This window comes from Saimiri boliviensis, chromosome 17 (assembly GCF_048565385.1).
Source record: "Saimiri boliviensis isolate mSaiBol1 chromosome 17, mSaiBol1.pri, whole genome shotgun sequence".
In the NCBI taxonomy this organism is placed as follows: Eukaryota; Metazoa; Chordata; class Mammalia; order Primates; family Cebidae; genus Saimiri; species Saimiri boliviensis.
This window is the reverse complement of record NC_133465.1, coordinates 43,819,529-43,962,263: the sequence shown is the minus strand read 5'-3', so window position 1 is coordinate 43,962,263 and position 142,735 is coordinate 43,819,529. Positions and strand designations below refer to the sequence as shown.

Below are 142,735 nucleotides of genomic sequence, written 5' to 3'. Positions count from 1 at the left end.
AAAAAAAAAAAGAAAGAAAAAGAAAAAGAAAAAAGAAAATTTAATAAATAAACATATAGATATATGAAATAGAAAAAAACTAGCCGAGAGTGTTGGCACGCCCCTGTAGTTCCAGCTACTCTGGAGGCTGAGGCAGGAGTATCGCTTTAACCCGGGAGGCGGAGGTTTCGGTGAGCCGAGATCACACCACTGCACCCCAGCCTGGGTGACAAAACGAGACTCTGCCTTAAAAAAAAAAAAAAAAAGGCCGGGCGCGGTGGCTCAAGCCTGTAATCCCAGCACTTTGGGAGGCCGAGGCGGGTGGATCACGAGGTCAAAAGATCGAGACCATCCTGGTCAACATGGTGAAACCTCGTCTCTACTAAAAATACTAAAAATTAGTTGGGCATGGTGGCGTGTGCCTGTAATCCCAGCTACTTAGGAGGCTGAGGCAGGAGAATTGCCTGAACCCAGGAGGCAGAGGTTGCGGTGAGCCGAGATCATGCCATTGCACTCCAGCATAGGTAACAAGAGCGAAACTCCATCTCAAAAAAAAAAAAAAAGGTGGCCGGGTATGGCTCACGCCTGTAATCCAAGCACTTTGGAGGCCAAGGCGAGTGGATCACTTGGGGTCAGGAGTTCAAGACCAACCTGACCAACACGGTGAAACCCTGTCTTAAAAAATAAATAAATAAAAGGTTGGGCGCCGTGGCTCAGACCTGTAATCTCATCACTTTGGGAGGCCGAGGCTGGCGTATCACCTGAGGTGGGGAGGTCGTGATTCGAGACCAGCCTGACCAACATGGAGAAACCCCGACTCAACTAAATATACAAAAGTAGCCAGATGTGGTGGCTCCTGCCTGTAATCCCAGCTACTTGGGAGGCTGAAGCAGGAGAATCACTTGAACCCGGGAGGGAGAGGTTGTGGTGAGCCAAGATCGTGCCATTGCACTCCAGCCTGGGAAACAAGAGGGAGACTCCATCTCAAAAAAAAAAAAAAAAGTGTCCTGCAGGTGCTGGATTTTATGCAAAATAATAAAATAAATAAATAATAAAAGGGTAGTTCCCTCTGAAGTCAGAGAGCTCAAGTGTTTTCCTCAGTGCCTAGAGTATGTTGAAGGTATTTGATTTCCAGAAAGGGCAAAAAGGAAGTTTCTGGTCTGTATCTGACCTCAGTATGTTGTATAACCTTCAATCGCAGATAGTTTATCTGTACCATGTGAGGAACATTCTTACTATCAAACTAAGGAGATTTGGTGGCTCACACCTGTAATCCCATCACTTTGGGAGGCTGAGGCGGGCAGATCACAAGATCAGGGGTTCCAGACCAGCCTGGCCAATATGGTGAAACCCCTGTCTCTACTAAAAATACAAAAATTAGACGGGTGTAGTGGCACATGCCTGTAGTTCCAGCTACTTGGGAGGCTGAGGCAGGAGAATCGCTCTGTTCCCAGGCTGGAACACAGTGGCACAATCTCGGCTCACTGCAATCTTCACCTCCCAGGTTCAAGCGATTCTCCTGCATCAGTTTCCCAAATAGCTGAGATTACAGGCGCACCTCATCAGCCTCCTGAGTAGCTGGGACTACAGGCGTGTACCAACAGGCCTGGCTATTTCTTGTATTTTTAGTAGAGATGAGGATGGTCTTGATCTCCTGGCTTTGTGATCTGCCCACCTCTGCCTCCCAAAGTGCTGAGATTACAGGCATAAGCCACCGTGCCCAGCCTACAGGCATATTTTAAAGCTTAACTTCTCAGCTGTATTGTAGATTCTTCCAATGGCAAGAATCTCTACAAGTTCTAGCCACAGTATTGAGCCTATAGCATAACACATTAATAGTGACATGAAACTAGGTGCTGTATGTATGTGTTGAACAGTATGTGGGGCCACACGCAGTGGCTCAAACTTGTAATCCCAGCACTTTGGGAGACGGAGGTGGGTTAAATCCCTTGAGCCCAGGTGTTCAAGACCAGCCTGTCCAACATGGCTGTAAGGCTGCTGCCTCCTCGGGAGGTTGGACACGCCCACCTCTGTACCCGGCACCAGGCTCCGCACTCGGCACCTAGCTCTGCCACAGGGCTCCGCTGGAAGGCTCCAGCTGATGCAAGGCTCCTGGCCGGTTCTACCACCGGAAAACCCGCCCCGTCTCAATCCCGCTCCCCTGGAGTCAATCTGAGCACTCAGCTGTTGCTCGTTCCTCCTAACTGTAAAAAGCCTACACCCCAGGAAGTTGGCGCGACTCCTCTGGCCTCTTTCCCCAGGACCGTGGAACCTCGCCCAGGAGCTGAATAAATTGGATTTTCATTTTCTTATATTGGCCTCAGTTTCCTTATTTTAAACTCGGCAATAACCCTTACAATGGCAAAATCCCATCTCTACAAAAAATACAAAAATTAGCTGATCACGCTGGCCCCAGCTACTGGGGAAGCTGAATTGGGAGGATGGCTTAAGCCCAGGAGGCAGAGGTTGCAGTGAGCCAAGATCCTGCCACTGCATGCCAGCATGGGCAACAAAGCCATTCAGTGCCTGCAGAAGCATGGAAAACAAGAAAAAAGAAAAAAATAGAATGTATATTATTAAGCATTTAAATAAGCCATATCTGATTATTTAAAAGACTCCTGTCCATGTACTCTAATTCCTAGAAAATAAAACATGAATTATTTTACCTGGTATTCCCAACCAAAGAGAGGAAACGTTACTCCATGGATGAGAGGTTTTGTTGTTTTGAGATGAGTTTCACTCTTGTTGCCCAGACTGAAGCACAATGGCTCAATCTCGGCTCACTGCAACCTCCGCCTCAAGCAGTTCTCCTGCCTCAGTCTCCCAAGTAGCTAGGAATACAGGCGCCTGCCATCACACCCAGCTAATTTTTTGTAATTTTTAGTAGAGACAGGGTTTCACCATTTTGGCCAGGTTGGTCTTGAACCTCAAGTGATCCACCTGCCTCAGCCTCCCAAAGTGCTGGGATTACAGGCATGAGCCACCACACTTGGCCAAATTCATATCTTCCTACCTTATCAGCTTCATGGAAAATTGGGAGCTGTCTGCTAAAGAAATAATACCAAAAGGATATTTCTTGGGTTTTTTGGGTTTTTTTTGAGACAAAGTCTTGCTTTGTTGCCCAGGATGGAGTGCAGTGGCAGGATCTTGTCTCAATGCAAACTTCACCTCTCAGGTTCAAGCAATTCTCCTGCCTCAACCTCCTAAGTAGCTGGGATTATAGGCATCCACCACCATGCCTGGCTAATTTTTTTTTTTTTTTTTTTTGAGACGGAGTTTCGCTCTTGTTACCCAGGCTGGAGTGCAATGATGCAATCTCGGCTCACCGCAACCTCTGCCTCCTGGGTTCAGGCAATTCTCCTACCTCAGCCTCCTGAGTAGCTGGGATTACAGGCACGAGCCACCAAGCCCAGCTAATTTTTTCTATTTTTTTTAGTAGAGACAGGGTTTCACCATGTTGACCAGGATGGTCTCGATCTCTTGACCTCGTGATCTACCCGCCTCAGCCTCCCAAAGTGCTAGGATTACAGGCATGAGCCACCGTGCCCGGCAGTTTTTGTATTTTTAAGAGACAGTGTTTCACCATGTTGATCAGGCTGATCTTGAACTCCTGACCTCAGGTGATTCACCTGCCTCAGCCCTCCAAAGTGCTAGGATTACAGGCATGAACCACCATGCCCAGCCAAAAGGGATATTTCTTTTTTTTAATTTTTATTTTTTGTCTTTGTTTGTTTGGATTTTTGGGGGGGATATTTCTTAATCCTACAATCTTTTTTTTTTTTTTTTTTTTTGAGACAGAGTCTTCTATCGCCTAGACTGGAGTGCAGTGGCACCATCTTAGCTCACTGCAACCTCCACATCCCCGGTTTAAGCGATTCTCCTGCCTCAGCCTCCTGAGTAGCTGGGATTACAGTGCCCACCACCACACCTGGCTTTTTTTTTTGTATTTTTAGTAGAGACAGGGTTTCACCATATTAGCCAGGCTGGTCTCGTCTCCGGACCTCGTGATCCGCTGACCTTGTCCTCCCAAAGTGCTGGGATTACAGGTGTGAGCCACTGTGCCTGGCCCCAATCCTACAATCTTAGTAGTTCACATTTCAGAAAAAGCGAGATAAAAAGATCTTGGCATGATGATGGGAGCAAGAGAAGATAACTCATTGTGCAAGTAGAGGAAGAAATAGATGGTTAGGTGTTCAGTCTTGCAAAGAAGTCTTGCACATAGTAGACACTCAAATATTTATTTATACAGTAAGTGGATGAGAAGAATCCCAGTTGAAATATGATGAGGCAGAAGGAAAAGTTGATTTTCTGTTTTTCCCAATAAAGTGGGTTACTGGAATCCCTTGTTGTCCTATTGAAATTTCTAAATGGAGCCCAAAGAGGGCCGAATGTGATGGCTCACACCTCTAATCCCAGCACTTTTGGAGGCCAAGGCAGTCAGAATGCTTGAGGCCAGGAGTTCGAGACCAGCTTGGCAACCATGGTGAAACCTCATCTCTACTAAAATTACAAAAATTAGCCGGGCACAGTGGCATGAGACTGTAGTCCCAGCTTCTCGGGAGGCTGAGGCACGAGAATCATTTGATCCCAGGATGTAGAGGCTGCAGTGAGCCAACATTGTGCCACTGCACTCCAGCCTGGGTGACAAGAGACTCTGTCTCAATCAATAAATACAATATGATACGATACGATACATGAAGCCCAAAGAGGATGAGACTCTCCCTATCTGCGCAGTGGAACACACACTTGCATTTTTTCCCCTCCCAGTGGCAGATGACATCAGAGATTGAAATCTCTAAAATTCTGCATAGTAACCTACTTTCTAGGAGAAGCACAGCTGATTTAAACCAGGAAAATTCTTCTGGAGAATTGAGAAGGATCCACTTCTAAACAATATAATACAGCCGGGTGCGGTGGCTCAAGCCTGTAATCCCAGCACTTTGGGAGGCCGAGGCGGGTGGATCACGAGGTCGAGAGATCGAGACCATCCTGGTCAACAAGGTGAAACCCCATCTCTACTAAAAATACAAAAAGTTAGCTGGGCATGGTGGTGCATGCCTGTAATCCCAGCTACTTAGGAGGCTGAGGCAGGAGAATTGCCTGAGCCCAGGAGGCGGAGGTTGCGGTGAGCCGAGATCACGCCATTGCACTCCAGCCTGGGTAACAAGAGTGAAACTCCGTCTCAAAAAAAAAAAAAACAAAAACAATATAATACTTGAATTGAAGCAAGTACTAGGCTTGCCATGTGTTTATATTGTACTTCCCTTCCCTAAAGTGACACTGTGGAGAGCAAAATAAGTGAATTGTCCAAAATAGGGTGCCGTAGAAGAAACAAGAATCTTGAGTTCCTTAGAAATATTCTCAACTGATCTTTAGTTAGTTAGAGATGGGGTCTCACTTTGTCACCCAGGCTGGGGTGCAGTGGCACCATCGTAGCTCACTGCCGCCTCAAATTCCTGGGCTCAATGGATCCTCCTGCCTCAGTCTCCCTAGTAGCTGGGACTACAGGAGCATGCCACCATACGCAGTTTATTTTTTTCTACCCCTCAGTCTCCCAAAGTGTTGGGATTACAGGTGTGAGCCACCACGCCCAGCTTCAACTGATGTTTAGCTAATTACGTTAGTAGAGTTGGTTGGCACTCGAGTTGACTATACATGGCTTTCACATAGTGGTTAAGAACGCTACAGTGCCTAAGTTCACATCTTTGCTTCACCTTTTTTCCTCACCTATAGAAAGGCGGTTATTAAGTAAAATCATTATTAACTCATAAAATGAATTAATCTATGGTCCCACTCTGGTTAGTTATAACTACTGCTTCCAAGCCCCATCATAGCCCTGAAAGGGATATACGAATGGAGCCTAGCAGAATCTTGGTAAGTGTAACTGCTCTTTGTGCTGGACACAGACGACATCCCTGCCTCCAGAGTCCACCCCAGTGCAGTGTGCCTAAAGCAGGAGAGTTCCTGATGGGCAGATGAACAGGAAATCCACAGGAAGCCCTGCGCGTTACTTCTTTTCCCCTAGAGAGCAGTTCCCACCTTTGTTGAAGCTAAGACCACTGAAATGCAGGTAGCTTCCAAACCCAAAAGTCATTCCTTATTCCCGTGCTGCAGGACTTGCTTTTCTTAGCTGCTGTTCTTTCCCATCTATCCTTCCACTCACTTCTACTGCTGGGAACAAGACCTTTTCCTTTACCTCTTTCTGCTTGCCCTGAATTCCTTATTCTAAATACAGGTTTCAGAAGAGATGTTGCTTGCTCACATTGGCTCAGCCAGAAAAGAAGCCCATGCATCTCATTGCTCAAGCTAGGTCTACATTTAATCCCTCACCTCTTCTTGCTCCACTTTCACCCCAGATGGCTAAATCAAGCAATAATCCTAAAAGGGAATTTCAGGCTATTTTCAACTCCCCACAACCCCCACCTCCCACACCATGTTTAGGGAGGAGAGAGCAAAGCCCTTGGATCAGAGTAATCTGTTTCTAACCCACTTCTATTCCCAGGGATTACCTCTACAGGGGGAGGGAGACAGAAATAAATCTAACAATTTAGTGCTAGAAACTTGGGGAAGAAGCTCTAGGAGTGCCTTGGAGGGATGTAGGCATGGGGTTCCAAGAGCTTGGGAATGTCTCATATGCTGGCGTACCCTGTAAAAGGATCCACAAACTTGAAAAGCAATTCCTAGTGTGGCAAGAACAGGCACTCTCTAAATGTGCCGATTGGATTAAAGAATAAAAAATGTATGGATTGAGGGCAGATGAAGGCAGAAACAATTTCCTGGTTATTCCTACAACATTTATGTCTTTGTATGCACACCAATTTATGGCTAAAATGTGCCTATTGGATGAAAGAATAAAAAATATATGGAATTGGGGGGGCAAAAAAAGGAAAAATGTATGGAATTCGGGCAGACGAAGGCAGAAACAATTTCCTGCCTACTTACAACCTTTATGTCCTTGTATGCACATAAATTCATGGCTAAAATCTACCAACAAATAAGGAAGTGTGATATAGTGGAAAGACCTTCATATTGTGAGACAGGTGACATGGGTTCTAGTCCCACTATTGTGAACAGATTTGCCCTTGGCCTTTGGGCAAATCACTTTGCTCACAGTCACTTTGTTCTCTGATCACTAACTTTCTCCATTTAAAAGAAAAAGTGCAGGCTAGGCGCAGTGGCTCACATCTGTAATCCCAGCACTTTGGGAGACGGAGATGGATGGATCACAAGTTCAGGAGTTCAAGACCAGCCTGACCAACATGGAGAAACCCCGACTCTACTAAAAATACCAAAAAAATTAGTTGGACGTTGGGGCACATTCCTGTGATCCCAGCTACTGGGGAGGCTGAGGCTGGAGAGTCGCTTGAATCTAGGAGGTGGAGGCTGCAGTGAGCCGAGATTGCACCACTGTACTCCAGCCTGGGCAACAGAGCAAGATTCCATCTCAAAAAAAAACAAAACAAACCTGCGGGCCGGGTGCAGTGGCTCACTCCTGTAATCATCCCAGCACTTTAGGAGGCCGAGGCAGGCGGATCACCTGAGGTTGGAAGTTCTAGACCAGCATAGCCAACATGGTGAAACCCCATCTCTACTAAAAACACAAAAATTAGCCCGGCGTGGTGGCATGTGCCTGTAATCCCAGCTGCTCGGAAGGCTGAGGCAGGAGAATTGCTTGAACCTGGAAGGCAGAGGCTTCAGTGACCTGAGATCACACCATTGCACTCCAGCCTGGGCAACAAGAGTGAAACTCCGCCTCAAAACAAACAAACAAATAAACAAAGAAGTGCAGTGGTGCCATCTCAGTTCACTGCAACCTCCGCCTCCTGGGTTCAAGTGACTCTCCTGCCTCAGTCTCCCAAGTAGCTGAGTGGAAAGACCTCTGCCTCCCAATCCAGAGGTCTTTCCACTATATCACACTTCCTTATGTGTTGGTTGATGGATTTTAGCCATAAATTGGTGTACATACAAAGACATAAAAGTTGTAGGTATTACCAGGAAATTGTTTCTGCCTTCATCTGCCCACATTCCATACATTTTTTCATTCGTTCATCCAATAGGCATATTTAGAGAGTGCCTATTCTTGCCACACTAGACATTGCTTTTCAAGTTTGTGGATTTTTTTTTTTTTTTTTTTTTGAGACAGAGTCTTACTCTGTCTCCCAGGCTGGAGTGCAGTGGCATGATCTTGGCTCACTGCAACCTCCATCTCCCGGGTTCAAGTGACTCTCCTGCCTCAGCCTCCTGAGTAACTGGGATTACAGGTGCATGCCACCATGCCCGGCTAATTTTTTGTATTTTTAGTACAGACGGGTTTTCACTGTGTTAGCCAGGATGGTCTCCATCTCCTGACCTCGTAATCCCACTGCCGCCTTGGCCTCCCAAAGTGCTAGGATTACAGGCACGAGCCACCACGCCTGGTACGTTTGTGGATCTTTTTACAGGGTACTCCAGCATATGAGAAGTTACCAGGCTCCTGGATCCCCATGTCTACAGCCCTCCAAGGCACTCCTGGAGAAAAGTCTTTTGCCCTTTGGCCTTAGGCAAACCACTTTGTCCAAAGTTATTTTGTTCTCTCATCACTAATTTTCTCCATTTTAAAAAATAAAAAGTTGGCCGGGCGCGGTGGCTCAAGCCTGTAATCCCAGCACTTTGGGAGGCCGAGGCGGGCGGATCACAAGGTCAAGAGATCGAGACCATCCTGGTCAACATGGTGAAACCCCGTCTCTACTAAAAATACAAAAAATTAGCTGGGCATGGTGGGGCATGCCTGTAATCCCAGCTACTCGGGAGGCTGAGGCAGGAGAATTGCCTGAACCCAGGAGGTGGAGGTTGCGGTGAGCTGAGATCGCGCCATTGCACTCCAGCCTGGGTAACAAGAGCGAAACTCTGTCTCAAAAAAATAAATAGGCCGGGCGCGGTGGCTCAAGCCTGTAATCCCAGCACTTTGGGAGGCCGAGGCGGGTGGATCATGAGGTCGAGAGATCGAGACCATCCTGGTCAACATGGCGAAACCCCGTCTCTACTAAAAATACAAAAAGTTAGCTGGGCATGGTGGCACGTGCCTGTAATCCCAGCTACTCAGGAGGCTGAGGCAGGAGAATTGCCTGAACCCAGGAGGCGGAGGTTGCGGTGAGCTGAGATCGCGCCATTGCACTCCAGCCTGGGTAACAAGAGCGAAACTCCGTCTCAAAAAATAAAAAAATAAAATAAATAAATAAATATAAAAATAAAAATAAAATAAAAAGTCTTGGACAGATGTGGTGGCTCACACCTGTAATCCCAGCACTTTCGGAGGCCAAAGGAGGCGGATTGCCTGAGCTCAGGAGTTCTCAACCAGCTTGGGCAACACAGTGAAACCCCTTCACTACTAAAAAAAAAAAATACAAAATATTAGCCAGATGTGGCAGCATGCACCTGTAGTCCCAGATACTGGGTAGGCTGAGGCAAGAGAGTTGCTCGAACCTGGAGGCGGAGGTTGCAGTGAGCAAAGATCACACCACTGCACTCCAGCTTGAGCGACACAGTGAGACTCTGTTTCAAAAAAAAAAAGTGTTGGGGCCAGGTACGGTGGCTTAGGCCTGTAATCCCAACACTGTGGGAGGCCAAGGTGGGTGGATCACAAGGTCTGGAGTTCAAGTCCAGCCTGGCCAACATGGTGAAACCCTGTCTCTACTAAAAATACAAAAATTGAGGCCGGGCGCGGTGGCTCAAGCCTGTAATCCCAGCACTTTGGGAGGCCAAGGTGGGTGGATCACAAGGTCTGGAGTTCAAGTCCAGCCTGGCCAACATGGTGAAACCCTGTCTCTACTAAAAATACAAAAATTGAGGCCGGGCGCGGTGGCTCAAGCCTGTAATCCCAGCACTTTGGGAGGCCGAGGCGGGTGGATCACGGTCAAGAGATCGAGACCATCCTGGTCAACATGGTGAAACCCCATCTCTACTAAAAATACTAAAAATTAGCTGGGCATGGTGGCGTGTGCCTGTAATCCCAGCCACTCAGGAGGCTGAGGCAGGAGAATTGCCTGAACCCAGGAGGCGGAGGTTGCGGTGAGCCGAGATCGCACCATTGCACTCCAGCCTGGGTAACAAGAGCGAAACTTCGTCTCAAAAAAAAAAAAAAAAAAAAATTAGCCAGGCATGGTAGTGGGTGCCTGTAATCCCAGCTACTCAGGAGGCTGAGGCAGGAGAATTGCCTGAACCCGGGAGGCAGAGGTTGCGGTGAGCCGAGATCGTGCCATTGCACTCCAGCCTGGGTAACAAGAGCGAAACTCCGTTTCAAAAAGAAAAAAAAACAAAAAAAAAGACTGTCTCAAAAAAAAAAAAAAAGTCTCTCTCTAGAGCCCTAAAGGCCTACAGTCCTGTGTTACGTATATTGAGGCCCTATTAATAATGTACAAAGGTCTGAGCTCATTTATATACTGACAGTGACTCATTTTGGGGGTCCCTTGTGAACCAAGTGCTTGGCACACATTTTCTCTAGTCTGTATTCCTTCCTCTACCCTGCATGGACCCTGCTATACAAAAATTTATCTTCCAGCTGACCATTCCTTTTGTGTGTGTGTGTGTGTGTTGGGGGGTGGGGGGAGGATTTCAGAGCTGAACAGCTGACCATTCTTCTGAGATGTTCTCCAGTGGCTGAGTGAAGGCTTCCTTCCCAACTCTTTGGGGTTGGAACCAGGGAAGCTGTGTGAATGCAGGAAACTTCCACTAGAGGGTACCAGGGCTGCACAGGGATCTCAGATTGCAGGGAGGCCTGAGCAAACCCAACAATTCCAGGATTTTTAAATACTTATGTTAAGAGACTCAGAGATCGCCATTAATTGCTCATTACTGGTGGGAGGCGGGTGAGAGATTAACAATACATATTGGATACAATGTACACTACTCGAGTGACGGGTGCATTAAAATTTCAGACATTACCACTGTACAAATCATCCATGTTACCAAAATGACTTGTACTCCAAAAGCTATTGAAATTAAAAGATATATTAATTTTTTTTAAAAAAATTGCTCATTACCTGATCTGTTCCTTGAAAAGCTTTTAAGATGTATCTACTCTTTGGACATCGTTTTGCTTTGCTTTGATTTGACTTCAAATCAAAGAAAGTTTGGCATAACGAAATCCGTGGGGGGCTCTGGTCAGGATTGCTCCTGGCCAGATGTAGATATTGCTCCACTATTTCCAAACTTTATTTGCCAATTACTTAAGTCCTCTGCACTTCAGTATACCCACCTGTGATTTCACAGATGGGTACACTGAAATGCAGAGAACTTACCTTATAGAGCTGTGAAGTAATATACAGAATATGCATAAGTGAAGTAATATACAGAAACATATGACCGGGTAGATTGTAGGCGCCTAAAACTGTTTTTGCACTGGCCTGTTATAAACTGGGAATTGAGATGTTGAGGAAAGAAAGATGGATTTGCAGGCACTAAGTACCTCCAAACAAGAGATGTGACCTTTTGCTATTTTGCTCTTAAGGCTTGCAGGTTTCCAGGCTAGCGCTGCAGGGCATGCCCCAGCCTTATCCTTTCAGCTGTGTTCTATCATCTGCAGCAGCCCAGCCATGCCGTTCTGCCCTTTTCCCATCCTGGTTTCTCTGGAGGTGACTTTAGTTTCTACTTCCTACTCACCTCCTGGATGAAAAGTCTCATGTTCGGTATTTTGCTCAGTGCCCTCTGAAATGTCACGTCACCACCTAGGTCTGCTCTACCGTTTTCCTCTCATCTCTCTGATGGTCACTTCTGGTGTGGAATGTGCCATCTGTTTCTGAAACCGAGCAGAAGTTTGGGAAAGGGGGAGGGACAGGGGAGTCCAGGGCTTGCGTGTCAGCAGACACGTTACAGCTGCTGCAGGGCAAACCAGGGTGAAACCACAAGCCAGAGGCCCCAGGGCAGGCAGCCGTGAGGCCCGCCCCTCGGCTTCTCTCTCATCTGTCTCACCCAGAGGTTTCCTGGCAGGAGTGGGAGAGGTTGGTATAGAGTCCTTGAGCCCTGACTCATTCCCTGACCTAGTTGGGTGTTACCCAGTTATCTTCCAAATCTCTCTCCAGGGCCCTTGGTTAGCAACCCAATAATGTCATCCCAGTCGGAAGAAGCAGGAGGAAAACAGACTACGGATTTATGTCATTCCCTTCCCAGGGTCTCAATGACAACCAAGAGGTTTACAGGTTGCATTGCTTATAAAATGAGCAAAATCATCCTACAGAGCTACACTCAGAGACTGGCTACTTTCCAGATTTCTTGATAGAAACAATCATGCTTAACTTTCTCAAAAAAAAAAAAAAAAAAAGAATACAATCATTATTTTATTTTACTTGGGCAGAGGAAGGGACTGAAACAGAGCCAGGAAGTGACTGGTGATTATCACACAGTGAATCAGGAGCCTATCTAGGGACATAACTCAGGTTTCCTAACCCCACCCCAAATTTTATTCTTTCCCTCAGCCTAGTTACTTATGGACCACAGTAATGTCCTGGGCTTTCTGGACTTTACCAAAGTTCTTGTAATTGCCAAATTCCTGAGGGTTCTAGAGGAAACAGATTCTATGATGCTTCTGGGCTTCACATGTGTCTCTTTCACCATTTTTCCTGTTAGAAAATGTGAGATATCTGGCCGGGCGCGGTGGCTCAAGCCTGTAATCCCAGCACTTTGGGAGGCCGAGGTGGGTGGATCACGAGGTCAAGAGATCGAGACCATCCTGGTCAACATGGTGAAACCCCGTCTCTACTAAAAATACAAAAAATTAGCCAGGCATGGTGGCGCGTGCCTGTAATCCCAGCTACTCAGGAGGCCGAGACAGGAGAATTGCCTGAGCCCAGGAGGCGGAGGTTGCGGTGAGCCGAGATTGCGCCATTGCACTCCAGCCTGGGTAACAAGAGCGAAACTCCGTCTCAAAAAAAAAAAAAAAAAAAGAAAATGTGAGATATCTGCTGGTCCCGGTGGCTCAAGCCTGTAATCCTAGCAATTTGGGAGGCCAAGGCAGATGGATTGCAAGGTCAGGAAATCAAGACCATCCTGGCCAACATGGTGAAAACCCGTTAGTCTCTACTAAAATACAAAAAACTAGCCAGGTATAGCAGCGTGTGCCTGTAGTCCCAGCTACTCAGGAGGCTGAGGCAGGATAATTGCTTGAACCCGGGAGGTGGAGGTTGCAGTAAGCCAAGATTGCGCCACTGCACTCCAGACTAGCCACCTAGAAAGACTCCATCTAAGAAAGAAAGAAAGGGCCGGGTGCCGTGGTGCTTGCCAGTAGTCCCAGTTACTCGGGAGGCTGAGGTGGGAGGATGGTTTGAGCTCAGGAGTTCTGGGCTGTAGTGCGCTATGCTGATCGGGTGTCCACACTAAGTTTGGCATCAATATGATGACCTCCCGGGAGCAGGGGACCACCAGGTTGCATAAGGAGGGGTGAACTGGCCCAGGTCGGAAACGGAGCAGGTCAAAACTCCTGTGCTGATGAGTAGTGGGATTGTGCCTGTGAATAGCCGCTGCACTCCAGCCTGGGCAACATAGAGAGACCCTGTCTCTTAAAAAACAAAAAGGAGGCCGGGCGCAGTGGCTCAAGCCTGTAATCCCAGCACTTTGGGAGGCCGAGGTGGGTGGATCACGAGGTCAAGAGATCGAGACCATCCTGGTCAACATGGTGAAACCCCGTCTCTACTAAAAATACAAAAAATTAGCCAGGCATGGTGGCGCGTGCCTGTAATCCCAGCTACTCGGGAGGCTGAGGCAGGAGAATTGCCTGAACCCAGGAGGCGGAGGATGCGGTAAGCCGAGATCGTGCCATTGCACTCCAGCCTGGGTAACAAGAGCGAAACTCTGTCTCAAAAAAAAAAAAAAAAAAAAAAAAAGAAGGGGCCAGGCGCGTTGGCTCACGCCTGTAATCCCAGCACTTTGGGAGGCCGAGATGGGTAGATCACAAGGTCAGGAGTTCAAGACCAGCCTGGCCAACATGGTGAAACCCCATCACTATAAAAAAAAAAAATTTTTTTTTTAAAGGAAGGAAGGCAGGAAAAAGAAAAGAAAATGTGAGATATATATTTGTTGCCTCCCTAAACAGGTTGCCAAAAACACTTTAGATGTTATTCTTAGATTTAAAGAAGACCAGGGCGGGCGCGGTGGCTCAAGCCTATAATCCCAGCACTTTGGGAGGCCGAGGCGGGTGGATCACGAGGTCAAGAGATCGAGACCATCCTGGTCAACATGGTGAAACCCCGTCTCTACTAAAAATACAAAAAATTAGCTGGGCATGGTGGCACGTGCCTGTAATCCCAGCTACTTAGGAGGCTGAGACAGGAGAATTGCCTGAGCCCAGGAGGCGGAGGTTGCGGTGAGCCGAGATCGTGCCATTGCACTCCAGCCTGGGTAACAAGAGCGAAACTCCGTCTCAAAAAAAAAAAAAAAAAAAGATTTAAAGAAGACCAATATGGTATGTGATCCTAAGGTTAGAGCTCAGAGACAGGAGATTCTGTTTTTAAATCATTTGTTGCTGTTCAAGATCCTAATATCTTTGTGAGTCACTGTACCAGTAGGTAGATTCTGAAAATTATTTTCTTACCCTCCCTTTATTCAAAGGTCCCCATCATGGCTGGGCAGGTGGCTTGTGCTTGTAATCTCAGCACTTTGGGAGGCGAAGGCAGGCGGATTGCTTGAGGCCAGCAGTTCAAGACCAGCCTGACCAACATGGTGAAACCCTTTCTTTACTAAAAATAGAAAAATTAGCTGGGTATGGTGGCAAACGCCTGAAATTCCAGCTACTCAGAAAGCTGAGGCATGAGAGTCACTTGAATTTGGGAGTTAGAGGTTGCAGTAAACTGAGATCTTGCCACTGCACTCTGTATAACAGATTCTGTCTCAAAAAAAAAAAAAAGGTCCCAATCTATCCTTAACTAGGGTCATACTTCCTAAAGACATTAGCTAGTTTCCAAGAAAGCAGATTTTAGCTTTATCCCTTGGCAGAAAAAATGGAGTCATTGCATACAGGCCAGAACATTCTTTTTGCCAGAGCTCCCCATCTGGAAGAAAAGAGAAAGAATTTCAGAGTTTCCATAAGGGCTGCCTAAAGGGGAGAAAGGGAGAGGGAGTCATTGGGAAGGAAGAAGAAAGCTACAGGGCTGGAATACCAAGCTTAATACTCTGAAAAGAAAATCAGATACAGCAGGCCTGAAAACCTGGGTCAGCACTGCCACACCTCTCCCCTCTACCTAACCCTTAGTCAGGATTTCTTTTGTTCTTCACACTTTGATCTTTCACATGTACTTATCTATCCTACCTGTCTCACCTCAAATTTCCTTTCAATTCTTTGTTCTTTATGTAGCTCCCCTCCAAATTTGTGCTCTCCCTATAGATGATTGATAGAGGTTCAAGGTTCCAAGATGAGTTCTTTTTTGTTTTCTTTTCTTTTTGAGGTGGAATTTTTTTTTTTTTTTTTGAGACGGAGTTTCGCTCTTGTTACCCAGGCTGGAGTGCAATGGCGCGATCTTGGCTCACCGCAACCTCCGCCTCCTGGGTTCAGGCAATTCTCCTGCCTCAGCCTCCTGAGTAGCTGGGATTATAGGTACGCACCACCATGCCCAGCTAATTTTTTGTATTTTTAGTAGAGACGGGGTTTCACCATGTTGACCAGGATGGTCTCGATCTCTCGACCTCGTGATCCACCCGCCTCGGCCTCCCAAAGTGCTGGGATTACAAGCTTGAGCCACCGCGCCCGGCGAGGTGGAATATTGCTCTGCTGCCCAGGCTGCAGTGCAGTGGTGCGATCTCGGCTCACTGCAACCTCCGCCTCCTGGGTTCATACAATTCTCCTATGTTAGCCTCCAAATAGTTGGGATTGCAGATGTGTGCCACCATGACTGTCTAATTTTTGTATTTTTAGTAGAGACAGGGGTTTTGCCATGTTGATCAGACTGCTCTCGAATCCCTGACCCCAAGTGATCCACCTGCCTCAGCCTCCCAAAGTGCTGGGATTACAGGTGTGAGCCACTGTGCCCAGCCCCAATACTACTTCTTAATACTTTCTGTTTTGTTTTATTTATTTTTTATTTTTTTGTTTTTTGTTTTTGTTTTTGTTTTTTTTTGAGACGGAGTTTCACTCTTGTTACCCAGGCTGGAGTGCAATGGTGCGATCTCGGCTCACCGCAACCTCCGCCTCCTGGGTTCAGGCAATTCTCCTGCCTCAGCCTCCTGAGTAGCTGGGATTACAGGCACGTGCCACCATGCCCAGCTAATTTTTTTGTATTTTTAGTAGAGACGGGGTTTCACCATGTTGACCAGGATGGTCTCGATCTCTTGACCTCGTGATCCACCCGCCTCGGCCTCCCAAAGTGCTGGGATTACAGGCTTGAGCCACCGCGCCCGGCTTATTTTTTATTTTTTTGAAATGGAGTCTTGCTCTGTCACCCAGGCTGGAGTGCAGTGTCAAGATCTTGGCTCATTGCAATCTCTGCCTCCTGAGTTCAAGTAATTTTCCTGCCTCAGCCTCCCGAGTAGCTGGGATTACAGGTATGCAGGAAATTGAATGTCAGTTTTAGGCCCATAGCTTCCATTGGGTTCTCAAAGGGTTCCATGATCATATCTTCCATTCAGATCCCTGCTGTGGACCATACAGTTCAGTGTTTTTCAGAATAAGGCTGGGAACCCAAGTTAATTTTGGAATCTAGGTCATGACTTCCATTTTAAAAAATGAATAATATAGAATAGAAAATATCATTGTGCATCACACATAGCAAGGACATTAATTTTTTATTGAACAATTAATATTTGATTCAAAATTCATATTTATAACTTTTTAATGTTACATATATATAAAATCAAAATATCTAACCTCATTCGTTTAATGAATTTTTTATTGAGTATTTGCCATGTAGCAGATATTGCTGAGATCACTGGGGAATATACAGATGAAAGATAAACGTTTCTGATCCACAAGCAGCTCACATTTGGTAGGAAAGAGAAAAATACACCAAAAATTGTAAAAGAACCATAACAGCCACTACAGAAGTAAGCACAAGGAACAAGGTGGTACAAAGGACAGCGTGAAAGACAGTTTTGAGAATTCAGGTGGGGCCACACTTGAGTTGAGTCACACTTGAAATGAGCAGGAATTTGCAGGGAGGCATAAAATTTTAGGCAAAAGGGTTGACCTGATGGCTCACACCTGTAATCTCAGCACTTTGGGAGGCTGAGTTGGGTGAATCACTGAAGTCCAGGAGTTCGAGACTAAACTGTGCAGCATGGTGAAACCCCATCTCCACAAAAATTACAAAAATTATCCGGGCATGGTGGCAAATGCCAGTAGTCCCTGCTACTCTGGAGGCTGAGGGGAAGAGACGGCTTGAGCTTGAGAGGTGGAGGTTGCAATGAGCCAACATCATGCCACTGCACTCCAGCCTGGGTGATAGAGCAAGACCCTGTCTCAAAAAACAAAAATACGGCCGGGCGCGGTGGCTCAAGCCTGTAATCCCAGCACTTTGGGAGGCCGAGGCGGGTGGATCACAAGGTCGAGAGATCGAGACCATCCTGGTCAACATGGTGAAACCCTGTCTCTACTAAAAATACAAAAAATTAGCTGGGCATGGTGGCGTGTGTCTGTAATCTCAGCTACTCAGGAGGCTGAGGCAGGAGAATTGCCTGAACCCAGGAGGCGGAGGTTGCGGTGAGCCGAGATCGGGCCATTGCACTCCAGCCTGGGTAACAAGAGCGAAACTCCGTCTCATTAAAAAAAAAAAAAAATACAAGTAAAAATTTGGCCGGGCATGGTGGCTCACACCTGTAATCCCAGCTACTGTGGGAGGCCGAGGCGGGTGGCTCATGAAGCCAAGAGATCCTGGCCAACATGGTGAAACCCTGTCTCTACTAAAAATACAAAAATTAGCTGGGGATGGTGGTGCGTGCCTGTAGTCCCAGCTACTCAGGAGGCTGAGGCAGGAGAATTGCCTGAACCCAGGAGGCAGAAGTTGCGGTGAGCCGAGATCGCGCCATTGCACTCCAGCCTGGGTAACAAGAGCAAAACTACGTCTCAAAAAAAAAAAAAAAAAAAAAAAAGAGGCTGAGGCAGGAGAATCGCTTCAGCCCAGGAGGCTGAGGTTGCAGTGAGCTGAGATCCCATCACTGCACTCCAGCCTGGCAACAGAGCAAAATTCTGTCTGAAAAAAATAAAAGTGAAAGTAAAAAATAAAAATTCTAGGCAAGGGGATAGACATGCATGAAGATACAGCAGTGTAAAACAACTTGGGAACTTGGGATAGCCCAGGGTGTCCTAAGTGGTCTGGTGTATTGTCCCTGTACTGTGGGGTCCGGTTGGCTGGGGTGCAAATGCAGGCTGAATCATGGAGAGTCTCCCACTGAATGCAAAATATTCTAAATATCCCCAACACACTGTCACCCAGCTCTGCCTGGGCTCTCTCAGACAGAGAACCTAGATCTTTGTAAGGCACTTAATTCTGTTCCTGAGCATCCAATTGTGACAAATTCCTATATCAATGTAACATTTGCTTCCCTCTTTCACCCAATGATTCTGTTTTGCCCACTGCAGCATTAGAAAATAAGTCTACATCCTCTTCTATTAGGTTGAACCAAATGAAATTGTTATTTTATAGATCAAAACAGTTGAACATTGACATTTTTATATTCTCAACCTTTTTTTTTTTGAGATGGAGTTTCACTCTTGTCGCCCAGCAGGCTGGAGTGCAATGGCACAATCTCGGCTCACTGCAACCTCTACCTCCCGGGTTCAAGTGATTCTCCTGTCTCAACCTCCTGAGTAGCTGGGATTATAGGCACACGCCACTATGTCTGGCTAATTTTTGTATTTAGTAGAAACAGGGTTTCATCATAATGGTCAGGTTGGTCTTGAACTCCTGACCTCAGGTGTTCAAGAGTCCTGACTGCCTCAACCTCTTAAAGTGCTGGGATTACACTGTGCCCAGCCTTGTCAACCTTATTATACCTGGCAACCTGCTATTTGAGAACAGGTATTATTTATTACCTTAGTCTTCTCTTTCCCATCAATAATGTCTCCAAACTCCATCAAATTCTTTCTCACCTGGTAAAGTTATGAGATCTTTTTCGAATATGAGCTCTCACTAGGCATATTCTAGTTCCTCAATTTTCCTCATTCTTTCCTTTTTTCTTTCTTCCCTTCCTTCCCTTCCTTCGCTTCTCTTTCTCTTTCTTTCCTTCCCTCCCTCCCTCCCTCTCTGTCTCTCCCCCTTTCTTTCTTTTTTAAATTTTAATATTACATACATATATATAAAAAAGATGGGGTTTCACCATCATGGCCAGGCTGGTCTTGAACTCCCGACCTCAGGTGATCCACCCACCTCGGCCTCCCAAAGTGCTAGTTCTTTCTCTCTTGTTCTTTCTTTCTTTTCTTTCCTTTCTTTCTTTCTTTCCCTTCTTTCCTTCTCATTTGTTTATTTTGAGGTGGGGATTCTCACTCTGTCACCCAGGCTGGAGTGCAGTGGTGCAATCCTGACTCATTGCAACCCCTACCTCCTGGGTTCAAGTGCTAGATTCTCCTGCCTCAGCCTCCCAAATAGCTGGGATTACAGGTGCCCACCATCAGACCTGGCTAATTTTTATATTTTTGGTAGACCAAAATATATGGGGTTTCACCATGTTGGTCAGGCTGGTCTTGAACTCCTGACCTCAAGCAATTTACCCACCTCGGCCTTCCAAAGTGCTGGGATTATAGGCGTAAGCCACCATGCCTGGCCTGGTTGTTATTGTTTTTTAACAACCACTGACATTCTACACAGAACTACTGGCCTATTTTTGTTTTTGTTTTGTTTTGTTTTTTGTACTTTAGGTTCTAGGATACATGTGCAGATCATGCAGGATTGTTGCATAGGTACATACATGGCAATGCGGTTTGCTGCCTCCAGCCCTCCATCACCTATATCTGACATTTCTTTTTGTTTGTTTTTGAGATGGCGTCTCCCTCTGTCACCCATGCTGGAGTGCAGTGGTGCGATCTTGGCTCATTGCAACCCCCGCCTTCCAGGTTCAAGAAATTCTCCTGCCTCAGCTTCCTGAGTAGCTGGGATTACAGGCATGTGCTACCAAGCCTGGCTAATTTTTGTATTTTTTATTTTTTTTTTGAGACGGAGTTTCGCTCTTGTTACCCAGGCTGGAGTGCAATGGCGCGATCTCGGCTCACCGCAACCTCCGCCTCCTGGGCTCAGGCAATTCTCCTGCCTCAGCCTCCTGAGTAGCTGGGATTATAGGCACGCGCCACCATGCCCAGCTAATTTTTTTTGGTATTTTTAGTAGAGACAGGGTTTCACCATGTTGACCAGGAGGGTCTCGATCTCTCGACCTTGTGATCCACCCGCCTCGGCCTCCCAAAGTGCTGGGATTACAGGCTTGAGCCAGCGCGCCCGGCCTTTTTTTTTTTTTTTAAGACAAGGTTTCACCATGTTGGTCAGGCTGGTTGAACTCCTGACCTCAGGTGATCCGCCTCCAAAGTGCTTGGATTACAGGTGTGAGCCACTGTGCCCAGTCAATTTTTGTATTTTTAGTAGAGATGGGGTCTCGCCATATTGGCCAGACTGGTCTTGAACTTCTGACCTCAGGTGATCCGCAGACCTCAGCCTCCCAAAGTGCTGTGATTACAGGCGTGATCTACTGCACCCAGCCCTCAATATCTTTCTTAATATGGGTCAGTCAGAACCAGTCAGTTCAAAATGCAGGGAAACTATCTCTCTAGATCTGACAGTGTGTTTTCATGAAACTGTGACTGTACTAGGTTTGGTGAGACATCAACCATTTTCACACAAAATACTGTCAAACCATTCCCCCTCCTTCCTGTGCAATTGATTTTTTTTTTTTTTTTCGAGACAGAGTTTCGTACTTGTTACCCAGGCTGGAGTGCAATGGCGCGATCTCGGCTCACCGCAACCTCCGCCTCCTGGGTTCAGGCAATTCTCCTGCCTCAGCCTCCTGAGTAGCTGGGATTACAGGCACGCGCCACCATGTCCAGCTGATTTTTGTATTTTTAGTAGAGACGGGGTTTCACCATGTTGACCAGGATGGTCTCGATCTCTTGACCTCGTGATCCACCCGCCTTGGCCTCCCCAAGTGCTGGGATTACAGGCGTGAGCCACCGCGCCCGGCCTGATTTTTTAAAAAAACCTAAATGGGTCTGGCACAGTGGCTCACGCCTGTAATCCCAGCACTTTGGGAGGCAAAGGCAGGCAGATCACGAGGTCAAGAGATTGAGACTATCCTGGCCAACATGGTGAAACCCCATCTCTACTAAAAAAAAAAAAAAAAAAAAATATATATATATATATATATATATATATATATATATATATATACACAAAAAAAAAATTAGCTGGGCATGGTGGTGCGCGCCTGTAGTCCCAGCTACTTAGGAGGCTGAGGCAGGAGAACTGCTTGAACCCAGGAGGTTGAGGTTGCAGTGAGCCGAGATTGCGCCACTGCACTCCAACCTGGCACCTGGCGACAGAGCAAAAATCTGTCTCAAAAAAAAAAAAAAAAAAGCTTCATAGGATAGTGAGTTCCCTGTTTGTTGATATCAATCTCTTAATCACCTTCAAGTTCAGTTAAAAAGCTAGTTAAAAAGCCACATAACTGTTACTCACCCACAATTCCCAGGTTCATTTTCTTCGTCCCATCTTTCTGCCCCTTTACTTCCTTTCTCTGATCTGGCCCTGGCTCATTAAGCAAACAGACCCACCCAGGCACAGCACAACTAAAATCTCTGAAGGTGAGCCACAGACACCAGCTCTATTTAATGGAATTATTGAGGACCTTCTCCCTTGCTAATTCCTCACATTCTGTCATGCTGGTCCTCCCTCTGCGATTCTGAGGCTTTCTGATTCCCAATACTCATTACCTGCACCAGTCACTGCAGATATGATGTCTCTGTATTCTTCCAGGTGTTTAGACTCCAGCCTGGATTTTGGCGTGGTTCTTCCCATTGGCTCTTGGTGTTCTCCTCTCCCTAGGATGGAACTCCCTTTTTAGTTGAGCTATTATTTCATAGGTAATATGTATAACTCTGCCTCAGTCTTTTTAATAGATACATAGTATTCTATTACATAATATACTATACAGATAGATACTCAGGTACCTTCCTACCTTTTGGTAGTACAAACAAAGAGGTCATAAGTCTTTGCAAGTACCAAGGTAGGATAAATTTCTGGAAATGGAATTGAAGGGTCAAAAGATAATATATATTTTTATTTTTATTTTTATTTATTTATTTATTTATGAGACAGAGTCTCGCTCTGTTTCCCAGGCTGGAGTGCGGTAGAGCAGTCTCAGCTCACTGCAACCTCTGCTTCCCAAGTTCAAGTAAATCCATGTTGGCCAGGATGGTCTAAAACTCCTGACCTTGTAATCCACTCGCCTCGGCCTCCCAAAGTGCTGGTATTACAGGCTTGAGCCACCATGCCCAGCCCTATACATTTTTATTTTGATAGATTTTGCCAAATTGTTCTCCAAAGAGTTGTTAGATTTCACTTTACTAGTGGTTTAGATCTCAGTAACATAAGCAATTTCAAATTAAATATGCCTGTTCTTTAAAGATATCTTGATATTCTACTAGTGGAAATTCGAAATTGCTTCTATTTTTTCCTTTCCTCCTTTTTTTTTTTTTTTTGAGACAGAGTTTCACTCTTGTTACCCAGGCTGGAGTGCAATGACTCGATCTCGGCTCACCGCAACCTCAGCCTCCTGAGTTCAGGCAATTCTCCTACCTCAGCCTCCTGAGTAGCTGGGATTACAGGCACGCGCCACCATGCCCAGCTAATTTTTTGTATTTTTAGTAGAGACGGGGTTTCACTATGTTGACCAGGATGGTCTCGATCTCTTGACCTCGTGATCCACCCGCCTCGGCCTCCCAAAGTGCTGGGATTACAGGCTTGAGCCACCGCGCCCGGCTCCTTTCCTCCTTCTTATTTCTCCTCCTTATTCCTTCCTCTGATTTCTCCCCCATTCTGAACTCAAATTCTTCTTATTCATTTATATAAAGTAATTCTGCTATCTCCAGACTCTTACACTTAACACTGCTCCATCCCTGCATTTGAAATACAAACCTCAGGCCTGGCACAGTAGGTCATACTTGTAATCCCAGCACTTTGGGAGGCAGAGGTGGGCTAATCATGTGATCAGGAGTTTGAGACCAGGCGAACCAACAAGGTGAAACCTTGTATCTACTAAAAATACAAAAATAAAACCAGGGTTGGCGGCGCGCGCCTGTAATCCCAGCTACTCAGGAGGCTGAGGCAGGAGAATTGCTTGAACCTCTTGGCGGCGCGCGCCTGTAATCCCAGCTACTCAGGAGGCTGAGGCAGGAGAATTGCTTGAACCTCAAAGGTGGAGGTTGCAGTCAGCTGAGATTGTGCCATTACACTCCAGCCTGGGTGACAGAGTGAGACTCCGCCCCCCCCCCCCAAAAAAATTGAATCTAACTTTCTTTGTTTTTTTTTAATCTTTTTTTTTCTTTTTTTAATTTAATTTTTTTTTTTTTTTTTTTTGAGACGGAGTTTCGCTCTTGTTACCCAGGCTGGAGTGCAATGGCGCGATCTCGGCTCACTGCAACCTCCGCCTCCTGGGTTCAGGCAATTCTCCTGCCTCAGCCTCCTGAGTAGCTGGGATTACAGGCACGTGCCACCATGCCCAGCTAATTTTTTGTATTTTTAGTAGAGACGGGGTTTCACCATGTTGACCAGGATGGTCTCTATCTCTTGACCTCGTGATCCACCCACCTCGGCCTCCCAGAGTGCTGGGATTACAGGCTTAAGCCACCGCGCCCGGCATTTAATTTTTTTTTTTTTTTTTTTTTTTTAAGAGACGGAGTTTCTCCATGTTGTTCACGCTGGTCTCGAACCCCCAACCTCAGATGATCTACCTGACTCAGACTCCCAAAGTGCTGGGATTACAGGCGTGAGCCACTACGTCTGGCCTCTAACTTTCTTAGTAATCCTTATGATAAAACTGAGGCTCTGGTCTCTACCCTGAACCCTATCTAATACATAGCCTGTTCTATTACCAGCTCTGCCCGTTAAAATGGCCTGAATCAGTCTGGGGGAAAAAATTCGTTCCAGGACTGCCTTAGCCTGTGGCAGAGGAGAAAGAATAGGGTGGGATCACAGGCAGAGGGGGATGTTAGCCAATCCCTCTCTCCCTTTGCAGAGGTGCAGCTTCCCAGTTCTGGGCTCTGGGTGGGTCCTCCCAGACAGGAAGGGAGCAGCTGGCATAGTCTGGTGTTCCCTGGAACTCAGCATACTGTAAAATTTAGGAGGTGCCTGAAGCCAATTTAGGCAAGTTCTATTCAATAAACATTTGTTGAGTCCCAACAATGGGCCAGACACTGTGCTGGGTTAGAATAGAACATAAACATGTCACATGTAGAAATAAAGATAGGCACTTCCATGGCCACTTACCACCTAAGTGTGATAAGTGCCTGGGTCGCTGAAGACCTGAGTGTATTGTTTGGAGTGAGAGTTGTCAAGAGAAGAAGGGAAAAAGGGAAGGTAGGGATACAGCACCTATTACTGGGGTTTTTGGTTTCAAGGACACAATCCAGATTAGAAAAAGAAAGAATAACTGAGTAAGGATTGCTGGCAGAAAGGAGGTGCCTTCAAGAGTACTGAGTCATTCAGCTGCAGGTGAGTTAAATACCTTACCTGTTTATCTGGAATGCTTGAGGGAAGGAAGGTATGAGGGCAAAGAGCAGTCAGGAAACCTTCAGAGATCCATTGTGTGTGTGTGTGTGTGTGTGTGTGTGTGTGTGTTTAGGGTTGTGTGAAATGTTAATTCCTGCTTTTTCTTGGCAGCTTTTCTGGAAATTGTGAGGACAGCTGGTGGTGGGAAAAATCACTGAAATACTGAAATTACTAGTGACCACATATTTTTCTCTGCTCCAGGAGGCTGGCTATCACCTGACCCATTCCAGATGGCAGCCTGCTATGGTTTTTTTTTTTTTTTTTTTTTTTTTTTTTTGAGACAGGGTCTCCAGGCTGGAGTGTAGTGGTGCAATCTTGGCTCACTGCAGCCTCCGCCTCCCAGGTTCAAGCGATTCTCCTGCCTTAGCCTCCTGAGTAGCTAGAACAACAGGCACCTGCCACCATGCCTTACTAATTTTTATATTTTTAGTGAGATGGGGTTTCACCATGTTGGCCAGGCTGGTCTCAAACTCCTGATCTCAGGTGGTCTGCCCTCCTGGGCCTCTCAAAGTGGTGGGATTATGGGCATGAGCCACTGCGCCTGTTGGGATATTCTGGATTAAAGTCCTATGGGTATTTATTCTTCTTAGCATTTTTTTTTCTCCCCATTAAAATATTTAAGCTTTGATATTTGCAGGAGTGGCAGAATCAGGTTTATAATGTCTGCCCGCATCATTTTCAGGTGAATGGAAATGCTAAAAGTATATTAATATAGTAACAGTGGCAAAAGAAAGAAAAGAAAAAATGTCATTAGTTTGCCAGTGTGGTCTATCAGCCCTCAGCTGCTACTTGACATAATCTTGCCAACATCACACTCAAAGTAATTTCTCTTATTAAATGTGGCATAATCACCACCATATTCTGAACATGGATATTTAATATTGGAAAAAGTATTTAAAGTATTTGGTATATTTAAAGGGACAAGTTGATTTTTATGGAGTCAGTTGATACTAACCTATGCTGTTTTCAACTAAGGTGAATACCCTAGGGCAGGCGTCCCCAAACTTTTTACACAGGGGGCCAGTTCACTGTCTCTCAGACCGTTGGAGGGCCGCCACATACTGTGCTCCTCTCATTGACCACCAATGAAAGAGGTGCCCCTTCCTGAAGTGCGGCGCGGGGTGGCGGGGGGATGCCTGCCCTAGGGAATGAGAAAAGCAGAAGAGAGTTAGAGCCCTTTTAGAGGTTTCATAGCCTAAAAAATTGCCGGGCGCGGTGGCTAAAGCCTGTAATCCCAGCACTTTGGGAGGCCGAGGCGGGTGGATCACGAGGTCGAGAGATCGAGACCATCCTGGTCAACATGGTGAAACCCCGTCTCTACTAAAAATACAAAAAATTAGCCGGGCACGGTGGCTCAAGCCTGTAATCCCAGCACTTTGGGAGGCTGAGGCGGGTGGATCACAAGGTCAAGAGATCGAGACCATCCTGGTCAACATGGTGAAACCCCGTCTCTACTAAAAATACAAAAAAAATTAGCTGGGCATGGCGGCGCGTGCCTGTAATCCCAGCTACTCAGGAGGCTGAGGCAGGAGAATTGCCTGAACCCAGGAGGCGGAGGTTGCGGTGAGCCGAGATCGCGCCATTGCACTCCAGCCTGGGTAACAAGAGCGAAACTCCATCTCAAAAAAAAAAAAAAAAAAAAAAAAAAAAAAAATACAAAAAATTATCTGGGCGTGGTGGTGCGTGCCTGTAATCCCAGCTACTCAGGAGGCTGAGGCAGGAGAATTGCCTGAACCCAGGAGGCGGAGGTTGCGGTGAGCTGAGATCGCGCCACTGCACTCCAGCCTGGGTAACAAGAGCAAAACTCCGTCTCAAAAAAAAAAAAAAAAAAAAAAAAAAATTAAACATGACAGAATGTCAACCAACTCTCCAGAACAAGATATTTGCAAACACACAAAACTATTTTAAAATCCCTATTTACCCCGGGTGCAGTGGCTCACGCCCATAATCCCAGCACTTTGGGAGGCCAAGGTGGGTGGATCACCTGAGGTTAGGAGGTCGAGACCAGGCTGGACAACATGGTGAAACCCCTTCTCTACTAAAAATACAAAAATTAGCCAGGCATGCTGGCATGTGCCTGTAATCCCAGGTATTCAGGAAGCGGAGGCACAAGAATTGCTTTAACCTGGTAGGAGGAGGAGGAGGTTGCAGTGAGCCTAGATTGTGCCACCATACTCCAGCCTGGGCAACAGAGCAAGACTTTGTCTCCAAAAAAAAAAAAAAAAAAAAACTCCTCTTATAAAATCAGACAATTCAAAAGCATTGGCTGCCATCTTCAAAACCTGAAAGCAGGCTGGGCGCAGTGGCTCATGCCTGTAATCCCAGCACTTTGGGAGGCTGAAGCGGGTGAATCACCTGAGGTCAGGAGTTCATGACCATCCTAACCAATATGGTGAAACCTCCCTCTCTACTAAAAATACAAAAAAAAAAAAAAAATTAACCGGGCGTGGTGGCAGGCACCTATAATCCCAGGGGCTAGGGAGGGTGAGGCAGGAGAATCGATTGAACCCAGGAGGTGGGGGTTGGAGTGAGCCGAGATGGCACCATCACAGTCCAGCCTGGGCAACAAGAGTGAAACTCCATCTCAAAAAAAAAAAAAAACAAAAACCAAAAACCCTGAAAAGTAGAGTACTGGTAGGGTTAGCATATTTAGCAAATAAAAATACAGCATGCCCAGTTGCATTTGAATTTCAGGCCAAGCACAGTGGCTCACACCTGTAATTCCAGCACTTTGTTTTTTTTTTTTTTTTTTTTTGAGATGGAGTTTCGCCCTTGTTACCCAGGCTGGAGTGCAATGGCGCGATCTCGGCTCACCGCAACCTCCGCCTCCTGGGCTCAGGCAATTCTCCTGCCTCAGCCTCCTGAGTAGCTGGGATTACAGGCACGTGCCACCATGCCCAGCTAATTTTTTGCACTTTTTTAGTAGAGACGGGGTTTCACCATGTTGACCAGGATGGTCTCGATCTCTTTTTTTTTTTTTTTTTTTGAGATGGAGTTTCGCCCTTGTTACCCAGGCTGGAGTGCAATGGCGCGATCTCGGCTCACCGCAACCTCCGCCTCCTGGGTTCAGGCAATTCTCCTGCCTCAGCCTCTTGAGTAGCTGGGATTACAGGCACGCGCCACCATGCCCAGCTAATTTTTTGCACTTTTAGTAGAGACGGGGTTTCACCATGTTGACCAGGATGGTCTCGATCTCTCGACCTCGTGATCCACCCGCCTCGGCCTCCCAAAGTGCTGGGATTACAGGCTTGAGCCACCGCGCCCGGCCAATTTCAGCACTTTGAAAGGACAGGGTAGGTAGATCATTTGAGCCCAGAGTTTGAGATGAGCCTTGCCAACATGGCAAAGTCCCATCTCTACAAAAAAAAAAAAAAAAAAAAAAAAAAATTGGCTGGGCACAGTGGCTCATGGCTGTAATCCCAGCACTTTGGGAGGCCAAGGTGGGTGGATCAGGAATTTGAGACTAGCCTGGACAACATGGTGAAACCCTGTCTCTACTAAAAAAAATACAAAAATTGGCCGGGCGCAGTGGCTCAAGCCTGTAATCCAAGCACTTTGGATGCCAAAGCGGGCTGATCACCTGAGGTCGGGAGTTCAAGACCAGCCTGACCAACATGGTGAAACCCCATCTCTACTAAAATACAAAAATTAGCCAAGCATGATGGCATTTGCCTGTAATCCCAACTACTCGGGAGGTTGAATCCAGGAGACAGTGGTTGCAGTGAGCCCAGATTGCGCCACTGCACTCCAGCCTTGGCGGCTGAGCAAGACTCCATCTCAAAAAAAAAAATTAGCCAAATGTTGTGCTGCATGCCTGTAGTACCAGCTATTTGGGAGGCTGAAGTGGAAGGATCACTTGAGTCCAGAAGGTCAAGGCTTCAGTGAACTGTAATCATCTGTAATCATGCCACTGCACTCCAGTCTGGATAACAGAGTGAGATCTTATCTCTCTCTCTCTCTCTCTCTCTCTCTCTCTCTGTCTCTTTTTTTGTTAAGACCTTATCTCAAAAAAAAAAAAAAAAATCCCAGCTCTTTGGGAGGCCCAAACTCCTGAGGTCAGGAGTTTGAGACCAGCCTGACCAACATGGAGAAACCCCATCTCTACTAAAAATACAAAATTAGGAATGGGTGCAGTGGCTCACGCCTGTAATCCTAGCACTTTGGGAGGCTGAGGTGGGTGTCATTGCACTGCAGCCTGGGAAACAAGAGCAAAACTTCGTCTCAAAAAAACAAATTGAATTTTAGATAAACAATGAATAGTTCTTAGTATTTAGTACCCTAACTCCTAACTATTAAATATTTTTAAGCATGTCCCATAAGATATTTGAGACTATTTACACTAAAAAACTACTCATTTTATCTGAAATTCAAATTTTTTTTTTTTTTTTTGAGACAGAGTTTCGCTCTTGTTACCCAGGCTGGAGTGCAATGGCACGATCTCGGCTCACCGCAACCTCCAACTCCTGGGCTCAGGCAATTCTCCTGCCTCAGCCTCCTGAGTAGCTGGGATTACAGGCACGCGCCACCATGCACAGCTAGTTTTTTTGTATTTTTAGTAGAGACGGGGTTTCACCATGTTGACCAGGATGGTCTCGATCTCTCGACCTCGTGATCCACCCGCCTCGGCCTCCCAAAGTGCTGGGATTACAGGCTTGAGCCACCGCGCCCGGCCTCTGAAAGTCAAATTTAACTAAGTGTCCTGTTTTTTCATCTGGCAACCTTATTACTGGGGAAAGTTACTTGGTCTAACCCCTTCATTACTCTGCAGAACAAGGGGCTCCAACCCGGCTGATGAGAACATGCCCTTAGGGTTTACTACATGGAATTATAAAGTTATCATGATCATGGTAAAAGGAGAATTGAACCTTTCTTCTGCTCCATGGATTTCCATTCTGTCTCTCACACTATAAAAAGCATTTAAATATATTTCCAATTATTCAGAGTGGTATTGGATTAATTTCAGTAAATAAAGAGAATATTTCATTTAGATCTCTAAGGTTAGCATTTGTTTGTGTAGGGGCTAAGATCCTAGGATTAATCATATAGATTTATAAACCTAAAGAACTTGTTTCTCTTGCTAGGTTTGCTCTTCCTAGTGAGGAATGAGCAGACTTGATTTTGTAAAGCAGTTTGAGGACTTGAAAAATGCTGAATGAACATATTTTTTCCTAATGAAGTTATCACCCACAATAAAGTAACCTACAAAGGATAACCTCATTGTTAGGCTTTGCAGGACTTGTCATACTATGTCAGATCTCCAGGGTGGAAGTCTGACTAATGGAGGCTAGAGTAGTAGTACTCCAGAGCTGGGTTGAAAACAGCAATGTTCCCCTGAGTCTGCTTTAACTCATGGAAAGAGCATTCTTTTCAGCATCAGCTGATGCTCTTCAGCACAAGATTCTATTACCCTCATTTGAGCTGCCTGGTTATTCTAGCAATCAGATCTTTCTGTCTCCTTCCTGTTACTTGGCCTGGACATCAACTATCATGTGCCCTTTTTGCCTTGACTCCCAGGCATAAAGCTCTTCTTTCATTTTTTTTTTAACCCCAAATGCTAGAATATTGGAATTTATAGAACATTTACATGGCTTCTGATGACAATGGAGAATATCTGCAATCAGGACTGTCCTGTAAAATCTAGGGCATGTGTGGTCCCCCTTGTCAACACATTTCAACACTTGTTCTCTGACAGTTACCTAGGACAGCAAGGATATTCAGAAAGGAGAGAGGCCTGGGAGTCAGAAATTCTTCTCATCATGGGTTTTAGTCATTGCTTTGCAGTTAACTCTGGGCAAATTACTACATCTATCTTTGTCCTACGTCAGTTTTTGACCCCTTGTTTTTGAAGACCCCTATAACAATTATTATTATTTTGAGATGGAGTCTCACTTTGTCACACAGGCTGGAGTACAGTGGCACAATTTCAGCTCACCAGAACTTCTGCCTTCCAGGTTCAAGTGATTCTTCTGTCTCAGACTCCCAAATAGCTGGGATTACAGGCACACACCTCCATGCCTGGCTAATTTTTTGAATTTTAGTAGAGACAGGGTTTCATCATGTTGCTCAGGCTGGTCTCGATTTTCTGAGCTCAGGGGATCCACCTGCCTTAGCCTCCCAAAGTGCTAGCATTACAAGTGTGAGCCACTGCAACGAACCGCCTGTAACAATTATAGAGAACAAAGCAGTAGGAAATAATTTTCAACTAATTTTGGCTATCCTTAAAATGTAAGTTATGAATCCTAGTGTTAGTAACATAACGTACTGGACTTCCTTACCGTGAAGCAGAAGAAAAGTTAGGGAAAACAAGGGCCTTCAAGATTTTACCATTTGCCGGGCGCGGTGGCTCAAGCCTGTAATCCCAGCACTTCGGGAGGCCGAGGCAGGTGGATCATGAGGTCGAGAGATCGAGACCATCCTGTTCAACATGGTGAAACCCCGTCTCTACTAAAAATACAAAAAAGTAGCTGGGCATGGTGGCACATGCCTGTAATCTGAGCTACTCAGGAGGCTGAGGCAGGAGAATTGCCTGAACCCAGGAGGCGGAGGTTGCGGTGAGCCGAGATTGTGCCATTGCACTCCAGCCTGGGTAGCAAGAGCGAAACTTCGTCTCAAAAAAAAAAAAAAAGATTTTACCATTTTTGGCTGGGCACAGTGGCTCATATCTATAATTCCAGTACTTTGGGAGAGGTGGGAGGATGGCTTGAGCTTAGGAGTTTGAGATCAGCCTGGGCAATATGGCAAAATCCCATCTCTACCAAAAAACTCCACACAAACTAGACGGATGTAGTGGTACATGCTTGAACTCCCAGCTACTTGGGAGGCTGAGGTAAAGGAAAATAGGAACAGAGGTTGCAGTGAGCTGAGATCACATCACTGCACTCCAGCCTGGGTGACAGAAAGGGACCCTGGTATCTGCTCTAAGAATGTAACTTGTAAATTTCTTTTTTTTTTTTTTGAGACGGAGTTTCGCTCTTGTTACCCAGGCTGGAGTGCAATGGCGCGATCTCGGCTCACCGCAACCTCCGCCTCCTGGGTTCAGGCAATTCTCCTGCCTCAGCCTCCTGAGTAGCTGGGATTACAGGCACGTGCCACCATGCCCAGCTAATTTTTTGTATTTTTAGTAGAGACGGGGTTTCACCATGTTGACCAGGATGGTCTCGATCTCTCGACCTCGTGATCCACCCACCTCGGCCTCCCAAAGTGCTGGGATTACAGGCTTGAGCCACCGCGCCCAGCCGTAACTTGTAAATTTCAAGTCTGAACCCAACCTGGATAGAACTAGTGTTCTAATTTTTGGAAAAAATAAAATGATTTACTTTGTCAGACAGCAGTAATAGCACTTTTTCTGTAAAATAGTGACTCCTTTTCTCCTCTTCCACCTCCTCCCTTCCTTTGATTCTGTCACCATCTCCTGCATGTACTGATATCCTCTTACACTGAGATAAGACAGTAATGAATCACTTTGAAAAAGTATATAAAGCTAAACAAAGATGACATCGTTTGGCATCTCTTGGCACTGAGAAACATTGGGACACAGTACAGCAAGAAATAATTCAGGGTTTCCTGATACAGAGTTGCCAAAACTGTGGCCTCCACTTCACAGCTAACGTAAGTTTGGGGCAAGAAGAATATAAATTTCTCTAGAATGGTTTAAATTGTGCCTTTTTGCCTAAAAAGTTTTGTCTTTTTTTTTTTTTTTGACCTGCCCTAATTCCTGATGTCAGGTCCCTAGGGTATTTGTGCTATGCCTCATTCTTAGTGAATTTATATTTTATACAGTGTGATCACACTTTGAACTAAAATAGACCATATCCAGAAACCTGCCGGTGCAGGGCTAAAGAATATGAGCAGTTTGAATTGCTTTTTGTCTCTTTGGCTTCTTCTTGAATCACTTCACCAAAATAGAGATGTTACCATCAGATTTTATTTTTTTTAAAAAGGCACTAAATACCAAAGGCTAGCCTCCATGCCAAGACAATTTTTCTAAAACATGTATTCTGAAAATGAAAGGGTCTCAGATGCTTACCTTATGGTTTCTCTTCAGCTCTAGAACTGTTTATTTGGGACACTATGACTTTTGGTTCAGTCCATGAATAAGCAGGTCACAAGCTAATTTTTAGCTCCCCTTATACTTTTTGAGTATTTATTAATCTTGACTCCTATGCAAACTGTAGAAAGGCTGGCAGCAGAAGATTCTTATCCTTAGTTATTTATATGGCTAAGACTCCAAGGCAAATTGCTCTCATAAAATCACACCCCATGAGATGTGATTCTGCCAGATTAGTAGGCCTTAATGTCTTGGGTCTCTTCTCTTCACCCCACCCATAACCTGGGTTAAGCTTATTCTCTTTGCTGGGCCTTGAATCACATATTGGGTGAGGACTAATTCTGATGTCAATTCTTCTTTTCAAGGATTTAAGAAGCAAACAGAAATAGAGCCAAGGGTGAAGAAACTGAGGCCCCCTGACTTGCCAAGCTGCTGAGACTTCTAATCGTCTTGGCTACCCCACTGGTCTGGTTCAACCTGAGCTCATGCTGATTTTTTTGGATTTGACATCAAGGCAAACATCATTGCAAACTCAATTCCAGCATGCCAGCTCCAGAACACTGTAACCTTTGAAGACTTGGTATTTCACCTGGTGCTGGTGGAAGACAGCAAACCACACTGCCATGTGTGTACCTATGCAACAATCTTGCATGTTCTTCACATGTACCCCAAAACCTAAAATGCAATAAAAAAAAATAAATTAATTAAAAAAAAAAAAAAGGCTAAAAAAAAAAAAAAAACAGGCTGGGCGCGGTGGCTCAAGCCTGTAATCCCAGCACTTTGGGAGGCCGAGGCGGGTGGATCACGAGGTCGAGAGATCGAGACCATCCTGGTCAACATGGTGAAACCCTGTCTCTACTAAAAATACAAAAAATTAGCTGGGCATGGTGGTGCGTGCCTGTAATCCCAGCTACTCAGGAGGCTGAGGCAGGAGAATTGCCTGAACCCAGGAGGCGGAGGTTGCGGTGAGCCGAGATCGCGCCATTGCACTCCAGCCTGGGTAACAAGAGCGGAACTCCGTCTCAAAAAACAACAACAACAACAACAACAACAACAACAACAACAAATTTCCTTTCTTACTATAGATGCCAGACATAGTGCTGTTAGGATTTGAAAGTTCTTGCTTTACATCTTTCATGCCCTCCTAATAGTTTTCAATAAAATTGGCAAAAATCTTCAAAAAAAAAAAAAAAAAGCAAAACAAAGTACTGTAATCCCAGTACTTTGGGAGGCCGTGGTGGGTGGATCACCTGAGGTCAGGAGTTTGAGACAAGCCTGGTCAAAATGGTGAAGTCTGTCTCTACTAATATTAAAGAAAATAGCTGGGCATGGTGGCATGCACCTGTAGACCTAGCTACTTGGAAGGCTGAGGCAAGAGAATCGCTGGAACCCGGGAGGCGGAGGTTGCAGTGAACCGAGATTGTGCCACTGCACTCCAGCCTGGGTGACAGAGCAAGACTCCATCTGAAACAAAGAAAGAAAGAAAAGAAAGAAAGAGAAAGAAGAAAGAAAGAAACAAAGAGAAAGAAGAAAGAAAGAAAAGACAGAAAGAAAAAGAAAGACAAGACTTGAGATTTCAGGAGAAACGTTATAGTAGCATTCCAGAGACCCACACATCAGACACAAACATACACCTTGTTTGCAGCAGAGGGTATTGGCTATCATATGAATTGGCTCCCTAACTTATATTCTGCAAAGCCCTGGTGGCTAACCCTTCATAACAGGACATAGACAAACAGGTCATCTCAGTTTGAAGATAATCAACAAAGGGGTTAGGTTTGGTCTTGCAGCTGTCAGTCCTTGAGGATTGGTAAACAGACCTGCAGAAGTAGTTGTGAAAAGGGAGGCAGAAGTACTGAAAAAAAAAAAAAGAAGGGCTATAAAGGAAGTGAGAAAGGTGGAAATGTATAACTTTTTCAACTTCCTGATGGAAAGATACCAAGAAATATAAAACCCTTTTTGACCAGATAGGACATTTCTTTGGCCACATTTTGATGTGCATAATGTCATATTGCTATCCCCAAATAAATACAACTATGTATCTATCCATCAATCTATCTAATCTATAGCTCACATATTATCACTTATTATTATGTCAAATTAAGTTATGCATCAGTATAGCAGAAATTTTAAAGCATGTGAAATTAATCTCCTTTCATGAAGAACACAGGATGGGTAGGCAGCATTCTATCTACTCACATTTCCAACTGCCATTTCAACAGCCATTTTAAGTTACAGAAGAGTCAAGGCTAGGATCTCATGGCATCACTTCCTATGGATTGTTCTCCGACTTTTTGTGTTCCTGGCTTTTGGAACCCCTTCACCATATTCCGCAGGTAAGACACATATTAGTGGAATTCGAGTTATAATTTGTATGCTTGAAATTGACATTGAAGGCCATAATTTCTAAGTCAGGGAGGCTAAATAGTAACGGTAATGCTTTGTTTTGATGTAACTTGGTGGTTTTGTAATGGTCTCTCAAACTCTCCACATATTTCTCTGTGTTCCACAGCCAGGGTTTCTCTTCTTCCTGCCCGAATATTTTGGCTCCCTAATCCAATTTCCTTTACATTCTCTTTGCTGTGAAATACTTCTTTCCATGACTTACATTTGCTTTCTATATATCCTTTACTTCAACCTTTTACCAGTCCTGCAATGAAGACCATTATCACATTAAGTAAATAATAGGCTTTTTTGGCTAGGCCCGGTGTCTCACACCTGTAATCCCAGCACTTTGGGAGGCCGAGGTGGGCGGATCATCTGAGTTCGGTTCGAGACCAGCCTGACCAACATGGAGAAACCCTGTCTCTACGAAAAATACAAAATTAGCCAGGCATGGTGGCATATGCCTGTAATCCCAGCTACTCTGGAGGCTGAAGCAGGAGAATCACTTGAACCTGGGAGGTGGAGGTTGTGGTGAGCTGAGATCCAGCCTGGACTACAAGAGCAAAACTATGTCTCAAATAAAAAAAATAAAAAATAAAGAAAATAATAGGCTTTTTTTTTTTTTTTTTTTTTTGAGGTGGAATCTCACTTTGTCACCCAGGTTGGAGTGCAATGGTGGGATCTTGGCTCACTGGATCCTCTGCCTCCGGGGTTCAAGCAATTCTTCTGCCTCAGCCTCCTGAGTAGTTGGGATTACAGGTGTCTACCACCACACCCAGCTTTTTTGTATTTTTAGTAGAAATGGGGTTTCACGCCGGGCGCGGTGGCTCAAGCCTGTAATCCCAGCACTTTGGGAGGCCGAGGCCGGTGGATCACGAGGTTGAGAGATCGAGACCATCCTGGTCAACATCGTGAAACCCTGTCTCTACCAAAAATACAAAAAATTAGCTGGGCATGGTGGCGCGTGCCTGTAATCCCAGCTACTCAGGAGGCTGAGGCAGGAGAATTGCCTGAACCCGGGAGGCGGAGGTTGCGGTGAGCCGAGATCGCGCCATTGCACTCCAGCCTGGGTAACAAGTGCGAAAACTCCGTCTCAAAAAAAAAAAAAAAAAAAAAGAAATGGGGTTTCACCATGTTTGTCAGGCTGGTCTTGAACTCCTGACCTCAAGTAATCTGCCCGCCTCAGCCTCCCAAAGTGCTGGGATTACAGGCATGAGCCACCGCACCCAGCCATGTTTTGTTTTTAATCTTTTCTGTGATTTTATGAAAGAAAGTTGCCTCTAGTCTTAGGTTCACGTAGTTTCTCTATGGGCCACACAACTTGTACATACAGGAAAGGCTACAGACTGGGTAAAATATACTTTTTTTTTTTTTTTTTTTGAGACAGAGTTTCGCTCTTGTTACCCAGGCTGGAGTGCAATGGCGCGATCTCTGCTCACCGCAACCTCCGCCTCCCGGGTTCAGGCAGTTCTCCTGCCTCAGCCTCCTGAGTAGCTGGGATTACAGGCACGCACCACCATGCCCAGCTAATTTTTTGTATTTTTAGTAGAGACGAGGTTTCACCATGTTGACCAGGATGGTCTCGATCTCTTGACCTCGTGATCCACCCGCCTCGGCCTCCCAAAGTGCTGGGATTACAGGCTTGAGCCACCGTGCCCGGTGGTAAAATATTCTTTCTTGGTTAATTGATTAGTCAGCTCAATAACAATTGAGATGTACTTTGTGCAGGGTTCAGTTCTAAGAGTAATGAAGGAATTAGAAAACAAGCTCTTGCTAGTAGTACATCTTGCAAAGATACACATATAAAACAAATTTAAAACACAGTTACAGAACAACAGAGTAAGTACAAATAAGTCAGCAAAAGCCAGTACTTGTGAGCTGATGGGAAGAGTTAGAGTTGGGTGGAGTTAATCAATGAGGACTTTCTGGAAAAGGTGAGTTTTGAAAGAAGGGAGGAGCCCCAGTTTTCGGAAAAGATGAGGAGGTAATTCCCGCAACAATGCTTGAGCAATGGTAGAGAAGAGAAGAATGAGCAAGCTGTAAGGGCCAAACATTAAACTGGTTAGCTCATTAAGACTGGAGAATAGGCCGGGCGCGGTGGCTCAAGCCTGTAATCCCAGCACTTTGGGAGGCCGAGGTGGGTGGATCACGAGGTCGAGAGATCGAGACCATCCTGGTCAACACGGTGAAACCCCGTCTCTACTAAAAATACAAAAATTAGCTGGGCATGGTGGCGTGTGCCTGTAATCCCAGCTACTCAGGAGGCTGAGGCAGGAGAATTGCCTGAACCCAGGAGGCGGAGGTTGCGGTGAGCCCAGATCGCGCCATTGCACTCCAGCCTGGGTAAAAAGAGCGAAACTTCGTCTCAAAAAAAAAAAAAAAAAAAAGACTGAGAATATGTGTTAAAGGGTAAGAAAAAACAAGTCTGGGAAAATGGTAAGGACAGTGCATGGAGAGCCTTAAATGGTTATGAATGAAATTTGCTTTAACAGACATAATGAAAATAACATTTTGAGAAGCTGAGAAACAGATGGACTATAATAAAATAAAACTGGGCCAGGCACAGTGGCTCACGCCTGTAATCCCAGCACTTTGGGGGGCCGAGGTGGGCGGATCATCTGAGGTCTGGAGTTCGAGACTAGCCTGACCAACATGGAGAAACCCCGTCTCTACTGAAAATACAAAATTAGCCAGGCGTTGTGGTGCGTGCCTATAATTCCAAATTATCCTTTGAAGCTGCTACTTAAAATAACAGGAATTTAGGCCAAAGAGACTCAAGGACTCAAGTCACGCCTTTTCGCTGACCGGAGGTAGAATCTAGCTTAGGGTGTTGCTTGTAATTGGTATTTTATACATGCGACCCTAGCCGAACAGACCAACTGCGTAGGCTTCAACTTCCCGAGGCAGCCCAGGAGCCCCTCACGCCTTTCCTTTCACTGATCAAGCCCTTCCCGGTTCCTTCCAGCTGGAAGGCCGCCCCCTGTCCGGAGCCACGCCGACAGGTGCACCGCCCAGAGCAGCCTCTTGCTCTGCGCTGGCGCCAGAGACCCCGCCGCCCTCCCGCCTCGCCGGCCGCGTCCTCGCCCTCGCTGCTCCGCCCTCTGCCCCGGCATGCGCGCGCACTCCCCGGGGGGCGCGCCCGCCCGCCGGGGCCGCGCACGCAGCCGCCGCCGCCACCTCCCTCCCTCCCTCCCTCTTTGAGGGCCCTCCTCCCCTTCCCTCCCCTCCGCCCCCTTCCCCGTAGGCAGCCCGCCCGCCAGTCCGCCCGCACCGCCTCCCTCTCGGCCCCTAGTGCTCCGGCTGGGTCTCTCCCCCGCCCCCCAGGCTCCCCGGGTCGCTCTCCTCTGGCGGTCGCCCGCGCTCGGTGGATGTGGCTGGCAGCTGCCGCCCCCTCCCTCGCTCGCCGCCTGCTCTTCCTCGGCCCTCCGCCTCCTCCCCTCCTCCTTCTCCTCCTCAGCCGCTCCTCTCGCCGCTGCCGCCGCCTCCACAGCCTGGGCCTCGCCGCGATGCCGGAGAAGAGGCCCTTCGAGCGGCTGCCTGCCGATGTCTCCCCCATCAACTACAGCCTTTGCCTCAAGCCCGACTTGCTGGATTTCACCTTCGAGGGCAAGCTGGAGGCCGCCGCCCAGGTACGGCGACCCGCGGAGCGAGCAGTTAGGCCGCGCCCGCGGGCTGGACTCGGGGCCCGGCCCGGAGGGCGGGCGGGCCTCGGGTCGGGGCTGGGCGGCCGCAGGGCGCCGGGGTCGGCGTGCTCTGCCCTGGTCGGCTGGGGCTGGGGCTGGGGCCGGGCCCGGAGCTGAGACTGGGGCTCGGGCTGGGGCCGCGCTGCGGGAGCGCGGTGGAGCTGGCGGCCCGGCCGGTGCACCCCTCCCCGGCCAGCACACCTGTGTGGGACTTCCCCCTCGCCCCGGGCCCTTCTGGGCTTGATAATGTTCCGGGGGAGGCTGGAGGGTGCTGGGGGAGGACGGAGAGGTCATGGGAGTCTCCGCTCTGCCTCAGCCACCTGACTCAGTTCTTTCTTTGGTTTCTCTCTACACCCCTCGGGTGATAGATTGGAGGGGGTGGTCATCTGGGACTCAGGCCGCCGCGCGGGAGCGAGGAGGGGAGCTTCTAGAAGGGGGGAGAGGGTGAGAACGAGAATGTTAATCCCAGGCAGCCTCGTTGAGTTCTCCCCGCCTGCTCCAGCCCAGGGGCTGGGTTTCCAAGATGATCCGCCCCCTCCCCCTTCCCCTCAAGTGACAGTGCAGCAGTGACTTTGTTCTCTCCTAACCTCTAGAGAAGCTGCGGGAGGACCCCATCTCCGCTTTTCCTTCTATCTTCCTAGCTTTGCAGCCTTCGAAGCTGGTGGATTTATTGCTACCGTGATGGTTGCTTAGCAGTACCTTCCTCTGAGAGAAGCTGGCTGGGCGCGGTGGCTCATGCCTGTAATCAATCCCAGCACTTTGGGAGGCTGAGGCGGGCCGATCACTTGAGGTCAGGAGTTCGAGACCAGCCTGACCAACATGGCGAAACCCCATCTCTACTAAAAATACAAAAATTAGCCGGGCGGGGTGGCGGGTGCCTGGTAATCCCAGCTACTCGGGAGGCTGAGGCAAGAGAATCACTTGAACCCTGGAGGCGGAGGTTACAGTGAGTCGAGATCGTGGCCACTGCATTCCAGCCTGGGTGACAGAGTGAGACTCCTCAAAAAAAATAAAAATAAAAAAAAAAAAAAAGAAAAAAGGAAAGGAAGCTATTAGTTATAACATACCATTGGTGGAAATATTCCATTACTTTTCATTGCAGTTTTTGGTGAATCATACTCCCCTCCCTCTTCCCGCAGCATTATCTGAAGTATTGTTTGGTTTTGGAGACCATTAGGATAGATGCCGGACAAACGTACTGAACAATAGACATTTATGATACCAGGTAATACGAAGCCTGTAATAAAAATGGGAGCTGTTTGATAGTTATCTGTAAATAGAATGGTGGTAAATATATTTTGTTTCATTTATCTTCCTACTGTAGCCTAGGGTGGGGGGAAATCAATAGGCTCCAACCTTAAAGAACAAGGTGTATATAGCAATGAAATGAAAGACATGAAGACTGGTACTTGAATGAATTGAATGTTGGCAGTTGTCTTTGAAAGCCAAGAGGGTATGGTACTCAGATTGAAAATACGTCTAAAAGTACAGAATTTTAAAGTATAGTTATCTATAGTTATCTGTGACAGATAACTATAGCTGTCACATTTGGGGCACTAGTGTGAAAGCAAGAGGGCTCTAGAGTCTGGCAGCATCAAAAGGCAGAACTTAGTGAAAATCAGGTGATTTAAAATTTTTCCATTAAGAATATGAATCAGAATCAACGCATCTTGGGTCTAAATTAGAATTTGAGAAGGTTATTTGGGAAACTGTGGTTTAAGCCAAGTGACTAGAGAGTTTGGTATATATTGGCAAGGGGCAGATGGGAGGGATTGTAAACAGTAGTGTGTCTTGTGACTTGGCAAACGTTTGGGAAAGAGAACCTAGTGATGAATGAGTTTGCATTATGTGAAAAGACTAACATTAAAAAAAAAAAAAACATTTGTTTCTTTACCCTGTTAGTTGCCAAAATGAGTTCATAAATTTTGGAGGCAAACATATTTTGGGAAAAGTCCAGAAAACAGTAAAGATTTTTAAATGATTACTTATTAAAGAAGTGAGTTTTATTTAAGTATTGGGATAGAACAACAAGCAGTGACATGTTACTCCTTACCTCTTTTCTACTTTTGTGGAAGACTGGTTTAGGCCATTAAGGGAGCCTGTCATGATGTACTAGATATTAGCAGAGACTTGTTTTTTTTTTTTTGAGATGGAATTTCGCTCTTGTTACCCAGGCTGGAGTGCAATGGCGCGATCTCGGCTCACCGCAACCTCCGCCTCCTGGGTTCAGGCAATTCTCCTGCCTCAGCCTCCTGAGTAGCTGGGATTACAGGCACACGCCACCATGCCCAGCTAATTTTTTGTATTTTTAGTAGAGATGGGGTTTCACCATGTTGACCAGGATGGTCTCGATCTCTCGACCTCGTGATCCACCCACCTCGGCCTCCCAAAGTGCTGGGATTACAGGCTTGAGCCACCGCGCCCGGCTAGCAGAGACTTGTTAATTTAATGCAAGGAAATAAATGAATTTTTTTTTTTTTTTTTTTTTTTTTTTTTTGAGACGGAGTTTCACTCTTGTTACCCAGGCTGGAGTGCAATGGCGCGATCTTGGCTCACTGCAACCTCCACCTCCTGGGTTCAGACAATTCTCCTGCCTTAACCTCCTGAGTAGCTGGGATTACAGGCACGCGCCACCATGCCCAGCTAATGTTTTATATTTTTAGTAGAGACGGGGTTTCACCATGTTGACCAGGATGGTCTCGATCTCTTGACCTTGTGATCCACCCGCCTCGGCCTCCCAAAGTGCTGGGATTACAGGCTTGAGCCACTGCGCCCGGCTAAATGAATTTTTTAAGTAACATGAACTATTTTTTTTTTTGAGTTTGTTCTGTCAACCAGGCTGGAGTGCAGTGGTGTGATCTCAGCTCACTGCAACCCCTGCCTCCCAGGGTCAAACCATTCTTCTGCCTCAGCCTCCCAAGTAGCTGGGATTACAGGCACACGTCACCATGCCCAGCTAATTTTTTTGTATTTTTAGTAGAGACGGGGTTTCACCATGCTGGCCAGGCTGGTCTCGAACTCCTGATTTGTGATCTGTCCACCTCAGTGCTGGCATTACAGGTGTGAGCCATTGTGCCCGGCCAACATGAACTTTTCAAAGCACTTTTTTTTTCCCAGAAATTCTTTTCAGGCTAAATGGCAACACAAAGATGACACAATAGTGAATTCCAACAGGTTTTATTAAAGGATGATTGGACTATTAAATTGTACTCATTGACACGTTTGGATGGGTAGAAGAGGAATTAACATTGGTAAGAAGTAAAAAACAAGGCCGGGCGCGGTGGCTCAAGCCTGTAATCCCAGCACTTTGGGAGGCCGAGGCGGATGGATCATGAGGTCAAGAGATCGAGACCATCCTGGTCAACATGGTGAAACTCTGTCTCTACTAAAAATACAAAAAATTAGCTGGGCATGGTGGCGCGTGCCTGTAATCCCAGCTACTCAGGAGGCTGAGGCAGGAGAATTACCTGAACCCAGGAGGCGGAGGTTGCGGTGAGCCGAGATCGCGCCATTGCACTCCAGCCTGGGTAACAAAAGTGAAACTCCGTCTCAAAAAAAAAAAAAAAAAAAAAGTAAAAAACACATTAATGTTTTTGAAATCCATGAATTAGAGCAATACATCTAAATTGTGGCATTAGGTGGTATCTTGTGGAAATTTAAAAATATTGACAAAATTTGCATCTGTCAATTATATTTATATTTATAACTGATACTGGATCAGTTTCCTAACAGTTGGAATCACGTAACACAAAACATGCAAGTTGTTTGGTTGCTTTAGCTGCATAATTTTATGATAAGCCCCGAGTAATTGTAGAGGTTATGTATTAGAAATGTAGCAGATTTTAAAAATTAATTCATTAATTTTTTGAGATGCAGTTTTGCTCTTTTGCCCAGGCTGGAGTGAAGTGGCATGATCTTGGCTCACTCTGCCTCCCTGGTACAAGTGATTCTCCTGCCTCAGTCTCCTGAGTAGCTGGGACTACAGACGTGTGCCACCATGCCTGGCTAATTTTTGTATTTTTAGTAGAGTTGGGATTTCACCATGTTGGCCAGGCTGGTCTCGAACTCATGAGCTCAGGTGATACACCTGCCTCAGCCTCCCAAAGTGCTGAGATTACAGGCGTGAGCCACTGTGCCTAGCCAACTTAGTGGATTTTTTTTTTTTTTTTGAGACGGAGTTTTGCTCTTGTTACCCAGGCTGGAGTGCAATGGCGCGATCTCGGCTCACCGCAACCTCCGCCTCCTGGGTTCAGGCAATTCTCCTGCCTCAGCCTCCTGAGTAGCTGGGATTACAGGCACATGCCACCATGCCCAGCTAATTTTTTGCACTTTTAGTAGAGACGGGGTTTCACCATGTTGACCAGGATGGTCTCGATCTCTCGACCTCGTGATCCACCCGCCTCGGCCTCCCAAAGTGCTGGGATTACAGGCTTGAACCACCGCGCCCGGCCACTACTTAGTGGATTTTTAACCTGGGCTGGGTTGTGGACTGATGGAGAAGATGAAGGAATTAGTCCATGTTCAGTGATTTAAAAATTAGTTGTCTTTCACATAAGTGAGTGTGGTCTAGCTGGTTTTGAAAAAGTGTTACTATGGACCTACAGAAGTTTCTCTAGGCCAAAATTAATTTCATTCCCTGTTCCCTCCCTTTACGCTGGATACTTGAGAGCAGTGGACTTAAGTAGATATTTCATATTTTGATTCTCTCCCTTTGTGGATAATTAATTAAAATGAATTATAAGTTTATGTCTGTGACTACTATGCATGATTATGAGTGTGTAGTGGCTGGGCTTTCTGTCTGTCTCCTTTTTTTTGGAGACAGTTTTGCTCTTTCGCCCAGGCTGGAGTGCAGTGGTGCGATCTTGGCTCATTGCAGCTTCCGCCTCTCAGATTCAAGCAGTTCTCCTGCCTCAGCCTCCCGAGTAGCTGAAACTACAGGCTTGCGTCCCCAATGCCCAGCTAATTTTTTGTGTTTTTAGTAGAGACAGGGTTTGACCATGTTGGCCAGGGTGGTCTTTTTTTTTTTTTTTTTTTGAGACGGAGTTTCACTCTTGTTACCCAGGCTGGAGTGCAATGGCGCGATCTTGGCTCACCACAACCTCCGCCTCCTGGGTTCAGGCAATTCTCCTGCCTCAGCCTCCTGAGTAGCTGGGATTACAGGCATGTGCCACCATGCCCAGCTAATTTTTTTGTATTTTTAGTAGAGACGGGGTTTCACCAGGATGGTCTCGATCTCTTGACCTTGTGATCTACCTGCCTCGGTCTCCCAAAGTGCTGGGATTACAGGCTTGAGCCATCGCGCCCGGCCTGGCCAGGGTGGTCTTGATCTCCTGACCTTGTGATCCGTTTGCCTTGGCCTCCCAAAGTGCTGGGATTACAGGCATGAGCCACTGCACCCAGCTAGGCTTTCTCTTATGGAGATATTTTACCTGTGCTAGAGAAACTAAGTTTATCATTCAAGGCCAGAAATCAGGATATCCTAGCCAACCCCTGGCCTCCACTAACAAAATATTCATGTTGCAGATTACTAAATTGGCACTAAATGAAGAATTGCAGATATAATAGTTTATTTGGCAGACAAAAAATTTGGCACTTAAATGGATGTTATTGTCAATCCTGTATTACATATTTTTTGCCAAAATTCTGCATATTTTCTTTTTTCTTTTTTAGATGGAGTTTTGCTCTTGTTGCCCAGGCTGGAGTGCAATGATGTGATCTTGGCTTACTGCAACCTCTGCCTCCCAGGTTCAAGTGATTCTCCTGTCTCAGCCTCCCAAGTAGCTGGGATTACAGGTGCGCGCCACCACACCTAGCTAAGTTTTTGTATTTTTTTTTCTTTTTTTTTTGAGATGGAATCTCACTCTGTCTCCCAGGCTGGAGTGCAGTGGCATGATCTTGGCTCACTGTAACCTCCGCCTCCTGGCTTCAAGTGATTTTCCTGTGTCAGCCTCCCAAGTAGCTGAGATTACAGGCACACACCGCCATACCCAGCTAATTTTTCTATTTTTAGTAGAGATAGGGTTTTGCCATTGTGGCTGATCTTGAACTCCTGACCTCAGTCTGATCTCAAACTCCTGACCTCAAGTGATCTGCCTGTCCCAGCCTCCCAGAGTGCTGGGATTACAGGCGTGAGCCACTGTGCCTGGCCATTTTTTGTATTTTTAGTAGAGATGGGCTTTCATCATGTTGGCAGGTTGGTCTTGAACTTCTGACCTCAGGTAATCCACCTGCCTTGGCCTCCCAAAGTACAGGGGTTATAGGCATGAGCCACCATGCCCGGCCGTTTTCTCTGTATTTTCTGTGTAATTATTTACACAGAAATAATTATGGGGAAGGTTTTTTTTTTGTGTTTTGAGACGGGGTCTCACTGTTTTCAGCCTTGGCTGGAGTGCAATGGTGCCATCTCAGCTTACTGCAACCTCTGCCTCCCAGGTTCCAGTGATTCTCCTGCCTGAGCCTCCCAAGTAGCTGGGATTATGGGTGCTCACGACCACACCTGGATGAGTTTTGTATTTTTGGTAGAAACGGGTTGCAGTAAGCCGAGATCTCACCATTGCATTCCAGCCTGGGGAAAAGAGCAAGACTTCCTTCTGACAAAAAAAAAAAAAGAATGCTAAAATTTAGGCCAGTGACAGCAGCTGACACCTGTAATCCTGGCACTTTGGGAGGCCAACACTGGCAGATCGCTTGAGCCCAGGAGTCACACAGCAAAACTGTGTCTCTACAAAAAAATAGAAAAATGGGCCAGGCGTGGTGGCTCACGCCTGTAAACCCAGCACTTTGGGAGGCCAACCAAGGTGGATCACAAAGTCAGGAGTTTGAGACCAGCCTGGCCAACAGAGTGAAACCCTGTCTCTACTACAAATACAAAAAATTAGCTGGGCGTCGTGGGGGGGCGTCTATAATCCCAGCTATTTAGGAGCCTGAGCCAGGAGAATCACTTGAATTTGGGAGGCGCAGGTTGCAGTCAGCTGACACTGAGCCACCGAACTCCAGCCTGGGTTGCAGTGTGAGTCTCTGTCTCAAAAAACAAAACAAAAACATACACACACACACAAAACACAAAAATTAGCTAAGTGTGGTGGTGCATGCCTGTAGTCCTAGTTACTCAGGAGGCTGAGGTGGGAAGATTGCTTGAGACTGAGAGGCAGAAGTTGCAGTGAGCTGAGATTGTGCCACTGCATTCCATTCCAGCCTGAGTGCACAGAGGGAGACTCTATCTCAAAAAAAAAAAAAAGGGTAGGGTGGGGAATAATTTGTTAGCATTGTGTTAAAACACTAAATGGCCTAAAGAAATTAAATAGAAATTAAATGTGTTGGCTAGGCTCTGTGGCTCACACCTGTAGTCCCGGTACTTTGGGAGGCTGAGGCAGGCCGATCACAAGGTCAGGAGTTGTGAGACCAGCCCGGATAACATGGTGAAACCCCATCTCTACTAAAAATACAAAAATTAGCCAAGCGTGGTGGCGCATGCCTCTAATCCCAGCTACTCGGGAGGCTGAGGCAGGAGAATTGCTTGAACTCAGGAAGCAGGGGTTGCAGTGAGCCGAGAATGTGCCATTGCACTCCAGCCTGGGTGGCAGAGCGAGGACTCTTGTCTCAAAAAAAAAAAGTTTACTAATCTGAGTGGAAATATTTCTAAAATACATGATGTTATTTTTTAATTTTTCAATTTTTTATTTTTTATTTTTTATAAGATGAGGTTTCACCATGATGGCCAGGCTGGTCTTGAACTCCTGACCTCAGGTGATCCACCCACCTGAGCCTCCCAAAGTGTTGGGATTACAGGCATGAGCCACCGCGCCAGGCCCTATCTGTTCTTTAAAGTTGTTTTGTTTTTCTTACTTTCAGATTCTTCTTACTGCTTATTGTGCCTTGTCGCTGCCTATTGTGCAATTTCTTCCCTCTTCTGTTTTACTGAACTTCATCTGAAGAAGCCTTAGTAGCCAGATAAAGAAGCTTGTTTGGGCTAAAAAATACATTTTTTTTTTTTTTTGAGATCGAGTCTTGCTCTGTCGCCCAGGCTGGAGTGCAGTGGTGCCATCTTGATTCACTGTAACCCCCACCTCCTGGGTTCAAGCAGTTCTCCTGCCTCAGCCTCCTGAGTAGCTGGGACTACAGACAGGTGCTGCCACACCCAGCTAAGTTTTGTATTTTTTGTAGAGACAGGGTTTCACCACGTTGGTCAGGCTGGTCTCAAACTCCTGACCTTGTGATCCGCCGACTTCGGCCTTAAAGTGCTGGTATTACAGGCGTAAGCTACTGTGTCCGGCCTAAAAAATAAAATTCTGTGTGAGAATCTGTTGGATTCTCCTCTGAGTAAAGGGTATGAGCTTTATTTTATGGACTTTGTATCACCTATTTTGGCTTTTCATCCAGGCCTTTTTTTTTTTTTCAAACTTCCTGGTTCTAGATTACCGATACTCTGATACAACCTGGGTAAATGTAGTCTTTTTTTTTTTGAGACAGAATTTCACTCTTGTTACCCAGGCTGGAGTGCAATGGCGCGATCTCGGCTCACTGCAACCTCCGCCTCCTGGGTTCAGGCAGTTCTCCTGCCTCAGCCTCCTGAGTAGCTGGGATTACAGGCACGCGCCACCATGCCCAGCTAATTTTTTTTGTATTTTTAGTAGAGATGGGGTTTCACCATGTTGCTCTTGACCTCGTGATCCACCCGCCTCGGCCTCCCAAAGTGCTGGGATTACAGGCTTGAGCCACCGCGCCCGGCCTAAATGTAGTCTTGAGTAGTAAATTATCTGTGAAGCTTCTTTGAACTTTGCCACATAAATGAGCCTGCTCTTACTGTAAAGTAAATCTTACTCTAATCTGTATGTCAGTCAGTGGGAAAGAAATGAGCCTTCTAATAGCTTTTGTTGTTAACTGAGATTAATTCTGTAGATTTTAGAGATTTTGTTTTGAACACCAACAAGTATGTGGTTATTGGTTTATTTTGTCACTTGTAAGCTCTTTAAAATTTTCTTTCTTTCTTTTTTTTTTTTTTTTTTTTGAGGTGGAGTTCACTCTTGTTACCCAGGCTGGAGTGCAATGGCGCAATCTCGGCTCACCGCAACCTCCGCCTCCTGGGTTCAGGCAATTCTCCTGCCTCAGCCTCCTGAGTAGCTGGGATCACAGGCATGCACCACCATGCCCAGCTAATTTTTTGTATTTTTAGTAGAGACGGGGTTTCACCTTGTTGACCAGGATGGTCTCAATCTCTTGACTTCGTGATCCACCCGCCTCGGCCTCTCAAAGTGCTGGGATTACAGGCTTGAGCCACCGCGCCCGGCCTGCGGTTCTGTTTTTAAGATGAGTACCTTTGTTCCTTTGGTTCCTCCCTTCTACCCTTCCAGAGAGGGTAGTACCCTGAAAAAAAAAAAAAAAAAAATTAGTAGCAATTCAAGAAACAGCTTAATTCGTTGGTATAAACAGGTGAGTTTCCCTTAAACACAGGAGGAGTTGGAAGGTACTTGTAATTGGATATTGTGCATGGCGCCTTTTCCAGAATGCAAAAATACTTTCTCTCAAATGGTTGCAGTAGTAGTATGCTGTGTGATTTGGCATGTTTGATGTTGTACAGGTATCTTGACATTGGTAGATTAACTGCTCAGCTACTCTGAAATTCATTGTAGATGTTGACAGATGAAATTGTGGTTACCTAGATGAGGATTAAGACCAGTAACTAAACCACAGGTTTTATTTTACTGGCATAAACTTCAAACTCAGAGAGGTTTTTATTCATTTTACTTGTTGGAGTATACCCCAGTAAGTGCTTTGTTTTTTTGTGTTTCTGAATTTTTTTTTTTTCTTTTAAGATGGAGTCTTGCTTTTGTTGCCCAGGCTGGAGTGCAATGGTGTGATTTCCACTCACCGCAACGTGTGCCTCCTGGGTTCAAGTCATTCTCCTGCCTCAGTCTGCTGAGTAGCTCAGATTACAGGTGCCCACCACTATGCCCAGCTTTTTGTATTTTTAGTAGAGATGGGGTTTCACCATGTTGGCCAGGCTGGAATTCAACACTCCTGACCTCAGGTGATCCACCCGCTTCGGCCTCCCAAAGTGTTGTAATTACAGGTGTGAGCCACTGCGACTGGCCATGTTTCTGATTTTTTTTTTTTTAAATATTTTTTAGACAGTCTGGCTCCATTGCCGAGGCTGGAGTGCAGTGGCCTTGGCTCACTGCAACATCTGCCTCCCGGGTTCAAGTGATTTTCCTGCCTAAGCCTCCTGAGTAGCTGAGATTATAGGTGCCCACCACCATGCCCAGCTAGTTTTTGTATTTTTAGTAGCGACAGGGTTTCACCCTGTTGGCCAAGGTTTTCTCAAACTCCTGACCTTGTGATCCACCCACCTTGGCCTCCCAAAGTGCTGGGATTACAAGTGTGAGTCACCGCGTTGTGTTTCTGAATTTTTAAGTCAACTTCTGAATAGGCAGATAATTCTTTGGTTTTTTTGTTCAACCGTGGTGCTATCAACGGTCAGTTGGACACAAAGGTTTTAGTGCTGTTTAGGTATGTTTTGGTGAAATAAACAGTGTGAAGGAATATTGCCCCTTAAAAGATAAGTCATTCATTAACTTACATTTTTGTTTTGAAACATGAAGATTTGTGAGAAGAATTTTTTGTAAGTGAGCCAAAGTGGTTTTACTTTGTATGTTAGAGATTTTTAACAGCTCATTATAGACCTTGTAACATACTATCTCTAATTTAGGTCAGGTAATTTAGTTTCCAGCTAATTTTTTTTTTTTTTTTTTTTTTTTGGTTTCCAGAGACAGGGTTTCACTATCTTGGCCAGGATGGTTTTGATCTCTTGATTTTGTGATCCGCCCTCCTTGGCCTCCCAAAGTGCTGGGATTACAGGCATGAGCCACCGCACCCGGCCTCTAATCATATTTAAATACGTATTTATTATTAATAAAATGGTTACTCATATATAGGTTTTTCATACAGATACCATATTACTTTGATGTTCTTACCTAGTTTTGTGGTATGTCTAGTTGTCTAAAAGGATTATTGACCTGCACATAGATTTTTTTTGTTCTGTACAGTGTTTCTGAAAACTTGAATTAGTCCCTATTAATGAAAAATTGAGAGATTGCACATGAAATCTGAAATTGTAGCTTTTTTTAAAAAAAAAAATTGGAAAATCTGTCAGCACTAAACCTGTCAGTCAATGTAGCAATAACTTGTTGACTCCAAGAAATGGCTACCATCTCCTCCTTTTGGGGGGTTGTGCATAGCTTTCACATGGCTTGCTGCACTTACTGCCTGGGGAGGCATTTGTTTGTGATTTAGAGCATCTGTATTTCTGTTATTTTAGATTTAGAGCATTCGAATGTCTGGAAATGAATTTGAAGTTTTGTTTAAAACAACAAAATAAGCACATTTAAGCAAGGTTATAACCAAACTAAAAAATGCACAAGAGTTTTAAACAAGCAATGTTTTTTCACAGTGGAAAAGCTTAATGATGGTTCATATATGTATATATATATATATATATATATATATAAATATATATATATACATATGAGAGAAGATGCATGGTAATCAGGGAAATTCTAACTAGACCAATGGAGTACCTTTAAAAAAAATTTTTTTTTTTTACATTTTGAGACAGTTTTGCTCTTGTCATCCAGGCTGGAGTGCAATGGCGTGATCTTGGCTCATTGCAACCTCCGCTGACGGGGTTCAAGTCAGTGGTTCTGCCTCAGCCTCCCAAGTAGCTGGGATTACAGGCATGCACCGCCATGCCTCCATGCCTGGCTAATTTTGTAATTTTTTTTTTTTTTTTAGTAGAGATAGGGTTTCACCATGTTGGTCAGGCTGGTGTTGAACTCCTGACCTCAAGTGATCCACCCACCTCACGCTCCCAAAGTGCTGGGATTACAGGCATGAGCCACCGTGCCTGGCCAAGACTATCATTTAATACCCATTAGATTGTCAAAAATTTTAAAATTTTTCAGAAGATGCTGAAAGTGGGATTTCTTTATTGTTTGTTCATGGGAATGTCAATCAAAACTACTCTAGAGGATAATTTGGCAGTTCTTGGTAAAGTTGAAGATATATGTCCAACAATCCAGAAATTCCCTTATTAGGTTTCTTTCTCTGGAAGAATTTTCTCATGTGTGTACAGAAAAACATGGAATAAGCTGCTCGTTTGTTTGTTTGTTGATGTATTTTTAAAATTCAGAGCCAAGTTCTTGATCTGTCACCCAGTCTAGAGTGCAGTGGCATGATCATAGTTCACTGTAGCTTCAAATTTCTGGGCTCAGGTGATCCTCCTGAGTAGCTGGGACTACGGGCTTGAGCCATCATACCCAGTGAAGATGTTTATTGTAGTTCTATTTTATTTACACAAATAAGAACAACAAAAAGTTATTTAAACAGAGGAGAAGCAACCTTATTTTCATGAAGGGAATGGATAAATAACTGTAGTTAATTCATAGAATGGAATAAATACGACTGTTATAGGAGCTAAAATTAATGAATTAGATCTGCATTAGCATTAGCCTATCTCAGAAACATAATGCTAAATGAGGAAAACAACTTGCAAAAGGTTATACACGTTTTGATACCATTTATGTAAAAGTTAAAAACATTGTAAAGTCTTAGATAGGTAGCAGAATTACTAATACATGGGAAAGATATACATCAGCTTCAGGATAGTGATTATCTCTGGGGAATGAGGAAGAAATGAAATGGCTTTTATTATGTATTATTTTTGATATGAGGCAATTAAGACAAAGTCTTAAAAGTTGATTTAATTTGGGTGGTGGGTCATTAGCATCTATTATATCTGAAATGTCTCTTTGGGAAAAGAAAATTAAAAGATTTTTATATTAAAAAATATTTAGATTCAAGTTTAGATTTACATTTAAATCTAGATTAAAAAATTAAAGAGTTTTATTAAGTTTTGTTTTATTTTTGAGACAGTCATCTTCTGTCACCCGGGCTGGAATGCAGTGGCACTATCTCGATTCATAGCAATCTCTGCCTCCCAGATTCAAGTGATTCTTGTGCCTCAGCCTCCCAAGTAGCTGGGAGTACAGGCACTGTATCACCATGCATGGCTAATTTTTGTATTTTGGGTAGAGATGGGGTCTCACTATGTTAGCCAGGATGGTCTTGAACTCCTGGCCTCAAGTGATCTGCCCACCTCAGCCTCCAAAAGTGCTAGGATTACAGGTGGGAGCCACCGTGCTTGGCCCTAAGAGTATTTTATGAATTTTTGACATAGTTTATAGTATCAGTCTTTTTCCTCTATCCTCACAGAAGGCCTCATGGTGAGTTTGATGTGCAGGTTAAAATACATAATTATTGCAATATGTTGTAAGAAATGTTTCCTAATTAAGATTTTTATGGCCAGGCATGGTGGCTCATGCCTATAATCCCAGCACTTTGGGAGGCCGAGGTGGGTGGATCATCTGAGGTCAGGAGTTTGAAACCAGCCTGGCTAACATGGTGAAACCTCATCTCTATCTTAAAAAAAAAAGATTTTTATGAAATTAAAAGTAGTTTTATATTTATTTATTTTTTGAGACAGAGTTTCACTCTGTCACCCAGGCTGAAGTGCAGTGGCGTGATTTCAGCTCACTGCAATCTCTGCTTCCTGGGTTCAAGCAGTTGTCATGCCTCACCCCTGAGTAGCTGGAATTACAGGCCTATGCCACCATGCCTGGCTAACTTTTGTATTCTTTTTTTTTTTTTCACTCTTGTTACCCAGGCTGGAGTGCAATGGCATGATCTTGGCTCACCGTAACCTCTGCCTCCTGGGTTCAGGCAATTCTCCTGCCTCAGCCTCCTGAATAGCTGGGATTACAGGCACGTGCCACCATGCCCAGCTAATTTTTTGTATTTTTAGTAGAGACGGGGTTTCACCATGTTGACCAGGATGGTCTCGATCTCTTGACCTCGTGATCCACCCGCCTCGGCCTCCCAAAGTGCTGGGATTACAGGCTTGAGCCACCGCGCCCGGCCAGTATTTTTTTTTTTTTTTTTTTGAGATGGAGTTTCACTCTGTTGACCAAACTGCAGTGCAGTGGTGTGATTTTGGCCCACTGCAACCTTACTTCCTGGGTTCAAGCAATTCTTCTACCTCAGCATCCCGAGTAGCTGAGACTATAGGCATACACCACCATGCCGACTAATTTTTTTTTTTTTTTTTTTAATTTTTAGTAGAGATGGGGTTTCACCATATTGGCCAGGCTGATCTTGAACTCCTGACCTCAAGTGATCCACCTGCCTCAGCCTCCCAGGGTGCTGGGGTTACAGGTGTGAGCCACTGCACCCAGCCTATTTTTATTTTATTTTATTTATTTTTTTTTGAGATGGAGTTTCGCTCTTGTTACCCAGGCTGGAGTGCAATGGCGTGATCTCGGCTCACCGCAACCTCCGCCCCCTGGGTTCAGGCAGTTCTCCTGCCTCAGCCTCCTGAGTAGCTGGGATTACAGGCACGCGCCACCATGCCTAGCTAATTTTTTGTATTTTTAGTAGAGTCGGGGTTTCACCATGTTGACCAGGATGGTCTCGATCTCTCGACCTCGTGATCCACCCGCCTCGGCCTCCCAAAGTGCTGGGATTACAGGCTTGAGCCACTGGCCCGGCTATTTTTTTTTTTTCTTTTTTTTTTTTTTTTGAGACGGAGTTTCACTCTTGTTACCCAGGCTGGAGTGCAATGGCGTGATCTCGGCTCACCGCAACCTCCGCCTCCTGGGTTTAGGCTTCTCCTGCCTCAGCCTCCTGAGTAGCTGGGATTACAGGCACGTGCCACCATGCCCAGCTAATTTTTTGTATTTTTAGTAGAGACGGGGTTTCACTATGTTGACCAGGATGGTCTCGATCTCTTGACCTCGTGATCCACCCGCCTCGGCCTCCCAAAGTGCTGGGATTACAGGCTTGAGCCACCGAGCCTGGCCTTTTTTTTTGTACTTTTTTTTTTTTTCTTTTTTTTTACAAACCCTTGTGTCGAGGGCTGACTTTCAATAGATCGCAGCGAGGGAGCTGCTCTGCTACGTACGAAACCCCGACCCAGAAGCAGGTCGTCTACGAATGGTTTAGCGCCAGGTTCCCCACGAACGTGCGTTGCGTGACGGGCGAGGTTTTTGTACTTTTAGTAGAGATGGGGTTTCACCATGTTGACCAGGATAGTCTCGATCTCTTGACCTCGTGATCCACCCGCCTTGGCCTCCCAAAGTGCTGGGATTACAGGCGTGAGCCACCGCACCCAGCAGCCCTTTTTAAATTTTTTGTGAGAGTCTCACTCTGTTGTTCAGGCCGGAGGTCAGTGGAATAATCATAGCTCACTGTAACCTTGCTTGAACTCCTGGTCTTAAGGGATCCTCTTCCCTCAGCCTCTCTCCAGTAGTTAGGACTGTTGGTATGTACCATCACACCCACCTAAGTTTTAAAATTTTTTTGTCTCACTGTGTTGTCCAAGTTGGTCTTGAATTTTTTTTTTTTTTTTTGAGACGGAGTTTCGCTCTTGTTACCCAGGCTGGAGTGCAATGGCGCTATCTCGGCTCACTGCAACCTCCGCCTCCTGGGTTCAGGCAATTCTCCTGCCTCAGCCTCCTGAGTGGCTGGAATTACAGGCACGCGCCACCACGCCCAGCTAATTTTTGTATTTTTAGTAGAGACAGGGTTTCACCATGTTGAACAGGATGGTCTCAATCTCTCGACCTCATGATCCACCCGCCTCGGCCTCCCAAAGTGCTGGGATTACAGGCTTGAGCCACCGTGCCCGGCCCTTTTTTTTTTTTTTTTTTTTTTGAGGCGGAGTTTTGCTCTTGCTACCCAGGCTGGAGTGCAATGGCGCGATCTCGGCTCACCGCAACCTCCACCTCCTGGGTTCAGGCAATTCTCCTGCCTCAGCCTCCTGAGTAGCTGGGATTACAGGCATGAGCCACCATGCCCAGCTAATTTTTTTTGTGTTTTTAGTAGCGACGGGGTTTCACCATCTTGACCAGGATGGTCTCGATCTCTCGACCTCGTGATCCACCCGCCTCGGCCTCCCAAAGTGCTGGGATTACAGGCTTGAGCCACCGCGCCCGGCTGGTCTTGAATTTTTGACCTTGAGCAGTCCTCCTGCCTCAGCCTCCCAAAGTGTTGGGATTACAGGCATGAGTCACTGTGCCCAGCCCTTTAATAGTTTAAAATCAAGTTTTAAGTAGAAAAAGTTTTTTTATTTGGTTCATTGATGAGATGTTAAGTAATATGAAATACTTAAACATTCATTATTGTTTTTTTTTTTTTTTTTTTTGAGACGGAGTTTTGCTCTCGTTACCCAGGCTGGAGTGCAATGGCGCGATCTCGGCTCACCGCAACCTCTGCCTCCTGGGTTCAGGCAGTTCTCCTGCCTCAGCCTCCTAAGTAGCTGGGATTACAGGCACGTGCCACCACGCCCAGCTAGTTTTTTTGTATTTTTAGTAGAGACAGGGTTTCACCATGTTGACCAGGATGGTCTCGATATCTCGACCTCGTGATCCACCCGCCTCGGCCTCCCAAAGTGCTGGGATTACAGGCTTGAGCCACCGCGTCCGGCTCATTATTGTTTTTAATATAATTTGGAAAATATGAGTTGCTTTGGATTATTAAAACTTCGCCGGGCTTGGTGGCTCACGCCTGTAATCGCAGCACTTTGGGAGGCCAGGGTGCGTGGATCATGAGGTCAAGAGATCAAGACCATCCGGGCCAACATGGTGAAACCTCGTCTCTATTAAAAATACAAAAAATTAGCTGGGCATAGTGGCATGCCTATGGTCCCAGCTACTCAGGAGGCTGAGGCGGAAGAATCACTTGAACCCAGGAGGCGGAGGTTGCGCCACTGCATTCCAGCCTGGTGACAGAGCAAGACTCTGTCTCAAAAAAAAAACAACCAAAAAACGTCATATGTTTGTACCACTGATGCATAGATTCTTAGTCTAGGTTTTAGTGAACTCTGGATTTTAAAAAAATTGACTGTGATATTAGTCCAAGTCTGTTATTACTATCATTATCATTATTATTTGAGAGACACAGAGTCTTGCGCAGTTGCCCAGGATGGAGTGCAATAGCACAATCACAGCTTATATCCTCCTGGGCTCAAGCAGTCTTACCACTTCAACCTTCTGAGTAGCTGGAACTATAGGCACACACCACAACACCTGGCTAATTTTTGTATTTTTTGTAGAGATGTGGTTTTGTCTTTGCACAGGCTGGTCTCAAACTCCTCGGCTCAAGCAGGCCTCTCAGCTTGGCCTCCCAAAGTGCTGGGATTACAGGTGTGTGCCAACACACCTGGCCAAATTGTATATATTATTAATCTAGACTATTTCTGACATTGTTGGTTTTCTTTTCCCCTTAGGTGAGGCAGGCGACTAATCAGATTGTGATGAATTGTGCTGATATTGACATTATTACGGCTTCATATGCACCAGAAGGAGATGAAGGTAAGAGCTGTTTTTCATTTTAATTTGCTGTCTGCATGTGTGTATGTGGGGTGTGTGGGTGTGTACGTGTGAGAGAGACACATTATCGAGTTAAGACTTCACTGTTTATTACTTTAGAAATGGGTAAATTCAGCTGGGTGAGGTGGCTCACGCCTGTAATCCCAGCACTTTGGGAGGCCAAGGTGGGCAGATCCCTGAGCCCAGGAGTTTGAGACCAGCCTGGGCAACATGGTGAAACAAAAACAAACGAACAAACAAACCAAAACATTAGCTAGGCATAGTGGTGTGTGCTTGTATTCTCAGCTACTTGGGAGGCTGAGGTGGGAGTATTGATTGAATCAAGGTGGTTGAGGCTGTAGTGAGCCATGATCTGGCCACTCCACTCCAGCCTGTGCAACAGAGCAAGACCTGGACTCAAAAAAAGAAAAATAAAAAAGGGCAGATGTTTATGGGAAATATGGAATAGTGTAACTGTATTATGAAATAAAGTAAATGTCACTATTTTATTTTATTTTATTTTTCTTTTTTCTTCTTTTTTTTTCTTTTTTCTTTTTTTTTTTTTTTTTTTGAGACGGAGTTTCACTCTTGTTACCCAGGCTGGAGTGCAATGGCGCGATCTTGGCTCATCGCAACCTCCTCCTCCTGGGTTCAGGCAATTCTCCTGCCTCAGCCTCCTGAGTAGCTGGGATTATAGGCACGCGCCACCATGCCCAGCTAATTTTTTGTATTTTTAGTAGAGACGGAGTTTCACCATGTTGACCAGGATGGTCTCGATCTCTCGACCTCGTGATCCACCCACCTCGGCCTCCCAAAGTGCTGGGATTACAGGCTTGAGCCACCGCGCCCGGCCTATTTTATTTTTAAATTTATGTATTTATTTTTTTTGAGACAGAGTCTTGCTCTGTCGCCCAGGCTGGAGTGCAGTGGCATGATCTCAGCTAATTGCAATCTCCACCTCCTGGGCTTAAGCAATTCTCCCTGCCTTAGCCTCCCAAGCAGCTGGGATTATAGGCACCTGCCACCATGCCCAGACAATTTTTGTTATTTTTAGTAGAGACAGGGTTTTGCCATGTTGGCTAGGCTGGTCTTGAACTCCTGACCTCAGGTGATCTGCCCACCTCCCAAAGTGCTGGGATTACAGGCGTGAGCCACCACACCCAGCCAAATGTTACAGTTTAAATTCTACTTCTAAAATTAACTTACGATACTAGGCAAATCACATTTTCATCAGTGTAAAATGAATATAATGTGCATAATAAAGCTGATGAGTTTTTTTAAAAATTAAGTACTTTGAACATGAAAGACTCATCAAGGGCGCTTAGTTTATATGTGTTTTTCTTTAAGATTTTTTTTTCTTGTATTAGAGTTTAAAATTGAGATAAATCATACTCATAATTGGGAGAAAAACATTTGCTTTATGAGACAATATGAAGATTAAAAGCTAGAAGATAAAGGCCGGGCGCGGTAGCTTACGCCTGTAATCCCAGCACTTTGGGAGGCCGAGGCGGGTGGATCACGAGGTCAAGAGATCGAGACCATCCTGGTCAACATGGTGAAACCCCGTCTCTACTAAAAATACAAAAATCAGCTGGGCATGGTGGCGCGTGCCTGTAATCCCAGCTACTCAGGAGGCTGAGGAAGGAGAATTGCCTGAACCCAGGAGGCGGAGGTTGCGGTGAGCCGAGATCACGCCATTGCACTCCGGCCTGGGTAACAAGAGCAAAACTCCGTCTCAAAAAAAAAAAAAAAAAAAAAGAAGCTAGAAAATAGAGTTAGTTATAGGGGAAGAATATGTTAAAAAGAAACGTGGTATAGAATGTGGATCTCCGTTAGTGTCTAAAATGAGAACTATTTTGGACCTTATAATTTTAGTATGAAAGTTGTCCATTTTGACAGGAAATCTTATTCCCATATAAGCTGCTTTTTTTTTTTTTTTTTTTTTTTAAAAGATGGGGTTTCACCATATTGGTCAGGCTGGTCTCAAACCCCTGACCTCAGGTGATCCGCCCACCTCAGCCTCCCAAAGTGCTGGGATTACAGGCGTGAGCCACTGCGCCTGGCTGTAAAAGATACCAAGTTTGTCATAAACTCATACAAGTAAATCAGTATTGGAGCTGAATTGCTTTTTCTTTTTTTTTCTTTTTTTTTTTTTTTTGAGACAGTCTCGCTGTTATCCAGGCTGGGGTGCAGTGGCCTGATCTCAACTACCACAACCTTCGTCTCCTGGTCTCAAGCCATCCTCCCACCTCAGCCTTGCAAGCAGCTGATACTACAGGCATGTACCATCATGCCTGGCTAATATTTGTGTTTGTATTTTTTGTAGATGTGGGGTTTTACTATGTTGCCCAGGCTGGTCTTAAACTCTTGAGCTCAAGGGATCTGACCTTTTTAGCCTCCCAACTTGCTGGGATTACAGGCATGAGCCACCACACCTGGTCACATTTTTACTTTTGATTTCACCTTGACATTCTTTGTCAAAATGGTTTATTGGTTACTTGGAGACTTCTTTGATGTAAAATAATTTACAAATTTGATCTTTTAACTTACCTTTTATATTTTGATTTCCTTTTTCCTTTATATTATACTGAAAAGAAACAAGTTTCATTTTAAGGCCTCATAACATTTATGAATTTTTCTTAAACTATCTTGTCCATAGAAAGTCAAAGTAGTAGCAGTTGAACATACTATTCTTAAGGTGTATTTAAGTTCAATTGATTGTAAATTAGATTAGACTGCTGCAAGAACAGATTCTTTAAATGGACTTGAGTGATTGTCAGCTTTTAAAAAATTGTCTGGTAAATGAAAGAGTGATTATTTAATTTCTTTTTTGTTTTTCTTTTTTTTTTTTTGAGACAGAGTTTCGCTCTTGTTACCCAGGCTGGAGTGCAGTGGCACAATCTCGGCTCACTGCAACCTCCGCCTCCTGGGTTCAAGCAATTCTCCTGCCTCAGCCTCCTGAATAGCTGGGATTTCAGGCATGTGCCACCATGCCCAGCTAATTTTTTGTATTTTAATAGAGACGGGGTTTCACCATGTTGACCAGGATGGTCTCGATCTCTTGACCTCATGATCCACCCGCCTCGGCCTCCCAAAGTGCTGGGATTACAGGCTTGAGCCACTGCGCCCAGTGATTATTTAATTTCTTTAACTGTGGAGAAAAATAGAAGTACTTTAGCCAAGTATATCAAAGCAACAAGGCTTTCTTTGTTGCAGGTAGTGAATGTTTAAATTTGATGTATGGTTTTAAAGTGGTACATAGCTAGGTAGATCTAGTAAAATAAATGTGCACCTTCCAGCTGGCATGGTTTCAGCTCAAGTTTGTTTTTTATCTTCCTTTACTAAAAATATCAGGAAAGAATTCAGATGACTGAAAAGTTCTGAATATGCATAATTGAATGGTGCTAAGCTCATAATGATCTGTATCTCATGGAAGCCCAGTTAGTGTTCTTACTAAGAGAGTTAGGAGAGAAATAAAAACTTAATGGAAAATAAGATTTGGAGAGAGATTCAGATAAAACATTAAATATTTTTAGATGCATGAGATATTTTCCAGGCTGGATGTGGTGGCTCATGCCTGTAATCCCAGCACTTTGGGAGTCTGAGGCGGGTGAATCACAAGGTCAGGAGTTCAAGACCAGCCTGGCCAAGATAGTGAACCCCATCACTACTGAAAATACAAAAATTAGCTGGGCATGATGGCAGGCGCCTGTAATCCCGCTACTTAGGCAGCTGAGGCAGAGATAACTGCTTGAACCTGGGAGGCGGAGGCTGCAGTGAACTGAGATTGCACCACTGCACTCCAACCTGGGTGACAGAGTGAGACTCCTCCTCAAAAAAAAAAAACAACTTTTTTTTTCAATTTGCTTCAAATGATAAAAATTAAAAAAAACAAAAAAAATTTTTTCCTTCAGAACTAGCTAAGGTGCATTTCTCAATGTTTTTCTTGCACAGCAACAGGAAAAAACTGGAGTCGTGTAAACCCATTTAATTTTAGAGTATGAGAATGGGAAGTTGTATGAGTTTGTTAAAGTTTGGATCAGGGGTGGCTGTGCATGGTGGCTCACGCCTGTAATCCCAGCATTTTGGGAGGCTGAGGTGGGTGGACCACCTGAGGTCAGGAGTTCAAGACCAGCCTGGCCAACATGGTGAAACTCCATCTCTACTAAAAACACAAAAATTAGCTGGACTTGATGGCGGGTGCCTGTATTTCCAGCTACTCAGGAGGCTGAGGCAGAAGAATTGCTTGAACCTGGGAGGCAGAGGTTGTAGTGAGCCGAGATTGTACCACTCCACTCCAGTCTGGGCGAGAGAGCAAGACTCCTCTCAAAAAAAAAGACAAAAAATTCTGGATTGGGAACGGGGATAGATTTGGCCTTACACACACACACACACACACACACACACACACACACACAGCCCCCCCCCTTAATTTTGCCCTTGGATATGGTAGCATTTCATTATTTTTAACTTATGTGAGGTTATAACATGTTTCTTTAGAAACTGGGTGTTACGAATTTGACTGCTATCTCTTTCCAGAGCACTAATAAATGAGTCAATAGGAGAGAGATCATTTTTATTTATTTATTTTATTTTTTTGAGACGGAGTTTCGCTCTTGTTACCCAGGCTGGAGTGCAATGGCGCGATCTCGGCTCACCGCAACCTCCACCTCCTGGGTTCAGGCAATTCTCCTGCCTCAGCCTCCTGAGTAGCTGGGATTACAGGCACGCGCCACCATGCCCAGCTAATTTTTTTTTTTTGTATTTTTAGTAGAGACGGGGTTTCACCTTGTTAACCAGGACGGTCTCGATCTCTTGACCTTGTGATCCACCCGCCTTGGCCTCCCAAAGTGCTGGGATTACAGGCTTGAGCCACCGCGCCCGGCCAGAGATCATTTTTAAACTCAGCTAATCTCATCTAGTGCCTGTTAATACTTACGATTGCCTCTGCAAGAGTGATTTAGGTATCTGTAGCCAGTAAATCTTGGCACTTTAAAAGTAAAATCAGAAAATTATTATTTTTTGAGATGGAATCTCACTCTGTTGCCCAGGCTGGAGTGCAATGGTGCAATGGCGTGGTCTCGGCTCACTGCAACCTCCACCTCTTGGATTCAAGTGATTCTCCTGCCTCAGTCTTCCGAGTAGCTGGGATTACAGGCATGTGCCACCATGCCTGACTAGTTTTTGTATTTTTAGTATACATGGAGTTTCATCATGTTGGCCAGGCTGTTTTGGAACTCCTGACCTGTGATCCACCCGCTTGGCCTTCCAAAGTGCTGGGATTACAAGTGTGCAGGTGTGAGCCACAGTGCCTGGCACAGAAAATTATTTTTAAGGCATGAAATTGTGGCTTCTTTGTGTAAGTTTTTAGTTGATGAAAAAGGCCATTTTTCGTGGTATGTGCAGTCAGTCATCCTGAAAGCCCTATGGGCATGTGTGTCTCTTTTTTGTTTTTTTTTTTTTGAAAGGGAGTCTCACTCTGTAGCCCAGGCTGGAGTGCAGTGGCATGATCTTGACTCACTTCAACCTCCACCTTCTGGGTCCCAGTTCAAGCAGTTCTCCTGCCTCAGCCTCCTGAGTACCTAGGATTACAGGCACGTGCCACCATGCTCAGCTAATTTTTGTATTTTTAGTAGAGATGGGGTTTCACCATGTTGGCCAGGCCGATCTCGAACACCTGACCTCAGGTGATCCGCCCGCCTTGGCCTCCCAAAGTGCTGGGATTACAGGCATGAGCCACTGCACTTGGCCAAATTCCTAATTAACATTTTGAGACCATCTAGTCACTGAATAATCTTGGGACTTCTTCTAGAAATAGTAGAACTTGCTTTTTTGTTTGTTTTTAAGAACTTGTTTTAAAATAATACATAATAGGCTTTAGATTAACTCTGTTTGAATATTAATTATGTACCCTTTTCTCTTTGCAAAAAACGAAAGCGATCATTTCAAGTAGAAATTAAAGGTTTCTCATCCCTTCTGTTTAGATACAGTAATAGCTATACCAGATATAAGCAAATTTTCTAGTAGCTTAGATTTTTGGAATTGTGCCAACTACACATCAAGAGACTATTTAGCTTTATTACAGAAGTCAGCATCAGTTTCTCGTTATAAGACAAGACGTTTTTACAGACTTCTATTTCTCAGTGGAACTTTACTCTCAAGAGCCACTCTTCCCTTTAAGTACTGGTTCCAAAACCTACATTATATTGTGATTGCTTTATAAACATTTAACATTTTCGTTGATTTAAATCTTGTTGATGTATATACATGAATAATTGGGCTAGAAGCTTTGATCATTGTGAAACGTCAAGTAAATATTGTGTGAAAAAGACCCCTTCTGTCTCACAAATTCTGCCTCTCAGATCACTGTCTGAACAGTAATTCCCTTGTCTTATGTATAATAAATTCCTTTACCTTATGTATAATAATAAAGTTTATTATTTATTTGAACTCTTCATCCCTCTAAATATCAAGGTTCTTTTTTGCCTAATAAGTGGTAATTTGTGTCATTCAAGGAGTTTTTATTTAAATACTCATCATTATTATTTTTTTCTTGTTTTTTTGTTTTGTTTTGTTTTGTTTTGAGACGGAGTTTCACTCTTGTTACCCAGGCTGGAGTGCAATGGCGCGATCTCGGCTCACCGCAACCTCCGCCTCCTGGGTTCAGGCAATTCTCCTGCCTCAGCCTCCTGAGTAGCTGGGATTATAGGCACGCGCCACCAAGCCCAGCTAATTTTTTGTATTTTTAGTAGAGACGGGGTTTCACCATGTTGACCAGGATGATCTTGATCTCTTGACCTTGTGATCCACCCGCCTTGGCCTCCCAAAGTGCTGGGATTACAGGCTTGAGCCAAGGCGCCCGGCTTTTTTCTTGTTTTTTAATTTATTTTCATTATTATTATTATTATTTGACACAGAGTCTTACTCTGTCATCCAGGCTGGAGTGCAGTGGTGCAATCTTGGCTCACTGCAACCTCCACTACCCAGGTTGAAGCGATTCTCGTGCCTCAGCCTCCCAAGTAGCCGAGATTACAGGTGTGTGCCACCAAACCTAGCTAACTTTTATATCTTTTGTAGAAACAGAGTTTTACCATATTGGCCAGGCTGGTCTCAAACTCCTGACATAGGTGATCTGGCCACCTTGGCCTCCCAAAGTGCTGGGATTACAGGCTTGAACCACTTCATTCAACCATAAATACTCCTGTTTAAGTGATGGTTTGATAAGTGTTAATGCAAGTCTGAAATAGGTTTCTTTGCTTACAAGAAACTATAACTAATTGCAGAGACAATAGTGACAAATGGAATATTTTTCAAACAGAAAGAATTTATATAATGTTAACATTAAGACAAACATCTTTTTTTTTTTTTTTGAGACAGAGTTTTACTCTTGTTTCCCAGGCAGGAGTGCAGTGGCATGATCTTGGCTTACTGCAACCTCCGCCTCTTGGGTTCAAACGATTCTCCTGCCTCAGCCTCCTGAGCAGCTGGGATTACAAGTATGTGCCACCGTGCCTGGCTGATTTTGAATTTTTAGTAGAGATGGGGTTTCTCCATTTTGGTCAGGCTGGTTTTGAACACCAGACTTTAGGCGATCCGCCTGCCTCGGCACTCCCAAAGTGCTAGGATTGCACGTTTGAGCCACCACGCCTGGCTAAGACAAAAATCTTGAGTTTCTAATTTCTGATCTTGTTTGTTTGGATTTCTTTCTTTCTTTTCTTTTTGGAGACTCTTATCATCCAGGCTGGAATGTAGTGGCACAGACATGGCTTACTGCAGCCTCCTAGGCACAAGTGACTCTCCCACCACAGCCTCCTGAAGAGCTGGGATGGCAGGCATGTACCACCACACCTGGCTAATTTTTTAATTTTTGTGGAGATGGGGTTTCACCATGTTCCACAAGCTGGTCTCAAACTCCAAAACTCAAACAATCCTTGTACCTCAGCCTCCCAAAGTGCTGGAATTACAGATGTGAGCCACTGTGCCTGGCTCTTGTTTGTATTTCTACACATATTTGTGAAATATATTCTCGTTTCTAAGCAAGGAAGATCTGTTCTCAAATAAACAACCCTTAAGTATTGTTAGTTCAAACTGGAGTCAAATAAAATCTTAGCCATAGAGGGAGCAAGTGATAGTTACCAGCCCCTTTATTTCGTTTTAGTGCAAATCAGAAATAAAGAACATGAAGTTTGCAATGTATTTGCATTCTTTCTTTCTTTTTTTTTTTTTTTTTGAGACGGAGTTTCACTCTTGTTGGAGTGCAATGGTGCGATCTCGGCTCACTGCAACCTCCGCCTCCTGGGTTCAAGCAATTCTCCTGCCTCAGCCACCTGAGTAGCTGGGATTACAGGCACGTGCCACCATGCCCAGCTAATTTTTGGTATTTTTAGTAGAGACGGGGTTTCACCATGTTGACCAGGATGGTCTCGATTTCTTGACCTCGTGATCCACCCGCCTTGGCCTCCCAAAGTGCTAGGATTACAGGCTTGAGCCACCGTGCCCGGCCTGTATTTGCATTCTTTCACTTTTACATTTGTTGGTTTTGAATAATTATTGAGGGGCTGTCTGATAAAGAACCTGTGTAGGTTTCCATATGCCTATATATAAATATAAGGTTTATGAGTGTAGAACAGTTTTAAATGTTGTCTTAGTTATATTTGATTTTAAAACATTATTTAAATGCCCTTAAGGTGATGTAGATTGCTTTAGTGACTGCTGTTTTAGGAAGTTAGTTGGCTTGTTGCTGATAATAGAGGGAATATTTTATCTTCTTTTTAAACTCGGGTTCAGGTTAAGTGCCCAACCAAGTGAAACATTTTTCATAATATATGTTTAATAGTGATAATTATAAAAATAATGATGAGTTTAGTGTTGATACCAGGTACTGAATACATTACATGTTCATGTAGAGAGCAATCCTGGGCACAGAGAGGTTTTTAAATTTACTTTAGGTGATAAAGCTGATAAATGTAACAGCCGGGGTTCAAACCCAGGTGGTTTGGATCTAGGGTCCATGTACTTACTGCTCTATTGCCTATCATTAATGTAACCACACCATATTGCAATTATTTGTGTCATGTCTGTACTGCTTTTCATTGGAATCTTAAGATGCTTGAGGACTAGGAATCATGATTCATTCTTTTTCTTTTTTTTGAGACGGAGTTTCGCTCTTGTTACCCAGGCTGGAGTGCAGTGATGCAATCTCGGCTCATTGCAACCTCTGCCTCCTGGGTTCAGGCAATTCTCCTGCCTCAGCCTCCTGAGTAGCTGGGATTACAGGCACGCGCCACCATGCCCAGCTAATTTTTTGCATTTTTAGTAGAGACGGGGTTTCACCATGTTGACCAGGTTGGTCTCGATCTCTTGACCTTGTGATCCACCCGCCTTGGCCTCCCAAAGTGCTGGGATTACAGGCTTGAGCCACCGCGCCCAGCCTGATTCATTCTTTTTCATTTGTGGTTTTCCATGGTATCTGACATATAGTAGGGATTTAATAAATATACACTGAATGAAATGAAGAAAATCTAGATAAATGGAATAAGTCTGTTATACAATAGTGTCTTCTTATCTGTGGGGGATGTATTCTAAGATCCCCAATGGTATGCCTGAAACCACAGATAACACAAAAACTTACATACACTATGTTTTTTCCTATACATACGTACTATGATAAAATTTAATTTATACATTGGGAATAGTAAGAAATTAACAACAATAGCTAATAAAAAATAGCACCATTATAACAATATACTGTAATAAAAGTTATGTGAATGTTGTGTGCATGTGTCTCTTTTTTTTTTGAGATGTTGCTTTGTAGCCCAGGCTGGAGTGCAGTGATGCGATCTTGGCTCACTGCAACCTCTGTCTCCTGTGTTCAAACAGTTCTCTTGCCTCAGCCTCCTGAGTAGCTAGGATTACAGGCATGTGCCACCATGCCTGGCTAATTGTGTGTGTGTGTGTGTGTGTTGGAGTCTCTGTCGCTTAGGCTGGAGTGCAATGGTGTGATCTTGGCTCACCATAACCTCTGCCTCCTGGGTGCAAGCAATTCTTCTGTCTCAGCCTCCCAAGTAGCTGGGACTATAGGCGCTTACCACCAAGCCCAGCTAATTTTTGTATTTTTAGAAGAGATGGGGTTTCGCCATGTTGGCCAGGCTAGTCTGGAACTCCTGACCTCATGATCCACCTGCCTCAGCCTTCCTAAGTGCTAGGATTACATGCGTGAGCCACTGCATCCGGCCTTTTTTTTTGTATTTTTAGTAGAGATGGGGTTTCATCATGTTGGCCAGGCTGGTCTCCAGCTGTTGACTCAAGTGATCTACCTGCCTTGGCCTCCCAATTATAGTATCTTTTTTTTTTTTTTTTTGTAAAACAGCGTTTCATTCTTGTCACCCAGGCTGGAGTGCAATGGTGTGATCTTGGCTCACTGCAACTTCCGCCTCCAGGGTTCAAGCAATTCTCCTGCCCCAGCCTCCAGAGTAGTTGGGACTGTAGGCATGCACCACCATACCTGGTTAATTTTTTTTTTTTTTAATCTGGTTAATTTTTGTATTTTTAGTAGACATGGTTTCACCATGTTGTCCAAGATGTTCTCAATCTCCTGACTTTGTGATTTGCCCACCTTGGCCTCCCAAAGTGCTGAGATTATAGGCTTGAGCCACAGCACCTGACCAATATCTTCTTTTTTAAAAAATTTATTTATTTATTTATTTATTTATTTATTTATTTTGAGACAGTTTCGCTCTCGTTACCCAGGCTAGAGTGTAATGGCACAGTCTCGGCTCACCGCAGCCTCTGTCGTCTCCTGGGTTCAAGCAATTCTCCTGCCTCAGCCTCTCAACGAGCTGGGACTACAGGCGTGCGCCACCATGCCCAGCTAACTTTTTGTATTTATAGTAGAGACAGGGTTTCACCATGTTGACCAGGATGGTCTCGATCTCTTGACCTCGTGATCCACCCGTCTCAGCCTCCCAAAGTGCTGGGATTATAAGCATGAGCCACTGCGTCCGGCCTATTTATTTATTTTTAGAGACAAGGTCTCACTCTGTTGCACAGGTTGGAGTGCAGTGGTGCCATCATATCTCACTGCAGTCTCAAACTGCGGGGCTCAAGTGATCCTCCTGCTTCAGTCTCCTAGGTAGCTAGGACTTATAGCATCAACACACCCAACTAATTAAAACAATTTTTTTGTGAGTCCGGTCTGGCTTTATTGCTGAAGTTGGTTTGAACTCCTGGCCTCAAGCAGTCCTCCCACCTCAGCCTCCCAAAGTGCTAGGATTACAGACGTGAGCCACTGTGCCCAGCCTCTCTCTCTCTCTCTCTCTCTCTCTCTCTTTTTCTTTGTCTTTCTGTTTTTTTTTCCTTTTTGTGGAGAACAGGATCTCACTATATTGCCCAGGCAAGTCTTGAACTCCTGGACTTAAGCTATCTTCCTACCTCTGCCTCCCTAAAAGCTTGAGGGTACAGGCCTGAGCCACAGCACCTGGCCAGCCTCTCTTACAGTATCTTATTGTACTGTACTCACCCTTTTTCTTCTTCTTTTATTTTTTTTGAGATGGAGTCTTGCTCTGTCACCCAGGCTGAAATGTGGAGTGCAGTGGCGCCATCTCAGCTCACTGCAACCTCCGCCTCCTGGGTTCCAGCCGATTCTCCTGCCTCAGCCTCCTGAGTAGCTGGGATTATAGGCATGCACCATCATGCCTGGCTAATTTTTTATCTTGGTAAACACAGGATTTCACCATGTTGGTCAGATTGGTCTCGAACTCTTGACCTCGTGGTCCACCTGCCTTAGACTCCCAAAGTGCTGGGATTACAGGCATGAAACACTGCGCCCAGCCTCTTTTGTTTGTTTGAGACAGAGCCTCGCTCTGTAGCCCAGGCTGCAGTACAGTGGTGCGATTTCAGCTCACTGCAACCTCTGCCTCCCAGGTCCTGGTTCAAGCAATTCTCCTGCCTCAGCCTTCTGAGTAGTTGTGATTACAGGCACATGCCACTGTGCCAGCTAATTTTTGTATTTTTAGTAGAGACAGGGTTTCACCATGTTAGACAGGGTTTCACCATGTTAGCCAGGCTGGTCTTGAACTCCTGACCTCGTGATCTGCCCACCTCGATCTCCCAAAGTGCTGGCATATTACAGGCGTGAGCCTCTGTACTTCTTCTTTGAAGAAGGCCTCTTCTTCTTTTACGTTTCCAAACTGCCAGCATCACTACTCTTGTGGTTTGGTGCCATTATTTTTTTTTTTTTGAGACGGAGTTTCGCTCTTGTTACCTAGGCTGGAGTGCAATGGCGCAATCTCGGCTCACTGCAACCTCTGCCTCCTGGGTTCAGGCAATTCTCCTACCTCAGCCTCCTGAGTAGCTGGGATTACAGGCACGAGCCACCATGCCCAGCTAATTTTTTGTATTTTTAGTAGAGACGGGGTTTCACCATGTTGACCAGGATGGTCTCGATCTCTCAACCTCGTGATCCACCCGCCTTGGCCTCCCAAAGTGCTGGGATTACAGGCGTGAGCCACCTCACCCTGCCATTCTGCCATCTTTACGGGAGTCTACCCCAAATCTCTGTGTGGGGGCAGATGTGACTCAGCCTTACACAGAAAATGGGTTCCTTTAGTAGAGTTGGGGTTTCACCATGTTGGTCAGGCTGGTCTTGAACTCCTGACCTTGTGATTTGCCCGCCTCAGCCTCCCAAAGTGCTGGGGTGTGAGCCACCATGCCTGGCCATTATTATTTTTTACATGCTTTTATTTATGTTCGACTTTCTGACAGTATCCTGCATCTTTTTTTTCCTCCTTTGTACTTTTAATTTTTTTTGTCACTGTATGTTTTATTTTGGATATTTTTTTTGAGACGGAGTTTCGCTCTTGTTACCCAGGCTGGAGTGCAATGGCGCGATCTCGGCTCACCGCAACCTCCACCTCCCGGGTTCAGGCAATTCTGCTGCCTCAGCCTCCTGAGTAGCTGGGATTACAGGCACGTGCCACCATGCCCAGCTAATTTTTTTTTTTTTGAGACGGAGTTTCGCTCTTGTTACCCAGGCTGGAGTGCAACGGCGCGATCTCGGCTCACTGCAACCTCCACCTCCCGGCTAATTTTTTGTATTTTTAGTAGAGACGGGGTTTCACCCTGTTGACTGGGATGGTCTCGATCTCTCGACCTCGAAGTGCTGGGATTACAGCCTTGAGCCACCACGCCCGGCTGTATTTTGGATCTTTATTGTGATTTATCTTTCAACTCATGAATTTTCTCTTTAGCTATACCTAATCTGCTTTTAAGATTGTCTGTGAAGGGGAAGTCTGTGTCCAGTCATTTCTGTTCCTCAGGATGTGGTTTGTTAAAGTTTGTCAAGAATACGGCCTACTTTAAGAGATACCAAGTGAAATTCAGAAGATGCCAAGAGGGTAAAACTGATTGCTAGGCTCAGAAATGCTTGGTGATACAGGATAAAAATAAATAACAACATACCCAACTATAGGATGATAGTTTGTGTAACAAAGAGATAGCATTTGTCAAGTTGCTTGTACTCATGTAGAAGGAGATATGATAATCTGCACAATCAATGCACACAAACTGCCAAAATATGGTATGAAGGTTGGTCTGACAAATTATGCTGCAGCATGTTTAACCAGTCTATGCTGGCCCACAGGCTTCTCAGTAGGGTTGGCATGGAAAAGATCAATGAAGGCCAAGTGGAGGTGACCAGAGATGCATTACAATGAGGAAAGCATTGATGGTCAGCCTGGTGGATCTGGATGCAAGGCCTTGCTAGAACTACCACTGGCTAAAAGTTTATGGGGCCCTGAAGGGAGCTGTAGATGGAGGCTTGTCTATTTCTCACAGTAAGAAAAGATTCCCTGGTTATGATTCTGAAAGCAAAGAATTTAATTTGGAAGTACATTATGGTCACAGTGTTGCAGATTACGTGCATTACCTAATGGAAGAAGATGAAGATGCTTATGAGAAAGTTTTCTTAATACATAAAGAACAGTGTAACTCCAGACATGGGGGAGGAGATGTGTAAGGAAGCTCGTGCTGCTATATGAGAGAATTCCGTCTATGAGAAGAAGCCCAAGAAAAAAGTTGAAAAAGTGGAACAGTCCTAAAGTGTCCCTTCCCTAAAAGAAAAATTGAGTAGCTCAAAAGAAGATAAGCTTCCTCAGAGCTCAGAAGGAGGCTGCTGAGAGCTAAACCAAATAATTTTCTGTGAGGATTTTTCAGATAAAGACAATAAACTTATTGACTAAGCAGCTAAAAAAGAAAAAGGATTATCTATGAGGGTATATTTTTTCTTTTTCTTTTCTTTTCTTTCTTTTTTTTTTTTTTTCTTTAAGATAGGGTCTTGCTTTGTTACCCAGGCCAGAGTACAGTGATAGGATCACAGCTTACTGTAACCTCAAACTCCTGGGCTCAAGTGATCCTCCCACCTCAGCCTCCTGAGTAACTGGAACTACAGATTTATAACACCATGCCTGGCATTTTTTTTTTTTTTTTTTTTTTTTTTTTGGTAGAGATGGGGATCTTGCTTTGTTGCCCAGGCTGGTCTCAAACTCCTGGCTTCAAGGGATCCTCCCACCTTAGCCTCCCAAAGTGTTGAGATTACAGGCATGAGACACCATGCCTGGCCTGTTTTTTCTTATTGTAGAATTTGTTTTTCCAAATTTGCTTGTTTTGTTTGGCTTTTTTTTTTTTTTTTTTTTTTTTTTTTTTTTTTTGAGACGGAGTTTCGCTCTTGTTACCCAGGCTGGAGTCCAATGGCGCGATCTCGGCTTACCGCAACCTCCGCCTCCTGGGTTCAGGCAATTCTCCTGCCTCAGCCTCCTGAGTAGCTGGGATTACAGGCACGTGCCACCATGCCCAGCTAATTTTTTGTATTTTTTTAGTAGAGACGAGGTTTCACCATGTTGACCAGGATGGTCTCGATCTCTTGACCTCGTGATCCACCCGCCTCGGCCTCCCAGAGTGCTGGGATTATAGGCTTGAGCCACTGCGCCTGGCCTTTTTTTTTTTTTAATTTTTAAAGTAACTTCACATTTTTTGCTGAGTTTTTCAAGATTGAGATTTTATATTTTTGAATGTAGCAGGTATATGAATAGTTTGCTAATATCTAGGGGAGCTTTATTTTGTTCCCCATTGGTCACTAGTACTTAAGGTTCATCTTTTTCTAATATCTGGGCTTCAGATTTTCAGAAATTCAATCACATTCCGTGTGTGGACTGCTTTTCTTCTTCTTCATCTTTACTGGTAGGATATCACTTTTTGGGTTTCAAGGCCAAAGCAGGGGGTCATTTACTAAAGTTCCTAGTCTTTTTTTTTTTTTTTTAGACGGAGTTTCGCTCTCGTTACCCAGGCTGGAGTGCAATGGCACGATCTCGGCTCACCGCAATCTCCGCCGCCTGGGTTCAGGCAATTCTCCTGCCTCAGCCTCCTGAGTAGCTGGGATTACAGGCACGCACCACCATGCCCAGCTAATTTTTTGTATTTTTGGTAGAGACGGGGTTTCACCATGTTGACCAGGATGGTCTCGATCTCTTGAACTCGTGATCCACCCGCCTCGGCCTCCCAAAGTGCTGGGATTACAGGCTTGAGCCACTGCGCCCGGCCCTAGTCTTTTTTTTTTTAGAGACAGGGTCTCAATGTGTTACCTAGATTGGTCTCAAACTTCTGTGCTCAAGCAGTCCTCCGACCTTGCCTTCCAAAATGTTGGGATTACAGGCGTGAACCACAGTGCCCACCTAGCCACAAAGCCTCCAGTGTCGATGGGCCCTGGATTCCCACTTTTGTCCCTGGGGCTTATCTATAGCCTCAGCTTCAAAGTCTGCCACATCTCTGCTAAATCACCAAATGATCCCAGAGCAAAAGTGGCCTAGAATGCAAAGCTTCCTCTTTCTGGGATCTCATCCTCCTCTTCTTCTTCATCTTGATCACCTTATCTTGTTTCTTATTGTTCTATCTTTTTTTTTTGTTTTTTGTTTTTTTTTTTTAGACAGAGTCTTGCTTGGTTTCGAAGGCTGGAGTGCAGCAGGGTGATCTTAGCTCACTGCAACCTCTGCTTACTGGGTTCAAACAATTATCTGCCTCAGTCTTCCAGGTAGCTGGGATTACAGGTGACCACCACCACACCTGGCTAATTTTTGTATTTTTAGTAGAGACGGGATTTCGCCACCTTGGCCAGGCTAAGTCTTGAACTGACCTCATGATCCACCTGCCTCAGCCTCCTAAAGTGCTGGGATTACAGGCAAGAGCTATCGCTCCTGGCCTATGATTCTTTTAAGGAGTGTTTTCGGCTGGGTGTGGTGGCTCACACCTATAATCCCAGCACTTTGGGAGGCCAAGGCAGGTGGATCACGAGGTCAAGAGATTGAGACCGTCCTGGTCAACATGGTGAAACCCCGTCTCTACTGAAAATACAAAAATTAGCTGGGCATGGTGGTGCACGCCTGTAGTTCCAGCTACTTGGGAGGCTGAGGCAGGAGAATTGCTTGAACCCAGGAGGCCGAGGTTGCAGTGAACTGAGATTTCGCCATTGCACTTCAACCTGGGTAACAAGAGCAAAACTCTGTCTCAAAAAAAAAAAAGGAGTGTTTTCCCCCTGCTTCCAGCTTTTTTAGTTTTGGGAGGAGAGAGAGAGAGAGCGAGAGAGAGCGAGAGAGAGAGAGAGAGAATTAGTTTGAATTATATGCTCCTTCATTACCTGAAATAAAGCCCTTAAAAAAAAATAGATAAAGAAACTGAGACCTACACAGATTAAGTAACAGTGTAAGATTACGTAATCAATGGAAATACTGTTCTAGAATCTAAGTGATTTTAATGAAATACTTTACGGTCATTTATTAAGAACAGGGGTGCCCGGGACGGGCGCGGTGGCTCAAGCCTGTAAATCCCAGCACTTTGGGAGGCCGAGGCGGGTGGATCACGAGGTCAAGAGATCGAGACCATCCTGATCAACATGGTGAAACCCCATCTCTACTAAAAATACAAAAAATCATCTGGGCATGGTGGCGCGTGCTTGTAGTCCCAGCTACTGAGGAGGCTGAGGTAGGAGAATTGCCTGAACCCAGGCGGTGGAGGTTGCGGTGAGCCGAGATCACGCCATTGCACTCCAGCCTGGGTAACAAGAACGAAACTCCGTCTCAAAAAAAAAAAAAAAACAGGGGCACCCAAGCAGGAATTTTTTGGTTCTATTGAACCAGATTTCTATTTGGCACATGCTCATTCTTTTTAGACTTTTTAGATAGCCTAATAAGATAGGATCATCACTACATTATGTAAATACCAAATCCCTTTGAAAATATGGGACTGTCAGTATAGATACTGCTTGAGTTACAACTATGCATATATCTGATTGGCTTTTATGCCCTAGTATGAGAAGGAGGTCACCTTGGAACCTTGCAAAGTAAGTTCTTGGTTCCATTTTTCACTTGAATCCCCTTTGGATATCCTAGAATGATGTGTTTTCTTTCCCATTGCAACATTATTTTCAGCTTTATGGAGAAACAAAGTATGTTCGAAGTAGCAGGTAGCCACTGTAGGCTGCCTTTGAACTGTGAACTATTTTTTTTGCACCATGAACTGCGTTCCAAAAACCACATAAATGATATGATAGGAAGGTCGCCATCTGAATTAAAAACCAAAACAATCTCACAATGTGTTTGAGCTGGTACTGAGCGACACTGGTATATGTGGGCTGTATAGAATTACATGGTTTAGGTTACTTATTTAAGTATTGCAGTGGCTTGGAGGAAAATACATTGAGTTTCAAATAGATAATTTCTTTCTTTTTTTTTTTTGTTGAGACGGAGTTTTGCTCTTATTACCCAGGCTGGAGTGCAATGGCGCGGTCTCGGCTTACCGCAACCTCCGCCTGCTGGGTTCAGGCAATTCTCCTGTCTCAGCCTCCTTCAAATAGATAATTTCTTTTTTTTTTTTTTTTTTTTTTTTTTTGAGACGGAGTTTCGCTCTTGTTACCCAGGCTGGAGTGCAATGGCGCGATCTCGGCTCACCGCAACCTCCGCCTCCTGGGTTCAGGCAATTCCCCTGCCTCAGCCTCCTGAGTAGCTGGGACTACAGGCACGTGCCACCATGCCCAGCTAATTTTTTTGTATTTTTAGTAGAGACGGGGTTTCACCATGTTGACCAGGATGGTCTCGATCTCTCGACCTCGTGATCCACCTGCCTCGGCCTCCCAAAGTGCTGGGATTACAAGCGTGAGCCACCGCGCCCGGCTCAAATAGATAATTTCTAAAGGAAAAATTGAAGTACAGTTGACTTGGCACTTCTGATGTTGGAATTTTAGATTTTATTTCCGTATCTCGATGTAATACCAAGGCAGAATCCACTAGAGGCTTGTTTAAGTGGTGTAAGCAATAACGATTTTGGCTTTTTTTTTTTTTTTTTTGAGACGGAGTTTCGCTCTTGTTACCCAGGCTGGAGTGCAATGGCGCGATCTCGGCTCACTGCAACCTCCGCCTCCTGGGTTCAGGCAATTCTCCTGCCTCAGCCTCTTGAGTAGCTGGGATTACAGGTACATGCCACCATGCCCAGCTAATTTTTTGTATTTTTAGTAGAGGCGGGGTTTCACCATGTTGACCAGGATGGTCTCGATCTCTTGACCTCGTGATCCACCCGCCTCGGCCTTCCAAAGTGCTGGGATTACAGGCGGGAGCCACCGCGCCTGGCCGATTTTGGCTATTTTTAAAAATTTCAGTCTTTTTAAAATGTGGCCTCTTGAGAATACCATCTTGTACTTCTCATTTTCCCTATACTTCCTTTTATGTGATTAAGTTTTATTATGTATAGACATAAAGGGGGCCTGGCATGGTGGCTCATGCCTGCAATCCCAGCATTTTGGGAGGCTAAGGCAGGAGGATTGCTTGAGCCCAGGAGTTCAAGACCAGCCTAGGCAATGCAGTGAGACCCTGTCTCTTCTTTTTTTTAAAGCTGGGTTTTCACCATGTTGACCACACTGGTCTTGAACTCCTGATCTCAGGCAATCCTCCTGCCTCGGCCTCCCAAAGTGCTGGAATTACAGGTGTGAGCCACTGTGCCTGGCCAATCCTGTCTCTTTCTTTATTTTTATTTTTATTTTTTTTTGAGACGGAGTTTCGCTCTTGTTACCCAGGCTGGAGTGCAATGGCGCGATCTCGGCTCACTGCAACCTCCGCCTCCCGGGTTCAGGCAATTCTCCTGCCTCAGCCTCCTGAGTAGCTGGGATTACAGGCACGCGCCACCATGTCCAGCTCATTTTTGTATTTTTAGTAGAGACGGGGTTTCACCATGTTGACCAGGATGGTCTCGATCTCTTGACCTTGTGATCCACCCGCCTTGGCCTCCCAAAGTGCTGGGATTACAGGTGTGAGCCACCGCGCCCGGCTTATTTTTATTATTTTTATTTTTATTTTTTGGCTAGTCAAGTGAAGCAGTGGGAGTGGAGAAGGAACAAAGAAATCTGTAACTGGTTGTGATCAATTAGTTGTAAATACCACTGCACTTGGACCAGCCAACCCTGTCTCAAAAAAAAAAAGAAAAGAAAAGAAAAGAAAAAGTTGTGGTTATATTATGATATATATATCGGTTTTGGCCAGAGTTTCATAGAACACTCATAGTCCTTGTTATTTCCTGAGTGACTAAAAACAATAAACATATTTTATTGAAATATTTGGCCTTTTATTCTTGGTTTCTGAAGTGGCTTCGGAATAGCTTCAGAGCAATAAAGGTGAAAGACAGTCTTTTGTAATAATGTTGGGGTACTTTAGACCTCAGAAATAGGCCTCAGACAATAGATTCTCTCTCTGACCTTTTCTTGCTTTTCTTTTACTTGGTCCTTCTCTCCAAGCAGGCCATAGAAGCTAAAAATATACTCTAATTGTCCCCCAACATTTTGTCTTGGAGCTGAAATTATCCGACCTACCTTCTGTGATTGGAGGTCATAAGACCCCCATTTCAGAAGGCGTCCTGGCCAGTACTTGGGAGGAAGGAATGTTGCACAGAGAGGCCAATAAAAATCTGAACAGAGAGGCCTTGCTGGGTTCCCCACTCAGTCTGTTAGCATTAGATCCTACTCTTTTTGTACAATCGTATTTCTTTTATTTTCTTTTTTTATTTGAGACAGAATTTTGCTTTTGTTGCCCAGGCTGGAGTGCAATGGTGCAATTTCGGCTCACTGCAACCTCTGCCTCCCGGGTTCAAGCAATTCTCCTGCCTCAGCCTCCCGAGTAGCTGGGCTTACAGGCATGAGTCACCATGCCTGGCTAATTTTTGCATTTTTAGTAGAGACTGGGTTTCTCCATGTTGGTCAGGCTCGTCTTGAACTCCTGACTTCGGGTGATCTGCCCACCTCAGCCTCCCAAAGTGCTGGGATTACAGGTGTGAGCCACCGCTCCTGGGTGTCCAATCTTTCTGCACCGTTGTCTGTGTTTCAGTCATGACTAGCCAGTGAAGTAATGGACAGGGTACAGAGAGCTTCTGGATAGCTGAACATATGAAGGTTCTTTTAGGGTAGTATACCTAGGGAGGGTATGAGAGCTCTGCACCCCTTCCCACATGCCTTGTTCTTTGCATCTCTTCATCTGTATTCTTTGTACTATTCTTTGTAACAAATCAGTATATCTGTTTTCCTGAGTTCTTGGCAATGCTTTAGCAAATTAATGAAACTTAAGAAGAGGTCATGGGAACACTGATTTGAAGCTGGTTGGTCGGAAGTTCTGGATGAGGCTTGACCTTACAGCTATTGTGTGAAGTGGGGGCAGTCTTCTGGGACTAAGCCCTCTCTCAACCTGTGGGATCTGATGGTAACTCCAGGTAGATTGCATTAAATTGAATTGGATTAGAAGGTGCTCAGCTGGTGGTACCTGCGGCAGAATTGATTGCTTGCTAGTTAATAGAAAGAAATCCCCCCACATTTGGTCACAGAAGTCTACTGTGTTGAATATTGTTGCCTAAGAGCAGAGAAAAAGCAATTTGAATTTTCTACACTAGGGGAAGAAAATGTTTCATGATTCAACTAATGATTTACCTTTCAATGCAAGGTTATCATGCTCAAGTATTAATGTAGGAAGGCTTTTTTGATGCAGAGCCTATGTGTGTGTGTATATGTGTGTGTGTGTGTGTTTGTAGAGGGCTAACATTAAAAAGTGAAGTGGAGGCCGGGCACGGTGGCTCAAGCCTGTAATCCCAGCACTTTGGGAGGCCGAGGCGGGTGGATCACAAGGTCGAGAGATCGAGACCATCCCGGTCAACATAGTGAAACCCCGTCTCTACTAAAAATACAAAAAATTAGCTGGGCATGGTGGCACGTGCCTGTAATCCCAGCTACTCGGGAGGCTGAGGCAGGAGAATTGCCTGAACCCAGGAGGCGGAGGTTGTGGTGAGCCGAGATCGCGCCATTGCACTCCAGCCTGGGTAACAAGAGCGAAACTCTGTCTCAAAAAAAAAAAAAAAAGAAAAAAAGAAAAAAGTGAAGTGGAATAAGGAAGAAGAAATGGTGTTCTGAACTTGAAACCCATTTCATCTGCTAAATCGTCCCAGTGAAATACCAACAAAATTTAGTTAATTGTAAAAAAAAAAAACCCAGCTTTTCATTATATTTTAAAAACCATTTGTAGGTCGGGCACAGTGGCTTATGTCTGTAATCCTAGCACTTTGGGAGGCCGAGGCGGGTGCATCATCTGAGGTCAGGAGTTCAAGACCAGCAGCCTGACCAACATGGAGAAACCCAATCTCTACTAAAAATACAAAAGTAGTGGGGCGTGGTGGCACGTGCCTGTAATCCCAGCTACTCAGGAGGCTGAGTCAGGAGAATCACTTAAACCTGGGAGGCAGAGGTTGCAATGAACCGAGATTGCGCCGAGCTGAGATTGCGCCGTTGCACTCCAGCCTGGGCAACAAGAGCAAACTCCATCTTTTTAAAAAAATGAAATAAAATAAAAGCATTTGTATTTTCTTTTCTGTAATTCATGTTTTGTCCATTTTTAATTGCATTGTTACTCCTTTTATTGATTTTAAAAAATGAAGTCTTTATATGTCAGTGAAATTAACCTTCCATCATGAGTTGGAGCATTTTTTCACCAGTGTTTACTTGTCTTTCGATTTTGCTTATGGTCATTTTATAATGCCATGTATTTTTTTGTTTTTGTTTTTGTTTTTTTTTTGTTTTTGTTTTTGAGGAGGAGTTTCGCTCTTGTTACCCAGGCTGGAGTGCAATGGCATGATCTCGGCTCACCGCAACCTCCACCTCCTGGGTTCAGGCAATTCTCCTGTCTCAGCCTCCTGAGTAGGTGGGATTACAGGCACGCGCCACCACGCCCAGCTAGTTTTTTGTATTTTTAGTAGAGACGGGGTTTCACCATGTTGACCAGGATGGTCTCGATCTCTTGACCTTGTGATCCACCCGCCTCGGCCTCCCAAAGTGCTGGGATTACAGGCTTGAGCCACCGCGCCCAGTTTTTTGTTGTTTTTTTGAGATGGAGTCTTGCTTTGTCACCCAGGCTGGAGTGCAGTGGCATGATCTCAACTCACCGCAACCTCCGCCTCCTGGGTTCAAGTGATTCTCCTGCCTCAGCCTTCTGAGTAGCTGGGATTATAGGCACGCGCCACCATGCCCAGCTAATTTTTGTATTTTTAGTAGAGACAGGGTTTCACCGTGTTGGTCAGGCTGGTCTTAAACTCCTGACCTCATGATCCACCTGCCTCGGCCTCCCAAAGTGCTGGGATTACAGGCTTGAGCCACCGCGCCCGGCCTAGTTGTAGGTGTTTTTATGTACATCCTGGATAGAAGTTCTTTGTGTCATCATATATATATATGTAGTTTGCCTGTTCATTTTCTTTCTCTCTTTCTCTTTCTTTCTTTCTGTCTCTCTCCTCTTCTTTCCTCTCTCTCTCATCTTTCTTTTATTTTCTTTTTGTTTTTGAGATGCAGTGTAGCTCTGTTGCCCAGGCAGGAGTACAGTGGCATGATCTCAGCTTACTCCAACTTCCGCCTCCTGGGTTCAATCGATTCTCCTGCCTCAGCCTCCTGAGTAGCTGGGATTACAGGCATCCGCCACCATGCCCAGCTAATTTTTGTATTTTAAGTAGAGACAGGTTTTCAATGTGTTGGCCAGGCTGGTCTCAAACTCCTGATTCACCCCTCTCGGCCTCCCAATGTGGTAGGATTACAGGTGTGAGCCACCATGCCTGGCTGCCTGCTCATTTTCTTAATGCTGTCTTTTGATAAATCACAAGTACTTTAATATTGATGTATGGTAAATCACAAGTATTTAAATATTTATGTAATCTGACATACCAATTTTTTTTCTTTTATGGTTAATGCTTTCTTCCCCTTCTTTATACATTTGCCTGCCTCAACCCAACTTTTTTGGGACTCACTGCGATGTGAAGAGTAGATTGTAAAACAGCAATATTACAAAAAAGTTAAGAGCGTATTGTAATGGTTTAGGAGAAAGATAATGATGTATTAGACTGGGGCTGTAGTGGTGGAGGCATTGAAAAGTAGTATGGGGTTAAAGGTTATCGCCATTGAATTTGCTTATGGATGTTTGTTATGAGACGGGCAGACATGGAGGGAGGGAGTCAGAATGATTTCATATTTTTGGGTTAAGCAATTGCGCTTTGTAGAATGTCTGAAACTACAATTGACCAAGGTTGCTTCACACTCTAATGTATGTTTGCTAAGTCATATGTTGTTCAATTTAAAGTAATTGGGCCAGGTGTAATGGCCCAGTTACTCCCAGCAAAATCAATTTTGGAATGCTTTCTGAACTCCAGGAAGAAAGTACCCTGCCTTTTTCCCCTCTATCACCTAGCCCTAGGCAACCATGAGACTACTTTCAGCCTCCATAGATTGGCCTGTTATGGACAAATATGTGGCTGGTTTCTTAGTATAATGTTTTCAAGGTTATTCATGTTGTAGCATGTATCAGCTATTTCATTTTTTAAAAATCTTATCACCCCCACCCCCTCATTTCTTTTTATTGTCAAATAACATTCAGTTGTATGGATATATACCACATTTTATCTATTCCATCAGATGGACATTTGGGTTGTTTTCATTTTGGGACTATTATAGATAATGCTACAATGTACATTTGTATAATATAACATTTGCTATTATAGATTATGCTATGAACATTTGTGTAAAAACATATGGACATATGTTTTCATTTCTCTTGGATATATACTTAGGAGTGGAATTGCTGTATCACAGGATAACTCTGTATTCAACCTTTTAAGGAATTGCCAAACTGTTTGGCAAAAGTAGCTGCACCATTTTACATTCCCACTAGCAATATATGCTTCAGTTTCTTTACATCCTGTAGTGGCACAACCTCGGCTCACTGCAGCCTCTGCCTCCTGGCTTCAAGCGATTCTAAATTCTCATGCCTCAGCCTCTCGAGTAGCTGGGACTACAGGCATGTGCCACCATGCCTGGCCAGGTTTTATATTTTTAGTAAAGATGGGGTTTCGCCGTGTTGGCCAGGCTGTTCTTGAATGCCTGACCTCAGGTGATCCACACAAAGTGCTGGGATTATAGGCGTGAGCCACCATGCCTGGTCTAACTTGCTAGTTTTTCATTTGGAATGGGGATAGGACATAGTCAGAAATTGGTCTCTTTGGTTATTTCCCTAACATACCATCCAAGGATCCTGAAGTATCAGTCAAATAAGCAGCAGTCTCTTCTCATTCCTGGCAGAGAGTAAGTCAAACCTTAATTTAATTTGCACACCTGTTTTCATGTAGCAACAAATAATTTTACCAGAAGTGGGTATGATTTATATCTTAGTTTGAATTGCTACTTATCTTTGGGGAAACAGAACTTTCCTTGATGTATCTTTAACACTTAAATATTGGCAAATTCCCAAGTCTCGAATATTCATGAATAAGACTGCAACATAGCAATATCGTAGTAACACAGGATGGGAGTGAAGCATGTCTGGAAATCTGGTAGAAAAATATCACATTTATAAAGCTTTGTTTCCTGTACATCACTGACATTTTATGAATTTGTAAAGAATGTGTAATTATGTTTAAGGAGCATATTTAACTTAGGTAATGTAGCCTAGAATAGGCTAATTTGAAATGAAACTCTTGCTAATAAGAACTTAATTCACCAAATTAAGAATATTTAGTTTTTGTAGAGATTTTGCTCTTAAAAATGTTAATTGCTGCATTCTTGATTTCGTCTTGTCAGTGCAGTCAGAACTGTGAAGTAATTTTTTTTTCTCATTTCAGAAATACATGCTACAGGATTTAACTATCAGAATGAAGATGAAAAAGTCACCTTGTCTTTCCCTAGTACTCTGCAAACAGGTAAGAGACACGGCTTTTGTAAAATCCTGTGATGAATATAGTGACATCTGACTTCTTCCAAAGAACTTTATTGTGTGCCATTTTTTTCCCTCATTGTTATTAGCAGATTAAGTATTAAGAGCTCTTTTTTTTTTGAGACAGAATCTCACTCTGTTGCTCAGGCTGGAATGTAGTGGCGGGAATCTCAGCTCACTGCAACCTCCACCTTCTGGGTTCAAGCAGTTCTCCTGCCTCAGCCTGCTGAGTAGCTGGGATTACAGGCGTCTGCCACTATACCTGGCTAATTTTTTTTGTATTTTTAGTAGAGATGAGGTTTCATCATGTTGGCCAGGCTGGTCTTGAACTCCTGACCTCAAGTGATCTGCCTGCCTTGGCCTCCCAAAGTGCTGGAATTACAGGCATGAGCCACCTCGCCTGGCCATATTAAGGGCTTTTGAAAGAGGTCCATGGCAACTTTTGGGCCACGAGCATTTCCTTCTATGGAAGTTGGGCTACGAAAACCAAGGTTTCCACCTCCTGTCCCTCTATATTCTCTTTAAATGAATAAGCAAAGACAAACAGGACAAGGCCTGGCTCGGTGGCTCACGCCTGTAATCCCAGGACTATGGGAGGCTGAGGCGGGACAATCACCTGAGGTCTGGAGTTCGAGACCAGACTGACCAACATGGAGAAACCCCGTCTCTGCTAAAAATACAAAATTAGCCAGGTGTGGTGGTGCATCCCTGTAATCCCAGCTACTTGGAAGACTGAGGCAGGAGAATCACTTGAACAGGTAGAGGTTGCGGTAAGCTGAGATCACACCACTGCACTCCAGCCTGGGCAATAGAACGAGACTCTGTCTCAAAAAAAAAAAAAAAAAAAAGGACAGAAACTAAAGATCATTCTACTCTAAAATGTAATGTATTGTTTTTCAGTTTTACTTTTTTAAAAATACCTTTACCTAGGCTGGGTGTGGTGGCATATCTGTAATCCCAGGGCTTTGGGAGGCCAAGGCAGGCATATCACTTGAGACCAGGAGTTCAAGACCAGCTTGGCCAACATGGCAAAACCTTGTCTCTAACAAAAAATATAAAAATTAGCCAGTGTGATGGTGCATGCCTATAATCCCAGTGACTCTGAAGGCTGAGGCAGGAGAACTGCAGGCTGAGGCAGGAGAATTGCTTAAACCCAGGAGGTGGAGGTTTCAGTGAGCCAAGATTGGGCCACTGCACTCCAGCCTGGGTGATAAGAGTGAGACTCTGTCAAACAAACAAACAAACAAAAAATACCTTAACCTAGCTTCATCTTCTAAGTGAGTCCAAATCTCTGAAGTTAATGCTCACAGATGATTTTGATATACAACCAGAGATTAGATAGGTATTAAATGTTATTGAGGGCACAGAAGGAAAGATATGTTGATATGTTACTATTGTTAGGTATAAAAGCACAAAGAAATAGAAGAGTTTCTGAGCTTAGTATATGTGGAAGAAATTATATACAAATCAATTGGTGAAGTACTAAGGCTTTGATGTATGAACAAATGAAAAGGAGCAGATAATTCAAAAGGAAGAAAATGTTAATGACTACTAAGTATGTGAAAAGATATTCATTCAGCTTCCTAGTTATGAGAAATTTTTGCGTCTCATGTGAGCCGAAATTTAAAAAATTCCCAGTGATATGGCTGCCTTGATATTGGTAGGGTGAGTATAAATCTATGCAATTGTTTTGAAGAGCATTCTGGCAATATATATCAAAAGCCTAAATATGCTCATGTCCTTTGACCCAGCAATTCTGCTAATAGAAAAATATATCCCGAGGAAAAGTCATAAATACAGAAAATATGCCCAGAAGTATCTGAGATATTATTTATGGTAGTAGAAAATTATAATGACCTGTAATCCCAGCACTTCAGGAGGCCGAGGCAGGTGGATCACGAGGTCAAGAGATTGAGACCATCCTGGTCAACATGGTGAAACCCCGTCTCTACTAAAAATACAAAAAATTAGCTGGGCATGGTGGCACATGCCTGAAATCCCAGCTACTCAGGAGGCTGAGGCAGGAGAATTGCCTGAACCCAGGAGGCGGAGGTTGCGGTGAGCCGAGATCGCGCCATTGCACTCCAGCCTGGGTAACAAGAGCGAAACTCTGTTTCAAAAAAAAAAAAAAAGAAAATTATAATGAATATATTTGTTCAACATTAAGAAGATGATTAAGCCAGGAATGACATATCTATATAGTAAAATATGCTTACCAGTTAAAAGTGAGATTTGTGAATTCTTAACACTGTAATGTACTTACTATAATGTAAAATTGAAAAGCAGAATGTAAAATTACATATTTAACGTGATGAATCATGTCTCTAAATGGCACAAATAAAATGATGATTATGTCTGGGTTTTGTCTGGGTGTTGACATAATTGGTGATTTTTATTCTTACTCATACCATCCTGCCCAGCAACATGGCGAGACCCTGTCTCTGCCAGAAAACACAAAAATACAAAAAATTAGCTGGGCGTGGTGGTGGGCACCTGTAATCCCAACTACTTGGGAGGCTGAGGCAGGAGAATTGCTTGAACCCGGGAGGCGGAGGTTGCAGTGAGTGGAGATCATGCCACTGCACTCCAGCCTTGGCTACAAGAGCAAAACTCCATCTCAAAAAACAAAAAAGAATGAAGTTATCTTTTTCAAGACAGATTGATTGCACAAGTGATCTGATAATGAAGTAACTACTGAACTTAGGAGGACATTAATAACCTTTGTGTTCAGCCTCATCAGATTTAACAGTCATACAAACTGTTATACAGCTAAATAAAACATCTGCTTTTCTGAAATTGGCACCATTCTAAAATAGTGATTAAATTACCATAATTATTGTGAGGTCTAACAACCTCAGAATTAGTGGCTGAGGGTCCTGAGAGTGGTATTTATATGGCAAAACACTGATAGTTCTCAGCATTTTGAAGAGTCAAAAACAAGATAAGAAGTGGTGACACATGGTGAAACCCTGTCTTTACTAAAAACAAAAATTAGGTGTGGTAGTGCACGCCTGTATTCCCAACTACTAAGGAGCCTGAGGCAAGAGAATTGTTTGAACCCGGGAGACAGAAGTTGCAGTGTGCTGAGATTGCACCAGCGCACTTTAGCTTGGGCAACAGACTGAGACTCTGTTTCAAAAAAAAACACACAGCCGGGCGCGGTGGCTCAAGCCTGTAATCCCAGCACTTTGGGAGGCCGAGGCGGGTGGATCATAAGGTCAAGAGATCGAGACCATCCTGGTCAACATGGTGAAACCCCGTCTCTACTAAAAATACAAAAAATTAGCTGGGCGTGGTGGCTCGTGCCTGTAATCCCAGCTACTCAGGAGGCTGAGGCAGGAGAATTGCCTGAACCCAGGAGGCGGAGGTTGCGGTGAGCCGAGATCGCGCCACTGCACTCCAGCCTGGGTAACAAGAGCGAAACTCCGTCTCAAAAAAAAAAAAAAAAAAAAAAAAACAAAACACAAAGAAGTGGTGATACAAAGGCAAAGTACCTTTATTCCCTTTTTATATAAATTAAGCTGTCTTTATTTTTATAGCATTTATTGGGCTCATTAAATTTCTTATTACTAAAGTATTTCAAGATTTACTCCAGGTTTTACAATTGCTACTTTCCTAAGATTTAAATATTTAAGGTTTTGGTGGAAGTCTCAGTTTTTCAGTTGTTTAATTTATAAACGAGCTTGATGTATGTTTCAAAAGGTTTATAACCCCAAACAGATAAATATTTCATACATTGAATATGAAATAAGGTATCTAATTTGAGGAAGTACTATAAATTATGTGTGTTGATAGGTATAAAATTAGACAATTTGGCAATCAATTAATATGCTGTAAATTTGATAAGTGAAATATATTAAAAAGTCATTTTTTCTCCTACTTGCCCTAGAATTCCACTTTAAGAATAGTAAGTAAATACTTTGTAATTGGTATCATATAATGTGACACTAATTAAATTTATTAATGATTTTTAAATACTTTAACTTGTGTTTTGTTTGAATTTCAGGTAATAACTCTTTCCAATACTTTGTATTTTGTTTAGTATGCCACTTTTTGGAAGTGGTCACTGTCAATATCTTGTTATGGTTTGATGGCCTTGGAGATTTAAAACCGAGTAAAAGTGTAAGCAGCCTTTCTTATTTAGTTATGAGTTTTAAATACACTTTTATTCCAAGTAGGAAAACTTGCAAGTAGATTTACCATGATATGAAATATATTTTTAAAAATCTTAACAGTTGATTGACATAGTGAAACACACTGGCCAATTCCACTTATGGAATTGTAACATAAAATTCCATCATGCAGTTTCTGTTAAAGGTAGTAGGTTTTTATAACCTGTTAGGCCTTCTGTGCAAACTTCATTAATGTGAATACATTTGCTTTTTTAAAAAAATTAAGTGAATTTCTAATGAAAATAGAAATTTGACATTTTTAATTTAATTTTGTGTGAGTTTAATTTTTTAGTATATTTAGAATTATTTTACTATATTCATATATGCTGTCCCAGTAACCTGTCATTATCTTTAAAGAAAAAAGTATTTATTGTCCTCTTTAGATATTTACAAATATCTGATTTTAAAAAAATAACCATCACAAATGTCTATTCAATTAAGCTTCAGTCGAGTTGATTTTTTTTCTCAGAATGATTAAGCATATAGCACTTTGGTGATGACTTTGCTCTAAAGGTCTGAAATTTTCACTTAAATTACTTTCAGAACCAGTTTGAGGCATCAGGCTAAAACAGTTGGTAGTTTGTCATTTACTTATTCTGTAGACTCACACTCCATAACTTTTGGTCCTTTCCAAAAAGCAAATTCAGTTTTGTAAGATGAAGATTTGACTTTGAGATCATTCAAAAGAATGTCAGAGGGGCCGAGGTGGGCAGAACATTTTAGGTCAGGAGTTTGAGACCAGCTGGCCTACATGGCAAAACCCTCTCTCTACTAGAAATACAAAAACTAGCCAGGCATGGTGGGGCACACCTGTAGTCCCAGCTACTCGGGAGACTAAGGCACAAGACTTGCTTGAACCCAGAAGGCAGAGGCTGCAGTGAGCTGAGATCACACCACTGTACTCCAGCCTGGGTGGCAGAGTGAGCCTCTGTCTCAAAAACAAAACAAACAAACAAAAAAACAATGTCAGAGAGAAAGTCACAACATTTTGAACAACATCAAATGTCATTGCTCTTCAGCATTCCAGAATGACAATTCGAAACGTTAGAATATAAAAGTTTGGAATGATTGGCTAATTACTTTATAGTCGTGCCATATCTTTGATTTGTTAGATTCCCATGCTCTAATCTTGATATAAGTAGGACCTTTAAAAGGATCAGTTAAAAAGTCAACATTTCTCTACATTTTTTCCTGACTTGATTTGTAAAACACAGAATGGTAGATTACTGTTTTGCCATGCATCTATATTTACCAGATGATTACTAGATAATAAGAATAATCTTTTTATGTTATAAAAAGAAAGTATATAAACTAAAAAGGCATATATTTTTTGTCTAAATTGTTTTTGCTCTTATACAACAGTAGAATACATATTTAAGTTGTATTTTTATTTGCACTTAATAATTTATAAATGTATTTCTTTATCAGATTTCAAATGATTGAGGTGACTCGTAAGAATTTGTTTGATGCCCTGTTGCTGATCAAATCATTGGTCTTCTCCAGAGTTCCTTACAAAATTTTGTAATCAGTGTTCCATTTGGAGTAAACATTTAGTGTCTTGTTTTGATGATAGAGTAATTGGCTACATTTCTCTTTCTATGCATGAAATTGTGTAAAAGGACCAATTCACATGTATGATTGGCAGAGAGCATGAATTCTGGACTTAAACATTTTATCTCATTCTCACTATTTACTAATTGTATGACCTTGGGGAAGTTATTTAGCTTCTCAGCCTCAGTTTCCTTATCTGAAAAAATGGGGACAATATCTACTTCCAGGTTTATAAATAGTTATTATATATTTTAAAAGTATTATGAACAATAGCACATGTCAGGCATTTAAGAATAAATGTTTGTTTCTTTTCCTGTTCTTATTTTCACATATTGGTAGTTCGAGACTAAGTTAATAACTTTCTAGGCAGCCACCCTAAACATGGCTTTCAAGAGTTGTTTTAAGATTAGTCTACCTTTTATTTTAGTAAGTACTGTATTCTCTCCATTGCCAGGAGGAATATTTGAGAAAGGAAGGAATGACTTGAACATTGTGAATAGCCAACTTATAGTGTCTTGAGGACATATTTTTTGATAACTATATTTAACATTTCCATAAAATTGTTTTTTAATTATCTTTGATCACAGGTATGGGAACCTTAAAGATAGATTTTGTTGGAGAGCTGAATGACAAAATGAAAGGTTTCTATAGAAGTAAATATACTACCCCTTCTGGAGAGGTGCGCTATGCTGCTGTAACACAGTTTGAGGTATGGGTATTCTTCTCTAAAATATTATGATTCTTAAATTAGGCATTCTGATAAAGCTGCGTTTTGTTTTGTGGGGTGATTATTTGAGGCTAGGTGTTCTTGGCCATGATTATATTCATGATTTTAGAATTTTTATTTTATATTTAGCCATTATCTCTATAGAAAGGGGGGAATTAAGGGAATAGGTTGGAGAATGATTACATACAGTTATACACACACACACATTTTGCTACCTGAATTGCCTGTATACTGTATAATTTTATTGATTAAAATGTTTTCTTTGTATTTGGTATCTGTGGCTTTTCCCATAGCGTTAGCATTATTAGCTGTTTTCTAGCATTACTTTCCTTCTTTGACATCTTTTGTTTATCTTACTGTAGTATCTGAGCTGTCTTTGATTTTTTCTTTTTTCTTCATATGTATATAAATATATATACGTGCGTGTGTGTGTGTGTGTGTGTACATTTATTTGCCGTCCGATGTAGGCCAGGATGATTTTTATTTATTAAGTATTTACAAGTTATATAAATTGTTTTGAATCTGCTAGTTGTACTTTTAAGTGTTAAATCTAATTAATTTTATTTCTATAAATTTCAATATGGATAATGAACCAATTCATGATATTCATTCTTTTTGTTTTGTTTTGTTTTTTGAGACGGAGTTTTGCTCTTGTTACCCAGGCTGGAGTGCAATGGCGCGATCTCGGCTCACCGCAACCTCCGCCTCCTGGGTTCAAGCAATTCTCCTGTCTCAGCCTCCTGAGTAGCTGGGATTACAGGCACGCACCACCATGCCCAACTAATTTTTTGTATTTTTAGTAGAGACGGGGTTTCACCATGTTGACCAGGATGGTCTCGATCTCTTGACCTCGTGATCCACCCGCCTCGGCCTCCCAAAGTGCTGGGATTACAGGCTTGAGCCACCGCGCCTGGCCCTCATGATATCCATTCTTATGTTTCTGCCCATATCCCTATATTGTTTGCTTGTTTGGGATAACCTGAAATTTTTTTATCCGGTTTACTTCTAATTTGTTTTACCTGATGTATCTTCTCTTTCAATAATTTTATGTTACATTCTGTTTATAATAATATTTGCCACAGATATTTAGGTTTAATTCTATGTTTGAATGATTCCAATGCCTGTCTGTACCCCCTTTGAACATGTCATCCTGGATGGTTGGCTGATGTGTGTCTCTAAACAATTTTTTTAGGAGAAGGTATGTGGGTAATATAATTCCTAAGCCTTTGCATACCTGAAAAATCTTTCATTTGCCTTTATACATGACCAGATTTACTGGGTATATAGATTTGTTGATGAAAAAAAAAAGAAAAAACAGCAACTTTTGACATCCACAAGTTGTCTGGCACTCATAGCTAGCCCCTGTTATTTTCCTATTAGACATAATATTACAGAATAGCAACTTCAGACAAGGCTACTCTGAGACCATAATAAAGTGAGACAAAACACAAGCATTCATAATTTTGTCTAGGCACAGACAAAAGCAAGATCACTATGCTACCCATAAAATATCAAACATCTCCATCTCTCAGTTCAAATGAATGATGACTACTGCTTCTTTACCATTACAGTTTTAGACTTGCTCTAGTCTGGCCTCCGTATAGATAAGATTTATTGCGATACTTCCCCAAAGAATTGCTTCGGAGGACTTCTCGCAGCACTCAAGAGTGAATCCCTGCTTACTTAGACCCTCTTTCAAATCATCCGACCAAATCCTAAATCTGTATATAGTGAGCTCTTTATTACATTCTTTTTTTTTTTTTTTTTTTTTTTTTTTTGGAGACGGAGTTTCGCTCTTGTTACCCAGGCTGAAGTGCAATGGCGCAATCTCGGCTCACCGCAACCTCCGCCTCCTGGGTTCAGGCAATTCTCCTGCCTCAGCCTCCTGAGTAGCTGGGATTACAGGCACGTGCTACCATGCCCAGCTAATTTTTTGTATTTTTAGTAGAGACGGGGTTTCACCAAGTTGACCAGGATGGTCTCGATCTCTTGACCTCGTGATCCACCCGCCTCGGCCTCCCAAAGTGCTGGGATTACAGGCTTGAGCCACCGCGCCCGGCCTCTTACATTCTTACTGAGACACCAGTGGTTCCGTATTTTATGTGTTTTCTCTTGCCGTGAGTAATAGGCCCAACTTGTTCAATCATAAGAGTAGTACAATTGGCTTCCAAAAGTCTGTGAATATTGTTTCAAAATCTTTTACATCTCACTTTTTCAAGAGGAGGGGTCGCATTTCTTCTTCCTTTGTAGGTAAGATGTTGTTTTATTTTGCTTTATTTCTTCCTGCTTGCTTGTTAAATTGTATCTTGATCTTGAAAATTAAACTTTTTTTTAACCAGTTGTTCACTTTTCATTGATTTTTGCATAGTACTTGATGAACTCTATTGATTTTTAGATTCAGATCTTTTTTCAGTGTGTAAGAGTTTTTCTGTTATATCTTCACTGATATCTGTTCCATTCCCTTCTCAGTTAATACTGAGTTTAGCTCTAATTTAATGTCTTGCAAATGTACCTTTAATTTCTTTCATCCCTTTGTCATTTAGAAATCTTAAAACTTAAATCTTGTTATTTATGTCATTAATTTTCTCTAGTATAAATTCATTTCTCTACTGTTGCTGCTTCTAATTTAAATGCTCCTGTACTGCCATTTCTTTCCTTATACTCTCCTTTCTTTTCAGATGTCTTATTTATTCATTGATAGAATTTATGATTTATTTAATGTTTTTGAGAATGTAGTCAGCCATGTAACATTTTTTCCTTGGAGAAACCCTTTTCCATAAACTTCTTCTACCTCTTTGGATTTTGTTGTTTCTTTTCATGATACAGAATCTTGTCATTGGTTCCATTTTTATTTACTAAATAAATGGAACATTCTGTTTACTAAAGTTTCCTTTTCTTATGACTGATACCCTGCAGAACTGCTAAGTTTTATTTTGCTTTCATAATAAGTTTGATCTTTTTAAATTTTTAATGAAAGAATGAGGACTCTTAAGTAGGTCAAGTGGCGACAGTTTCATGTGTAGCATATGGAAATGCCATTAAATGAATGATCTGTTTTGAATTGATAGAGCCTCTGTCTTTAGTCCCATTGCTGCCATTCCAGATAAAGAACAAAGCACATCAAATATTGAGAATATTTTTATTTTTAATTTAAAAATAAAAGCCAGAGAGGCAACTTACCATGTTTTCCCAACTTTGAATTCTTTTTTTTTTTTTTTTTGTTGGAGACAAAGTTTCGCTCTTGTTACCCAGGCTGGAGTGCAATGGCACGATCTCGGCTCACTGCAACCTCCGCCTCCTGGGTTCAAGCAATTCTCCTGCCTTAGCCTCCCAAGTAGCTGGGATCACAGGCACACACCACCATGCCCAGCTAATTTTTGTATTTTTAGTAGAGATGGGGTTTCACCTTGTTGACCAGGATGGTCTCGATCTCTTGACCTCGTGATCCACCCGCCTCGACCTCCCAAAGTGCTGGGATTAGAGGCATGAGCCACTGTGCCCGGCCTCCAACTTTGAATTCTTATAGCATATTCTTTACTGCTCTGTGCTCTGTGTTGTGTTAATATCATTGATGAAGACATTTGCATTAAATTCAAAATGTTAAAATCTTTTATTAGAAACAAAAAATTAGTTATAAATAATTATAATATGTTGTTAAAATCCATAGCAGACCCAGTTCCTGGATAATTGCTGGAATGGCAGTGGTAACAAGTGTTGTATTTTCTTTCTAGTTAATGCCTAGCTTGTTGCCTGGCACTGAAGAGAAAGTAAATATTTGAACAAGGGAATGAATGAATGACAGAGAAAAATGATGACTGCTTTATGAAATAACTTGTTAGGTTAATTCTAAGGTATTTATATTTCATATTCTTTTCTTAAGGCTACTGATGCCCGGAGGGCTTTTCCTTGCTGGGATGAGCCTGCTATCAAAGCAACTTTTGATATCTCATTGGTTGTTCCTAAAGACAGAGTAGCTTTATCAAACATGGTATGTATGTGTTTATAAGTCTATCTAAATTTTTAATAGGCTTTAGCAGATTTAGTTTGCTGATTAGATGGGATAACATGAAACCACTTGCCACAGTGCTTGGTGTATTATAGGAACATAATGTTAGTTTTCTTTATTTTCAATAAGCCCTCTTTTTCTTTCTTTCTTTTTTTTTTTTCTTGTAGAGTTGGGGTCTCACTGTATTGCCCAGGCTGGTCTCAAATTCCTGGGCTCAAGCTGTCTTCCTGCCTCAGCCTCCCAAAGTGCTGGGATTATAGGCATGAGCCACCATGCCCAGCCAAGTTCTCTTTTTCTTGATAACCTTATTTTTGGAAGATTTTCTTCCTTGCCATATACCTTGTTAAGTATATTTATAAGATTATCCAATTCTTTTAATTCAGAGAGGCAAATAAGTGACATAAGTGACAAGTTTAATAGATTTATAGTACCTAAAAGAAAAAGATCTTGGACTAGATGTGGTGGCTTACACCAGTCATCCTAGCACTTTGGGAAGCCAAGGTGAGCAGATCACTTGAGGTCAGAAGTTGAAGACCAGCCTGTCCATCATGGTGAAAACCCATCTTTACTAAAAATACAAAAATTATCTGGGTGTGGTAGTGCAGATCTGTAGTCCCAGCTACTTGGGAGGCTGAGGTGAGAGGACCACTTGAACCCAGGAAGCAGAGGTTGCAGTGAGCCAAGAACACACCACTGCATTCCAGCCTGAGTGACAGAGCCAGAGCCTATCTCCAAAAAAAAAGATGAAAAAGGTCTTGACTTATTAAATGTCAAAAGAAAGCAAGGCACAGTGACTCTTGCCTGTAATCTCAGTGCTTTGGGAGGACAAAGCAGGAGGATTGCTTGAGGCTGGGAGTTTGAGACCAAATTGGGCAACATAGTGAGACCTCATTTCTATAAAAATTTAAAACTTAAAAATTAGCCGTTTGTGTAGTGGCATCCAAAAATAAATTAAGGAAAAAAAAACCCAGATATAGTGGCACTTGCCTGTAATCCTAGCTACTTAGGAGGCTGATGTGGGAGGATCTCTCAAACTTAGGAGTTCAGTGGTGCAGTGAACCATGATTGTGCCACTATATTCCAGCCTGGGTGACAGAGCAAGACTGCATCTCTTAAAAATAGGCCAGGCATGGTGGCTCATGCCTATAATCCAGCACTTTGGGAGGCTGAGGTAGGTGGATTATTTGAGGCTAGGAGTTCAAGACCAGCCTGGCCAACATAGTAAAACCCCATCTCTACTAACTTAAAAACTAGTGAGATATGGTGGCAGGCACCTGTAATCCCACCTACTTGGGAGGCTGAGGCAGGAGAATTGCTTGAACTTGGGAGATGGAGGCTGCAGTGAGCCGAGACTGCGCCACTGCACTCCAGCCTGGGCGACCAAGTGAGACTTTGTCTCACACACACGCAAAAGAAGTTAGAACACAGCAAGACCTTGTCTCTATTTAAAAAAAAAATTTTTTTTAATTCAAAGATACGGTTGCATAATGAAATATATTTAGGTTTCTGGCTGTTTGTATTATTGGAATGTGTTCTCTTCACCAGTGTTACTGATTTCATTCATAAACAGAGTAAGCATTCCCCACTTGAAGTGTATTGTCTAGGACTGTCTTGTGTGGGGAACTTGGAAAAACCTACTGCACCTGAAAATAACTGGCTTTTGCCTACTTGTTGGTGGAGAGAATCCCGTAAATAGAATGTCATTCTCTCCTCACATATTGTTAGAGAGGAGGCTAATATGTTAAACTGAAATATTCATTCACACTTCAGCATTAGTGAATTTATCAGTTTGTTCTTGAATAAGTCTTCCTTAGAAGGAAGAATAGAGAGAGCTTGAGGAAACAGAGCTTGAATAGGAAAAAGAGGGAGAGCACCATAGGGAAATTAGGGACTCTAAAGGTAAAGTTCAGATTTCTTCACAAATAAGATTAGAGCCAACTTTGGTAGAGAAAGCCCTAGCCCTAGAAGTTTGTATCCTTTGAAATGGAAGATTCTACAATATATTTTATTTTTATTAATAGTCATTTTCTTCTAAACCTATGTCAGTTGAAAAGTATAAGCCTTTACTTAAATCATCCCAATGCCTGGCTTATAATAAGTATTCAAGAAAAGTCCATTTCTCTTTTGTCTCACAGGTCCTTGGTAGTTCTAACACTTCAGCCTCCAACTTCTTTTTTTTTTTTTTGAGATGGAGTCTCACTCTGTCGCCAGGCTGTAGTGCAGTGGCATGATCTCGGCTCACTGCAACCAGCGCCTCCTGGGTTCAAGCGATTCTCCTACCTCAACCTCCCAAGTAGCTGGAACTACAGGCGTATGCCACCATGCCAGGCTAATTTTTGTATTTTTAGTAGAGATGGGGTTTACCATGTCTACTAAAGATGGTCTCGATCTCTTGACCTTGTGATCCGCACACCTCAGCCTCCCAAAGTGCTGGGATTGCAGGTATAGCCACCGTGCCCAGCCCTCCAACTTCTTAGTATGAGTGTTTTATTTATCAGACCACTTTCCTTCTTAAAGGCAGCATAAAAGCGCTGGATGAATTGTGACAGAGACATAAGCCATGCTAGAAAGGGGGAAAGAGATGCAATAAAGCCTACAGTTTTTGGCTGGTATTTGCTCTACGGTATTAATGTAAGCCTATTTAAATTTTTCTTTTTTTTTTTTCCTTAAAGAATGTAATTGACCGGAAACCATACCCTGATGATGAAAATTTAGTGGAAGTGAAGTTTGCCCGCACACCTGTTATGTCTACATATCTGGTGGCATTTGTTGTGGGTGAATATGACTTTGTAGAAACAAGGTCAAAAGATGGTGTGTGTGTCCGTGTTTACACTCCTGTTGGCAAAGCAGAGCAAGGAAAATTTGCGTTAGAGGTAAATGTACTTGAAGAGGATTGTTCCAACAGTCCATAACTCCAGGTTGGGGAATTTACATTTCTGATCAATTATTAGAACAGTTATTTATAATTTAATCTGAAAGTTGTGCTACTTGGTTATTTTTAATAGAATTTTGGAAATGCCAATCTTGGTGTTTTGTTATTTTATAAAATAGTAATTAAGAGAATGTAAGAGTGGAATTTCTCTAGGGAATGGGTGGGAAAATATGTAATTATATATTTACATATCAAGTTACAAATGGATTAAAGTTTGGCCATGTATTCAAAGTCTGGGGCTAAGGCAGTCCTCCGAGGTAGGGCTCCCCAGTATTAATTTCTAGTAATTTACGATACATTGGCTTGCAACAGGATTCCTTTCTGGGTTTCAATATGAATTATAATAAGATATTTATTAGATGGTTATTTTGTTTATACTTTTATAGGTTGCTGCTAAAACCTTGCCTTTTTATAAGGACTACTTCAATGTTCCTTATCCTCTACCTAAAATTGATCTCATTGCTATTGCAGACTTTGCAGCTGGTAAAGTAAATTTCATTTTATTGCTGAATTGTAATAACTTTTTAAAATTTTGTGACATTTGGTGAAAGAGTATGTATATGTATCAATAAATGTTTATATTTATTTTATGAAGGTGCCATGGAGAACTGGGGCCTTGTTACTTATAGGTATGTTAATGATGTATTACCCTGCCTTATCTTTTCAACCATTGATTTCATAAGGGTCTCCCTCCTAATCACAGTTGAGTAGCTTCTGCTTTATGATCTGGTATAAATTTTTCTACCTTCCCCCACATCGACACACATTTCAAGAATGCAGATGGACTCCCCTGCCTTTGGTGCTACTATCTGAGGGTGTAAGATTTTAAAGTGAGCATCTGGCATTAGTAGCATTTTTAGATATATTCTTGGCTCAGTTTCTCATTGTAGTGCCTTTCTTTCCTCCCAGTAGTTTCATAGCTATTTATCCAGCTTGAAGAACCATCCCTGATTTCATATCTTCTAGCCAAGTTTTCACATGTCTGTCACCACAACATAAACATGTGAGTTGTATAACTTTCAAAAGCAGAGCCTGTTTGTAAACAAATTTTTGCCTTCCACTTTCAGTTGCCTTCTTAAATGAGCTGTTTTAGACAGCCAGCTAAATGTTGTTTTTGTGACTGTGGAATGCGTCTTCCTCCACCACTCCCCTCATTTAATGGAAGGACTTCCTTTTCTCTCCACTTAGCACAGTAATCCCTAATCCCTTAGACAGTGGTTTTTCCAGAATTTCAGACAGCTAATCCTATCAACAAACTGATAATGAAACTTGTGTCACATCTTTGATATTCTGTTGTGTGAATTCTGTTGGGGTAGTCTTTAATCTTCCTGGAACTTTTTCTATCCATATTAGGAAATACATTTCCTAATATCTCTAAAGCCTAACTTGACCATCTCATTTACTGTCTGAATCTCCCCAACTTATGCATGCCCACTTTTATTGTTTAAATTTATTTATTTTTTCTTTTTTTAAACACAGGGAGACTGCATTGCTTATTGATCCAAAAAATTCCTGTTCTTCATCACGCCAGTGGGTTGCTCTGGTTGTGGGACATGAACTCGCCCATCAATGGTTTGGAAATCTTGTTACTATGGTATTTAATATTTTTAAGTGCTCAAATATATTTATCTTCATCCTACTGAACATTACTTTGGCTACATAGTATTTCAAGTTTGGCTGCAACACTGTGCCAAAAAAATAATTGAACGATAGAAAAGTTTTATTTTAAAAGGTCTGCTTTGAAAGGGCTTATCAGAATTTCCGCATTGAACAAGAGCATATGGACAGTCTTTATTCAACAGACACTTCCTAAACTGTTCTAGAATTTGTCTGTAAATGGGAAAAGTCAAGATACTAATTTGGGTGAGAGAAAAAGATTCCTCTTAGGTATAGGTGAATGAATCATGCAGTGAGATTCCAGGCTAACTGTAGTTTCTCGAATCTTATTGTTAATCTATTCACATCTGAAAGTAACCCGATGAATAACAAACTGATCTTTAATTAGAGAAAAATGTTTTTAGGAGTCAGTTTTTTCATTGCCTAAATGTTAAGTTGAAATTTAATGAAATAAAAGTAAACAGACTGCAGAGTAACTACAGAATAAAGTTGTATTAAGATCTGAACTGTTCTCTTGAAATTCTTGTTTGCAGTAAATGATCTCTGTCCTTTAGTCCTGACTTTTCACTGTTACTCTAAATAAATACCATTTATGAATGCCAGCTATGTTAGAGCTTAGGAGCACAGCATTTAATAAGTGAACTAGAAGTACCTCTTCAATTAAAGAACTGGGTATTTTGGAGCCAGCTAGATTCCCTGACAGCATTTTAGGCTGCCAAAGAGCAGAACGTAATTTGAATGTAGATTGAGTCCATACCTCATAGAAATAAGAATGTAAGACATTTAGCAACTATTACGTGTCTGAGAGAGTTTCTACAGAAAGTCAACTCTTGAAAATAAATCCTTTCCTTTTGTTTTACATGTTTAAAATTTTACATGTGAAAAAAAATTCTTTGAAATATAATTTCTTTTTTTTTTTTTGAGACGGAGTTTCGCTCTTGTTACCCAGACTGGAGTGCAATGGCACGATCTCGGCTCACCGCAACCTCTGCCTCCTGGGTTCAAGCAATTCTCCTGCCTCAGCCTCCCTAGTAGCTGGGTCTACAGGCGTGCGCCACCATGCCCCACTAATTTTTGTATTTTTAGTAGAGACGGGGTTCACCATATTGACCAGGATGGTCTCGATCTCTTGACCTCGTGATCCACCCGCCTCGGCCTCCCAAAGTGCTGCGATTACAGGCATGAGCCACTGCGCCCGGCCTGAAATATAATTTCATGTGGAACTATGTTTTGGTGCCTGTATTCAAATATGTGAAGAAATGGCCTTTTCTTCTAATGCAGCGAGTTTGCTACTTTGTACCAAATAATGTTTTTGCTTGGCTTTGAGAGAACTTCATGATTTTATTTTGAAACTACCAGAAATAAATTTTAGTAGGGGAAATGTATACATTCTTACTGTTTTTAAACAACTTTTTCCTGGGTTTGTGTTATTAAAGCTGAAATTCCAAGGGTTTAGGGATAGGTTGGAAAATAAATTTCATTTTATACCAGTTGATCTTAGGAAGCTACTAGGCAAATAGCCACTTACTACTTAATATCAATTTTTTTTTTTTTTAAAAGACAGAGTCTCACTCTGTCACTTAAGCTGGAGTGCAGTGGCACAATCATGGCTCATTACAGTCTTGACCTCTGGACTCAAGCGATCCTCCTATGTTCGCCTCCTGAGTAGCTGGGATTACAGGTGTGTGGATGTATGGCACCATACTCGGCTAATTTTTGCACTTTTTGTAGCGACAACGTTTTACTGTGTTACCTAGCTGGTCTCAAACTCCTGGGCTTAAGCAATCCTCCCATCTCAGCTTCCCAAAGTGCTGGGATTATAGGCATGAGCTATCACACCTGCCTTTTTTGTGGGGGGCTGATTGGGAGTGGGGAACAGGATCTCTCTCTGTCACACAAGATGGAGTGCAGTGGCACAATCATGGTTCACTGCAGCCTCATCTTCCTGGGCTTACGTAATCCTCTTGCCTTAGCCTCCCAACAGGTGTGTGTCACCATGACCAGCGAATTTTTTTACTTCTTTTTTTTTTATTTTTATTTTTATTTATTTATTTTTATTTATTTTTTATTTATTTATTTATTTTTGAGACGGAGTTTCGCTCTTGTTACCCAGGCTGGAGTGCAATGGCGCGATCTCGGCTCACCGCAACCTTCACCTCCTGGGTTCAGGCAATTCTCCTGCCTCAGCCTCCTGAGTAGCTGGGATTACAGGCACGCGCCACCATGCCCAGCTAATTTTACTTCTTAATTTTTTTTTTTTTTTTTTTTTGGGAGACAGAGTTTCACTCTTGTTACCCAGGCTGGAGTGCAATGGCGCGATCTTGGTTCACCGCAACCTCCGCCTCCTGGGTTCAGACAATTCTCCTGCCTCAGCTTCCTGAGTAGCTGGGATTACAGGCACACGCCACCATGCCCAGCTAATGTCTTGTATTTTTGGTAGAGACGGGGTTTCACCATGTTGACCAGGATGGTCTCGATCTCTTGACCTCGTGATCCACCCACCTCAGCCTCCCAAAGCGCTGGGATTATAGGCTTGAGCCACCGTGCCTGGCTTACTTCTTAATTTTTTTAGAGACGGTCTTGCACTATGTTGCCCAGGCTCATCTTAAACTCCTGGACTCAAGTGATCCTCCTACCTTGACCTCCCAGAGTACTGGGATTATAGGAGTAAGCCATTGTGCCTGGCCTGCTTTCTTTTACTAATAGTCTTAATCAACTTTAATAAAATTTAGATTAAGACCTTTAAAAATTTTTTTTAAATTGATTTTATCTGTCACTCATATTTTTTGTCCATTTCATTTACTACACATTCTGATTTAACAGGTGATAATTTCATATTCCGTAAGTGCTGAAACACCATTCATTTATGAACTACAACATTTATGTTTAATTTCACATAATTTTTATATAAGCAGCACTGTTTTTCAGTTTCTCTTGAACATTGAACTCATTAGTCAGTGGTTTTCCCCTGTCATTTCCGTTTTTCTTTATTTGGCTCTGATAGTTTTCTGGTTTTTTTTTGTTTTTGTTTTTGTTTTTCAGAGATAATCCTTTACTAAATTCTACATGATATTTTCTATACTTAGGACTGGGTGCAAGTGGCTCATGCATGTAATCCCAGCACTTTGGCAGGCTGAGGCAGGAGAATCGCTTGAGCCTAGGAGTTTAAGGCTGCAATGAGCTATGATGGTGCCACTGCCACTCCATCCTCGGCAACAGAATGAGACCCTGTCTGGGTTTGAGGGGGAAGTTATTTATAACGTGTTGAAAATATTCTTTGGCCAGGCATGGTGGCTCACACCTGTAATCCCAGCACTTTGGGAGGCTGAAGCAGGCAGATCACTTGAGGTCAGGAGTTCAATACCAGCCTGACCAACATCCAAAACCCCGTCTCCATTAAAAATACAAAAATTAGCTGGGCATAGTGACACACCTGTAATCCCAGCTACTAAGGAGTACTCCAACCTGGTGACAGAGTGAGACTTTGTCTCAAAAAAAATAGGAAAAGAATATAAAATGACCCTTAGATAAAATTCTGATATCACCAGTTGGCCTTTCTTGACATCTCTTTTAATCTTCTCCCTCTTTTTTTCGTTTTTTGTTTTTAAAGAAATGCTCAGTGTATGATAGTCTTCTCTCTTTTTCAGAAATGTGAGTTCTTTACCCAATGTTTTGAACTGAATTTTAGTTCATTAAATTGTGAGTTTTGGAGTATAGTAGAAGGGACATGTGAGTTTCTTAGATTAGTAGAATGACAATCATTTCATTTAAGTATTTTCATCTTTTGTTTTTAGGAATGGTGGACTCATCTTTGGTTAAATGAAGGTTTTGCATCTTGGATTGAATATCTGTGTGTAGACCACTGCTTCCCAGAGTATGATATCTGGACTCAGTTTGTTTCTGCCGATTACACCCGTGCCCAGGAGCTTGATGCCTTAGATAACAGCCATCCTATTGAAGTGAGCCGTACTTTCCAACCATTAGCCTGTGACTGCTCTCATTTACAATGAAATACGTAATTTGTTATATAGATACTTTGGATTTTGAACACAAGAAAAAAGAGCATAGGCTATTCTACTAGTTCATTTTTCCAGTCTTAAAAAGCTAATAAGTCTAAGTTCTACTTATTTTTTGAGATGGAGACTTGCTCTGTCGCCCAGGCTGGAGTGTAATGGTGTGATCTCGGCTCACTGCAACCTGCACCTCCCAGGTTCAAGAGATTTTACTGCCTCAGCCTACCGAGTAGCTGGGATTACAAGCGCTCACCACCATGCCTGGCTAATTTTCGTATTTTTAGTAGAGATGGGGTTTCACCATGTTATCCAGGCTGGTCTCAAACTCCCAACCTCGTGATCCACATGCCTTGGCCTCCCCTGCTGGGATTACAGTCCTGAGCTACCTCGCCTGGCCAACATTTCTTTTTAAGGTAGGCAGTATAAAAAAAAATTGGTCTGGCTAGTGTCGTGGCTCATGTCTGTAATCCCAGCACTTTGGGAGGCCAAAGCAGGTGGATGACCTGAAGTCAGGAGTTCAAGACCAGCCTGACCAACATGGAGAAACCCTGTCTCTGAAAAAAATACACATTTAGCCAGGGGACATGGCACATGCATATAATCTCAGCTACTTGGGAGGCTGAGGCAGAAGAATCACTTGAACCCGGGAGGTGGAGGTTGCAGTGAGCCGAGATTGTGCTATTGTACTCTAGCCTGAACAACAATAGTGAAACTCTGTCTCAAAAAAAACACACAAAAACAAAATTGGTCTTTGTAAAGCAGGGCCTGTGTACCCATACACATTCATTAAATACATTTCTATTAAATACTATGGGAGAGGGCCAGCACGGTGGCTCATGATTTGGGAGGCCAAGATGGGAGGATCGCTTGAGGAATTGTTTGACTAGCTTGGTCAACATAGCAAGAACTCATTTCTATTAAAAAAAATTATAGTATGGGAGAAATCATACCTGTTAGGTAACACTATGGTTCCATTGTTTATGTCAAGGAAAATTCTGGACATGTTATTTTATTGTCAGGGTCTGCTTTGTGAATACTTTAATTCTATTAACTTAGCTTATCCTTACCTCAGTTTATATATATAAATTCTGCATCTAAAGAACTAGAGTTGGCCGGGTGCGTTGGCTTACGCCTATAATCCTAGCACTTTGGGAGGCCGAGACAGGTGGATCACCTGAGGTCAAGAGTTCAGGACCAGCCTGACCAATATTTACTAAAAAATACAAAATTAGCTAGGCATGGTGGCACATGCCTGTAATCTCAGCTACTTGGGAGGCCGAGGCAGGAGAATCACTTGAACCCGGGAGGTGGAGGTTGCGGTGAGCCGAGATAATGCCATTGCACTCCAGCCTGGGCAACAAGAGCGAGACTGTCTCAAACAAACAAACAAAAAATACCTAGAGTTATAATCCTACTTCAATGTATTTAATTTAATTAGGGTTCCATATAATTGTAAGTCATTACAATTTGTACAAGAAATCTAATGTTCTGCACCTCCATGTCTTCCTTATCCCTCCCCTACAACTCCACCAAGAATAAACAGAACCATAGTTACTTCTCTCCCAGCAAAACAAAGGACTGGAACCCAGGCTCTAAGGGATGACAGAAATCGTTTTCTATTTAATTTTATTATTATTAGTTACATTTTTTTGAGGATTGTCATTATACATTATGAGTGAGTTAAAGGCAAAAAATATATAAGTTAGAAGGGTTTTCCTAGAAAGCGTTTTATGTAATTCAGTATTACAGGCTATCTGCTTCCTGTCATAACCCTGAATCACACTGTCTGCCAGGTCAGTGTGGGCCATCCATCTGAGGTTGATGAGATATTTGATGCTATATCATATAGCAAAGGTGCATCTGTCATCCGAATGCTGCATGACTACATTGGGGATAAGGTAAAAAAATTTTTTTAAATATTTCATTATTTTATGGTGAAGTCACAGAGTTTTGCATGAAAAAAGTCTCACTTTATTTGGATTAAGTTCCCAAATAGTTTCTGGCTTGTCTTCATTTTTTTTTTTAATGACCAAAAAGAATGAGAATTCAATTTATTTGAAGTTGATTACTGTGGTCTCTTAGATGAATGATGTGCAAGTATGTTTGGGAGTGGGACTTGGGGGCTAGCATAAAACTCAAGAGCAGGCCGGGCGCGGTGGCTCACGCCTGTAATCCTAGCACTTTGGGAGGCCGAGGCAGGTGGATCACGAGGTCAGGAGATTGAGACAGTCCTGGTCAACATGGTGAAACCCGTCTCTACTAAAAATACAAAAATTAGCTGGGCACAGTGGCGCACACCTGTAGTCCCAGCTTCTTGGGAGGCTGAGGCAGAAGAATTGCTTGAACCCAGGAGGCGGAGGTTGCAGTGAGCCGAGATCGCGCCATTGCACTCCAGCCTGGGTAACAAGAGCAAAACTCAGTCTCAAAAAAAAAAAAAAAAACTCAAGAGCAAGAGTAGAAGGCATAGAGTACACATTATTAAATAAAAGGCAGTAGGCACCAGTGGAATATATGTATTTCAGCGTATCTGATAATTGAGTATTTGAGTAAATTTGTTTCTGATTACTAATATGCAAATATACTATAAATTCTGAGATCTGACTTACCTGGATTTTAAAAATTGTGTTTTCTCAGGACTTTAAGAAAGGAATGAACATGTATTTAACCAAATTCCAGCAAAAGAATGCTGCCACAGGTAATCTTTAGTAGCTTGAGATAGAAATGGAGAGAAAGTATTATCACTCTATCCAGGCTGGACATTTTATTTTTGTTTTGAATACTTAACTTCAAGGTCAGGATTCATGTAATAAATGGAAATAAATTAGCCTTATTTGAAGCCATGTTCAGATTGAATATCTCTAATCTCAAATTTGAAATGCTCCAGAATCTGAAACTTTTTGAGTGCTAACATGATAAGGAAATGCTCATTGGAACATTTCAGAGTTTGGATATTCCAGTTATAGATGCTCAGCTAGTAAATATAATGCAAATGTTCCAAAATAAAAAAAAATAGGAAATTCAAAACACTTCTGGTCCCAAGCATTTTGGATAAGGGATACTCAATCTGTAATCAGTCATTGGGTCAGCGTGAATCAGGACTCATTAACCCTTTGGTCATCCTCTAGCATTCTGCTTTCCATAACTCAATACTTTGATATTTTGCCAATTTAAAGAGTCTGGGCCAAGTCTGGTGCCTCATGCCTGTAATCCCAGAACTTCAGGAGGCCAAGATGGGAGGATTGATTGAGCCCCGGAGTTTGAGACTAGCCTGGGCAACGTAGTGAAACCCCGTCTCTACAAAAAAAAAAAAAAAAAAAAATTAGCTGGTGTGGTAGCACATGCCTGTGGTCCCAGCTACTCAGGAGGCTAAAGTGGGTAGGGTCACTTGAGCCCAGGAGTTTGAGGTTACAGTGAGCAATCATGCCACCACTGCACTCCAGCCTGGGCAACAAAGCAAGACCTTGTCTCTGAAAAAAAATAAAGGGAGTACAGTCATTTGTTGCTTAACAACAGGGATATGTTCTGAGGAATATGTTTCAGGCAATTTCATCAATATATGAACATCATAGAAGGTACTTACATAAACCTACAGTATGTCCTAGGCTGTATACACCTAGCGTATATGGTATATACCCTATTGCTCCTAGGCTACAATATACCTGTACAGCATGTTACTGTACTGAATACCATAGGCAGTTGTAACACAATGGTATTTGTATGTCTAAACATTTCTAAATATAGAAAAGATACAGTAAAAATATGATATAAAAGATGCTCCAGCAGCCAGCTGATATGCCTATAATCCCAGCACTTTGGGAGGCTGAGGCAGGTGGATTGCTTGAGTCCAGGAGTTTGAGAACAATCTGGGGACCATGCCAAAACCTCATCTCTACAGAAAGTACAAAAATTAGCTGAGTGTGATGGTGTATGCCTACAGTCCCAGCTACTTGGGAGACTGAGATAGCAGAATCACTTGAGCCTGGGAGGTCAAGGCTGTAGTGAGCTGTGATTGGGCCACTGCACTCCAGCCTGGGCAACAGCAAAACCCTGTCTCAAAAGAAAATAAGATGCAACACCTGTATAAGGCATTTACCGTGAATGGAGCTTACAGGACTGGAAGTTGTTCTAGGTGAGTCAATGAGTGGTTACTAAATATGAATGCCTAAGACATTACTGTACACTACCATAGACATCATAAATACTGTACACTTAGGCTACACTAAATTTATAAAAATTTTTCTTCAATAATAAATTAATCTTAGCTTACTATAACATTTTTAATTTATTTTTTAATTTTTTTAACTTTCTGATTCTTTTTGATAATTTTTTTTTTTTTGAGTTGGTGTTTTGCTCTTGTTGCCTAGCCTGGAGTATAATGGCACTATGTTGGCTCACCGCAACCTCCATCTCCCAGGTTCAAGTGATTCTCCTGCCTCAGCCTCTGGAGTAGCTTGGATTACAGGCATGCACCACCATACCTGGCTAATTTTGTATTTTTAGTAGGGACAGAGTTTCTCCATGTTGGTCAGGCTGGTCTCAAACTCCCAGTCTCAGGTGATCTGCCAGCCTCGGCCTCCCAAAATGCTGAGATTACAGGTGTGAGCCACTGCACCTAGCCAATTCTTTTAGATTCTTAACACAGCTTAAAACACCAGCACATTGTACAGCTATAAAGGATATTTTCTTTCTAAAAAAGCTTATTCTATCAGCTTTTTTCTATTTTTGAATTTTTTTATTTTTAACTTCGTAAACTTTTTCTTAAAAATGAAGACACACAGGCCGGGCGCAGTGGCTCACGCCTATAATCCCAGCACTTTGGGAGGCCGAGGCGGGTGAATCACTAGGTCAAGAGATAGAGACCATCCTGGTTAACAAGGTGAAACCCCGTCTCTACTAAAAATACAAAAATTAGCTGGGCATGGTGGTGCGTGCCTGTAGTCCCAGCTTCTCGGTAGGCTGAGGCAGGAGAATTGCTTGAACCCAGGAGGCGGAGGTTGCGGTGAGCCGAGATCACGCCATTGCACTCCCGCCTGGGTAACAAGAGCGAAACTCTGTCTCAAAAAAAAAAAAAAAAAAAAGAAGATACACCTAGCAATTTGGGATGCTGAGGTAGGCGGATCACTTGAGGCCAGGAGTTTGAGACCGGCCTGGCCAACGTGGTGAAACCCTATCTCTACTAAAAATACAAAAATTAGCTTTTTTTTTTTGAGATGAAGTTTCACTCTTGTTGCCTAGGCTCCTGTAATCCCAGCTACTTGGGGAGCTGAGGCAGGAGAACGGCTTCAACCCAGGAGATGGAGGTTGCAGTGAGCTGAGATCATGCCACTCCACTCCAGTCTGGGCAGCAGAGCAAGACTCTATCTCAAAAAAAAAAATAAAACCACAAACGAAGACAAAAACATACACATTAGCCTAGGGTTATGCAGGAACAGGATCATCAATAATACCACTGTCTTCTGGCTCCACATTTGTCCCACTGGGAATTCTTCCTGGACAGTAACACCCAGAGTTCTTATCTCCTATGATAACAGAGCCTTCTGGAATAGCTCCTGAGGGACTTGCCTGAGGCTGTTTTACAGTTTTTCTAAATAGGAGGATAATCTAAAATAATGACAAAAAGTATAATACAAATATATAAACCAGAAACATGGTTATTTATCATTATCAAGTATTATGTACTGTACATAATTGTATGTGCTGGACTTTCATGTGACTGGAAGCACAGTAGGTTCGTTTACATTAGGATTGCCACAAACACGTGGATATTATATTGTGCTACAACATTATGAGAGCTATGATGTCAGTAGTTGATAGGAATTTTTCAGCTTCATTATAATCTAGTAGGATCACTGTTGAATATGCAGTCCTTCATTGACCAAAACGTCATTATGCAGCAAATGACTGTATCTAATTGTGTATTAGATTAAAATACAGATTTTAAAATAAAATTAAGATACAGATATTTAAATACTTGTGGTACTACATTGCCTTTATGGTACAGTCTGGACGTCTTTGTAAAGTGTACAGTCTTGAACAATGCAGCCTTATCTCATGTTACTCCCAATCATATACCCTCTGTTTTTCAGCTTATTGAATATATTGCTGTTATTGCTATTTTCTATCTTATACTTTCTTTTTTTGAGATGAAGTTTCACTCTTGTTGCCCAGGCTTGAGTGCAGTGGTGTAATCTTGGCTCACTGCAACCTTTGCCTCTTGGGTTCAGGTGATTCTCCTGCCTCAGCCTCCCTTGCAGCTGGGATTATAGGTGCCCACCACCACACCTGGCTCATTTTTGGTATTTTTTAGTAGAGACAGGGTTTCACTATGTTGGCCAGGCTGGTCTCGAACTCCTGACCTCAGGTAATCCACCTGCCTCAGCCTCCCAAAGAGCAGCAATTACAGGTGTGAGCCACTGCGCCGGGCCTAAATGCCCTTTTCCCTCTTGTCTGTCTAATGAACAACTCATCTTCAAGATGCAGACCAAAGTCACCTCTTGTGAAGCTTTTATTTACTTTAGATGTCCATCATTTTAGTACATATCACATTATATTGCAGTTTTGTTTTCCTTACCACCAGTGATGTTGACCAGAAGAGTTTTTCAGTATTGTATCATCAGCATTGAATTTTTTTTTTTTTTTTTTTTTTGAGACGGAGTTTCGCTCCTGTTACCCAGGCTGGAGTGCAATGGCGCGATCTCGGCTCACCGCAACCTCCGCCTCCTGGGTTCAGGCAATTCTCCTGCCTCAGCCTCCTGAGTAGCTGGGATTACAGGCACGCGCCACCATGCCTAGCTAATTTTTGTATTTTTAGTAGAGACGGGGTTTCACCATGTTGACTAGGATGGTCTCGATCTCTTGACCTCGTGATCCACCCGCCTTGGCCTCCCAAAGTGCTGGGATTACAGGCGTGAGCCACCGCGCCTGGCCAGCATTGAATATGTTTAAACTTAGGTTAATTGAATGAGTATAACAGTCTTAAGTTTGTCAGTGATTATTTAGTAGCGATCTTGAACATGTTTCAATTTCTTTTTTCCTCCTTGTTTGAATTCATCTGTTTATCTTTTATTATAATTTGTAATTTTTCTTATAAATTAGAATGATTAAGTATATCTTAGAATAAAAGACCAGATTTGACCAGGTGTGGTGACACACCTGTAATCCCAGCACTGTGGGATGCTGAGGCAGGTAGATTGCTTGAGCCCAGGATTTTGAGACCAGCCTGGGCAACATGGTGAAACCCAATCTCTACAAAAACTCTAAAAAATTATGGGCCGAGTGTGGTGGCTCAGGCCTATAATCTCAGCACTGTGGGAGGCTGAGCCAGGTGGATCACCTGAGTTCAGGAATTCAAGACTAACCTGGTCAACATGGTGAAACCAGGTCTCTACGTAAAGTACAAAAATTAACTGGGTGTGGTGGCACATGCCTGTAATCCCAGGTACTTGGGCAGCTGGGGCAGTAGAATTGCTTGAACCTGGGAGGCGGATGTTGCAGTGAGCTGAGATCATGCTGCTGCACTCCAGTCTGAGCAACAGAGCAAGATTCTGTCTCAAAAAAAACAAAACAAACAAACAAAAAAAACGGGCATTGTGGTGTGTGCACATGCAGTCCCAGCAACTCAGGCAGCTGAGGTGAGAGGATCACCTGAGTCTGGAGGTTGAGGCTGCAGTGAGCCGTGATTATGCCACTGCACTCTAGCCTAGGTGACAGAGTAAGACCTAATCTAAAAATATACCAGTTTTTATGATAGAATTTACTTAGTTGTGGAAGAGGGGTGGCAAGGGGAATGTTAATTTGGCCCACTGTTTTGTTTCCTAAACCTGAAAGAAGCAAAGAATTAGTCAGCAATGTGTTGTCAAAAGTTAATAAAATTTCTGCTTTAAGAAAATAAAAATATAACATTTTAGGTTATCGTTGTTTGTCTTCTAGAGGATCTCTGGGAAAGTTTAGAAAATGCTAGTGGTAAACCTATAGCAGCTGTGATGAATACCTGGACCAAACAAATGGGATTTCCCCTCATTTATGTGGAAGCTGAACAGGTAAACATATGAAGTTTTTCCATTTGTCTGATACTGTATTAAATTAAATTCATCACAATATTATCAAGTTTGCTTTTCTGTACTTTAAGTTTTCTAGTGACATTTAACCAGCCCTGTTACTAATTTTACCCCCTGCATCATTAAAATTATCCATACTTAAGATAGAAAACAAAATGTCTATGTGCTTATCTTGTCTCCAGGGAAAATACTATACATTTTTGATATAATTCTAAAAACACCAAATATAGTTTATTGTAGAAATGCAAGGTTGGTTTAACATTTTTCTTTTTTTTTTTTTTTTTTTGAGACGGAGTTTCGCTCTCGTTACCCAGGCTGGAGTGCAATGGCGCGATCTCGGCTCACCGCAACCTCTGCCTCCTGGGCTCAGGCAATTCTCCTGCCTCAGCCTCCTAAGTAGCTGGGATTACAGGCACGCACCACCATGCCCAGCTAGTTTTTTGTATTTTTAGTAGAGACGGGGTTTCACTATGTTGACCAGGATGGTCTCGATCTCTCGACCTCGTGATCCACCCGCCTCGGCCTCCCAAAGTGCTGGGATTACAGGCTGAGCCACCGCGCCCGGCCGGTTTAACATTTTTCTAAAAATCAGGCCAGGCGTGGTAGCTCACACCTGTAATCCTAGCACTTTGGGAGGCCAAGGTGAGCAGGTCACTTGAGGTCAGGAGTTTGAGACCAGCCTGGCCAATGTGGTGAACCCTGTCTCTACTAAAAATACAAAAATTAGCTGGGCATGGTGGCATATGCCTATAATCTCAGCTACTTGGGAAGCTTAGGCAGGAGAATTGCTTGAACCAAGAGGCAGAAGTTGCAGTCAGCCAAGATTATGCCACTGCACTCCAGCCTGGGCAACGGAGTGAGACTCTGTCTCAAAAAAACAAAATCAAACAAAACAATGCATTGATTTATAATTATTACATTAACAGAATCAGATGCAAATATTGAATAATCACTGATTAGATGTAGAAAAAAATTTGGTAAAATTTCATACCCACTTAACGATATCGTTGTGTAAAATTTGTTTTTAATGTTGATTGGATGACAGTATGATTTTGATTAGAATTGCAGTTCATTAATTGAACCGTTATCTGAATTCAGAGAGGAGTACTTCAGTATAGGTTATACTCCAAAAGGACTGAGAATTACACATCATCCTATAATGCCTACCAAAAAGTGATCTTAACTGAGTTTTATTTTTTTATTTTATTTTATTATTATTTTTTTTTGAGACGGAGTTTCGCTCTCGTTACCCAGGCTGGAGTGCAATGGCGCGATCTCGGCTCACTGCAACCTCCGCCTCCTGGGTTCAAGCAATTCTCCTGCCTCAGCCTCCTGAGTAGCTGGGATTACAGGCACGAGCCACCATGCCCAGCTAATTTTTTGTATTTTTAGTAGAGATGGGTTTCACCATGTTGACCAGGATGGTCTCGATCTCTCGACCTCGTGATCCACCCGCCTCGGCCTCCCAAAGTGCTGGGATTACAGACTTGAGCCACCGCACCCGGCCTTAACTGAGTTTTATTAAATAAAATTGTTCTCTTTAATTTCCTTGCCATGGTTTTGTGAGCTGCATGGGGAATTAATTCCTGTTCATTTTTAGAGAAGTGAATTCATAGTACCTTTTTAGTATATGTTTTTTCTTGTGGTCCTACATTGTCCACAAAGCTTAAGTTTTTTTTTTTTGTTTGTTTTTGTTTTTTAATTGATACAAGGTCTCACTGTATTGCCCAGCCTGATCTGGAATTCCTGGGCTCAAGTGATCCTCCCACCTCTGCCTCCCAAAAGTGCTGGGATTACAGGTGTGAGCCACCTCTGGCCCAGCCAAAGCTAAGTATGTTTTACAAATAATTAATTTCTCAGTGTGGCAATCTAAGTTATAAATTTGCTTTTCTGCACTTTAAGTATTCTAGGTGACATTTAAACCAATTCTTGTACTCTCAGAATGCTCCCAAATTTACGTGGAACATTTTAATATGTAAGCTTGCAAATTACCCTTTCAAAGCCAAATTTTAACTTTAAACCTGATTGGATTTTACAATAAAGTGTGCACATTGGAGGACCTGTTTCGGTTGCCCGAACTTGGAAAGGCAATTTAGGGATCTAATTGATCATGTTTGGTGAAAAAAAATACCTGTAAGTTTAGTGAGCTATCATTGTGACCATTCTGTTTCTTTGCAGTCTTTTTTCTGCACTTTGGACTAGTCTATCATAGGAGATGACTAATTGAACTTGATGTTCACACTGCATATAGACTGACTTTTTAAAGAACATTAACATACAAAAATTATTGTTACTTTCACCTCTGGGCATTTAATACCCTCAAAACTATTGAACAACTGTGCTTATAATACTGGGAGGCCAAGGTAGGAGGACTGCTTGAGCTCAGGAGTTCAAGCTAAGCCTGGGCAACATACTGAGACCTCATCTCTACTAAAAGTCAAAAAAACTAGCTGAACATGGTGGTCCGTGCCTATAGTCCCAGCTACTTAGGAGGCTGAGTTGGGAGGATCGTTTGACCACAGGAGGTGTCAAGGCTTCGTCCAACCTGGGCAACAGAGCAAGACCATGCATAAAAAAACAAACTATTGACCTGGCACTGTGGCTCACATTTGTAATCCCAGCACTTTGGGAGGATCACTTGTGCTCTGGAGTCTCAACCAGCCTGGGTAACACGGCAAGATGCTGTCTCTATCAAAACAAAACAAAACAAAACAAAACAATTGAAATATTAATGATTACACATAAAGCAGATTATTAAGCCGTAATTTTTTTTTTTTTAAGCAGGACACACTTTTAAGAAATAATAGTTTATCAGTTAGAACAGAGAACATCGATTGGGTGCGGTGGCTCACTCCTGTAATCCCAACCCTTTGGGAGGCGGAGGCGGGCAGATCCCCTGAGGTCGGGAGTTTGAGACAATCCTGACCAACATAGAGAAACCCTGTCTCTACTAAAAATACAAAAAAATTAGCTGGGCATGGTGGCTCATGCCTATAATCCCAGCAACTTGGGAGGCTGAGGCAGGAGAAACACTTGAACCTGGGAGGCAGAGGTTGCAGTGAGCTGAAATAGCATCTCAAAAAAAACAAAAAAACAAAAAAACAAAAACTAATGCCACATTTCTTTGCAGTGTTATTGAAACTCTTTCCATCCGGCTGTTTTCAAGGTCTTGCTTTCTTTTGTTTTGCTGTTTTTTTGTCTACAGGCACAGCCAAACTCATCCTCCATTTTACATTGTAATAAAAGGTTATGGCCTGGCACAGTGGCTCAAACTTAACAATCCTAGCAGTTTAGGAGGCCAAGGTAGGAGGATTGCTTGAGCTTAGGAGTTCAAGATCAGCTTGAGCAATATAGTGAGACACTGACTCTAAAAAACTAAAAATAGGCCGGGCGCGGTGGCTCAAGCCTGTAATCCCAGCACTTTGGGAGGCCGAGGCGGGTGGATCACGAGGTCAAGAGATCGAGACCATCCTGGTCAACATGGTGAAACCCCGTCTCTACTAAAAATACTAAAAAAAATTAGCTGGGCATGGTGGCGTGTGCCTGTAATCCCAGCTACTCAGGAGGCTGAGGCAGGAGAATTGCCTGAACCCAGGAGGCGGAGGTTGCGGTGAGCCGAGATCGCGCCATTGCACTCCAGCCTGGGCAACAAGAGTGAAACTGCATCTCAAAAAAAAAAAAAAAAAAAAAAAAAAACTAAAAATAAATTAAAAAATATATTAATTCAATTAAAGGCCTGTCTGTTGCTCTTAATTCTTTTGAGGCCGGGTGTCGTGGCTCATGCCTGTAATCCAAGCACTTTGAAGGCCAAGGCAGGCGGATCACCTGAGGTCAGGAGTTCAAGACCAGCCTAACCAACATGGTGAAACCCGTCTTTAAAAAAAAAAATTCTTTTGAGAATAGGAGAGCTGTGTAACATATAATATCTTGATTATGATCTATTTCTCACTTCATATTCCCCAAATATAAATATTTTTGCTCTAATTCTGAATCAATTTAAAAACTTTCAACTCAAGGAAATCTGTGTGATATATAACTGATTATATATATATATATAATTAGTATCTAGTGTTAACCTTCATTAATAGTTTCCCTATGGCAACAAAGTGGCTGTTGCTTTCTCACTTAAATTTTTTCTTACTTTTTCAATTCTATTTCTTGTGGTAAGTTTATCCATGAAGCTCAGTAGCCCAATTTTACATTTGATTTAGGTGATCTTAAGTGTGTTATATCTTGGTTATTTGAAATCCAGGATTTTGTAACTAATAAATGACACAAATGACTACATATTGTTGAAGTATTTTGTAATCATATGTACTTACCATTGTTGCCTCTGGCTTTTTAGTTATTTGGACTTTTTTCTGTAATATTACTATCTTCATCACCATTGCATTTTGTAAACTCATGAGACATTTGGTTGTGCTAGTTCCAGCATTTGTCACAAAAATGTTGTTTCCCTCCTCTTCAAAAATGAAAACCCCAAATGGTGTTAGTACTATCATAGCCTTTGTTTTGCTTCTTTAGGTAGAAGATGACAGATTATTGAGGTTGTCCCAAAAGAAGTTCTGTGCCAGTGGATCATATGTTGGTAAGCAAATGGCTGTAAGTGGGATACAACTGATTAATTTGAATACTAACTAATACCAGTAGTATTCCAACTAATAGGAAAAATTGTTAAGTTTTAATATAATTATATAAAAGCAAGAAGTTGATAATAGAACAAAAAATGAAACTTAGGGGCTGAGAGCAGACTGGGCAAAATGGCGAAACCCTGTCTCTCTAAAAAAGAAAAAAGAAAAACTTAGCTGGGCATAGTGATGCATACCTGTAGTCCTAGGTATTTGGGAGACTGAGGCAGGCAGATTACTTGAGCCCAGGAGTTGAAGGCTACAGTGAACCATGCTTGTGCTACTTCGCTCTAGCCTGGGAGACAGAGTGAGACCTTGTCTCAAAATAAAAATAAGAAAAGAAAAATATTTAGAAAATAAAAGGAAATTCACAAGATAGTATTTAGTCACTTTTTTAGTTTTTGAAATTTCATGTTTCTATGTGTTACTGGAGGCTATGATGAATGAAGAAGGCTAGTAATAACCAGGAAGTGATGTCTCTAGCCTTAATCTCCTAAAAGAGGACATACTGTGTGTGTTAGGGTTTGGGGGGAGGGTGAAGGTAATTCTTTTTTTAAAAATTCTTGGGCATAATAAGTAAGCGAATAAAGTCCAGTGATTATTTAGATTTATTATGTACCAGTCATTGTGCTAAGTACTATAACTGGCTCTTGTTTTATACTCTCAGCTTCCTTGTAAGGTAGATCACATTATTTCCATTATACAGATGAGGAAGCTGTGGCAATAGCTAGGTTAGTTAAATTGCTCAAGGTCACCTATCTAAGAAGGTAAAGAGTGGGAATTCAAAATAGTTCGACTCCATGAGTTTATGCTCTTAACTACCATTTTCAAATATTTTGATATGTCATTAGATTCTTTTTACCTACAAAATTTTACCCAGGAAATTAGAGATTAGTTGAAAAAATCAAGAAGTAAAGTGTTTGTCTATACCTTTCTTGCTTCCTTTAAAACAGTAGTTCTCAACAAAGGGGAGGTATATATGAGAATTATCAATGCCTTGTCATGTTCCACCCACTAAAAATCTGATATATTCAACTCAGGTTAAGAGGTATGGTCTTCTGCCCTTAACCTTCCTTAGCAGTTAGAATTACTCCTTTTTTTTTTTTTTTGAGGTAGTGTCTTGCTCTGTTGCCTAGGCTGGAGTGCAGTGACGCAATCTTGGCTCTCTGCAACCGTCAACCTCCCAAGTAGCTGGGCTCAAGTAATCTGCCTGGGTAGCTAGGATTACAGGCACATGCTGCTACCGCCTGGCTAATTTTTGTATTTTTTTTTTTTTTTTTTTTTTTTTTGAGACGGAGTTTCGCTCTTGTTACCCAGGCTGGAGTGCAATGGCGCGATCTCGGCTCACCGCAACCTCCACCTCCTGGGTTCAGGCAATTCTCCTGCCTCAGCCTCCTGAGTAGCTGGGATTACAGGCACGTGCCACCATGCCCAGCTAATTTTTCGTATTTTTAGTAGAGACGGGGTTTCACCATGTTGACCAGGATGGTCTCGATCTCTCGACCTCGTGATCCACCTGCCTCGGCCTCCCAAAGTGCTGGGATTACAGGCTTGAGCCACCGCGTCCAGCCCTAATTTTTGTATTTTTAGTAGAGACGGTTAGGCTCTACTTTACCATGTTGGTCAGGCTGGTCTTGAACTCCTGATCTCAGGTGATCCACCTACCTCAGCCTCCCAGAGTGCTGGGATTACAGATGTGAGCCATGGTGCCCAGCCTAAAATTACTCTTTTAATGAATATATCTAACAAGGCCAGCCACAGTGGTTGACACCTGTAGTCCCAGTACATTGGGAGGCCAAGGTGGGCAGATTGCTTGAGCCCAGGAGTTCAAGATCAGCATGGGCAACATGGCAAAACCATCTCTTAAAAAAATAAAAATAGCGCCGGGCGCGGTGGCTCAAGCCTGTAATCCCAGCACTTTGGGAGGCCGAGGTGGGTGGATCACGAGGTTGAGAGATCGAGACCATCCTGGTCAACATGGTGAAACCCCGTCTCTACTGAAAGTGCAAAAAATTAGCTGGGCATGGTGGCACGTGCCTGTAATCCCAGCTACTCAGGAGGCTGAGGCAGGAGAATTGCCTGAGCCCAGGAGGCGGAGGTTGCGGTGAGCCAAGATCGCGCCATTGCACTCCAGCCTGGGTAACAAGGGAGAAACTCCGTCTCAAAAAATAAAAAATAAAAATAAAAATAAAATTAGTTTGGCATGGTGGTATGCGTCTGCAGTCCCTGCTACTTGGGAGCCTGAGTTGGAGAATCGCTTGAGCCTGTGAGATCAAGGCTTCAGTGAGCCATGATCGTGCCATTGCACGCTTGCCTGGGTGACAGGGTAAGACCCTGTCTCAAAAAAAAAAAAAAAAAAAAAAGTCTAACAAGTCAGATGACAGCAAATAAATCTGTACATGTCACAGTTGCCATTTTCTGCCTCTTATCTGTAATCTACACTGTAGTTCTGACAGGTTTTATAGGTTTTTCTAATATTCTGTTACCAATAGAGGTAACATTAAAACTTGCAATATCCCAATATTGGAGAAATTTTACTTTGTGGTTTAACCTGATAGCATAAAGCTATGTAATGTATTAAAATAGCTCCAGTACCATTAATGTACTGGGCAAGGGGAGTCTCTTTTGTTTGGCATCTTCATGCCAAGTCTGTTTTGCTGTCTGATATATAAGACAGTGTTTCTGCCTTACAAAAGCTTTGGCTTTTCGATATGACTCCTCTGTGACAGAATATAACAGCTCCCAGGATGTAGCCTATCAACAATAAAAATTAACCCTTTGATATTTCAGCAGTGTGTATACCCGTTAAGGACTGCACCTTAGAATTTGTTTTTAAATGCTATATGAAGGCTGGGCACAGTGGCTCACGCCTGTAATCCCAGCACTTTGGGAGGCGGAGGTGGGTGGATCACTTAAGGCCAGGAGTTCAAGACTAGCCCAGCCAATGCGGCAAAACCCTGGCTCTACTAAAAGTACAAAAAAATGTGTATTTTTTTGGACATGTGGCATGTATCTGTAGTCTCAGCTATTCAGGAGGCTGAGGCAGGAGAATCTCTTGAACCTGGGAGGTGGAGGTTGCAGTGAGCTGAGATCATGCCACCACACTCCATCCTAGGTGACAGAGCAAAACTCTGTCTTTAAAAAAAAAAAAAAAAAAAAATATATATATATATATATATATATATATAAATGCTATGTGAGAGCCTTTCCCTACTCACAATTTACTTTAACAATAAAATCATTGCTGTCTTTGCTCTTGCTCTGTAAGGGGAAAATGATAATTAAGTTTAAATCATTGCATTTGTGATTATACAAATGAGTTAACTGTTTTCTTTTTTTAGGCATGTTGTGATTTTGTTAGTAAATTATCCCTTCCTTTGCACCAATATTATTCAGGTTATCTGGAAAAGTTCATGTACCACTAAGAATGAGCTATTGGCTTGACAGTTAGGCTTAAGCTCCTGGTTAGGACAACACTACTCCTCTCTCCACCTTACCTTCTGTTTGTCCCAGTGCAAAATTATTTTTCAAGTTTTCTTTGTTCGTTTCTTGCTTAGGCGAAGATTGTCCCCAGTGGATGGTCCCTATCACAATCTCTACTAGTGAAGATCCCAACCAGGCCAAACTAAAAATTCTAATGGACAAGCCAGAGATGAATGTGGTTTTGAAAAATGTCAAACCAGACCAATGGGTGAAGGTGAGTCCAGAATCTTACTTAAACAGATTTTCTGTCACTTAATTTATTCATTTTACGGCTGGCTTTAAATTCTGCTTTAGTTTAGTAGTTTCAAAGAAAAAAAAATCCTAAACTTTTCTTTGTGAAATTTAGGACCAGTTGTCAAATAATATTGTCTAAACATTTGTCCTTACGTTAGGGAACGTAGTGGTAGAGAAGCAGATCCAAAGGCATAGGACTAAGGAGAAGAAAAAAAAAAAAGGTAGACTGAGTATGTTTGTATGAACCAAATCATTTGTAGTCTCACACTTTCAAACTGCCCTATCATTGTAATGAAAGGTTAACTTCAGTGATGTGTTGTCAGCATATGCGTACACCTATAATCTAGTGAGAGCAGACATATATAACAATCGGTTTGTATCACTGAAATGTAAAATTCCTTAGCTGGTATTTGAAAACCATTTCACAAAAATACCAATAGGTAAGAATTATTTTTCATTATTCTGTACTCTCTACCTTTCATAATGAAAGTATATACTACAAACTCTTCTTACAATTGTATGTTTCTAATAGGAATTATACATTGTGTCAGACATTTGTGCTTTTTTATTTTTAAAAAAGGCCATTTTTCTCTGTTTATGGATTTTTTTTTTTTTTGGTGGGGGAAGATGGGGGTTTCACTATGTTGTTTAGGCTGGATTCAAACTCCTAGGCTCAAAAAACAAACAAACAAAAAAAAAGAAAATGATCAAACTCGTAGGCTGATGTGTTCCTCCCACCTCAGGCTCTGGAATAGTTGGAATTGTAGGCATGAGCCACCATGTCTGGCTTAAAAAATTTTTTTAAATATATATTTAAAATATACTCACTCGAATATTGTATTACCATTTGAAATTATAATCTGAAAGATTATGTTGTAGCAATAAGAAAAATTTCTTATAAATGAGAAATAAGTCGTATGTACACTGCAATTTTGATTAGGTTAAATAAAGGGATTCAATAAGGTAATAGTTGCATTAAAATTGGAGTTGTTTTTAAAATATTTATATATAAAGAGTAAAATACTTGTATCTTATTGTTTTACCATTAAACTATTTTGAATATAAATGTTCTCAAAAATATTTTTGGCTATTGGTGAATAGCCTGTAGAGAATAATGCAGTTGCCAGGCACAATGGCTCATGCCTGTAATCCCAACACTTTGGGAGGCTGAGACAGTTAGATTACTTGAGGTCAGGAGTTTGAGACCAACCTGGCCAACATGGTGAAACCCTGTTGCTACTGAAAATACAAAAATTAGCTGGGTGTGGTGGTGGGTGCCTATAATCCCAGCTACTTGGGAGGCTGAGGCAGGAGAATCATTTGAACTTGGGAGGTGGAGGTTGCAATAAGCTGAGATCATGCCACTGTCCTCCAGCCTGGGCGACAGAGTGAGACTCCATCTCAAAAAAAAAAAAAAGAGAGAGAGAGAGATAGAGAATAATGCAGTCAGTAATTACCTCAATCCAAAAATCTTTTGAAATTGCCTTTTCCCATGTAGTTATTTTAAATTGGGATCTGAAAACTGTTACTCTGTTGAGTCTCTGAGCTTAATAGGTCAGTGTTTATAAAGGCCTAATCTTTCAGAGATTCCACTGTCCAAGTGTTTTCATATATATTAAGTATTTTCTGTAAACCTAAAACTGATGTTAGAAATAAAAATTTATCCACATTATTTTGTCCCCTCCATGTTCTTTCTACTGTCCCTCATGTTGGTCCCCACAATTTCAAGTTTCCCTTTTCTTTTGTCTGTGTATTCATCCTATCTTTATGTGTTGTATTAGTTGGCATAGATGGTTTTAATTGTTTTTCATCCAGATATATCTAAAACCAGAACTCCTTTTAAATATACAAAAGGTTAATTTTAAAAATTAATGGAGCTGTTTAATGGTACTTACTGGGTATCTTTGCAGTTAAACTTAGGAACAGTTGGGTTTTATCGGACCCAGTACAGCTCTGCCATGCTGGAAAGTTTATTACCAGGCATTCGTGACCTTTCTCTGCCCCCTGTGGATCGACTTGGATTACAGAATGACCTCTTCTCCTTGGTGAGCATCTGTGACTTAAGTAATATGATGAATTTTGTTGATTAAAAGATTGTGTTTTTCCTGGAGTGTCTGAAACATAATTAGAAGAATATGGGTCTTTGTGAAGGTTAAAAACACCTTTGGGACTATAGCGAATGACTAATTTTTAATTAATATGACAAGATTAAGGCTATATAATTTAAATCCCATTGCACTACTCCTAAGCCAGTGTTCTGCAAGTCTTAATTAAACTTAATTTTGTAAGGCAAAAATTCCTTTCTTTTCAGTAGAAATAAATATGAGCCTTGAAGAAATTTTCCTACTAATATATTTTTAAAATAATTAAAACAGAGTGATTTTATGTTTTTCTAAATAGTGGTTGTACTTTGCTGGGAAAGCTAGCATTTTTAAACATTGTGTTCTTATTTCAAATTATATCCCATTAGCTTTAGAATTATATTTATATTTGGCTTTCTTCCAAAAAGGATTTAAAGCAGCAATTAGTATCATTTTCTTTATGACTTCAGCATAGGTTAGGTAATTTTCAGATGTCTTTGTGATAAATTGTCATATTCCTCCTAGTATTCCTTTAAGTTGGACTGGAAATTTTTCTTCCCCTCTGCATTCATTGGTTTTGTATTCCACCTTTGTATAAACACAGATTAGCATTGATGCGCAAAACCTCACATCTGCTGATCTAATTGCTGAGAGACCTGTCCCAGGAGAGTGAGCTGTTTGTGCAATTGGCTGCTGTAACAGAAGTTCTTTTTCCTAACTCTGTTAGTTCTGAAAGGACTTTGAATTTGTAGTGCCTTCTAGTTTATGTTCTTTTAGAAATGAGTAAAGGAGAGGCTTAAGTTGACACAGTTTGCAGGTCCGGCTTTGAAAGAACCTCTGTCAAAAACCAAAGCTCAAACTATTTTTGCAGTTTTTCTGAAAGTATGAAAATTTTCAAAACAATAACAAAGCTAAGTCTTCAGAAACTGAGTAGAAATAGAAGTTAACTGGTTTGTTGTTGTTCTCAAATTGGTGGGACTTTTAATGTAATTTTTAAAAGTAGTTCTTGTATAAATAGCAAATGATTCATTCTGTTTTTTCTGAAGAAAAAAAAAAAAGAAATAGCAAAGGAGTAAAGAAGAAATGTTTGAATAGGATTTTTATTCTAACAGTGTTCTGAACTTATACAGTCCCATTTCCTTAAACCAAAGAAATTGCTAGCAGTAAATAATGCCAGAAATGCATGCTTAATGCTTTTTTATTTTGTTTGAAGACTAGGTTAATTTATGTTTTTTCCTATCCCAGGCTCGAGCTGGAATCATTAGCACTGTAGAGGTTCTAAAAGTCATGGAGGCTTTTGTGAATGAGCCCAATTATACTGTATGGAGCGACCTGAGCTGTAACCTGGGGATTCTCTCAACTCTCTTGTCCCACACAGACTTCTATGAGGAAATCCAGGAGTTTGTGAAAGATGTCTTTTCACCTATAGGGGAGAGACTGGGCTGGGACCCCAAACCTGGAGAAGGTAATGAATATACCAACTGGAGAGAATTAGGCAGAAGTTGGTACTTTTTTATGTGGTTAACAATATAATTAATATTATCTTTGTATCTACTGGATGTTACTGTATATTCAGTAAGCCAGAAATTAAGACTTAAGTCTTTTAAGTTGGTTGGTGAAGTTACATGGGTCACCAACATCGAAACAGTAGGTTATGTATGTTCATTACTGAATATAGTTTGTGTACATGGTGGAAATAAAAGTCTTTTGCAGAATTCCGAAGGCCTTTTTATACTCAAGAAAAGCTAAAGGGAATTTTAGATTTATTTATTTATTTAAGACAGAATTTCACTCTTGTTCCCAGGCTGGAGTGTAATGGCATGATCTTGGCTCACTGCAACCTCTACCTTCCCGGTTTAGGCGATTCTCCTGCCTTAGCCTCCTGAGTAGCTGGGATTACAGGCATGCACCACCATGCCCAGCTAATTTTGTATTTTTAGTAGAGATGGGGGTTTCTCCATGTTGGTCAGGCTGGTCTTGAACTCCTGACCTCAGGTGGTCTGCCGCACCTCGGCCTCTCAAGTTTTATTTATTAGTATAAATACCAGGTACCTTTATGTATAAGTTGTAAAGGTGCTGAGAGACACAGGGGTCAGCTTTCTGAATTAAGGTAATTATTTGCTTTCTACATGTGTTCTCTGCTCTGTGATTATTTCTAAAAGGATATATTTACTCTTTTTGCTGTCATTTAAATATTGGGAATGATGGTTTAAAGGCTTTACATATCATTATTTTCTGTCATCTGCTAATAACTAAAGGTGGCGTTTCCTCCTGACCAGTCTTGATCTGGGTGTCTTTTGTAATAAAAATAGTAGCAATACCTAGAGCTCTATGTCTTGTCTTTTTTTTTTTTTTTTTTTTTTTTTAAATGGAGTTTTACTCTTGTCATCCATGCTGGAATGCAGTGGCGCCATCTCAGGCTCACTGCAACCTCTGCCTCCAGGTTTCAAGCAGTTCTCCTGCCTCAGCATCTTGAGTAGCTGGGATTACAGGTGCATACCACCACACCTGGCTAATTTTTGTATTTTTAGTAGAGATGGGGTTTTGCCATGTTGGCCAGGCTAGTCTTGAACTCCTGGCATCAAGTGATATGCCCATCTCCACCGCTCAAAGTGCTGGTATTACAGGCGTGAGCCACCATGCCTGGCCCAGCTTCTGTGTCTTTTCTTCATTGATTCAACAAATATTTATATAGCTAGTAAATACCATATACTATTCTAAGAGCTGGTGATACAGCAGCAACCCAAATATTGCCTTACATGGCTTACATTCTAATAGGAGACCTAGCAAACAATTAAATACATAATGGTCTAGGTGGCAGGAAGTATCATTAAGAAAAATAAAGTCATCAGATAATAAGGAGTGCTGGCCAGGCATGGTGGCTCACACCTGTAATCCTAGCACTTTGGGAGGCTGAGGTGGGTGGATCACCTGAGGTCAGGAGTTCAAGACCAGCCTGGCCATCAAGGTGAAACCCCATCTTGGAGAAAGAAAAAAAAATGAGTGCTAGGCCACTATTTTATAGAAAGTTTGTGGGGAAACTGTCTCTAATAAGGTGATATTTGAGCATAAACTGAGATGTGAAGGAGAGAGTTATGAAGATACCAAGAGGAAGAGTGGTTCAGACAGAGGAAACAAAAAGCGAGTACAAAAGACCTGAGATGGGAGCATGCTTAGGGTATTCAAAGAATAAGAAGAAAGCTGCTGAGGTCAGGACAGCAGTAAATGAGGGGGAGAGGAAGGTAGTTCAGATCCTATAGAACCTGTGGGCTACAGTGAGAAGTTTTTTGACTTTTACATTTAGTGATATGATATGCTAATTAGAGAGTTTTGGGCAGGGGAACATGATTTGATTTACTTGGCTTTCTGAAGAACAGACTAAAAGAAAACAAGAGAGGAAGCAAAGGAGACCAATCAGAAGGCTGTTTCAGCAATCCAGTTGATGGCTGGTTGCAACTAGCACTTATAGGTTGTAAGCTCTGTATATGTTTAAGGTGGAACTGAAATTATTTGGTGAAGGATGGACTGTGTGGTGGAAAGAAAGAGAAGTGTTATGAAATTTTGGCCTGCAGAACTGGAAGAATGAAATTGTCCTGTACAGGGATAGGGAAGACTGCTGTAGAAACATATTTTTCTTTAAAGACAGAGTCTCGCTCTGTTGCCTAAGCTGGAGTGCAGTGGTACAATCATACCTCACTGCAGCCTCAAACTCCTGGGCTTAAGCTATCCTTCCACCTCAGCCTCCTGAGTATATGGGACTACAGGCATGCACCATACCCAGCTATGTTTTTTTGTAGAGACTGGATCTCACTATGTTGTCTAGGCTGGTCTTAAACTCCTAGGCTCAAGAAATTCTCCCTCTTCAGCATCCCAAAGTGCTGGGATTATAGCCATGAGCCACTATGCCTGGCATAGAAGCATATTTGGGTGTAAAAGGGGATCAGGGACCAGGCATGGTGGCTTTCTTTCGGAGACTGAGGTGGGTGGATCACCTGAGGTCAGGAGCTTGAGACCAGCCTGGCCAACATGGTAAAACCCCATCTCTACTAAAAATACAAAATTAGCTGGCCTTGGTGGTAAACGCCTGTAGTCCCAGCTACTCGAGAGGCTGAAGCAGGAGACTCACTTAAACTGGGAGGCAGAGGTTGCAGTGTGCAATCACGCCATTGCATTCCAGCCTGGGCAACAGAGTGAGACTCCATCTCAAAAAAAAAAAAGTAGGGGGTAGTGGGAATCATGGGGTGGTGGGAATCATGTCATGCATGGTAGCTCACACCTGTAATCTAGCTACTCAGGAGGCTGAGGCAGGAGAATTGCTTGAGTCCCGGAGTTCAAGACCAGCATGGGCAATTTAGTGAGACCTCATGTCTTTAAAAAAACAAAACAAAACTGGATGAGATCAACTAGGGACTGAGTATAAGTGAAGAGGTCTGAGTTCAGAATTTAGAGATTGTGTAGAAGAGGAAGAATCAGCAAACGAGACAGACTAGCCAGTGAGATGGAAGGAGAGCCGAGAGAGAGAGAAGGGTATCCCGGAATTTAAAGAAACAGTAGATGAAGGCAGAGGGAATGTGATCAGCTGTGTCAGATGCTACACTAAGTCAAACAGAATGATGAAGGCTAATTTGTTACTGCATTTAACAAGTTTTGTGGAGTAGTGGGGAACAATAGTGAATTCTTCACTTTTGGAGCAGGTTCTCTAGAATGGGAGGAGAAGATACGGAGACTAAGACAACTTTTTGAAGGAGTTTTGCTGACAAGATCAGAGAAAAGGGGTAGACAGAGAGAAGTGGGGTAAAGGAAGGAACTTTTAAGTTGGGAGATTTTATATTACGTTTTTCTGCTTCTATTTGAACATAATGCAGTAGTAATGGAAAAGTTCATGTGAGGGAGAGGGGTTATTGCTGTAGTGACAGCCGAATAATCAAGAGGAGTTGAGATCCAGTGCAGAAGTTAAAGAGTTGGTTTTAGATAGGAGCACAGATGAATAGTGACAAGATAGGAGGAAGTACATGGACACAGATACAGGTAAATTAGTGGATGTTGCACTTTTCTTTCCTGATGGTAACATGACACTTTATTACTTCAAACCTATCTTTACGATATAGGGAGAATGCCTTCAGTTTCTTAGCTATACAGATGAGAGCATGAAACATGGCAAAACAATAAAATGTTGCCTTGCATCACACAGCATGTTAGTACCAGAGCCAGAATTATAAATTACTTCTTATAAGAATCATCACAATAGTGTGTAGTTGTATTATCTATTGATTTCTGATGGTTTTCTTAAAATTATTTTTGGTTAAATTATGATCTAAATATAGAAAAATGCATAATCTAAATGTTACAGTTCCATGACTTTCAGCAAACACATACCACATTTCCATCACCCAGAAAGCTGCCTGAGGCTCCTTCCTAATTGCTCCCTGCCACTTGGGCCTCCCCTGCCCAACCCACACAGGCACATGCTATTCTGATTTCTTTCACCCTAGAATAATATTTATCTCTTCTATTTTATATAAGTAGAATCACATAATGTGTGTTCTGTTCTTATACCTGGCCTTTCTCACTCAGCATAGTGTTTCTGAGATATAGCCAGGTTATTCATTACTTTTTATTGCTGAGTAATATTTCATCATATGAATATACTACATTTTATTTCTCCATTGTACTGATGCAATTCATCAGATTTGTGTGCTATTAACTTTTTTCTTCTCCATCATTTATTGCCTAGATGTTAACTGTTTTTGACATATAATTCATATGCCATAAAATTCACCCTTTTAAAGTATACAATTCAGTATTTGTAAGTATGTTTACAAGATTGTGCAACCATCACCTCTGTAATTCCAGAATAATTTATTTACTCTCCCCATTTATTCTGTTTCCCCCCAAAAAGCCTTGTACTCACTGGCAGTCTCTCTCCATTTCCTGGCAACCACAAATTTACTTTCTGTTTCCCGAGTTTGCCTATTCTGAACATTTCATATAGATGGACTCATAAAATACTTGGCCTTTTGTATTTGCTGCCTTCACTTAGCATAATATTTTCAAGGTTCATCTATGTTGTAGTATATATCAGTCCTTCATTCCTTTTACAGGTGAATAATATTCCATTGTGTAGCTATATAGCACGTTTTGTTTATCCACTAGTTGATGGATATTTGGACTGGTCCCACTTTTTTTAGCCTTCATAGTAGGCTATTATGAAGTCTGCTATGCACATTTATATACAAGTTTTTGTTCAGACACATGCTTTCATTTGTTTTGGATATAAACCTAAGAGTGAAATTGCTGAGTTACATGATGACTCTATGTTTTTTTTCTTTTTTTTTTTTTTAATTGAGACGGAGTCTCATTCTTTCACCAGGCTGGAGTGTAGCGGCGAAATCTCAGCTCACTGGTAACTCTGCCTCCCGGGTTCTGCCTTAGCCTCCCGAGTAGCTGGGACTGCAGGCGCCTGCCACCATACCCAGCTAATTTTTTGTGTTTTAGTTAAGATGGGGGTTTGACCATGTTGGCCAGGTTGGTCTTGATCTTCTGACCTCGTGATCTGCCTGCCTTGGCTTCCTAAAGTGCTGGAATTACAGGTGTGAGCCACCACACCCGGCCTTCTTTAAGGTCAGCTGGGTATGGTGGCTCACGCCTGTGATCCCAGCGCTTTGGGAGGCTAAGGTGGGTGGATCACCTGAGTTCAGGAGTTCAAGACCAGCCTGGCCAACATGGCAAAAATGCCTGTCTCTACTAAAAATGCAAAAATTAGCCTGGCATGGTGGTGTACCCCTGTAATCCCAGCTACTTGGGAAGCTGAGGTGGAGAATTGCTTGAACCTGGGAGGCGGAGGCTGCAGTGAGCCGATTGTGCCACTGCACTCCAGCCTGGGCGACAGAGCAAGACCTCATCTCAAGAAAAAAAAGAGAGACAGGGTCTTAGGGTCTTGCTCTGTGCCCAGGCTGGAGTACAATAGTGTGATCATAGCTCACTGCAGTTTCAACCTCCTTGCAGCCTCAACCTCCAGGGCTCAAGCACTCCTTCCTCCCCAGCCTCCTATGTAACTGGGCCTACAGACACATGCCACTGTGCCTGGTTAATTTTTAAGTTTTGGTGTTTTTTTTTTTTTTTTTTTTGAAATGGAGTCTTACTCTGTTGCCTGGGGCTAGAGTGCAGTGGTGCGGTCTCGGCACACTGCAACCTCCACCTCCTGGGTTCAAGCGATTTTCCTGCCTCAGCTTCCCGAGGAGCTGTGATTACAGGTGCTTGCCACCATACCCAGCTAATTTTTTGTATTTTTAGTAGAGACGGGGTTTCACCATGTTGGCCAGGCTGCTCTCAAACTCCTGACCTTGTGGTCTGCCCACCTCAGCCTCCCAAAGTGGTGGGATTACAGGTGTAAGCCACCATACCTGGCCCAATTTTTAAGTTTTTTTGTAGAAACAGGGTCCTGCTATGTTGCCCACACTGGTCTTGTACTCCTGGGCTCAAGCAGTCCTCTTGCCTTGGCCTCCCAAAGTGCTGGGATTAGAGACATGAGCTACTGTGCCAGCCATAACTGTATGTTTAACCTTTGAGGGACTGCCAGACTGATTTTTTTTTGAGACAAGAGTTTTGCTCTTGTCTAGGCTAGAGTGCAGTGGTGTGATCTCAGCTCACTGCAGCTTTCGCCTCCCAGGTTCAAGTGATTCTCCTGCCTCAGTCTCCTGAGTAGCTGGGATTACAGGCATGTGCCACGATACCCAGCTAATTTTTTTGTTTTTTTTTTTTTTTTTTTTTTGAGACGGAGTTTCACTCTTGTTACCCAGGCTGGAGTGCAATGGCACGATCTCGGCTCACTGCAACCTCCGCCTCCTGGGTTCAAGCAATTCTCCTGCCTCAGCCTCCTGAGTAGCTGGGATTACAGGCACGTGCCACCATGCCCAGCTAATTTTTTTTTGTATTTTTAGTAGAGATGGGGTTTCACCATGTTGACCAGGATGGTCTCAACCTCTTGACCTCATGATCCACCCGCCTCAGCCTCCCAAAGTGCTGGGATTACAGGCTTGAGGCACCGTGCCCGGCCCTTTTTTTGTATTTTTAATAGAAATGGGGTTTCTCCTTGTTGGTCAGGCTAGTGCTGAACTCTCAACCTCAGGTGATCCGCCCACCTCGGCCTCCCAAAGTGCTGGCATTACAGGCTACTGTGCCTGGCCACCAGACTAATTATCTAAGTAGCTACACCATATTGTATTCCCACCAGCAGTGTTTGAAGGTTCCAGTTTTTCCACATCCTTGCCGACACTTGCTATTATCCTTTTTATTATAGCCATCATAGTGGGTATGAATTGATATCTCATTGTGGGTTTTGATTTGCATTTTCCTAATGACTAATGATGTTAAACATCTTTTTATGTGCTTCGTATTGTCTATTTGTGTGTCTTTGGAAGAATGCACCCATCAGATTTTCATTTTTAACATCTTTCAATTTATTATACATAGAGTATACTAGTTCCATATGTGATCATTCTCTGAACCTTGGATCAAAACTTCATGATGTAAGCCTGTCCTTTTCACACGTAATCCTTAGCAGAGTAGTGAACTAGACTGAGTAAACATTTAGTAAATTCAGATAGTTGGCATATGTGACTGTAAAGTCAGCAACTTTGCTTGTCTAGTCTGTTTAGTATTTCATTCTTCTGATTTGATAACTGTAAAACAAGTATTTTCCCAGGTGTAAGGTAATTGAGTGTGTTTGTTCAAGACCATAGAATTGGTCTAGCACAATTATAAGATGGCAAATTGATAAAAATAGGCTTTTTAACTAGTCTTATGTCTCTTTTACTTCTCAAATCAGGTCATCTAGATGCACTCCTGCGGGGCTTGGTTCTGGGAAAACTAGGAAAAGCAGGACATAAGGCAACGTTAGAAGAAGCCCGTCGACGGTTTAAGGACCACGTGGAAGGAAAACAGATTCTCTCCGCTGATCTGAGGAGTCCTGTAGGTTTCCATAATAAATTCTCTTGACTTATAGGTAACGACATCATTCTGTGAAGCATGGAACTTTTTTTAACAGCCGAAACTGACTTAAGAACTGATACACAACCATATTTCACGATTTTAATATATATCATTTAGGTGGTTTATAGCCAGATTCTTACTTGTTTACAGTTTCTCAATCAGCATTACAGTGCTGAAAGGTGATGAGCTGTGCACATTCCCCTGAGAGCTGCTTGTTGGTACGACATGACATTTACCTTTGTGGTTCCTCACAGGACTGCTAGCTCCTTACTAGTTTGTTTGTAACATCCACATTTATAATACTTAGGTTTTTTTTGTTTGTTTGTTTTTTGAGACGGAGTCTCATTCTGTCATCCAGGTTAGAGACAGCGGCGAGATCTTGGCTCACTGCATCCTCCACCTCCTGGGTTCAAGCAGTTCTCCCTGCCTTAGCCTCTTGAGTAGCTGGGATTATAGGCACCTGCTACCATGCCTGGCTAATTTTTGTATTTTTAGTAGAGACAGGGTTTCGCCATATTGGTCAGGCTGGCCTTGAATTCCTCACCTCAGGTGATCTGCCAGCTTCAGCCTCCCAAAGTGCAAGGATTACAAGCGTGAACCACCATAGCTGGCCAATATTTATAATATTTTTTACTTGCTTTCTGTCTTTTCTTAGCATTAGAATATTTGAAACAAGGTACATTTAATCAGATGACTTCTTTTTTGTCCCTGTATTCTCTTGTAGGTCTATCTGACTGTTTTGAAGCATGGCGATGGCACTACTTTAGACATTATGCTAAAAGTAAGTATATTTGAGAAGGCTCCCATTTTCTGCCTTTGAGCTTGGATAGACACACAGTACAGCTTTAAATGGTTAAAAAAAAAATTCCCAGCAAAAGAAAGATGCAAATTATATATATGCAAGTATTTTAAAACTGTGGGAGAATTTTATGTCTGTCCATATGTTATTATATCAATATGACACCAAAGACATCTTACTTTTCCCTGCCTTGTTTACTCATTTTATACATCTGAAATCCTTTTTTTTTGAGGCAGTCTCGCTCTGTTGCCCAGGCTGGAGTGCAGTAGTACAATCTCTGCTCACTGCAACCTCTGCCTCCCAGGTTCAAGTGATTCTCCTGCTTCAGCCTCCCAAGTAGCTGGGACTATGGGTGTGCGCCACCATGCCCAGCTAATTTTTGTATTTTTAGTAGAGATGGGGTTTCACCATGTTGGCCAGGATGGTCTCGATTTCTTGACTCCATGATCTGCCCACCTTGGCCTCCAAAAGTGCTGGAATTACAAGGGTGAGCCATGGAACTCGGCCATCTTTTTTTTTGAGACAGAGTTTCACTCTTGTTACCCAAGCTGGAGTGCAATGGCACGATCTTGGCTCACTGCAACCTCTGCCTCCCAGGTTCAAGTGATTCTCCTGCCTCAGCCTCCCAAGTAGCTGTAACTACAGACATGTGATACCACACCCAGCTAATTTTTTTTGTGTGTGGAGACAGGTTTTCACCATGCCCAGGCTGGTCTTGAACTCCTGTATTCAAGTGATATACCCATCTCAGCCTCTCAAAGTGCTGGGATTACAGGCATCAGCTACTGTGCCCAGCCGAAATCTTAATACTGAACTAAATATTCATCTTGATTAACAAGTTCGTTCTTTCTTTCTTTTTTTTTTCTTTACCCATTCCTTCATTCACTCAAGGAAACAAGTTATTTCTTTAATTTTATCTTCAGTATAAATTTACTTGGGGTTCTGCCCATTTTAAGCAAAAGATTTGTTTCTGTGTTTAGGTTTGTTTTTGTGCTTAGAAAAGAGATAGACAGATGACGATCAAGTGTTTGAGCTATGCCAAGGTCCTTTATGAATGAACAGGAAATTAATTTACCTGCCTTCATAGTCTCTCTATTTTCCCAGGGCAATTGGGATATTAATTAAACTCTGGCTTAGACAAATATAGATAAAACTTTCCATGTCCTCATAATGGCAGCAGTCTGTTTGAAACTTTGAATCAACAATAATACTGTGAAGCAAATGCTATCTCCAGTCCATATTTGTACAATTATCAGTCTATACAGAAGTGGCTCGAGTGTACTGGCTACATTAAAGGTGGAGTGGAGGTAGCTGAATACATTTTTTAATCATTAAATAAAATATGCAAAACATGCGTAAAAAGCCATTTTTTAAAAGATCTACATTTAGGACAGGAGTGGAATGTGCTTTACTATTTCTGCCTTTCATGGGTTAAGAACACTCTTCTGACTTCAAGTGGATCATAATTGCAGATCTAAATTCTGGTATTTTGGTTTTGAACAAATCTTATGAAAAAATGATTAGGGTGTTTGAAAAATATAAACTTTAAAAAACTGTACCTCAAAATGTACTGCTTTACCCATGTTGTACATTGGTTTACTTTCTAAGAATATAAAAGTTATATTTGGGAGAGCTGGGCATGGTGGCATGCACCTGTAGTTCCAGCCACTCAGGAGGCTGAGGCAGGAGGAACGCTTGTACCCAGGAGTTCAAGTCTGCAGTGAGCTATGATTGTGCCACTGCACTCCAGCCTGGATGACACAGCAAGACTCTGTCTTAAAAAAGACCCTAGGCTAGTTGAGGTGTCTCAGGCCTGTAATTCCAGCACTTTAAGCCAAGGCGGGTGGATCACGAGGTCAGGAGATTGAGGTCAACTGATCATCATGATGAACCCTGTCTCTACTAAAACTACAAAAATTAGCTGGGCGTGATGGCATGCGCCTGTAGTTCTAGCTACTTGGAAGGCTGAGGCAGGAGACTTATTTGGACCCGGGAGGCAGAGGTTGCAGTGAGCCTAGATTGTGCCGCTCTACTCCAGCCTGGGCAACAGAGTGACACTCTGTCTCAAAAAAAAAAAAAACCTAAAAAGTTAAAAGTTTGAGTTTACCTTTCACCTAAACATTAAGGTCCCTTCTCAATATTCTGTGAACCTGTATACTATAAATGATATGTATGAAATGGGATATTTGATTTTTTTTCATCTATTCCATGATGGTATGGAAAAACGTAGGGTTTTGAAAATTTCACAGTAGATACCTTGACATTTTCATGTCATGGCACTTTTAAGATTTTCCGCCGGGCGCGGTGGCTCAAGCCTGTAATCCCAGCACTTTGGGAGGCCGAGGCGGGTGGATCACGAGGTCGAGAGATTGAGACCATCCTGGTCAACATGGTGAAACCCCGTCTCTACTAAAAGTGCAAAAAATTAGCTGGGCATGGTGGCACGTGCCTGTAATCCCAGCTACTCAGGAGGCTGAGGCAGGAGAATTGCCTGAGCCCAGGAGGCGGAGGTTGCGGTGAGCCGAGATCGCGCCATTGCACTCCAGCCTGGGTAACAAGGGCAAAACTCCGTCTCAAAAAAAAAAAAAAAAAAAAAAAAAAAAAAAGATTTTCCACAAGTATGTATATTTATTAAGAGTCTGCATTTATTTAATAGAAGGGAGTTCATGATAATGAGCTTCACTATGGAAATAGCTCTAATGAAGGCCAAATCACGGTTCTTCAAGAAGCCATTTGGTAGGGTTGGCTTCTGATGGTAATTTAGGAATAATGTGGCAGTAATAAAAAACATAGTATATTTGAAATGTGGTGTTAGAGTGCCATCTGGTGGACTAGTATAACAGGTTCTCCGGAGGAAAATGCTTCCTGAAAGCCAGATGTCAGACCTTGAATATTGGAGCTGAAAAGGACCTTAGAAATTACCTGTCCATCCTCACTCATTTTACACATGGGGAAGCTGAGACTGTGAGGGATTAAGGACTTAGGATCACACAGCTATTTAGAGGCAAAACTGGGACTAGAACCCAGATCTCCCAAGGTCCTATCTATTTTACCAGACTTGCTCAGGTTCCAAAGGGGCCAGGCATGGTGGTTCATGCCTGTAATTCCAGCACTTTGGGAGGCTGAGATGGGAGGGTAGCTTGAGGCCAGGAGTTCAAGACCAGCCTGGGCAACATGGAGAAACCCCAAAACCCCAGCTCTACCAGAGAGAGAGAGAAAGAGAGAGAGAGAGAGACACCAGCCTGATCAACACAGCAAGACCCCACCTCTATTTCTTTTTTTTTTTTTAATACGGGGTTTCACCGTGTTGGTCAAAAAACTCCCGAGCTCAGGTAATCTGCCTGCCTTGGATTACAGGTGTGAGCCACTGTGCCTGGCCCCCACCTCTATTTCTTATAAAATAAAATTGTTAGGCTGGGCACAGTGGCTCAAGCCTGTAATCCCAGGATGTGGGTGGATCACAAGGTCAGGAGATTGAGACCATCCTGGCTAACACAGTGAAACTCTGTCTCTACTAAAAATACAAAAAAAAAAAAAAAAAAAAATTAGCCGGGTGTAGTGGCACGTGCCTGTAGTCCCAGCTACTTACGAGGCTGAGGCAGGAGAATTGCTTGAACCAGGGAGGCAGAGGTTGTGGTGAGCTGAGATCAAGCCACTGCACTTCAGCCTGGGCGACAGAGCGAGACTCTCTCTTTCTCTCTCTCTCTCAAAAAAAAAAAAAATATAAAGCTAGGCGCGGTGGCTCAAGCCTGTAATCCCAGCACTTTGGGAGGCCGAGGCGGGTGGATCACGAGGTCAAGAGATCGAGACCATCCTGGTCAACATAGTGAAACCCCGTCTCTACTAAAAATACAAAAAATTAGCTGGGCATGGTGGCACGTGCCTGTAATCCCAGCTACTCAGGAGGCTGAGGCAGGAGAATTGCCTGAACCCAGGAGGCGGAGGTTGCAGTGAGCCGAGATCGTGCCATTGCACACCAGCCTGGGTAACAAGAGCGAAACTCTGTCTCAAAAAAAAAATTAAATAAATAACAGCTGGGCGCAGTGGCTCACGCCTGTAATCCCAGCACTTTGGGAGGCTGAGGCGGGTGGATCACGAAGTCAAGAGATCAAGACCATCCTGGTCAACATGGTGAAACCCCGTCTCTACTAAAAATACAAAAAATTAGCTGGGCATGGTAGCGCGTACCTGTAATCCCAGCTACTCAGGAGGCTGAGGCAGGAGAATTGCCTGAACCCAGGAGGTGGAGGTTGTGGTGAGCTGAGATCGCGCCATTGCACTCCAGCCTGGGTATCAAGCGAAAACTCCGTCTCAAAAATAATAATAATTTAAAAAAAATTAAATTCAAAAAATTGTTTATTTACAATGCAAGAAAAAAAATTGTTTATATATATATGAAGAGTCCAAAGGAAAGGAAGAAGAAACTGAGAGCTTTGATGAGGTCTCCAGACACTCTGGTCAGTGTTAAATCTTAAGGGGCAGAAAAGGTCAAGAGAGTCTAAATTGTCTTGGAGACATATCTCTTACACAATTATAGTTCTAATTTTTAAGAATATATAACATTTTGTTTCTGATTATGAAAAAATGATTTTATATATTTACCATAAAAGATTTAGAGAGTAGAAAAGTGTAAAGAAAAACATAAAACTTACCTGTACTTTAGAAAGCAGGTAGCAGTAATAATAGCATGTCTAACATGCTCTCATTCCAGACTTGATAATGTACATACAGTAGTTTTTATTTTTTTCTTTATGCTTCTGTCTTTCAGCTATTCTGCATTCAGTATGTGCTGTTTTTGCAGTTAAAAAGTGTGAAGATGTATAATCCCACTGATCAGAAACCATCATTAATACTACCATTTTGATGTATTTCCAGGGGTTCTCCCCCACCCCTTTATTTTTGGAAACACAGTCTTGCTCTGTTGCCCAGACTAGGGTGCAGTGGTACAATATGGGCTCACTGCAACCTGCACCTCCTGGGCGCAAGAGATCATCCTACCTCAGCCTTCCAAAGGGTTAGGATTATAGGCATGAACCACCACGCCCAGCCATATATACATATATTTTCACCTTAGGATCATTCTGCTTTATCTCTCTACTTTCTTCACTTAAATATAAGAACATGTTTATATCATGAGATATTATTAAAATATAACTTTCAGTAATGCATTTTTATAAGTAATTACAGTATTAATTTTGTTTTTCACTATTATAAATTAATTTAATGATCTGGTATAAGATTACTCATGATTAGTTTTGTTGTTCTAACACAGAACATTAGCCAGATTTCAATAATGTAAAGAATGTGGCTACTCTTAGATTTACTCTTAGATCTTGACGTTAAACTGGTCTGAACTAGTGACAGGCTATTTATCTGGTGAGCATTTACATGTAGTGATTTACTTACTGCAACAGCAGATGACAAATTTAGTGCCAAAGCATTTATTTTATATATATATATATATATATATATATATATATTTTTTTTTTTTTTTTTTTTTTGAGACAGAGTCTTGCTTTCTTGCCCAGGCTGCAGGGCAATGGCACTATTTTAGCTCACTGTAGCTTCTGCCTCCCATGTTCAAATGATTTTCCCACCTTGGCCTCCCAAGTAGCTGGGATTACAGGTACATGCCACCATGCCCAGCTAATTTTTTTTTTTTCTTTTTTTTTTTAGTAGTAACTGGGTTTCACCATGTTGGCCAGGCTGATCTTGAACTCCTGGCCTCAGGTTATCCCCTCCTCAGCCTCTCGAAGTGCTGGGATTACAGGTGTGAGCCACCACGCCTGGCACAAAGCATCTTGAAAAGTATTCTCTTTTGTTAATGTAATACCATGCCATTCTTACCTAGTGAGAATATAGAACCTAAGTTTTACCTTATTGGGGAAGAAGCTCATATAATCATATGCAGAACATTCAAGAGAGAGTTAACTATTCCTATCTTTATCTTTTTTCCTGTAGCTTCATAAACAAGCAGATATGCAAGAAGAGAAAAACCGAATTGAAAGAGTCCTTGGGGCTACTCCTTTGCCTGACCTGATTCAGAAAGTCCTCACGTTTGCACTTTCAGTAAGTTACAGTGAAAACTGCGTTTAAAAGTGAATCATTACCCATCTATGACAAGTGTCTCTGATTCAGCTCTGATCCTCTTGAGCTACCTTAACGCTAGACCAGGCGTCCCCAGACTTTTTACACAGGGGCCGGTTCACTGTCCCTCAGACCGTTGGAGGGCCGCCACATACTGTGCTCCTCTCACTGACCACCAATGAAAGAGGTGCCCCTTCCTGAAGTGCGGTGGAGGGCCGGATAAATGGCCTCAGGGGGCCATATGCCGGGCCGTAGTTTGGGGACGCCTGCCCTAGACTAAAGTTTCCTTTTCCAGAGAAACTGGCTTGAGCTTTTGTTACTGACTTGTTTTCTCCACTAGTGGCAAGAATCAGAATAGTTGGGAGAGTAAACAAATGCTGTCTCCAGAATGGGACCTGTGAGGACAAGGGCTCTTGAAAACGGGGAAATTGGCTTATGCCTTTGCCTACTTTCTCTTCCTTTCTTAAACCTATAGGCTCTTAAACACATGTCTGTTGAGCTTTCTGTCTGTCTGAACCTGTCTCAGTGCCTCATTCTCGGTTTGGTTGATCTTTAAGTTAAACATCCTCATTGAGAACTTTTAGTGCCAGTTATTCCTAAAACAAGGAGTAAGTGTCTTCAGTGTGATTACTTGGATATCTCAACAGTATGTTGCACTCTCTGGTACCAGAGTATGTTTTGCATACACTAGACTTTTAGTTTTCTTTCTTTTTTTAGGAAGAGGTACGTCCACAGGACACTGTATCAGTAATTGGTGGAGTAGCTGGAGGCAGCAAGCATGGAAGGAAAGCTGCTTGGAAATTCATAAAGGACAACTGGGAAGAACTTTATAACCGGTACCAGGGAGGATTCTTAATATCCAGACTAATAAAGGTATGTGAAAAATTTTGAATAGCTTGCTAATCATGGATATTATTCAGTGACATCCATGATTTACTACACCCACACATTGTGGTCTTTGCTCTTTAAGTTTCCTTAAATAGTTACTGGCTTTATTAAACGACTTCTCCATCTCCCATCACACATCCTTTGCGACAAACTGAAGTTGGGAGAGAACAGAATGATTTGTTTTTAGGGTAAATGGAAGTTTGTTCCCAGTGTCTTTTAGTTTCACTTACTATTTAAAACCATTGTTTTGCAGCTATCAGTTGAGGGATTTGCAGTTGATAAAATGGCTGGAGAGGTTAAGGTAAGGAAAATACTGTTTACTCTTCACTTTTCAACCTAGTAAGTAAAAACAATAACATAATTATAATCATAGTGTTGGGATAACGTACTGTAACATCTCCATGTTTCTGCTTAGAGAAATACATCATGCAGGGCTGTATAGGCTTTATTAAGAATTTCCTAGGCCGGGCGCGGTGGCTCAAGCCTGTAATCCCAGCACTTTGGGAGGCCGAGGCGGGTGGATCACGAGGTGAAGAGATCGAGACCAGCCTGGTCAGCAACGTGAAACCCCAACTCTACTAAAAATACAAAAATTAGTTGGGCATGGTGGCATGTGCCTGTAATCCCAGCTACTCAGGAGGCTGAGGCAGGAGAATTGCCTGAACCCAGGAGGCGGAGGTTGCGGTGAACGAAGACTGCGCCATTGTACTCCAGCCTGGGTAACAAGAGCGAAACTCCGTCTCAAAAAAAAAACCAAAAAACCCAAAAAACAAATAATTTCCTAAAAATGGCTGGGTGCAGTGGCTCACTCCTGTAATCCCAGCACTTTGGGAGGCTGAGGCAGATGGATCACCTGAAGTCAGGAATTCAAGACCAGCCTGGGCAACATGGTGAAACCCTGTCTCTACTAAAAATACAAAAATGAGTCGGGTGTGGTGGTGGGTGCCTATAACCCCAGCTACTCAGGAGGCTGAGGCAGAATTGCTTGAACCCAGGAGGTGGAGGTTGCAGTGAGCCGAGACGGCACCATTGTACACCAGACTGGGTGACAGAGCAAGACTCCGTCTCAGAGGGAAAAAAAAAAGAATCTCCTAAAAATGGAAAGCCTTCTAATGGTTTATAAACAAGTCAGTGACTTGAACTGATTTGTGTTATTAAAATTTCATTCTGGCTGCAATGTGGAGAATAGTTTGGCATGGGGAGGAGATGTTGGGAAGCTAACTCTACCAGCAAGGAGGATAGAACAGCTTACATTAGGGTTGTGGCGGTAGTGGGGGAGATGGAGTAATGAAGGAGACTCAGGGGCTTGAATTTGTTAACCATTAATTCAGTAATATTTATTGATTGGCTTCTCTGTTGTGAGCATATCTGGGAGAGGAAGAAAAAAGAGGATAATCCCTGGTTTCCGGTGTGTAAATGTTGGTACTACTTACTGAGATGGAATGGCATGAGACTTGAGGCCCTAAGAACTGAACGGTGATTAGGAGCCTTGGAACAGCACTTGTCATCTTTGTACATAAGGTTATTGATTTCTAAAAGGTCTGTGATTAATTAGGTGGATTAGTCATATGTCTTTCACACCTGTGGTGACTAATTCAAAGGAAAAGCCCCATCATTTTGCCAGTTGGTGTTTAAAAGTTGCTTTGTTTTCTGTGAAACCAGGTATACTTCATTAGAAAAGCTTATTCAACCTTTAATCATTAAGCATTTTGATAAATTATAAACTTAAACATTGTTTTATGGTATTAAAAATGTTGGAGTCCTGTAATTCCAGCATTTTGGGAGGCCAAGCCTCCCGGAGGATTTCTTGAGCTCAGGAATTCAAGACCATTTTGAGCAACATGGTACGACCCCATCTCTACAAAAACGAAAAACTATTAGACAGGGCATGCACTCCCAGGCTGCAATGAGACATGATTACATCATTGCACTCTAACTGGGGCAACAGAGTGAGACCTTGTCTCAAGAAAAAAATGACTATGGGGTGTTAAATTAGGGCATAGCAGCAATTTAAACTTCCTCATATTATTATGCCTTACAAAATTAATCTCTATTTGAAGCAGCCAAAATGTGTTGAGTCCTTCGGTACTCGGTGCCAAGTATTTTGTCAAATGTTTTATGGATTCTCTTGAATCTTTTGGAGTAAATATTTTCTAATAGATGAGAAAACTGAGACTTAGAGCAGTTAATTTTCTCAGTTACAAGCTAGTACATGATCAAGCCTCTATTCAAGTTCCAAGTCTTCAGTTCAAAGACTGTATTTACCACTACACAATTAGCATAAAAGAAAAGCAGTAGGTTCTGTCTCTTTACTATTGACTTTTGATGAGGTTGCTAAGCATATAATACTTAAGGGGAGAATTCCTATATGCAGGTCCAAAGAGTTGCTTGTTTTCTTTTAGCCTGAGGGGGGCAGTGATAAATTCTCATGACTGAAGCTTATGCATCCTTCATAGAGATGAGTGGGTATTTTTTCATAACCTGTAATATAAACTTCTTATTATTGCTAGTAATGATCCTGCATTCTGGGTTGTTTTCTACCAGGCTTTCTTCGAGAGTCACCCAGCTCCTTCAGCTGAGCGTACCATCCAGCAGTGTTGTGAAAATATCCTGCTGAATGCTGCTTGGCTAAAGCGAGATGCTGAGAGCATCCACCAGTACCTCCTTCAGCGGAAGGCTTCACCACCCACGGTGTGAATCCTGAGGTGTGCCGCAGCGATTCTTCGCTGCAGGGATAAGGTGGAGCTACTAAACAGCTGATTTGTATGCCATGAATTTGGAGTCTTCTTTCAAACCAGTGGGGGTTGGACAATGAATGTAGTTAACTGGTTCCTGCTCACACTCCAGAATTAAATTCTATTAAAAAAGGAAAATCAGCAATTCAGCAAAAAATAAATAAAAAATAAAAATGTAAATATGATAGTAATAAAATAGAGCATAACGAAACTGTGAAACTTTCTGAAGCCTTGTCAGTGGTTAAAAGTATTTAACACTCTCCTGTTAATGACAGATGTTCTGTTTTTATAACCTACCAAAAGGAAACTAGAGGCTTCTTGAAGAGAATTTTTGTGAAGTGGGTTCTGCAAACAGCCTACAAGCCAAGGATGGTGTCCACTTCTGGGAGTGGTTAAACTCAAAAGGCCAATAGCTGGTATAACATAGTTGGAGTCAGTGCATAATTCCAAGTTGTGTGTGTGTGTGTGTGTGTGTGTGTGTGTGTGTGTGTGTGTGTGTTTTTGGCATGGGGACTAATCAGGAAGATATATTTTCCTGCATAACTCAATCTGAACCAAGGATTGTAGTTTTCCTCCTTGCCTTCCCTTCTGTGTGACCCCTTGGCAAAAAAAAAAAAAAAAAAAAAAAAAAAAAAAAAAAAAAAAAGGTTAAAAAAACCCTACCCTGTTCTGGTTTTTTTCCTCCCTTTAGTTCCACCCCCAACCTCCATCCCCCATCCCCTGGTGTCCTTCTTAGAGATAAATAAGGAAACATCTTTCATAGCCACATTCAATAAGAGAAACATACATTATTTTTTTCTTTCTTTTTAAAGATGATTTATAAGAGCCCTGAAATGCATATAGGTGAGACAGTAGAAATAAAAAGATCTTCAGCCAGGCCTTTCTGAAGGAGTTATTCTGCTAAAAATGGTCTTAGTTGTCTGACAAGCCAATTATTGAACCTCTTCATAACAGTATGAACACTGGCTTCTCCTGGTTCATTTTCTGCATGTGAGAAGTCAGTGGTAACTGCTGCAGGGCTTATGCATTAGTGGTAACTGGTTTAAAAACAAAGACTGTAAGCCTGTGTGTGCGCCACTGTTTGCTTCAACAGTATATCCTACTAACAAGCCTCACCTATTCAGTCCAGTGAATTTTAAATCTAAATCTCATTCCCTTCCTTTTTCCCTATATTTTTTTCCTTTAAAAAAATTTTTTTTTGTGTTATTAACAGAAATTCATACTTGGTGTGGCTTAACTGTATTTCAGAAGGTCATCAGATTGTGAGACTGCTTCCTTGAAACATTTTTGTGCTATTGTTTTAAAAAAATAATAATTAAAAAACAGTTGGCGTTAATAAAAATGTCAATGTGAAATTGATGTCCTGATTCATTTTATTCTCTGATAAGAAACTTAAAACTTTCCTATTGTTCAGTAGGCTTATGCAAAGTTATAATAGGATTTTTCAAATTCAAGAAAATGGAGGGGGGGACGAATAAATAAATAAAAAGAAAAACCAGTTCCTGTCCTAATTTATAGATACTGACAGAAAAATCCTGAGATTCATTCTAAATTAGTTCTAGATTCTCAAAACTCTCAGAGACTCTTACAGAGTCAGCATTCAGCAATGAACTTGAGACTTCCTCAGTCCTGTGTTTTGAGGCCCCGTAGTCCAGGCACCATGCTCAGGGCTGCCCTTAGGCTCTCCAAACGTGCTTAAGGCACCAGTGAAGTAGGGGCACCAAAAAGGCTGAGGAAAATGCAGTTTTAATTGAAGAACTCAGAATTTTGCAATCAATTTCTGGAAACACGTTATTTTAGTTTCAGCATACATGTGATTTTTATGTGTAATAAGTAGTTTGAATTACATTTGGGGAGAGGTTATACTGGGTGTCTTCCATTTCCCTTTCAGAACCCCTCCTCATCCCACTCTGGACTCCAGCAGGTGCTTACCCACGTGCTGCATGAATGGCTCCTTTGCCCTCTAACTTCAGCTTGTGTTTATCCAATTAGTCATATCCAAAGATGAGAAGATACGAGGAAAAGATGGTCGAAGTATTCTGGCTTTCACATTGCCCCGTCACATGGGTTGTCTATGTCCCTTTACCAAAGACCACAGCTCCCATTCAAATAGCCCCCTGAAGCTTTTGGCTCCTCTTTGCTCCTTCACATCTAGGACAGAAAGGAGGACTTGGGGCTGAGGCGCAGTGGCCATGCCTGTAATCCCAACACTTTGTGAAGCCAAGACGGTGGATCACCTGTGGTCAGGAGTTCAAGACCAGCCTGACCAACATGGTGAAACACCCGTCTGTACTCAAAATACAAAAATTAGCCAGTCATGGTGGCTCAGGCCTGTAATCCCTGCTACTCGGTAGGCTGAGGCAGGAGAAGCGCATGAACCTGGCAGACAGAGGTTGCAGTAAGCTGAGACGTGCCATTGCACTCCAGCCTGGGAAACGAGTGAAACTCTGTCTCCAAAAAAGAAAGGAAGACTCAGGCTAGGCAGGGTCACTCACATCTATAATCCCAGCACTTCAGGAGGCTGAGGTAGACATACCACCTGAGGTCAGGAGTTCGAGATAAACCAAGTCAACATGACAAAACCCCATCTCTACTAAAAATGCAACTGACTGGGCATAGTGGTGGATGTCTGTAATCCCATCTACTTGGGAGGCTGAAGCAAGATTATTGCTTGAACCCAGGAGGCGGAGGCTGCAGTGAGCCGAGATTGTGGCAGAGCCACAGACCAGGACTCTTGTCTCAAAAAAAGAAAAGGGGCGGAGGTGGGGGACTCAATTACCATCCCTGGAGTATGTCATTATTCTTTGCTGGCTTCCCTGAACTCTGTCCATGTCTTTATAAATAGTCCCTAAACATTACCCAGTTTGAGTGTGTTCTTTTGCCTCCTAACATCTTGAGCGATCTGGGCACAATAGCCCTGCTGCTTTGGGTCTCTAAAGGTTTTAATCCAGCCTTTTCTGTGTCAGATGTTTTGTCTTTCAAATAGCTCCCTATCAGCTTGGGCATGGTGGTTTATGCCTGTAATCCTAGCATTTTGGGAGGTGGACACAGGCGGATTGCCTGAGCTCAGGAAATTGAGACCAGCCTGGGCAACACGGTGAAACCCTGTCTCTACTAAAATACAAAAGAAATTAGTTGGGCATGGTGGTGTGCACCTGTGGTCCTAGGTACTCGGGAGGCTGAGGCAGGAGAATTGCTTGAACCCGGGAGGCAGAGGTTGCAGTGAGCTGAGATTTTGCCACTGCACTCCAGCCTGGGCGACAGAGCAAGACTCTATCTCTACTTAAAAAAAAAAAAAAAAAAAAGCTCCCTATTGTAAGTCATACATATATTTTACAGATGAGAAAGTACAGTCAGAAAAGTTAGGTAAATTAATACAGCAAAATAACTATCAGAACTAGTGATCAAGCCAGGCTTGCTAGTCTCCAAAGGCTGTGGTCTTCCAGGGAACTGCCATGTTTCCACAATTAAAAGATCATACAGTTAGAGTGAGCCAGATAATAGCATTAAAGGTTAATGATTTTTTTCCTAATACATTTTGGTTACAAATTTTAGTGGAAATCAGAAGGTTTGGAAGAAACACAAATATGTTAATGCCTCCTATGGAGAGTTTTACATTAATTTTCATTACTGAGAATCAGTAAAGCCTTTTGGAACAGTGGGCAGTGGTGGGTGAATTCTCAACTTGCAATTTCTAAGGACAGGCTTTAGGGAGCAAGGAATAAATGTGTTCGTACAATTTGGTGAGGATTAAGAGGAGTTCTATAGCTCTAAATAGATTCTTCAAAGTCTGTTTTGGAGAAATAGGTACCAAAAGGTACCAGAATTACCAGAAAGACGTCATGAAGCCCCATGTAAGTGCTAACATTTTTTGGTTTTGTTTTTTAGCAAGTCATGAAAATAAAAGCAAGTGGGCTGGGTGAGATGGCTCACGCCTATAATCCCAGCAGTTGCCAAGGCAGGTAAATCACCTGAGGTCAGGAGTTTGAGACCAGCCTAGCCAACATGGCGAAACCCCATCTCTACTAAAAACACAAAAATTAGCCACTGTGGTGGTGTATGCCTGTAATCCCAGCTACTCAGGAGGCTAAGGCAAGAGAATCACTTGAACCCAGGAGGCAAAGGCTGCAGTGAACTGAGATCACACCACTGCACTCCAGCCTAGATAAAAGAGCAAGACTCCCTCTCAAAAAAAAAAAATAATAATTTATT

The 142,735-nt window shown here is 42.7% G+C and overlaps 1 protein-coding gene across 3 annotated transcripts; it reads left to right on the top strand.

Moving 5' to 3' along the window:
* Nucleotides 1-38,327: 38,327 nt before the first annotated feature.
* On the top strand, nt 38,328-139,882 carry NPEPPS (aminopeptidase puromycin sensitive). 3 transcript variants are annotated; one of them, XM_074388658.1, is made up of 24 exons: nt 38,328-38,741; nt 56,131-56,215; nt 81,431-81,508; nt 87,833-87,954; nt 91,853-91,960; nt 94,651-94,851; nt 95,297-95,393; nt 95,506-95,539; nt 96,390-96,504; nt 100,322-100,486; nt 102,334-102,438; nt 103,175-103,235; nt 108,470-108,579; nt 113,122-113,185; nt 116,783-116,922; nt 118,853-118,987; nt 120,269-120,488; nt 127,851-127,993; nt 128,739-128,795; nt 134,775-134,882; nt 135,618-135,772; nt 136,583-136,678; nt 138,029-138,045; nt 138,299-139,882. In XM_074388658.1, exons 1-24 carry the CDS (start codon nt 38,481-38,483, stop codon nt 138,403-138,405), a joined length of 2,784 nt encoding a protein of 927 aa, XP_074244759.1. In that variant the 5' UTR covers nt 38,328-38,480; the 3' UTR covers nt 138,406-139,882. The 3 variants fall into 3 exon arrangements, with proteins under 3 accessions (XP_074244759.1, XP_039331880.1, XP_074244758.1); XM_039475946.2 differs by lacking the exons at nt 136,583-136,678; nt 138,029-138,045 and adding an exon at nt 136,042-136,089 and having other exon boundaries at nt 38,329-38,741; nt 135,618-135,773; nt 138,333-139,882; XM_074388657.1 differs by lacking the exons at nt 38,328-38,741; nt 136,583-136,678; nt 138,029-138,045 and adding exons at nt 39,795-40,020; nt 136,042-136,089 and having other exon boundaries at nt 135,618-135,773; nt 138,333-139,882.
* Nucleotides 139,883-142,735: the final 2,853 nt, after the last annotated feature.

Bases quoted from the DNA above. Each gene is read 5' to 3' on its own strand.
- NPEPPS (XM_074388658.1), top strand. From the start codon at position 38,481: ATGTGGCTGGCAGCTGCCGCCCCCTCCCTCGCTCGCCGCCTGCTCTTC. The intron at 95,540-96,389 runs GTATGTTAATGA...TTTTAAACACAG, and splicing joins TGGGGCCTTGTTACTTATAG to GGAGACTGCATTGCTTATTG. The intron at 113,186-116,782 runs GTAAGCAAATGG...TTTCTTGCTTAG, and splicing joins TGCCAGTGGATCATATGTTG to GCGAAGATTGTCCCCAGTGG.